Raw genomic sequence first — 121,896 nt, 5'->3', positions numbered from 1 at the left:
GTTTCGGCCGGGGTTCGGCTTTCGCCATTGAAATCACTTATATATATATATATATATATATATATATATATATATATATATATATATATATATATATATATATATATATATATAGAGAGAGAGAGAGAGAGAGAGAGAGAGAGAGAGAGAGAGATTATAGGGAGGGAGAGAGAGAGAGAGAGAGATGTCCTGCCCTTCCCCCTACTTGAAAAATAGTACGCCAATGCTTGTTGAATGGCGTAAATTGCTTTCTTTTTTCTCGGTTCACCTTGTTCGTCGCCGCCTGTTCTACAAGTTGCCTACAAGAAATGAAATTTGGGCGTTTGTAAGTTGTCTTAGAGCGCATAAACACAAGGACACGAGGAAGGAAGACCAGGCAGGACGAGCGTTGAAAAGTTAAATGGCAGCAGTTGCCATTTACTTTGGTAATGCGTCTACCGCACACAGAGCTCTTGGGAAAAAATCGGCTAACGTTTAAGCTTCGCCTTTAAGAGGAAGCTTTAGCTCGGGCCCAACTACGACGCGGCCTATTTAAATTCTTGTAAAACACAAGAACGCTTTTCTGAGATAACCCCTTGACCGATTTTAATCAAGTTTGTTGCACTTTTAGAGGGAAAGCTAAATCCTAGTGACTGATGAAAGCGGAATTTCGACTTAGGGCCTAAATTTCTCTAAAGACATCTTCAAGAATTCGGAAGTTCGTGAAAAATAGAAGCACGAGCTTTATAAATTAATAGCTCTGCATCAACAACAGAAATCGCAGTTCTCTAAACGGCATCGACTAGATCATTGAAAGCGAACTAATTTGATATGTCATTTTATATCTTCCCTGAATTGTTTACATTGTGCACAAGGGCTGCACAAAAGGTACATTTCCATATTACAAGATCTTTGGAGATTCGTGTGTAACATATCAATTTTGTCCGCTTTAGATGTGCTATCAGAAGCATTGCATAAAATTAAGCTATCATTTTTCCTTGTTGAGCTACAGAGTTGTAAACTCGATACTTCAGTTTTCTAAACATCTTCAATATTTGCCAATTCTTTTATAAATAATTGACGATCTAAGTCAAAAATTCGAAGCCAACAGTCACTAGATTTTAAGCTTTTCTTTTAAATACAGCAGACTCCGTCAAGTTTGGTGCACTTCCTCCCCCCCCCCCTTTGTCGAGAAAAACGAATTCTCTTTTTACATGTATTTAGATAAAAGCACCCGAGCTAAAGCTTCCTCTTAAACGGAAGCTTTAGCTCGGGGCCCAACTCCGACGCGGCCTATTCAAATACATGTAAAACGCAATAACCTTTTTCTGAGATAGCCCCTTTACCGATTGTAGTGAAGTTTGTTGCATTTTAGAGAGAAAGTTAAATTCTAGTGACTGTTTTAAGCAGTATTTCGATTTAGCGCCTGAATTTTGTTAAAAAGATTTTCGAAAATTCGCAAGTTTGAAAATAATATAAGCCCGAAGTTTACAAACTAATAGCTCTGCCTCAAAAGCAGATATCACGGTTCTGTAAACGGCACCCATTAAATCATTAAAAGGGGACAAAATCGGTATGTCAATTTATATCTTACGTGAATTCGTTACGTTGTGTACCAGGGTTCTGCAAAAGCTGTATTGCCATATTACTAAATATTTTGAGATTCATGTCTGACACATTAATTTTGTCCACTTTAGATCCACTATTAGCTGCAATCCATAGAATTGTGATACAGTTTTTCATTGCCAAATTACCAGATTTGTAATCTTGACAATATTGTTTCCTGGAAATTTTTTATTTTCGCCAATCTTTAAAAACAATTTACGATCTAAATGAAAGTTCGAAAGAACAGCCACTATATTATAAGGATTCCATTTAAATGAAACTAACCTAGTCAAATTTGGTGCAGTGGTTGCCAAGAAAAACGAATTCTTCTTTTACATGTATTTAGATAGGAGCACCCAAGTTAAAGCTTCCTCTTAAGAGTGGAGTGCGATAGCAATCGAAGATCCCCGAGTGCTTCTCACGCTTCCCGGCTACTGCAGCTTATGTAACCGTAAGGTTTACCCGGAAACGCTTGCGGCGAACTCTCTGCACGAAGGTGAGCTTTCTGGTGGAAACGCGGCATCCTGGATGGGCCACGATGCGGTAAAACCCCTTAATAATTCGAAAGTAGCGACACTCTCCTCCACTCCCGCGCTTTCCTCCTCGATTCTCCTCGCCCGCCGGCTGTGCGCGCTGCGCACGGCACGCTTCGCAGGCCATCGCGCGCTCGCCGGCTTCATGCATCAGCTGGCATCCGTGATCGCACCTAACTTCGGGATTTTTTTCTCGCTCTATTATTAAACGAAAGCACTAGATAGGGATGCAATGTGCTTGACTCTACCATGACCCACATTTACCACCTTCTCGTTTGAGCAATGAAAGCGCTAAACGTGCGCGTTTGCGGCATGAATTCACAATCGCAGCGTACTGTATATAGCCCACATTGGCTTTGATATCTTTATACTGGTCACTTCAACAGGGCAGAGCTTTAATTAGCACAGTATTTAATTTAAATTTGTACATTCTTTAATATTTTTCGACACAGTGACGCCCCGTTAATGCAATTTCAACTAGCGCTGCATTTTCGCGGAAGTACTTTTTATGACACTATATTTTTGCAGTCGAGCCAGGCAGAGATTGCGGTAATTTAGTTGGACGTCATTGCGTGCGTGAAGCTTCAGAAGCAGGACAGTGGCCGCAAAAATGATGCGAAATTTGCTATAACGTGATTATGGATTTTTTTTTAGGGGGGGGGGGGGGCAGGGTGGGAGGGGTTCAGTCCTAAAAGGCTTGGGGCCTCGGTGTAATGCATATGCCGCGCATTTAATACCTGGGCTATAGCAATTTCATTCCTGCTTGAAAGAGAACAATTTTTTTTCTAGTTTTTCGTGCTCTCAAGAGAGATCTATTTCTATTGACTACTGTAGAAGTGAGCGTAGCCAAGGGTTGGCTTGAAAGTTATGAATGATTGCTGACGGCAACGGACGACTAGATTAAAAGATGGGAAGGGAATGCTGTCTCTGTGACTTATTCAGTGTAGCCCATCGAATGCATTCAATTAGTGCCTCAGACGCCCGTGGTGATGCAATATTCAGCGCTGTAAAGGACGATGAGATAGGATTTAGCCCTTCTGTGACTGGGTCGGTTTCAAGGAAACAATTCGTACTATTTTAGAAACACAGAGCTTAAGAATCTGACGTTATTTTGATAGCATAACTAAATATAAATTGTAAAGATTTCACCTATGGCGAATGAAAGTCAGCCTTAAAAGGCATCTCTGCTGTTTGGAATCGGACTGCTGGTACGATCGGTTGGGAACTCGGCGCTGACGCCCGTGGTTGTACCTGGGTCGCAAGCCCCAAGGGTAGCGTTGGCCTGGCGGCCTGGGGTACAACTGCAAGCATCCGAAGGTCCCGGCAAAGCATGAGTCGACTGGTAACAACGAAACAACTTGTTTATTTTAACATCGCAAAGAGTAGGTGGTCAGGTTTGACCGAAGTAGAGAGACGGGAGAGCACTTCACTCAGCAGAAGAAATCGGAGCCCTCCTCTGGCGTCCGGGGGCAGCTGTTTTTATACTCTCGCAGTTGAGGGCAAGAAGGAACCCCTCAAAAGACGAGCACGTGAATGTACAATGGGCTAATGGTGACGCACACTGTCGTAGCGATGCCGTAGCACCATGTCGTGGCGCTGCGCACGATCTCGTAGCACCTGGTCGTGGCGCTGCGCAGCACACTGTCGTGGCGCTGCCGGTCGGACACAATGACTGTAACGAGAAGATGGTCCCTGCTTTGGCATCGCCTGTTTCGGGCACAATGACTGGAACGAGATCCCTGCTTTGGCATCGCCTGTTTCGGGCACAATGACTGGAACGAAATCCCTAGGCGGTCGCATCGCCGCAGACGCGCCTGGAAACACCTGGCGATGAGTGTTGCGGTGACGACGATCGGGCCAAAATGTCCGCCGCCCCGCCGCCGTCGCGCCGGCAAAACCACGTGTCGCAGGCGAAACGCAACAGACCGCCCCGCCGGGGAAAGGAGATCCCGATGGACAGGGGACTGCATCCGCTGTCCGGAGGGATGTCGCTCGATGATGCTCATAACCGAAGTCGGGCGTCCCTTGACGTTTCTTGAGCGCAGCGCACAGAGAAGGCCTCGTTCTCTCGTTCAGGTTCGCACGGGACACTGCAAAGTGACTTCGGGAGAGTTCACATTTTTGTTCTCGTTCCCGGCAAGCGTTAGAACTACGCTGAAAACTCCACCGCTCAGTCAGCAAGCACGGCACAACCCTCACTAAGCCCTGCCAGGCTCTTTCCCCTTTTTATACCACTGCCTAGTTCCTTACAGTAGTCTAGCATCACTCAGAACGCGTCCACAAATTGAAAAATTGCACTAGAAAGCATATCATCACTTTGAAACACTAAACAAAAGCAATATGTTAAAAAAAATCCTGCCTCAGGAAGAAAAACATCAGTAACAAACAATTTTGAGGCTGATTCCTACGTTAGGGGCTTCGACTTAAGCCATCGGCGTTACCGTTGAGACTCCCCTTTTTGTAACGCACCTCAAAGGAATATTGTTGTAAAGCGAGGCTCCAGCGCAGGAGGCGGCCATTTTTGGGAGAGATGGTCTGCAGCCATTGGAGAGGGCAGTGATCCGTCTCAATGATAAACCTCGAGCCGGCTAGATAGCATGACAATTTCTGAACGGCCCACACGAGACATGCACACTCTTTCTCGGTGGCGCTATACGCCTGCTCACGACTGGTCAGCTTACGACTAGCATACAGGACGGGGTGTTCTACTTCTCCATTTTCCCGTTGGCACAGTACAACGCCCATGCCTCGCTCACTAGCATCGCACTGAACAATGAACCCTTTTGTATAGTCTGGCGATCGTAGCACAGGCTGGCTTGTTAGGGCACTCTTTAGGGCGCTAAAAGCTCTTTCCTTTGTCTCGTCCCAGACGACTGTTTGAGGCTCTGTCTTTCTTAGAGCATCCGTCAGGGGAGCCGCGATATCAGAGTACCTAGGGATGTACCTCTGATAGTAGCCGGCGACACCTAAGAACGACCGAATATCGGTCTTTGTGCGCGGTTGCGGAAAGTCTCGCACAGCGGCCACTTTTATTTCAGAGGGGCGGCGACGACCCTGACCAATCACGTGACCGAGGTAGACAACCTCGGCCTGTGCTAACTGGCACTTAGGAGCCTTTACTGTCAAGCCTGCTTCGCGCAGGCGGGTTAGCACTGCCCGCAAGTGTGTCATATGCTCAGACCAGGATGCGGAGAATATCGCTACGTCGTCTAGATACGGTAAAGCGAATTCTTGCTGTCCCCGCAACACTTTATCCATGAGACTTGAAAAACAGTATGGCGCGTTCTTCAAACCAAAACTCAACACTTTAGGACGGAATGTTCCCATTGGTGAAATGAACGCCGCATACCTACTAGCCTCTTCTGTAAGTGGAACCTGCCAATAACCCCTGACAAGATCTAGGGTGGAAATAAACTGAGCGCTACTAACTTTCTCAAGGCGCTCCTCGATGTTAGGGATCGGATAAATTTGATCCTTAGTGATGGAATTAAGCCTGCGGTAGTCGACGCAAGGACGAGGTTCCTTGCCCGGTACCTCAACTAAAATCAAAGGGGAGGTATAATCACTCTCACCTGCCTCAATAACACCGAGCTGTAGCATTTTCTTTACCTCAGCCTCCATAATATCGCTCTGGCGGGGTGACACCCGATACGCCTTGGATCGTACTGGCTCTGTGGAGGTAAGTTCTATATCATGAGTAAGTACAGAAGTCCTACCAGGCCTCTCAGAGAACAGACCTTGAAACTCTTGTAATAGCTGGTGTAGTTCGGTTTTCTGCTCAGGCGACAGCGGTGCTTTACTGATAAGGTCACTAATGACTTGACCGGTGTCTTCCCTGTTCGTCACTGAGCCTAGTCCCGGAAGCTCGACCGGAAGCTCTTCAGGAACGTTTACCATCATGCACACCACTGCTTCCCTTTGTCTATAAGGTTTGAGCAGATTACAGTGGTAAACTTGCTGTGCTTTCCGCTTTCCTGGCAGACTTACCACGTAGTTAACGTCCGACAGTTTCTGAACAATTCGCGCTGGGCCCTCCCACTGCACGTCTAGTTTGTTGTTTAGCGATGTGCGCAATATCATGACCTCATCGCCAACCTCAAAACGACGGGCCCTGGCTGTCCGATCATAATAAACCTTGGCCCTCTGCTGGGCCTTTGTCATTGCTTCACCTGACAACTCCTGTGCCCTTCTTAAGCGTTCGAGGAGCTTAAGCACGTACTCCACCACGACTGGGTCGTCGCCCCTACCTTCCCATGATTCTCGAAGCATGCGAAGCGGAGATCGAAGCGAGCGACCGTACACCAGTTCAGCTGGCGAAAACCCCGTAGCCGCATGCGGCGCGGTCCTTAAAGCAAACATCACCCCCGGCAGACACAGCTCCCAGTCAGTTTGATGTTCAAAACACAAGGCTCTCAACACGCGCTTCATGACGGAGTGGAGCTTCTCAACGGAATTCGACTGTGGGTGGTACACTGAGCTGTGTAACAGCTTTACCCCACACCTTTCGAGAAAAGTTGTCGTCAAAGCGCTAGTAAACACTGTGCCCTGATCTGATTGAATTTCTGCAGGAAAACCAACTCGCGCAAATATGGACAGTAGTGCATTAACTATCTCAACTGAGCTGAGTTCTTTAAGCGGCACTGCTTCAGGGAACTTTGTCGCTGGGCAGATCACAGTCAAAATGTGTCTGTACCCCGTGGCTGTTACCGGCAGAGGTCCCACAGTATCAATAACGAGCCGTCTAAAAGGCTCCGTAATGATAGGTACCAATTTCAACGGCGCCCTCGATTTGTCCCCTGGTTTGCCCACCCGCTGACAAGTGTCACATGTCCTCACGAAATGGTCTGCGTCCCGAAAACACCCTGGCCAATAGTACTCTTGCAAGAGACGGTCCTTAGTTTTCTTAACTCCTAGGTGTCCGGACCACGAACCCCCATGTGACAAGCGCAACAGATCCTGACGATAGCATTGAGGCACGACCAGCTGATCGAACTCCACTCCTCGGCGGTCTAGATACTTCCGGTACAGGACTCCACCTCTTTCCACAAAACGCGCAGTTTTCCTGGCGATACCTTCTTTGACATTGCAGCGCACGTTTTCCAGGCTGCCATCCTTTTTTTGCTCGGCTATCAAAGCCGTCCGGCTGACTTTTAGCAACCTATCAAGTCCGTCTGACGTAGGCGCGATGAGCAAATCAGTAGATAGCTCTTCTAACTTTCCCGCGTCGGGATTTTCCTCTCCAGTATCTGGCGCCTTCAACGCTACAGACTCAATTTTATTCTGTTCGGGCGTGCTCTGAATATCAGCTTGCTGCGCCTCTGACCCTTTTTCGTTGTTTGATAACGTCGGCCCCGCAACTACCGCCTTTGCAGCGAGCTCCCGAACCTTCGATCTGGTTAAGGCCTGAACACTAGCTTCACCAAACAAAAGCCCCTTCTCGCGCAGGAGGTGATCGGACCTGTTTGAAAATAGGTACGGGTACTGGGGTGGCAGCATAGATGACACTGCCGCCTCCGTCTCAAGCGCTCCGAAAGGTCCTTCAATAAGCACTTTTGCTACCGGCAGACACACGCTATGAGCTTCCACGGCTTGGTTGATCCACGCGCACTCGCCCGTGAACATATGGGGTTCTACGTAAGACGGGTGAACTACATCCATCGTAGCTGCGGAATCGCGAAGCACTCGGCACTCTTTCCCGTTTACGAGGAGGTCTCGCATGTAAGGCTCAAGAAGCTTCATGTTCTCGTCAGTGCTGCCTATTGAAAAAAACACAACTTTTGGTGTTGTTTCCGGACACTGCGCCGAAAAGTGACCCGGCTTCTGGCACGTATAACAAACGCCCGCTCGCCTCATCTCGAACCGCTTTCTGCGTTCGGCTTCGGCTGCCGTCTCTTTACGTTTGGTCGGATTGCTTTCACTCGCATCCTCACTACGCGTGTCCCCCTTAAATCTCATGGGCGTGAACCTTGGCCTCTCAGACTTGGAGCCAAATTCACCCTTTTGACCGTCCTTAGCTCCGCGAGCTCGACGCGTCACAAACTCCTCGGCTAGCTCAGCGGCTCTAGCCACCGTACTCACGTCTGGCCTATCCAAGACCCAGTATCGCACGTTCTCCGGTAACCGACTATAAAACTGCTCTAGCCCGAAACACTGCAGAACTTTATCGTGGTCACCAAACGCTTTCTCTTCTTTGAGCCACTCCTGCATGTTCGACATAAGCCTATACGCAAACTCTGTATATGACTCACTTTTGCCTTTCTCATTTTCCCGAAACTTCCGACGGAACGCTTCCGCAGACAGCCGGTACTTTTTTAGCAGACTCGATTTTACTTTGTCGAAATCCTCTGCCTCCTCTCTATCCAAGCGAGCGACTACGTCGGCCGCCTCGCCGGGTAACAAAGTGAGCAAGCGCTGTGGCCACGTTTCCCGAGAGAACCCCTGCTTCTCGCACGTTCGCTCAAAGTTAACCAGGAACAAACCAATGTCCTCTCCAAGCTTAAACGGCCGCATCAGGTCAGTCATTTTGAATAATACGCGTTCTCCTGCACCGTGTGCCTGACTTCCATTACGAGCGCGTTCCATCTCTACCTCGAGACGCTTCATTTCCAAAGCGTGTTCGCGCTCTTCTTTTTTCTCTTGTTGCTCTCGCTCTTTCTGTTCTTTACGTTCACGCTCTTCTTTTTCTGTCTCCCTCTCTTCAATAGTCTCAAGGCATTCCGACAGCTCGTCATCCTCAGCCTCTAACTCAAGAATAGCCTTTAGCAGTTCAGGTTTTCTTAGTTTGTCTGAGACATCCAGACCCAACTCTCTTGCAAGCTCCAACAATTTCGGTTTGCGCAACGACTTCAAATCCATGGCTGCTCTGAATGCTGCTTTCTCTACTGCTTACTATTGTCTTGCCGCAAACTAACCCGGCAGCAACGACAACCACAATTACCAGCTCTGTTTCTGACACTAACAAAAAGCCTGGCAAAGCTCAGAAGAAGAAAGTCCCGCACTCACCAAACCTCGCAGTCAAGAGTTCCGCGCAGTCGTTCCGCTGCAGGCAACCAGTCGTCACACAGGGCTCGTTGCACTGCTCCCGGATCGTCGTTGAGCTGCTCAGCATACAGTCAACTGCATCTCTTTGCTGCTGGCCTCCGTTGTCGCGATCTCGCCGCTGGCAGACCGTTGTTTGAAGTCGTAGGCGACTCACCGCTGGCAACCAGATGTTTGGATCCGACTGCTGGTACGATCGGTTGGGAACTCGGCGCTGACGCCCGTGGTTGTACCTGGGTCGCAAGCCCCAAGGGTAGCGTTGGCCTGGCGGCCTGGGGTACAACTGCAAGCATCCGAAGGTCCCGGCAAAGCATGAGTCGACTGGTAACAACGAAACAACTTGTTTATTTTAACATCGCAAAGAGTAGGTGGTCAGGTTTGACCGAAGTAGAGAGACGGGAGAGCACTTCACTCAGCAGAAGAAATCGGAGCCCTCCTCTGGCGTCCGGGGGCAGCTGTTTTTATACTCTCGCAGTTGAGGGCAAGAAGGAACCCCTCAAAAGACGAGCACGTGAATGTACAATGGGCTAATGGTGACGCACACTGTCGTAGCGATGCCGTAGCACCATGTCGTGGCGCTGCGCACGATCTCGTAGCACCTGGTCGTGGCGCTGCGCAGCACACTGTCGTGGCGCTGCGCAGCACACTGTCGTGGCGCTGCCGGTCGGACACAATGACTGTAACGAGAAGATGGTCCCTGCTTTGGCATCGCCTGTTTCGGGCACAATGACTGGAACGAGATCCCTGCTTTGGCATCGCCTGTTTCGGGCACAATGACTGGAACGAAATCCCTAGGCGGTCGCATCGCCGCAGACGCGCCTGGAAACACCTGGCGATGAGTGTTGCGGTGACGACGATCGGGCCAAAATGTCCGCCGCCCCGCCGCCGTCGCGCCGGCAAAACCACGTGTCGCAGGCGAAACGCAACACTGCTGACTCGCTCCTCACTTGCCACTAGACTTCGGAATCGCGGTAGACTTTCACAGTCGCGGCGGTCACACAAAGGCCTTCATCGCTCTAAAGATCCATAGCAGGCAAGAAGATGCTCAAAGCTTATTTGCGCGAAGTTTTGGTCCTCCTTTGCACATTATTCTTCCAATCTGTGGCATTAATGACTCTCCCAGATGTCATTCCTTTTGCAATTTGCCAATAAAGCTGTTTCGTAAGAGCTGGAAAAGCTGCCAGCCGCAGCCATTACCACAGATCTGAGAGGGCGGCATGCAGGGTTTTTGCCAGTTTTTTCAGCTACTTACTGAAAACATCGTGCCACCCCAACACAAATTTCAGACGCAAAGTACAGGTCTGGAGCATAGAATACACAGCCACTGTGACACACCAGCACATATCTGGCCAGATGCAATTTTTATTGCAGGTGACTCCTGAAACGTTACACGGAAAACACACAAAACATCCAGGATGGCACACACTTCGGAAAATAAAAATATTTATATAAACCGCCGGTTAGAAGTAGCATAAGCTCGAACCCAGTAACATGAAACATTGCATGGTGTTATTCTCCAGACGATATGCGTCCGATGTTGTGAATCCACTTTATTCTGCGGCTGATGTCGTTCTTCCCTCGAGGAATCGTGAAAAGCATGAAGCTATTTTTTCACGCCGGTCTGTGCACTGAAATGCGCAGGAACCCGGCATAACGCGGTGCGAAATGCAGAGTTCGAATTAGCTGAATAAAGGAACACGGCCTGCCCATGGCGCCGAAGAAAAACAACAACACAAGCAAAGCGACGCTTTCGCGCGCGTTTCCAAGGCGACGGCTGGGGCCGGCCGGAGCGGCCAATCATCGGTCAGAAAAGCGCCGAGTGGAGAGGCGGGCGAGGAGGATGTGCGAGGGTAGGCGGCGCGGCGGCAAAGTTCACAGAATGGCGCTACTTTCAGTATCAAGGGGCTTTACGATGCGGCGGGTGCGAGCGCCATCTGGATGTCTTGCAAAGGACCAGGCGCGCCGCTCCGTGGCCTCCGAGATTTTCACGCGCCAGCGCGCGCAAATGGCGGACGCCGTGGGCAGTCCGCCAATCCGTCAGGACGCCGTGGCAAACGCTAGAAAAGGGGTTAGTTTGAAATTTTGCGCAACGGAATTATCTTTACTCGTATATTGAAATTATAATCCGACGCTATATTGTATGTAGGTTGTGTGTAAGTCATCCCTTATGATTTTTCTACGTATTTTAGCTCGAGAAATTCAATTCAGTAACTTGCGCCACACGGAGAGCCTGGGTACGCGTGGTTCGAAATTTTTTTTGCCGTAACTACGTCCGACACTGGGCGCCGGACTCGGCGAACGTGTGTAGTGCTATGAAAGTAGAAATATTGTGAACAGCCAAGCTTGCATTCTCGAGCGTACATATGATAAAACTGGCCAAGCTCCAAAAGTTTCGCTTTTACATGTGCTGCGCAGAAGCTCTAATACCCTTCCGCGATAACTCTTGGCCCCCTTTCGCGAAGAGGAGCCAACAAGGGTTTCCAAAACGAAGCATAGGCGGCAGCGCAGAACGCCCATTTTCCTCAAGAAGGAACACTGTGCCGCCTCAATTACAGGGCCGCCGGAAGACATGCCCCATGCGACCGCCTAAAAAAACTTCGTAAAGTCGCGACAAGCTTTGAAGAATAGCGCCTCTTGCTCGCGCGCCCTCGCGCCGGCTTCGTTTGCTTACAGCCATGCCCCACCGCCATTTTCACTTCCTACCGACTGCACCGAGACTTCCTACCGACTTCCTACGTCGGCACCGATGCTAGCTCTTCCATGTTGTTTTGGTTTGCCAACGCGTTGAACCGAGTTTTGGGGTAAGTGCGACGTCGCTTCACGGGATTTTCCACCACCATGACCTGCTGAGCCTTCATATGCCAAAATAGTTACTGCAAAGGCAAGGAGCTCGTCTCGATACCGTCCGGTAAGCGCGACGGGCTCAGAAAGACAAGGATTGATCGAAATGCGAGGGCCAACTTACTGCACAGTTCACTGAGCAAGCTGCCATTTGTCTGTATAAGCTTTAACACGACTCCTAGGATACATTTACTGTGTTTATATAAGCATACGTGGTCGTATTTAGGGCGCTTAATCGTATTGTGCGCCAACGCACTTCAATTCGCGGGCACGTGATCGAGGCTCCGCACGAAAATGTGATTACGAAACTTTCAAGATTCAGCCCAGTCCTTTTGACAATTCGATCCTCGAGCATGAAAACTCATCTTATGAGACCAACTCTCTGCTTTTTGTGGTTACTTACTAGTCTTCTTTAGGCCGAATACCTAATTTATTCGTCTCTTTTGTTCGTGTTCGTCTATGGCGGTCGCCCGGTGAATTTGCAATATGAAAAGTGTGTGTGCTCTCCCGAAACCCAAGTTACGGGGCCCGTTCATCTCCAAAAACAGCATCATAGGTCTTTGACACGTAGGCGCTCATTCGCTACCTAGTTTAGTCGTCGTTCGTTTAGTCGTTTCTTCGTTCGTTCAAGGTTCACTCATACTACGCCTACCCGACACCTATTTTGGTTCTGCCGACAGTGGGCGACAGCGTTTTTTTTTCCTTCGTGTCGGCGACTCTGTCACTACCGATGCCGAGCTCGCCGCCGACAGTCGGCGGATTATCTACGTCGGTACCGTCTGACAGAGGCGCAGAGACGAAGGGGAAAAAACGCTGTTGCCCACTGTCGGCAGACCGAAATAGGTGTCGGGTAGGCGTAGTGTGAGTGAGCCTTTACCGTAATTTCGGCCGCATCATAGCGCGGCAATTTTTTGCGCACTCACCACGTCACTAAAGTCATATTTCGCAAACGTTTTTCCGAGTGATCGCAACGCTCCTTAACGCACGAACCTTAGTGCAACCCGGTTCGCGACATATGTATGTCACTTCCTGAACGGACGAGCTAACACACGATGAAATATTATACGCGATGAGTCACTAACATAAAAAAATAAATTACTCAACGTAAGCTCCCTATGTTCTTGTTTCAGCCTGAATGAAGCGCTGCTACAGCATTCCGGCTTAGGGAACGAATACTAAGAAACCGATTTCATTTCTATATACGTGCACAAAGTGCCGACTCGATGATCGGCCCCGCGTATTTCTGCCGACGTCGAGGCACGAGAAACACAATAGCACCAGCGCCCACCTCTGAGCCTTTGCCCGTGCTCAGAACATCGGCAAGCACGCACGTTGGTGCCACTGTTGCTTGCAATACTCTATCGAAACTTCAGAGCAGCGATCGTGCCCTCTGCCAGCCTTTGTGATTCATGCTGATGCGCGCCGCAAATTCACATGGTAAGGACGGCGCGTTATATTTAGGTTACGGAGGGCTTGCTCGAGGCCAGAATGTTGGCATTAGATCGCAGACGTGTTATTTACAACCATTCGCAACAATATCTTGCGACACGCGCTTGACAAATTTTGAGTACCTAATTGTAGCGCGCGCAATACATTCGGTGTCGTCTAGCGCTCGCTTAGATACTTTTTAAAAATAGTTATCAAACAGAAAACAACAAACGTACGCAGCTTGCACTAGTGGTGCAAGGCTGGAGTCAACAACGAAGCTTGCAATGTGATCATCTAGCTTTTACGTTGCTTGATTTTTCTAGGTATTGCGAGGTTATGCTATGTTTTGCTAAGTTGTCTAGGCGGGCTTGACGCTGGAAGTTTTCGAGCAGTCGCAGGCCGGGATCTTTTTCTCGGCAACGTCGAGCGTTCAGGCGCCGACTCTCGCGTTCCGTGGGCTGAAACTCGGCATTCGCGACTCGGCGTCGCCTCTCCTCAGCCGCAGCTTCGGCGCGGTGTTCCGCATCAGCTCGGCGGCGACGCATCGCTTCTCGCTTGTGAGTACGGCGCTCTTCCTGGTGAGCCGATTCTTCTTCGGGCGTCCGCACTTTCTTCGGTCTTCCCATGGCAGCAGCACGTACGCATGGCGTAGAGGAGGCGAGAGGTGTGCCGCCACACCGGCTGTTCCGAGCTTTTACTCGCCTGTGACGACACGACTCCACCCTACGCACGTGGGGTGCGTGGAGGTTGCGTGGCTCCGTGCTCTCGCAGGCGGTTGCTAGGCAACCCGAGGCGGCGCACAGATTGGCTGAGTTTTGTGGTAATGCTCCACGGCGGAACTGAAAGCATAAACAGCTCCGCTATTAAACGCTGCTGTCACTGAATTTGTATAACCCTCCGTATAGAAAATCTCTGCTGTACACGAATATACTTGGAACTAGAATGTGAATGCTTAAAGCGCACCGTCTTGCTATGGGAGTATTCACTCTGCGAAAGGTCATCTGCTATTCTCAAGGGTTGTAGGCGGTGCCACGGTCGAGGAGGGAGTACGAAAGACAAAAACGAGGCGGAGTGAAGGAGAGAGAGTGTCGGTACTTTACGAAGTTGCAGGGGTTTCAGGCCACACCGCGTTGGAACATCCACTGCGCAGAGTTTAGCGCTGAGTAATGTTCCTTGGTAATTAGAAACTACCGCCATTCTTTGAATTCTGCCGCCACCACGCGACTTCCTCGCCCACTCCGTGGAAACTGTTTTTGCGCCCGTTTTTATGCACGACAATTGGTCTTCCTGCCGTTGCCCTTGGAAACGTGCCGGTCTTGCGTTTTGCTTGTGCTTTTCTTTTCCGTTGGCGCCATTTTTCTCCTAAGCTCGGCTGACTCGGCGCAGCAAACGTTGCACGCTGTATTTCTTGCGGTGTTGTGCTAGCGCTATGTAGCGTTGCAGCGCATATAACTGCACTACGAAGACTGAAGAAGGTTACGCAGTTTTTATAAAACCTCAAGAAATGGTGACTTCTTGCGCAAGAAGCAGTTGCCGCACAATTAACATTGGCTGAAATAACTTTGTTCCGACAAAGAACAGCATTGATTGCGAAATAACATTTCTTAGGCGTGACGCAAGAAGCGCGACGCCTTTTACCTGTAAAAAAATGCGTAATTTGGGAAGTTACCGCATGTAGTCGTTGTAATAGTGCACCCTGTGCATGTAGATGCTTGGAAGCTTTATAGGCGATGAGAAACAATCGAAACCAAATGAAAAATATAATTGATTAGCGCGAATTCCCGTAGAGATACATAGCGCTCTATAAGAACGCATGGGAAAGCCTATAATAGAGGTACACGGGCCAACAGAAATTTCGAATAATTAAAAATTATGGGGTTACACGTGCCAAAGCCACAATTTGATTATGAGAAGAAAGGGGGTTAACCGAGGGGCCCGATTTTTATTAGTCATATTTTTATTTTTATTAGTCAGTGGGTCGCCTCGCATTGGGCGCTCACGGGAAGACTACAAATGAAGCTCTGCAGGGTGACATGGGCTGGACTGGTTTTGAAGTGAGGGAAGCTCGCACTAAAATCGAGTATGAAGAACGACTGAGGTATATGGAAGAAAGTAAATGGGCTTGGAGAGTGTTGAGGTATCTGTACAGGAAAAACATAGATTCACAGTGGAGGAAAATAACTAGGAAGCTTACCAGCAAGTACGCAGCCTGTAGGGTGGGCAACACAGCAACAAAGAACGTCAAGCGGAAAGTCAGGGAAGCTGAAATAATCTCACGGGTGGCGGCAATGGAAAAGAAACCTGCCTTAAGAAACCTGACTACTTAAGAGGAAGAAACGAAATCAGGAAAGAAACAATTTATAACTCAAAGCGAAGCTCATTACTATTCGAAGCGAGATTGAAATACCTTAGAACACGCACCTATACAGCGAGAGATAAGAAGGAAGAAGAAGCATGTGCTTGCTGCGGTAAAGCTAGGGAAACTATGGAGCATGTTTTATTAGAATGTGAATACGTCTACCCAGCGATCGATTTAGGCACCACTGGCCTCCTTGAAGCCCTTGGGTTCAGTGAGAGCAGTGGCAAAATAATCATGTCCGCAGTAGGGATTAGTAACAGGCGATTGGAGGATTGGTGGAAGAAAAGTAGGGAAACGAAAAAAAAAACGGAGACGTACAAAAGCACATTTCGCAAAAGGGAATCAGAAAATTTGGTTATGGGAGTTCATCGTGGCTTTTTTTTTTCTTTTCGTTAACCTGGGTAGCACATTAGACAGCATAATAGCAAGGGCTTGGTGGCACAACCCACCGCCCGGTTCTAAAGGGGACGCTCATAACATCTATCCATCTATCCGGTAAGGAGCGGAGCCAATCGGGAAACAGTGCTCCCGCAAGGGGGGGGGGGATAAGAGCGGACCAATCGGAGCATGTACCGGGGGAGGAGAGGGGTATAGGAGTAGGTGTTCCAGCGGCGCACGCCCTTTCGCACCATAGATTCCGCTCGGCGCGAGTGGCAGCGGGAGCTCGCCGTCGTGCAAATCCCTATGTTTGAGAGCGAGAAGCACAAGCAAAGTGCTAGCGGAGGGAAGCCGCTAGAGCCGATGATCGAGAACGGGAAGCTCAAACCAAGCGCCAGTGGAGGCAAGCCAAACCACAACTTCTAGAGTAGGAGGCCGAGCAGAGATGTCGACGCAGAGAGATTCCTCCCGCGGGGGGTGCCGATGGACGGTTCAAGAAAGAATCCTTTGAGAGTGAGTGCGGCCAGAGCTGCAAGGTGTGCGACAGACTGTGTTTTGGTCACAATCTCACGCAACTCATGAGTGCGCAATCTAGAACCGAAGCTGGAATCTACCAAAATGACAATGAGGAAAAAGACTGTCATGAAAATCGCACTAAACACGTGTTCAAATTTGAGAAAACAACCATCATGCAGCTTCGCTGTTTTCATAGCTTTCACTGCATGGAACGGACTCTTCTATATTCCTATGTGAATTCGCTGCCAACTCCGTGGCACACAAAATCTCTTAAAGCGATAAGGAGTAATACGCATGCAGCATGATGCATCTTAAGTGACGTAAACACATTGTACAGTGCTCATGTAAACGTGGGTATAGCCACATTCTGTTCACTCTCAGAAGCAAAGAGTATCCACAGTTTTTCTGCCTCTCGACTTTCCTGCAGTAATCAACAACCAACTATGCTATGCTGCCCCTCTTTCATCACTTCAACAAGATTACCTTGATTTTTCGGCTTTGCCTCTTGGATGGAGGAACAGGGGAGGCATTCTGTAGGAGTCCACCTAGTGGACTGTTCATTTCAGCCACTGCTGATTGGTTAGGGGCGCTGGTCTCCTCCTCGCTCATACAGCTGCATCCAATCAGCAGCGGCAGAAATAGACAGCCCACTAGGTGGACTCCTACAGAATACCCCCTCCCTGTTTGCATTGGTAACTGTATGGTGCAGCATTGGGTTTTGCACTTGTAGATGAGGCTTGGGTATAGCCACATTCTGTTCACTCTCAGAAGCAAAGAGTATCCACAGTTTTTCTGCCTCTCGACTTTCCTGCAGTAATCAACAACCAACTATGCTATGCTGCCCCTCTTTCGTTACTTCAACAAGATTACCTTGATTTTTCGGCTTTGCCTCTTGGATGGAGGAACAGGGGCAGTATTCTGTAGGAGTCCACCTAGTGGACTGTTCATTTCAGCCACTGCTGATTGGCTAGGGCCGCTGGTCTCCTCGCTCGTACAGCTGCATCCAATCAGCAGCAGCCGAAATAGACAGTCCACTAGGTGGACTCCTACAGAATACCCCCCTTGTTTGCATTGTTAACTGTATTGTGTAGCATTGGGTTTTGCACTTGTAGATGAGGCTATGTGACTGACTGTTTTGGCCACCACATTTATGTAGGTCTAATCCATTTCTGTTTGGAATAAATACTATTAAAGAAAGGAGGAAAGAAAACTGTCGCGTTGCAGTTGTCAGAACACCTATCTCGCATTAACTGAAAATTCACGAGTTTGAACATTGTCAAGAGACAATCATGTTTTCCTTTTTTCTTGCTCAGTGAACATTTGAGTATAGACCAACCAACCTATACTGACTGACAGCATTATGTGAGAACCATTTTATGAACTGTAAACACTCCTTCATGTGTAGCTCCCAGGGCGATTGCAGCTGTGAAGAATCACATTGACTTTCTCTACACGGTACCTGTGCGATCACCTTTTCGCTTTGCGTAAAAGCCACAGAAAACCAGGACTGCCATAGGCTATTCCTGCATTTCATATGGCACAAAAGAAACCAGCAGAATTTTTGTGTATTTATTTTGGGCAGTGAGACAGGAACTTCGGCCACTTTCGGGAAAGTCCCGGAAAGCAAAAATAGAAGCACAGGCGGGGTACACAAGCACCACGAGGCACAGTGAAGTGATATCACAACCTTTCACTATGTATGCAAAGGATGCAATGAGCTGGAACACTTGGGCAGCAGAAAAGCAGCCCACACGCGTAGGCGAATGCGAGCTTATGACACCAGGTAGTGCAGAGACCAACCACCATGACCTTGAACACCGACACAACTCTTGAGCTCGCACACATGATGCAGTCCCAACAATGGCTTTGTGCAAAAAAGATTACTACATGGAAGTCTGGTGCCTATATCCAAGAAGCCACAATATGTTCTTTCAACCCAGATGGTGCTGCAATAGTACTACATGTTGAGGCTTAAAAATTTATATATGGGACTTTATATTCCAAAGCAAAATAAGAGCACTGAGAGATGTCATACCAGATAACTTGAGATCAACCATGGCCACCCAAGGTCCTTCTATGTGCACTAAAGGTGTAGTACACAAGTGTTTTTGCATTACACTCGCAGTGGAACTTGGTCGTATTGACCAGGAACAAAATCTGCCACCTCATGCTCGGCAACAGAAGGCTATGACCATTCGAGCACCACAGCATGTATCAGCAGAGTTCGCTATCAACACTGTCATGATGCTTTATGTTAGCCTTCCTGAGGCTATTTTGGGAGGTCAAGAATTTTCAAATAGAAATAGAAACATTTATAAATAAAATTTAACTTCAGGCACTGTAAGGCAGCCAACAGGCAATAAGTTATTCATTGTCATTTGAAATAACAATGCAACAATTATATATTCCAGCCTTTTAATGCTGCAATGATGCCTTCTACTGCAAGAAGTTATCTTTCGATAGCAGCACTATTTAGACGTAAATTACTGGTCATATTGATAAGCAATTCTTGGACTATTTCTAGTTGATAAGGTAATTATTTGAAACTGAATACGCCGACTAACTTGCCACTTGAAGCAGCCTGTGGCCACACAAGCTAGCATAAATCTTCTGGATTAAAGTTCCAATCATTGTCATAGTCTAATGCCATCTAGTATAAGTACTATATATAAAAATAACAATATAATGAAATTTACTTAACTCATACTTGTAAGTCTCTATATCCAGGAATACCTGTGAACCACTTTCACTAATTGTTGGAAGTATGCTAAACACAACATGAGCTTCAGGTGCCACCTCTCAGCTGTTTTTTAGGTAACAAAAGATGTATAAAACAAATCTGTGACAAGTTTGACGTCCTAAATGACTGTCATATGCTAACACTCTGAAGACTAAACAACTACAGTTATTTAATAGTTCAAACACTTCTCTGATGTAAAAAAGAAACTGGAAACGAAAAATAAGTAAGCCAGAGATTTTTAAAAATACGGGGAGCAATAAATAGTCAATTCAATGACTGGACCACCAAGGTCAACTATGAAATTAATAAATCAATTAAAAACCAATATCAATGAGAGACTCATTCAAGAAGCCCTATGGATCATCAAGCTCGATTTCAACATAAGGGAAAAATAAATGAATAGGAGGAATAGTTCTCATGTTTGAGTCTTTATGTGAATCTGGCATGGCATTTTTGATGTTCCTAGTCAGGAAAACAGCCTTAAAAGCCAAATGTCCAGTTACTGAAGAAAGGTGCTGACAATGGCACCATTGAGACTGGAGATGTGCTATCCCTGAACTTTATTAGTTCGTGTTTGAACTGCTTGCGTTTGCATGATGGCTCAACAGTTCTGGTCGAGCACTGTCTGCTGCCCACACATTCCAGCTCCCTGCACACCAGAACTTCCATCAGGTTTCAAATCGTCTCTTACATCTTCCACCAGAGTTTCCTGTTTGAAACCCAGGCACGAAGCCCAATTAACACATCACAGCTATACAGTACACGAGGGTTGCTCTGTCAGAGAGATCAAAATAGAATTTCGTGTGCTATGCATCTTGAGTTGCGAATGACGAGTTAAAAGTTATTTTATCTACATAACAAGACAACATGACATGTATTTTGTACTACAGATATACAAAATTCCCTCTTCCATCAAATATAATCGAGGTGGGTGGACACAGGTGTAAAGGTTAGTGAGACTGTAACACTGTTTGAGGAGGCAACGAAGAACTTTGAAGGAGTTGCCTGAGGCTTTGGAGGGCAGAGAGTTGAACGGTTTATGTTGAAGGACAAAAGAACAAGACACGGAACACTCTACTGAACAACATACAGCTGCACAACATGGATAGTATACTGGATTCTACGGTGGCTTTTTTCAAAAGGCTGTGGTCAAACAAACAAACAAACAAAAAAAGGGACATAGAAAAGCATGATTCTTGGATAGACATTGTGCAAGAGCACATACAACAGCTGAGGACAAGCTCGTAAGGATAGGGCTTGTGCAGGGATATATCCCTACTGTCCTTCTCATACATGAAGGAGCAATAAAATACTTTGGATATTTGTTCACACTGCAAGCACTTTCGCATTCAACCTCTGCCTGTGGCTTCAAAGATTTGAGAAGTGAAAATGTTTGACATTGCAGCATGCTCGGGGCAAAAGAAGTGGTGATGAGCAGTATAGTAAGGAACAGTCGAACTTCATTTCCAACTTTAAAAGCACGAGAAAGCAATGAATATCACCTCGAAGAAATATAAGGTCAATTGCACAAGGTTCTAGAGCAACAACACAGGAAAAAATAAAAAATTACTAGCAACTTCATCACCCTGATTTGAATTTACCTAAAAGACATGGTTATGTGCAATCCAATTTGTTTTAAACTGTTAAGGCTACAGCAAGGAAGTTTTGTTTTTTGTTTTCTTCCAATACCACGCTTTCAAGATGCCCGTGTTTGGGGTAAAATTCACATCTGATCAAAATGAGGTACCTTTAATAGCATCTGGTGCAAACACATAACCAGGAAATTGACTAAAGCAAAGGTTGGTGATATTCTACTGTGCTTTTTAATTGCATGGCAGTCTGAAAAAGAAAATCGGAACCACCACATCTGGATAGCAAATTAGCACTCAGATAGTGGCTGCTGCCACATCAAAGTTGGCTAGAGCAGATGGCTGGACATATTAATGAAAAAAAATATATATAATGGTACATGTGAGCATTGCCATAGCATACCTTGTACTTCTAATGAAGCTGCAATAAACAACGTCTTATATGCTGCAAATACAGCCTTTTATTTTATTTTTATTTTGAGCTGCAAGGTTCTGCTTTTGTCTCAAGTTTCACGGCTACCACGTCCTGAAAGGATACACAGTTGCACTTCATCAAAAAACTGGCATAAAAAACAAACACTTTTGTTATATCCAATATTACTTGTAAGCATAGATGCAGATACTGCAAAAAAAAAAAAAAAACAATTTCAAATTTATTTCATGATATCTGATATCTCCTTTTATCGAGGTTTGGTAGTAATTGAGAAAAAAATTTAAAAAGCTAGCCTGCATAAACTTGGGCACACGTTCGGCAATCTCAAAGGTAACCTGCCCCTGCTAGGTTCCAGCTTATCCTACTCCAAACAAAAGGTCTTCATGGACGGAAATTGTCAAATGTGGTAACATGCAAGGTGGTACTACTGCTTCTTTGCTTGGGTTAACTACTTCTGTAAGGATCGATTAGGCCTTAACACTAGTGAGCAAAAGTACGATTTTCTGAGATTAGGTCCATGGGCGATTCATCTTTGTAAACTCTTCACGACAACACACAACAGCTTTGTTTCGACGTGTCACTGGATTGCTTGACCGAGTTTTGATGCGAAAGTGGCAAATGGCTCGGTGATCGAAAAAGCTGGCGTATGTAGGAGCGAGACGGCAGCTAAATTCCTCACTGGCCACGACGCCATGGCACGAGCGGGCCTCGATGAAGCAGAGCAGGCGAAAGGGTACACCTGCTGCTTGAGTAGCGCACCGGGCGTTGCCTGAGGGGAGAGGCCATCTGCGACGCCACATCACCCTTGCTCGTGGAAGCCTGTGTTACCTGTGCCTTCCTTGTCTATACAGGCTCTCGGCTGCACTCTGACTGCACCTCGACAAAGCCAAATCAAAAAGTGCGTCTCAACGTGCTCGCTTGGCCGTGAAAAGTTCATAACCTGAAGGACTGCTCAGTGGCATTCAATTCGCCATTAATGAATTTGCATTCGTAACTCATAAGTGCTCAGGTGCCTTCGGACTAACTTTCTTGTCATTGCACTCGCAAACGTTCCTTTAGAGTCTTATGGCCCTTCTGTAACATATGCCCAAGAGTTACACAAGATAATTTTCCTTTTCAAGATGAAGTAAAGCAGTTACAAAAATAAAACAAGAATCAGCATCTCATCTCAGCATATTCAAGAGCCATTTGAAATACGCTTGCTTTTAAGCTGAGCCACCTACTTAGCAGATTTTGCCTACTAAGAACATTATTGTCCAATCAAAATGCTTTCGGTGGTTCACTAAAAAACAACTACAAAAGAAATAATGGTGAGGCACAGTGTAAGACCACTATCTGAAGATGAATAATACTGATGAATAGACCGTACAGAACAGAGAAGGCATGCAGCTACACACAATCCCTAAGAAGTGTGCTTCTTTGTGACCGCTATCACTGGCTAATCACTACTTAAGCATACAAAACTTGGAAACTACACAAAGGATGCATCACCTGTAAATGGATGAGGTGACTTAGTGCTTACTCTGTATACTTGCTAGCTTTATCCTTCATAACTACTCATTAGTCACCACAAGAAAAAAAGGCAAGAAAGAAGTACAGCAGACCTGTTTGAACAAAATTCAAAGGACGGTGAAACTAGTTTGTCTTGCTAGAAGTCAAGCATCAGAGATATACGCCAAGTCTATGTGAGATTGAACAAAGACCCAGAAACTCTTAACTAGGTAGAGAATTTGGCTTAACAGAGTTCACATTGAAGAAAATGTGCTGTATATATTACTGTTGCATTTCAATTCCTAGCTTGCACCTATAGTCTAACTAGAAAGCAATTACATGAAATTCAAAATTCCAAAAGCAGGCTTTCCCATGCATCTGACATGTCCTCATCAAGATGGCTGATCTTACGCCAGCAGTAAGAGATTAAGAGTGGCACCACGGGACCTTTGAGGTATGCTGTTACGAATAAATTGATCTCTATATAAGTGCATTTTCAAAGATTTGATGGCGCCATAGAGTTTCGTACAAACCCCTAGAGGGAAAAGTAGCCCTGACGTGCTGACATTTTGTGCACGGTTAGTGTCCTAGAACTGCTGGGGATAGTGTAGAGAGTGCCACCCGCTCCTTGCATCTGTCGCAAGTATGGCACGACGATATACGAAGCCCAAAGAAAGCAGACAAGGACAAGAGGGAAAACAAACTTGAATCTTGTCTGCTGTCTTCATGCCGGCTATACAATGACATGCACGCATTTGTTGTAAGGTGAGCTGCCCAACAATAAGCTTTGCATGAGCAAGATAGTGTTACTGGCTGTATGTGAAGCTGCTGTGCAGTTTCCCAGGGGAAATGCGTTGTTGTACAATGCTGACCGTGAGTACCTGCCACAGTGTTCACAATCCCTTCTCCCGCCGTCTGTGTCTGCTCCAGGGCATGATTATTTTGTCAGACCACGGAAAAGGCGTGTAAAATGGTCGACCCCAACTGCAACACGCCACTACACAACAATGAATACCCAGGTCGCTGTGAGGTGAATGGACGCATGCCATCGCTTTGCAGTATCCCGAAGCCTGACGTAGGACCAAAGGAGTCCAAGAACCTGCACCGCAAAGCCCCTTTGTGAATCTTCAGCTGTGTGCGAGAAGTATTTTCAAGGAACAGCGCATATTGCATGGCTATGTAAACACAGTACACAGGAGATTCCTCAAGGTTGACCAGTGCTGGCTGCTGACGCAGTACCAACACTGCTTCCCGACTTCTGCTGAACCCTGTGTCAAAAATCTGCCAGAAAATACCCGAGGAAATGCCTCTTCAGTTGAGCTAGGGCATGATGCCAAAAACCAGCTACTGTCCTTCCTAGCTTTCCGTACGGAATGGCAGCTCCATGCTGGAGAATGTGGTGGCTTTTTGTCTGTAGTGACTGCAGTCAGCCCAAGTGTCACGGTCTCAACTACTCTCAGTTAGCTGGGATACTTCACACAGCAGGAATGTTAAGGTATCTAATGACATCACAACTTAGCGAAGATCTTTTGTGAGTCGAAAGCCAGTCAACAGGGTGCAGCACACAGCCAACAACCCAACAGTTCCTTAATCACTATATCCCGTCTCGAGTTTCAATGAATTAGCCTGCTCTGTAGCGAACAGAACTGCTGAATCAGATGTGCTCACAAAGTTGCTTGACTTAAACACAGACAAGTGTGAGCTGATTGAGAAGCCTGTTGAAAATGAGAGAGCTGCGTGGTATGGAGCATCGCATTCAGAGGGTGCAAGGTGTCAGCCCAGACCATCTTGAATATGTTGCTGCAACAAGCAATGAGACTAATTTTCTATATTTGTGATTATATAGCTAGAAAAATAGTTTTGAAGATAAAGTGTGAAAAATGCTGTAAATAGCTCCTAATGGAGAAAGACACTGTGATGACACATCGCAAGGCAAAGTCAGCCGACCAAGCAGATCAATGTGGTCTACTTTATACTTAACTATAAGTTGTTCCAGTACTCAAGAAATGCATCATGAAAGTGTCATGAATATCCTATGTTTAACCAAACAAAGCCAAACATGAAAGCTGCATATCTACTACTAATGAAACTACAGATTGCAAAACGCAGGAGATGTCATTTTCCCTGTTTTTCTCTGGTGCGAATTGAGTTAACAAATCCCCGACTTGAAACCAGTGGCTTAGTGTTGGAACCTTTCAGCCCCAGGGAGTGGTGCAGCCTCAATTGGACCTTCAAGTGGATGTTTCTAATTAACGATAGTTGAATTTATGACTACACCTAATCCATAGAATTGGCAGTACTACTAAGAAATCACAGTTAGTGCCATGGTTTTCTGTGAACTTGCCAGTTCTCGAGAGTGGCACGCTAATGCCACCAGGTAGAACTTACAGGTGACTTCAGCATGAGTAATTTACTGTAAGCAAACATAATGTCGCCACCACCTTAGGATCCTTTCGTTTTTCTAAGAAAGGAGTAGACTGAAGACATTTAAAAGACCATCCAAGAAGAACGGTTTGCATGCCTGAAGCCTCGTCACCTACAGAGACCGGTCAGAGCATGCGGTCATCACAGCGTTTCGTCAATGAGAGAGCTCATGACAGCACTCCACAGCAGCTGTGGTATATGCTATGCAGCACACGCAGCTACAGGCAATGTTTGCTTTGTACACGGCTAGGCTAGAGTACGCACTTGTGCTTGTATGCTTTAGTTTGGTCTTGTTATGTGGTGGTGACTGCCTTTCTCCTGCACCAGCTTGGCCAATGGACACTTGCCAAATCCAGTTTGCACATTTTGAAGCTCTATCAATAGTTCAACATGAAGCAATGTCTGCCAAGGCATCTGTCTAGCCATAAGCAAGAGCACTCTGGCGCTCAAATCTTGTACCTGCTAACTGCTATTCTTCGAGAGGCACGGCAGACACTAGACTTGTAGGATTGAGCTAGTGCACGTTAGCAAGCATATGTGCAGCCTGGGCTTTATTTGTGCAAAAATAACATTGTTGTCAGCCAAGCCATGCTTGTGACAAACCACCGACATCCTAGCATTCCCTTGGTGGCACAATAAATGTTACAAAACATAGACAGAAGCCCCAGATTTCCCTCTATGTAGTACTGTAAGAAACTCTGTTGATAGTGCGGTGAACGAATGGTGAGAATAGTAGCAGCAGTGTGCCCTTTAGTGCCTTTTGTTTTTGCCATCATGGCTCGAGGTATGCCATCTCAATCAGGTGAGACGAGATGTGTGGGAAAGCACACTTGCAGATTCTGCACACTGTCTATTCTAACACACAAACGCATGGATGCAGGCATGAAGTGTGAGTACACATGAGGTTGTTTATGGGCACAAAACCTTTTAAAGCTGACCTTGTAGCAATAGCTTCAAGTGCTTTAAAATGTTCCAGTAAGTGTGACAAGGGCCACACAGCTGCACAGATGTCCTTTCCTCAAGGAAAGTATGAAAACATATGTTGTTACAAAATACCCAGTCACATTTAGTTACAAACCTGATATTTGCAAACCTTACCATCATAACACATTGCAACCAGCTTACAACCGTGCGTAATAAAAGGCATGGGTCATGCATCTATCGTCATTGTGCAACGGGGCCTTTCTCAACACATTTTATATGAAACTTATTAAGCGTAAAAAATACATATTTCAAATGGATCCACAGGCACTCAGGACGATACTATAGCCAAATGTAACCGATCAACAGTGAAAGAAAAACAAAGAAAGAGGATAAGTGAATCCAGTTGTAGCCAGATCACCAATAGAGCCGACCGCCACAGCACATTCGTGCAATGCTATATATACTCTTATGCATCCACGAGACAACGACAACACCAACAACATGAAAAGACAGAAAATATTTTTCCCCTTCTTGAGCATTCAAAGAGTGAGACTTTGTTATGTGTGCAATTAAAGAGTGCATGTGTTGTTCACGAGACGCACATACAGAAACTACACGGGTATCACAATGAACACGTTGAGAGTGCATTTCACGACAGCCATGTGCCTTGGTGCATTACACAACATTCAGGGATCACGAGAGAAATTGTGAGCAACAACAGACAGCAGAGTTGCGTGCAGCCAAGGAAGCGGCCGAACAGCGGAAGTCGGAAGGCTCCAAGTGGATCAGCTTTCCCCTATATTTCATCATAAAACCTGCCTTTTCATAGCAAGGTCTTTTTTTGGTTGGTTCTTACAACTCAATTTGTGTGGATGGTAGCGATGCAAAATCATCAATATAGTGCTGGCATTACACTGCTACTCGTGTTCATCGATAGCACTATCAATAATGTTAAATACATGATGTACAGCACGCAACACTGGAACATAAACTTGGTGATGTTAACTCTTTCCAAATTGCATAAACTGAGTGTTATAGATGGCCAGTTATCACAAAATGTTTTGTAATATCGCAAGACAAGAATTGCAAAATTATCAACTGCGCTGTCAATAGTGAACCATCACAATGCTATCTATTGATTTTAATAAACTACTAATAGTCATTTTTTACACTATTTGTTGTTAAAAAGGCTAACTATTTACCAATTGCTTTGCATCATTAGTGGATAGTTATCTGAATGAGCAAACAGGCCTCGTCCCGGAGACTATGTAATCAATCAAAGATGGTGATGTGGTGGATCGATCGCAATACAGTCTACTTCTGTTAATTCGACTCTGACGGGACCAACAAAAAGGGTTGAAATTATCTGGCAGGATGAATTAAATATGCAGAAAAAACTGCAAAACACACCAATGATTTATTTGGAAGTATTTGTGCGATTCTAATACGCCCCCCAATCAAGCCGGCACCCACTTTCTGTGCCCAAAACAGAAAACTGACACGGAAATGACGATAAAGCTCCTAACCAAAGTGGAAACCTAACGTGCACCCAGTTTTCTGAAGAAAAAATTGCAGCCTTTCTAGTCTGCGAATGTGGGCTACCAGCGGAGCTGTAGAAAAAGAAAAAAAGGTAATAAATAAATAAAAACAAAAGCACACCACTGAGTGTGAAAGATGACTTATTTTGTGGCTTTTCCCTTCTACGTGTGTAGAATACTCTGCAAACACGTACAATCGCTACAAATAGTGGCTCGACCTGCCGAGGCATCCAAATTGAAATGTGCCAGGTGTCTCAAGATGCTGGCTTGCCCACAAGAATTTCGCAAGGGCCTTTTATGACACTTGTTGATGCATGTATCCGTGGCGTAATCGTTTCACTGTTGGGCTTCTGTGTTAGAGGTCCTGTTTTCGACTCCAGCCAGCGGATGAACTTAATAATGTTTATTGAATTATTTATTATGCAGTACTTCGTTGAAAACGACGAATGTACAATGTCGAAGAGATGTTTGAAGCCAGAAGGACAAAATTTACGCAAATCCATGTACTTCCCACAATTCCCATACTGGCTGAACTGCCCCGATTGCAGCTCCCGTAGACATTAGCGCCACAGTTCGCTCTAGTAATTATTGTACGAAACCATGTATTGGATGGTTTCTTAGCTTTCCTCTTGGTATACCAGCTGTCAGCACATGCCTTACTGGTTTGCTTTGCCTCCTCATAGAGGGCACGGGGGTTTTGAGGTACGAAGATTGAAAAATGTATGGGAGGGCAGACATATACAGCTCCGCTGTAAAATTGTTGCACAATGGTGGCCGGTTTTAGAAGTCAGCTTCACCACAAACGATTTTAAAGCCTGACGTAATAGTTCTGCGGAAACTCGCAAGGTGGAGAGAAGTAATAATTAAGGGAAAACGAGACATCCACTCAATTGTAGCAATTGCTACAAAAGGAACCCATATGTGTTTCCTCTGTGGCAATTGCTACGATTGGGTGGACATCTCATTTTCCCTTAATTATTTTAAAGCCTGTTCCACCGCAATACAGCTGTGTTATGTGGCAAAGCATGCGAAAGTTGCAAAGGCGCTTATGGTTTTGTGTATGACTGCATCGCGCAGCCCAGTCATACACAAAACCCAGTTTTCTTCTGTGCGCTAGAATCGGGTAAATACCGTAACGGAAGATCGTGAGCTATGATTATTGCTTGCAAATGTTCCTAGGGTGGGACAAAAATAGGCGTTTCAGACAAAAGATGATGTGTACTCAACGCATTCACTGTCCTCTAAGCTCCGCTGAGAGTGACGCTGCCACTTAAGGTGTCACTATCGGGGTCATCATAGGCGTCAGACATGTGTGTGCTGACTGGTAAAGCTCAAATTATCTGGCGAAGGCCAATTTTAGGATCGAAATAACAAAAGTTTAGGCCCACAAAAATACATGGGCACTGGCCGGGACCTTTGGCCGGGATCGAATTAACCAGAGTCAAATTAACGAAAGTCTACTGTACTCGTGCATAATGTGGGTCCTGGGAAGGGTTTTAATTTAGTTCATTATGCGGACCAATCCTGGAGACCGAACGATGTCATAGCACCTGTATGCTTTATTCGATAGAGCGAACCATTAGGATTTTTCAGCAGTCTACTGGGAAGCAATCACTCGACTTATGAATTTCATTCTCATGGTTACTGCTGAATGCATTTTTCTTGCAGCTGCATATCGCAACAAAGGCTACTGTACCACTGAAAAGTGGAGCTCTAGGAGGCAGTTAAGCAAGATACATAGGCACTACACTTTTAGAATGCCAAATAGGTCACCTTGCTGCAAGTGAACGTACAGTAAGCCAGAGATAGCGCACAAATAGAAAACATGGACATAAACAAGCCCACTTGAATTCCTAATGGCATCTCTCCATGCCATCGTAGACATCAGCAGTGTCTGCCTAGGTCTAGCCAAACATTAAAAAAGGATCGCATTGGATTCCGAAGAACGCATAGACTTGTTCTAGCAAACTTCAAATAGCTTTTTGCGGAAGAAAGAGACCGTAAAAATGCATATTTACTGTGAGATTAGTGATCGGCCAGTCTGGGCATGAACCTCAAGAGAGTCTGGCTGTCATTTTTTTTTTTCTGCCACTAATATTCAGCATTTTTAAAATGCAAATAATAGTTTTGAAGCAGATGCCCTACTGGTATCTTATGATTTACTGTTCCTCAAAATTCTGTCAGGCAGAATTGTGAAATGAGTCATTGCAGAAGCTGATCTTATCTGAGTGCTCTTTATAAGCTCTTGAGACGAGAGTTCTAAGCTTCAGCATGAGCTAGAGACAATGCCTGCTGAAAGTAGTCTCAATCACACGAAACACCACATTTGAATAAGAGCAATCAATCAAACTGCAGTTTGGAATGCAGTGTAGCAAGGAAGTTTTCACAATGAGAAATGTCAAAAAGCTGCAGTCGTCACACAAGTCGGATGCCACACACATTGAAGGCGTCAAAATATAGAACACTGTGCGCAAGTCTTTGAACGGCGTGTCGAAGATAAAATTTGTTGTATATTTCTCTTGGCAGTTGCAGAAGCAACAGAGCCTTAAAGGCCAACTGCAAACAAATTTAACTTTGGCTAAATCACTTACAAATGAGTGCTATACTGGATGTTTTATTTCGACATTGACAGAATTTTTATAAGCCACCAGTGACATATAGCACAAGTATACTTGCTCTGCTGGATTACTCAAAGAAGTGGATATTACAATGGAAATAAAACTGCGTAATCAACTAACAAAATTTCACTAATGAACTTTTCAACTAGTCTACTTTAGTATTCACACAGTAGTACATGAATTGAAGCCAATGATTTAACAAGGCAAATTCACTTGGAACAAATTTTGAAAATATTGCCAGTTTTGAGATCACTGTCGTCAAACTTGGGGTAAAAGTGCACTGTTATTCCACTAACCTTTTTTTAACAAAACATCTTTTTATGCATCAGAGTTCAAAAGTTTCTGGAACACGCTTTCACATTTCATCGCAAACTTTGGGGACGCATATCTCGAACCTGGTGTCATCCTCAGGATTTGTTCCAAGTGGTTATGACTCTTGAGGTCACCCGCTAAAATTTGTAAATTTTAATATATGCTGCAGAGTAACTAGGTCGCTTGCAAAAACTTGTTAATTAGCCATGAATTTATTTCGATTTCTCACGAAAATAATGTATTCCTCTGGGAATAATCCAGCTAAAGAAAAATAATTGTGCCACATAGCATGGGTGATCATAAAAAATCTTTAAAAGTAGAAAGCAAGGCACCTCGCATATATTACTGAAGCAACCTTGGCAATGGCAGGGTTAGTAATTGCCTAACTTTCTTACTAGCAGTGTTAAAATGGCGCCTAAGCAGACAATGCGCGCACCTCATGGTTAGCAAATATGGCCCAACTGCTAGCACGCTGCCTCAATGTTCTTGCAGTGTGCCGCAGGTGGAGCCCTTTCTACAAGGTCACGCTGAGGAGCTGCGTGTTCCCGAGTCGTGCGTCCCTTCCAGCGAATGCCAATGGCAGCAGTTTCTTCTTTCTCACTTGTGGCATCAAAGGCATCTACACTTTTGCGAGCCAAATAACACGAATCCACAGTAATTCGAAGGTAGAGTTTTGCAGGGAGGCTGCCTTATATTTACACTATCTGAAACTAAACTATTACGAAGCCCAAAGTTCGGTTGCAGTTGGCCTTCAATATTAACCGGCCCTTTGCAGCCTTAGGGTCAGTGTATGCTTGACGTCTTCTGTTCAGATGTCAGGGGAAACAAAAATTCTGCAGCTTTAAGCTACCTCTTCTGGAAAGCAGCTTAATGGTAGATTCCCACAAACTGCTGCAGACAGAGCTGTCGGATAGGGAGTCACTAACCTTTGTTTTTTTCTTTTCTTCTCTCTGTCTCTTACGAGAGCTTCGATAGACTGCCAATACAGGTCACAGCCTACAGAAAAAATAGCATCTTTGAGGGCAACACATGTTGCTGCACGAAGATCTTGGTGGGTCGCTGTACTTACATGATTATATATTCTGACCTTACCGTGTTGCAGTGTGTATTAATCAGCAAAATTTGCTCTCGCGGCACTAACTTGTAGCTGGACTTATTTTCGAAGTCACATAAGCTATACCACGTGCCTCCTGCATTTAAAAATAAACTCGCCCAGTTTGTCATTTTAATGAAGTAAAGTATGACACTCGCTGAGTACGAATGTCAAGAAATGTAGGATATGTTAATCCAATACCAAATTTGGTTGCGAAACGAGGAATGGCTAACCACAACTGATTCATAGAAACAAGTACAATAGTAAATTATTTCAGGCGCTTTGCAGCTTGCCTGTCCTTTCTTCTAAGGCTCAGAGGGTAAGGACCACAAGTTACCACAGGAAAAATATGAAAAAAAAAAAGCGAGACAAGAAGTAAAAAATGTTATGTCAGTACTCCTTTAAAACACTAGCAAATGAAACAGCAATACGCCGGCTACCAGTGGATGTAAGGCGGCAACGAAGCTACCACATGGGCAACTGAAAAAGCAGCCAAGTAAGCACAGCCCGTGCAGAATGTGCTAACTCAATGTGTGAGACAGCCACAGGAGCACCACGAAAGGCAGCTATCAGTTAAGTGACATCATCCGGTCTCTACAAACACACGACACCATATCTCTGGTCTTGCTGGTAACAAAGCCTACATAGATAAGTAGGATAGTGTCCTATGTGCCTTCAATGCCAGCCAGCAAAAAAATGGCTCGACAAAGGCCAACAACCCAGTATAGACTAACTGCTTACAGTGAAGAGGACCTGTACTTGTCCTCGTTACTTAACTCTACTGCTGCCAAGTCTCTACCTGCATCTTCTCTAGTGACAAACAGTGCAAGGGGAAGTGAAGGCGACTGTAGATTACCACGTCTCTTGACAAATACTTCACGCCATAACACCTGGACTGCACTACAGAAAGGCGTGTCATTGCTTTATGCACTTTGTGATTTGCAGCATACAAGAATGGACCAGCTTGTCTGTTTTTTTTAAACTGCGAGTGAGCAATAAAACCACAAGAAACAGTTAAAAAAAAAGCACATACAAACACTATCTTCGAGCTTTGTTTAGAAATAATTATGAGAGAACAAAATACAGTACACAGCGACACATGGCTTTGCTTTTATCATACAAGAGTGACAAGTTGGACCAGTTTGTTGAATGTCAGCATAATAAACAAACAGTGCCGACAACAGGACCACAGGAAGACAAAAACACAGGCATGGACTCTGAACTGGTGGTTGTTCCTAAAATAAAGATCACCAGTTGATAGCCAGCGTCTGTGTTGTCATCTTCGTGTAGTCTTCCTGTCTGCACTGCTTTTCAGTATGTTGGCGCTTCTATTTTTGTTAGCAAGGGGTCGCCACCGGTTTTTGCATTTAGTAACAGTTTTCGTTTGGCTTCCTGATAACGTCACTATCTATAAATAACTATACATTACATAGTCCAATGCATTAATCATTAGTTGGAACTAGCGCTTGCACATGCCACATATTCTGCAAAAGAATTAAAAACGACATGAAAAAGGAAGGCTTAGTTCAGTGCAAACGGTGGAAGGGACGACGTTTCAATGCTTTGTTAAAAAGCTAAAATACGCCCACTATGTCGGTAATCTGCAATAAATCGGTATACTATATCAACTGCAACCAATACAAAGCACTAACTGTGCCAACTAGCATCTATTTAAAGAAACTGACTACGCAACAAGTTCTTGTTCTCCGCTGTAGAATAGAGTGGCCTATAAAACAACTGTGCTTATGCAAGATATCCATTACTTTCAAGAACAATGCACTTGGGACATCAAGTAAGGATATATTCTGCTAAATGCGAGACACCTTGTGTTTATGGATATTGTTTTACTTGGAGTGACAATTTCACGACTCACTCTCATATGCTTACATTCGGAGTCAAACCCTGTGACTTCATGTTGCTGAAATAGAGCCAACTTTGATTCAAGTTATTCAAGTTGCGCTTATCAAGAACAAAGCTCGAACATACAACTGTTGCATCTAAATGTGAGCCTCGATAATGTGGACATCTGCTGGATGTATTTCAAGAGCACAAGTCAGGAGTTGCAATTGAAAATGAGCTGGAAGTTTAACAAAGCACACTAAGTGCTGCACAAAATGCTTTTCTTTCTTTTTTTTCCGTTCTCAACATGATTGCAATAGCGCATAAGGCGCAGTTTCCTATAATCTGTGCATTCTCCCAGCACGCTCAACGACCTCGCAGAACTGCATGGTTTGCTGCAACAATCCTAAAAATGTGACATGAAGGCAATGCTGAAAGTACTACAGTTAAGGATAGCAACCAGCAATAAAACGTTATCACTGCCATTTTGGTGAGCAGCAATACTATCTGAATAATCAACAAAGTGGCCCTACTTATTAGCATCCCATTTCAAATAAGTAGATAGACAAAATGTGAAGACCAGCATTTGGCTCCCTTCAAAGCTAGCACAGCTATGATTAAAGTCAATTTCTATAAGCAAACAAGAAGGCAGCGCTCTGCACACACTGTTGTAGCCCGTCAGAGTGCAGTGATTACAACAAAAGTGCGCTGCATACTCCAAAACAGGCAACACTGCCGGCTTACAGCTATGTCGAGTCGATAGCGACACTACACTAATCTCAATAAAGCATATGTTGAGAAAGTTTGTGTATGGTGTGCCTAAGATTTCTCTAACCAAGTGAAAGAGACATAACATGCGAGTCGGACTCCCGTGTATCCTGTTTCTTTTTTTGTGCATTACATTCTTTCTTCTACCGTTCAAAAGAATGCTAAGCTACACTTATGATTCTTTCCCTTACGTGTCCTGTTTGATCCTTGATGTTGCTACGGCAGTCGTAGTTGCTGACTAACCCAATTGCTCAGTTCGCTACAGTTGTCGGGCTGCCCCTTTTTCTTGCGTCCCGCGCTTGCTTCTCAGTGCCTTCCTATCACCCTGTGCTTGTTGGCAATCCACATTCTGACTTCCTCTACCCTATGCTGCCCTTCTGCACTTCGGCACCCACTACTGAACCAGCAGACACTGCAGACGACGGTGTAGACACACCCTCGGCATGGCCTTGCAAAATACATCGGCCAAGTGCCCCTTAGAATGGGTCAATCAGCGGAAAGGTGGCGCTGCGTGGTTCCAGCAGATCGGCCAGGAAGCATGCCGTTCCGGCAAGCCCTTCGAAGAGGCTGTAGGGGCAGTCTGGCGTGCGTGCCTGCTTGAACTCGTCGGTGAACATAAACTCGGCAAATTGGCGCGCCCGGTGCAGCCAGCGCAGCTCGGTCGTGAGTCGGTAGAGCAGCAGGAAGGCATAGCCACTGCCACCAATGCCGTGGCAGATGCCGGGGCCCTTGCGCAGGAGGCCACGCTCCCAGATCATCTGGCCTGAACGCAGGCACGACTCCAGGTAGCGTGGGTCTTGCCACGTCAGGTATGCCTTGGCCATTAGTTGCATCACACCTGGGCACACAAAAATGGTACGAGAGGGGAGTCAGACATGCGCTCGTATACCAGGTGACCTTTGATGTGATTAGCATTCTTGGAAATGCCGCAAAATTTGCAGTAAGTCTGAATCGGTATATCTGGCTGTCCGTGTCTAACCTCCTTCATTCCAAATTGGATCTTTGGGTACTCCACGGTCTAAAGGGTGGAAAGAGCCTCAGGCTGCTGTGCTGAAGGAACAGAGTTCCAAACTGACCATCAGACCAACTTGGGCTACTCGGTATGCGACCCAGTAGCCAAGCAAAAAGCACGGTGCTTTTATTTTGCAAGTTGCCATGAAAGCTTGACAATGAGGTGCTGTGCACATGTTTGTATGAGACGATGCAAGTGTATTTCAGCTGCTGTCATGCTGTCGCTATATTCTTTATTCAAAGAGTACTGCAGTACCAGGTACTATTGCAGGGGGTATCTGCTCTTAGAAAAAAAGTTGACATTCTTGCAGTCCTGCAATTTCGCTGACAAATTATTCCCCTCCTAGATGATCCGGGGAAAATATAAATACTACTTGAACCGGTCTGTCCTGTAGTGATAGAGCCTAACCTTACCGACATCATCTCGGCATCGTGAAACAATGTGGGGGGTAAAGGTGCTTTTTGGGAGAAATTCTGATTTACTATGGTATACTGAATGAAAAAGCTTAAGGCGCAGATTCTTGCGCCACTGCAACGGAGTTGAATCCCGGCAAAACGAAGTCCACTTCAACGCAGAAATACTTTTAACACATTAGAAAACGTGAATCACAGGAACATCGATTTGATAAACAAAATAATACTTTCTCACACCTACGGCCGCATTTGTCATCTGCCTCCCACTAGTGCCGGCCTATAATCGCTATCGCGCTCACCTATCACAGTTTTCTGCCCGCTTCCATTGAACGACTTCGTCCTCACTGCAGGTAGAAAAATTCTGATAAAAATGTTTCACAACGTTTTTCGTGTTACTGCTTCATAATTAGATGGTCTGGCCAGTAAGCTTTCCATGGCAATAAAAAAAATGGGTACCAAGAAAATTGGTTGTCAGTCCTTTTAAGGGGCTGCACTGCCACAGAGGCAAGCACAGTAATAAGAGAATAACCGTGCTCCTGTGCGCTAATATGGACGGTTCGGACAAGCGACTGCTTTTGGTCATTGGAAAAAGTGCCAAACCACGCTGCTTCAAAGGAAATCAGAGCCTTCCCGTGAAGTATGTGGCTAACACTCGGGCGTGGATGACCTGGGCTATTTTTGGAGAGTGGGTCGAAGCTTTCGACTGGAACAGGGGCAGGCAAGGTCGAAAGGTTGCATACTTTTAGACAATCGTTCCGCCCACATAGAGGATGCCGAGAAGGAAACATGTAGTTAAGGTTCTTCCCACCGAACTGCACCTCTATCATTGAACCCCTTGACCAAGCGGTCATCCACAGCGTCAAGCAGGCCTCTACCGTGAGCACCTTATTCAAAGGCTGCTTCTGAAATGTGTACACAGTTGGGCCGTAAGACAAAAGTGGACCTCTTTATGGTGCTCCAAATGACTTCCGCTTTGTGGTGCACAACGAGAAGCACCATAATCTGCGATTGCTTCCACCGTGCTAGGTTCACTGCGCAGGCTGCCGAGACTTCGGACTCTGAGAATGAAGGTAGCAATGGAGACGGGTCACCGTCTGATGAAGTTGCAGCCCTGTGGGCAGTCCTGCAAGAAAGTGGAGATGTGCCCCCGATGTACATCCCAACACGAGTACATCCAAGCTGACTCGTGCGTGGTGGTGCCTGAAGAATTGACAGACCAAGAAATCCTGAAGAGCGTCCAGGAAGACTGTGTTTTGTCAGATGAAGATGAAAGAGCCGCACAACGTGAGCCCGGATTACCGACTACATTGAAGGCCACGGATGCATTTGATACAATCGGGCACTGCATCGGGTCCCAGGACGACAATGAGGCAATGGCTCTGCTGGCGGCATGCGAGAGTCGTGTTGTGCCATCGCTTGGCCAGAAGCGCAAACAAGCTAAGCTGACCAATTTTTGGAATTAAAGCTTTCTTTTTGTGTCAGCAAGTCGCGTGTCACCTATGTATTTGATTATATCACCCCAACGAAATTCTGCAACAAAAGTTTTTTCGTGCCCTGCCAATTTCATTGTATGTAGCAGGATTCAACTGTATATTGAACACGGATATATTGAATTATTGTCCATATAGATCTATTGTAAAATCCCCACGAAAATCCCATGAAAAAGTACTGTGATGTACTATGCAAACATCATACTCCTGTTCATTTCCACATTCAGCATATCGAATGCCACGCCGTGCCCCTGCAAGTGCGCTTCCCCTAATGGAAGCAAGATCACTTCCTACGTCAGCTGAAATACATAATGCCAACAAATTTGAAATGGCACTGTTCTGGCAGAAGCTGTCAAACAGTGATTCCCATGGTGGAAAAAAGTTCAGCAGTATTTTAGGCTCCTGAAACATGTGAGGGCGAAAGCCTGCTGCGCATTTAGCAATGCATCAAGTTATATAATTGGAGGAGTCAGACATCTTGGAAGACATAACAAACTGCAGTGTGAAGTACACGTGTGGCGCCTTAGGATGACCTCCTCAATGACACATGTGAGCACTTAATGCACTAGTACCTAAATGTGCAGCAAGCTGGTCGCCAGTAAGTGTTACAAATGTGTAACACAAGCCAAACAAAATTATGGTGCATCCTCTCAGCAGGGGAAAGCAGCACTCGCGGTCAAACGCCTTGTTCCCGCCACTTTGTATATCGCATGTCGTTTCTGATTTGGTGAGCATCCTTGGCCATAGCGTACTTCCGAGGCCGACTATGCAATGCGCTAGGCCCCGGGTGGGTGTCGTCCATCACCGTCTCTCTCACTTCGCAGTCGAATGCCGCCACAACCGCTGCCACCGTGTGATGTCAGTGATGCAGCAGCTGTTTTTCAGTCTGCGTGCACCGTTCGTTTCCCTCTCCACCCGCCGTTCGCTTGGAGAAGGTCACATGGGTTCTTTTCTACCACTCGACTGGACATGGCGTTTTTCTTTTAAGGCCATCGGCACAACAAGCCACTTAAGGTTTTCGCCTTAAAATGAGCAGGATGCTCACTGCGCTCATGGATGGCTTGTGCAAACTATGGCTGTTCATCATCGACAAGATCAGATCGCCACTCAGCTTGAAGAACGCAAACGGCCTTCCGATCTGATATGCATTACACAAGAAAGCGTGGATGACATCCGATCTTTAGTCTGAGCGGTTCTGGGCATAGGATGCTGAAGTGGGGATGCTGCGTTGCTGGGTGTGTCTTCTTGCAGACGAAGGCTTTCTGCAAATGGCAGAAATGGAATTGGACCCGAACCTCCACTTGGACCGCTCTTTACATTAAAGTTTGAATTTAACAACAACACCGCACACCATATCCGCACTTCGCAAAACTACCTGAAACGACCTCCCCCCCCACTGCTGCCCCTAGTGGGGCACTGGCATGCAAGACTCGTCGCTGTGTGATTCGCTGGTCTGCGCTTAACACATGTCATTCAAGCTTGTATGGTTACACACGAGTGGGAATAGACTGGGATGTTCAGAACTGCAAGCTGAAAGCCATACATTCGAAAATAACAGCGTGTGCATAATGTTGGCAGTCACCGACATAGGGGTTGGAGGGAAAGGGCTGATAACGAAGGGACCTACCGGCTGCGATGCCCCGGAGCGAAAAGCAGCCCGCAAGATGCGCAGACATTTTAGGGCAATTGAGAAGCAAGCAAGACAAGATCCAGCGGAAAGACGGTTTCAAAACTCAACACAACAGTAAGCCTAGCTAGTTTCTCACGTTTCAAGATTGGCCGTTTGAACTGCGTATTGCAACGGACACGCAGCCGAACATGTTCACGTGCAATTCACAGTACAAGTGCATTGGCGGTGGCACAGCACATATCCATAAAGGCTAGTTTGCTTCCGCAGTATGTCCATTTCTACCTTATCTTGGATAAAAATGCATAACAACCACTCCAACGGGCACACAGCAGACCGCGGTCTTGCCTCCAGGTGACACGGGCTTTTAGGGTTATCGTTATGACGACCATTCTGCAGCGTGAGCAGTTTGCAACGTTCCTGATAAAAAAATAAGTCAACTGTTATGTGGTTTGAGATGGGAAATAAGTCGACTGTTGTGCGGTCTGGGGATGTCAGCTGATGATTCTGAGTGACAAAAACATGCAAAAGAAAGAAAAGAACACACTAGCCAGCAACCCTCCCTCTATTTATTACATTAAAAGAAATGTTGTACACCCAAAACATGCTTGCGTACATGCAAATCTGCAGCTCGCCAGTCCTCGCTTGGCTTGGTTTATTTCACTGGTTCGGTTGGTATATGAAAGCGCACCAAACAAAACACAGAGAAAAGAAAACCACAGGCAGAACGCTGTATGATTGTAGAGCGATGTTCCACAACTGCTCTCCACCAGGTGTCCAGGAGGCACTTTGTCTTCTGTATGGCTCACTGATGACGACGATGATCAATGGCATTTGTTTTGCATTGGTGCGAGGGCAAATGCTGCCTGAACTGCCAAAGTTTGAGTTACTGCAATCTGTATTGTTGTCCAAAAACTGAATTGCTGGAAATACGTTGGTACTGCCACCATATTGAAACAGTAACTGAATCCATAAGCGTCGCATATAACTCTGGGCGTAACTTCAAGGGTAAGAATACTTTGTAAGAACTTAAATGTAAACCATAGTTTAGACTGCCGCATTTTTTAGAGATTTCGAATCCTACGTTTTCCTGGTTAGTGTGTCTTTTTGTGTATTTTCTTAAAATGCATGAACAAGGTTCTACTGTAGTTGCCCCCTAAGTGTCGGTTCAAGGAGGCTTCAAGGAAGTGACGTCAGGACATATACCAAGGTTCATTGATGCTGTTAATCGAAAATTACTGTGGCTGCAGAATTCAGTTTTATGGATTTCTTTTGGCGATATCGCACATGCAACCAAAGTATGGAATCGTTTCAGTAGAGAATTTTCTTTGATATTTTTATAACTGAAATTTCGAGATATCTGGCAAAAAAATGTTGGAGATAAGAGACGTAAGATACCAAGTTGACATTGTGCTGGGAAAATATCTTGAGTTTAATATTTCAAAATATCAGAGTTTAAGTCACACTGTGCTTTCCTGTGGTTCAGTTCGAAACTTATCAGAGCCACGAATGTGACATTGTCTAGGGAGACCATTCCACATTTCAAGCGCTCGTGGCAGAGCTGACGCATTGAAGACAGTCACGCATCTAAAAATAGGCTGATAAGTATGTTGACTGCGTAATCTGCATGGAGTAAAAAGTGGCTGTAAAAGAGGTAGGGTGCTCTGGCACTGGCCAGAAGATATCTTGTGTAGCAAGCAAGGGAGCACTATTGTTGGTCCTGATGCTAGCTAGGGAAGTGACAGCGAACAGCGATGTCTTAATCGAAGTAATGCAAGAATGATGGCTATAGTCTTTGGCAGTAATATGGCATAATTCTGGATGGCTCATATGAAGTTGATTAGATAATCGTGGAAATTTAACCAGATGGATTAAGCGAATTCAACTTTGGGGAACATGAACATTTCATAAGCAAGCTTTCGGATGAAGGGAGGTGTCATGTGAAAGTCCTTTTTAAGATATCCAAGCCTGCATGTTGCTTTTGGAGTTATTCTATCAATGTGAGTAGCATATTTTGCGGGCTATCTTCAAAGTCCAGAAATATGAAACACACAAAAGACAAAGTCATAGAAGCAACTTCATTCGGTGTTTCTGAACTTGTTCTAGAACTTTTTCAATCAAAGTTATAAGTTAATAAAATATTAAAAAGTTCCCATAACTGAACTTAACTACTCACCTAAGTGCATTTCAAAAATAGTTTAAGCAACTCAAGTCGACTACCGAATGTATGCTGTCCATCTCATTTGCCGAAGATGTAGCTAAAAGCTTGGTGGGACTGGAAAATACTCAGTATGGTGGGACTGGAACAGGACTTTAAATAGTGGCTATTCAGCAAAGAAGGCAAGGCAGCTGTGTACATAGAGATTTGGAACACACCCTTTGAGTGCCTGAAGCCATTTATGCGTGGGTGCATGCTGATGGCATTATTCCTTGCTCTCTATCTTGTCTTCATGTTCCCTTCCCTAAACGGCAGCCGATCCGACTCTGTTCTGGTTCGCGAAAAAGTCTACATTTAGTTTACACACTTTAATCTAACTTTTGTAATTTAATTTTCTCTCTCAAAAGTCGCAACAGCTCACCTGGGGCACCGTGGCACCAGTGTATGAGCTCGTCCTGGGAACGACGCGGCTTGGTGACGTCCTCCAAGTCGCACGGAAAGTTGCCGCGTGGTGTCTGCACGTGCAGCAGGAAGTCGACCGAGGCTCGGATGTCGCGCTCCACCGTCTGGTCACCCGCAACAAACCATGGGAAGTGGAGCAGCGTCATCAGTATCGATGACAGGCCATGCGCTGCACCTGTAGAGACAAGCGACCAAGCATTGCCAGCGTTCGTAAACTGTGGAAGCACCAAGAAAAAAAACCTGACTAGATTCGCACAACTTTCAGCAGCTGTACAACATACACAACAAACAGCTGAGTATGTATCAGCAGCTACGAGTTCACTACTGGTTCATGACTGCCTTGTGCAACACGATGCGGCGTGCCGAGGCCTGCATAGCTCTTGAACGAGGGTCATGTAAAAGCCCCAAGGTAAGGCATAAGGTGATTACAAGTGCTTTTAAAGGTGCCCTGAAACACTTTTTATTGAAGTCGAGAGAAGCGTATGACTTTAGGATAAGCAATTTCAGAAATACTTTGCAGCAATAAGTACTTCAATACATTCAGCAGAAGCGGAGTTATTGGCAATCAAACGTCGTCTTTGATCCCCTTCGCAGTACTCTCGCTCCTTCTTCAGTGCCTTGCACTGCGAAGGCTATGGCGGAGCAGGGAGTGCCAACAACGATCCGCATACTCAGTGTCACCGTGACGGGCAGATAAAATTTGATTTTGGATGTTCACATAGATGCCAGTACTTTCGATTTTGGCGCCTACTACAAGCTACATGTATGCATGGTAGCATAGCTGCCACAGAAGCCCATATGTCCTGCGAGGGTGGCTTGATGATGATGATTAATTGGCATCCCCTCTGAAATGGGTGGGGACAAATCTTCGCCTACCTGCTTAAGTTACTCAGGTGTGCTATCAATCCTTTTCCTTCTCACATTCTTGTACACATCTCTTTAATCTTTTCTATCTACCTTGTAGCGCTGTCTATGCCTGTAATGGATCCAGTTGCATCAGTCTCTTCCCTCATTTTTTTTCCACCAATACTCAAAACGTGTCACGGTTACCTCGAATGCTGACCGGTTGACACTTCCATCCACTTTAAACCCAAGCACTTACAGAAGTTGTACGTTACATACTTGTATCACTGCGTGAATTTCTTCGCATTTCATTAGGATGTGCTGGGTGGACTCCGGGTATTGTTGCAGCATACACATGCCTCCTCTAATTGCGAATATTTACTCCAGTACGTTCTGTCCTTCGGCAGTCTGCCTGAGCCTCAAATGGCAAGGCACTTCCCTTCGTGTTATTGTAGAGACTTGCCCTTCCAATTTCTTTTATGCCGTTCTTGTAAATGTCCATGGTCTTTTTGTTTGCATTCTTTGCATCCAATTCTCTGTCTCTGTTTCTTTCTGATTACTCCTGGTTGTCTATGCACACTTTCAATTACTCTGTACTTAGTTGCAAACTTGCTTGCCCTCTTCCTCAATCTGTGTACACACTCTTTAGGTAAGGATACTTGTGCACCTTTAGCCACCAATTTATTTTGGTCCATGTTCCAGAGTCTTTCGTTAAATAAATGTGGAGGCATGGCAGCACCATCTACATTTCGCAGGGCCAACGTCCCAGTGGAAAAAGATAAAGGTTTGCTGTTCAAGGCTTGTTGTGCCAAGTCGTCCCCTGTGCCATCTCACATCACATTGCATATACTATGCATATATCCATATCACATTTCATATTGCATTCCTCTGCATATAAGGCCGAATTTCCACGTACTGAAATTTCAATATAGCGAAGTAAAGCTCCTATCATTGATTTTGTGATACAATCAAACTCTGTTAGAGTGAGTGTTTATTATTCCCTTTAAGAATCCTGCAGCCTCCAACGTATAAGCATAGTCTTTGAATATGGGACTTTCTTTTTTATACTAAATACTTGCAATGTGACCCAACTTCTAATAATGAATTCTGATTCTGAATGACACCATCTCCAATGCAGTGCAACTAACGCGTGCCGTGCGGCGGTCGTGCGCAGCGCGAAAGTAGGCATGACAAAAGGGCTCGCATTCTTTGTTCTTTTTGAGAATCTTGTGCTTTTTTTTCTATCGGCCAAAACCGAATGCCAAATTATAACCAAAAATGCGGCATGGGAACATTGTAGTAACTGGTTTATTTTACTACAGAACACCTGCAAAAGTTGATGGTGCATCAGTTGCTCATTGTTATATCCAATATATTGTCAAAATCAGTATCGTTATAAGTGGGTAACACTGTACTTACCAGTCTTTGAAAAAAAAAACATAACTATCTCGTCTCGCTAATTTTAGTAACACTAATGCAGTATGTTCTGCCAAAGAAAATTCTTGTGACAATACCATTACCAAATATACTAAATAATCCCCAAAAGTTCAGGTCCCCTATAAAAACAAAAGATAACTGCAACATTTCTCTCTGTAATGACTCTCGTGAGCCACTTTTACCAAATAAAATCCCTTGCATTTTCGATGTTTTCTCTAGTATATTTCGTTCCCCAGTTTCAACAGCTCCATATCCTGATGCTTCAGGTTACGGTTTCTACTCGTCATTTCCCATTTATATGATTTGGGTGAAAGTAAAAGCATATAATTGTTTCTATAAAACTGCCATCATCCTGTGGTCCCACTAGCATCTACTCACAGTTCTTGAAACAAAGAAAACCTGTTCTTCCATCTATCCGGCAAACATTTTTTAGTAATCTCTGAACAACAGTGTGTTACCCCTGGAGTAGAAAATTGGTAAAGTGGCTGCATCACATAAATCAGGCAACAGACTCTCTCCACTAAACTACAGATCTATTTCCCTAACTAGCATTCTCTGTAAAATAATGGAGCACATATTATAGTCGTAACATTTTAATTTTAATGAATCTAATGTCAAGAATATAAATTGTTCTAGAGGTAAAAAAAAATTGACAACAATTACGTTACTTCCTCATGTGAAATTTGAGCCCAGCTCTTCAGCTGTTTCAGCTTTTTGATATATTGAGGCAAAGAATTCGAGCAAGACATGTACGTACAGTTACAGACAACTTTTTATTCTTCATTCCACATTCCTTCTTCAAGAAACACTCCACTCCCAGTTATTGATTGTCATGAAGGAAGCTTTGTGGTCGGAGATATAGTTGGCTATGTGCTTGACTTGCTGCACCAATGCCTGGTTCGGCGTAGCGCCCCTCTGGATTCTGGCGGTGATGGCGCTGGGCCTCTGCTCGGGCAGCTCATTTAGCAGCAGTGGCAGACGAAGGACTTCTACCGGTTACCTCGCTCATGGCTCAGAAAGAACTGGCTGAGAATAAACTATATATATAGGCAGACGGATTAAATTAGAATATAAACTGGCTGTGAGCCTCTGACAATCTGTCTCGTGCGGAACATTTCGCACCAGGCGCCGCAATGGAGCGCAGGTTCGCGCAACTGCTTCGCTTATCAGGAGGTTGCGGGAGGCAGCGCTTAGGCGCACAGGAACATTGCACGGCGAAGAGGTGGCAGCGACCAACTGATGTTGTTGACGTTGCTAACGAGTCACCTGAAGGTGACTCCGCGTTTCGGCTTGGGCAGCAGCACATCATCGAGATCAGCTGCCACTGAGCCGGCACTCTGATTGCCGCCGCACAGGGGTGGTATTGGAGGACGAGTGAAGAGGGCAAGGCTCGCGCCATGCGCAAGAGATGGCGCCAGGAGCGCGCACAGCTAGAGTGGTGCACTGGCCCTGGCCACGAAGCTGGTTACGAAAAGGTACGACGGCGCCGCGAAATGCAGGAACGGGCGCGAAAGAGCTATGCTCTATATGAACCTTGGTGTTGTGCCCCGTGAAAAAATGTCATGGGACACTAAACACAGAGCATATAAGTAGTAAACTAAACCGAGTCACTGGATTACTGTGCAAACATCATTTTGTTTAAGGCAAGGGCCTTAAGAACGATGAAGTGGAAAATCCGACGAGCATTCAGCGTTAACATCTCGTGGCCAGAAAACCCGTGTGACCAAGTGATGACGTCACATTCCCGGTGCTGGATCTGCTACTGCTTGTACTGCGAAATCCCATGGTGAACAGCTATGGTGTCGGACCGATGCCGTGGCCCGCACCCAGAAAATTAACTTGGCCCAATCTGAGTTGACCAACGTTCAAAACCGACTTGGCCCACTCCGAAAATCGACTTGAACTATCCCCGAAATTTGTATGGCCTATCCGAAAATTTACTTTGTTCAATTAGAAAATTAGTTGACCCACGTAGAAAGCCAACCTGGAACACTCCCAAAATTGACTTGGCCCACCCCCGAAACTTCGGTGGCCCACCTTCGAAATTGACTTTGCCCAATTTGAGCTCGTGACCAACCGAAAAGTATCACGCGGAAGAGGCACCGCTTTCGCATTCAATGCACATAAGGAGACTTAAGTGCCTCTGTCACTTTTTTTCACTTACAAAACATGTTAAACTTTGTGGGGGTCTCACACTTGTGACAAAGTAAACAAAGGAACGACAACAGAGTAGTGCAAACAATCACAAGAACATTTATTGCACCTTTCATACACTAATGCCTGCTAGCTGCTAACCACTTTGTGTACGCGTTGTGGACTTAGGTGTTGATTATCGGCTGCTAATAAGACAGCTGTACAATTACAAGCCCTGCGGCTTTGCCAAAATTGCTCCAGTTGTAGTATACTACTCATTTATATCTCGTCTAGCCAAATTGAAATTTAGTTGCAGTTGGCCTTTCACTGTAGCACAAAGTTGGCCTACCAAGCTGTTCTCTTACATTACAATTTATAAACATTCCTTTACATTGAAAATTCAGTGTGGAAGCAAACGAAGCTGTATGGGAAACGCGACACAAATGCTGACATATCACCTCCTCAAGGTTCATTTTTTAAACATGGGGTCAAAATACCTGAACAAACTGAGGATCATCTTGTGATATTCAAAGAAGGATTATGTCAAATACTCATTTTCAATTTTTATTTTATATTACAGAAGCAGTCAAATTATTTCTGAGCCTAAGCCACAGCTCTTGATTCCAATTTTCTTGCAAGACATGTTGCGCAGAAGGCTTGTGAGACACATTTTCCAGCTATTCCTTTCTTGCTGTGCTTTCAATCTAAGCACATTAGAATGGTCAAGCTTTGCCGCATGCAATTTGCACAAAGGCTGAAGCACTCACCCAAATATTCCACGTCGTAGTAGGCATACATGAGTGGGCAAGGGCTGCGGTGTTTCTTGGCATACTCCCTGCCGGACTGCACCACGGAATGGAGCAGCAGTGCAATCTTCTCATCAGGCAGCACCTGCGTCATCACAAGCAACACACATACCACAAGCTGTCTCACTGAAAAGATGAGGAATGCGGGAGATGGAAATTCAAGACGATGAGCAAAACGTGAACTAGGTGAATGCAGGAGCCAACGTTTCGACAAATGGACTTGTCTTCTTCACTTGAAGGAGACAAGTGCACTTGTCGAAACGTTCGCACCTGCATTCACCTTGTTCCCGTTTTGCTCATAAGCTTTCTCATTGTCATTTGTAAGGATGTGCAACTGCCGTAGATCTGCATCATTTCGACTCCTGTTGGTTTGACTTTTTTCATTTTATTCGATCTTGACACAGGTGCCAGCTGGTGCCAATACATTTCACTGGTCCAAAACTTTCATTATTTCGATCCTGAAATTGGCTCTTGTCGGATAATTTGAACCTGACTGGTCGGCTCAAACTCACCCATCGTTCAAAAAGTGACCCCAATGACTCAGTGTCTGTCTTGGCAGGTCTAGCGGACCGTGAATGCATTGAAGAGATATTAGTACCTCCCAACAAAAACGCCTATTTACAGACTGCCCCATAAGATTTTCAAGCGACAATGGTAGCTCACAATGAATTTATTCCATTCTAGAGCGTGCCTTTTCTTCCAAGAAAAGTGATCTGAAATTTGCTTGTCCTGTGCAAATATGAAAGTTAAACCACATTCACAGCCTTACAAACTATAGTCAGAGCCAGCATCATCGACAGCATCGTTCCACGGTGCCAATAGAACAAGTTCTTGTTTAGATGGTGACAACGACATGCTTTGTCTTTGATTGCAACAGCTCATTCAAAGAGATTAGTTAATTTAGAAGTAAAGCTGGTAGGAATGACCTCCAATCACATGTTTATTGTGTTCCCGACAAGTGCACACATTGCAGGACAAACTGCCAAAATGGTTAGTCTAGGCATAGGCTAACATCTCGTTTGTGACTGTTGTGGAGTAGTTTGATAAATGTAGAATGCCTAGTATGCAATGGACTATATGGAGGACATGTTGCAGCCTATAGACAGTGATAAAGTGCTGTCTTGGAGTGATGATGATGGACATTAGGTGTAAATAAATTTCAATTCCGTAAATGTAACTTTTGCTGCTTTCGTCTTACTCCAATTACATTTTTCTTGTTAACAAGTCGGGTGCACTAGATTTGAGTTTTGTTTAGGAGCTCTGACATTTCTATGTTAATTTTCTACGTCGGACCCACAAAAGAATGTGTGCGTGGTAGATTCAGGGCATGCTAGAGTCAAGCAACTATGCTACACAACAGTTGCTGTCCGTTAATTCGAATGCAATGGGGACCGCCAAAAAGTCAGAATAATCCGAAGTCTGAAATAAGGATTTGCCCGACAATAAGTGATTTTATTCCAAGCATGGCCTAAAAAGCTGCACCGTATTCTCAGTTCGTCACTTTTGGGGATAATTTCAATTTTGAGTGACCAGCACAAGACCCATCGTTGCTACTGGCACTGCCATACTAAGCAGTGCCAAGCCATCCTCGGCTATTGCGTCGCTTTTGTGGCAGAGAGTAATTAGCGCCACCCACTAGCTGGGTGAGGAAGCAACTCCACTCCCCTCACCCTTGCTTGCAGTGCTCTTGCTTTCGCCTGTCGCCGCAAGCGGCCACCTGGTGGTGCCGGCTTCCAACTCAAGTCTAGAAGTTTCTTGGATTGCAGTGCGAAGCGACACTGACGGAGGCTAGAAGCAAACAGGTTGAGTGCTCCAGAAGTTTCGTCTACCTGCACTACCTGTATTATTGCCTGTACCTGTTTACCTATTACCTGAGTTTTCCAGTACTGCTAGTGACTATAAAATGTTGTGTGTTTGTACACATGGAATTCTTGCTGTGTGCTACCGTCTGCCTGATGGCTGTTTTCAGCTTTTTTGGGGTCATTTTCTCACTGTAGTGTGTGACAGGAGGCAAAGTGTCATCACTGGTGGAGACTTCAACATCGATGTGAGCCTGGAAACTGCTAAGAAAAGGAGTTTAGCAGGAGTATTGAATTCCAATGGATGTGCTAATACTATAGAATCAGTGACTAAAATTACTCCAACATCCGCCAGTATTCATGACCTTTTTCTGGTGAATTACGACCTTTTATGCACTGCAAGTTGTGTTTTGAGTTGTTCAATAGGTGATCATATGCTCATCTCTATGTTTGTTAACATTGGATGTTTGAGCGTAGTTTAAAAAAATGAAACAGCTATCACTTTCCAATTATTTACTCAATGTTCCTTAGAAATGTTCCAGTCAGAAATGAAAACAGGTGTGCTGTAAAGAAACTTTTCTTGGCACTGATGCTGAGGTAGCTTATAACATCTTCGAGAAATTTGTTGCAATATAGAGAAATCATGTTGTCCCTAAGGAAACGATGAGCCATAAGAACATTAGAAAGCTGTGGCTAACAGAACAATTATTAATAAAAATTAAAAAGTGTGAAAGGCTCTTTGCCAGGTTCATCAAGACATAAGAACCTATACGCTTGAAAAAGAATATAAAGTTTTCTGTAATAAACTATTAAAGAATTAAAGAGAACGAAGAATGCATATATACTATTGCAATAAGTTCTTTCTTGTGTAGGAAACAGTGAGAAACTATGGAAGATAGATGCTATCATTGGGCAGAAAGAAACCGTTGAGCAAATAGAAAATATTTCCATAGATGGACATGTAACAATTGGACAGGATATGGCAAATGCGTTTAATCATTTTTTTTTTTTTCATGCAGAGATCTTGTGCAGGCATCAGAGCCACTGGAACGTCCTTTACCTTTCAACCGAAACACAATTTTCTTACAGCCATGCAACACTGCATATGTTTGTTCAATACTCCAAGACCTTCATAATATGTCCAGTTGGAGGCCGATGGCTAACAAATATGACCAATTAAACATGTGATTCGTGACATAGCTCCTATTTTAGTGTGTATTTATAATCTGTGTACACACAGCAGCATTTCCTTCTCGGATCAAGATTGCAAGGGTTGTAGCCCTGCATAAGAAGGGTGTCAAATTAGACATTAAAAATTACCGTCCGATTTTCATTCTCCCAATATTTTGCAAACGTTTAGAAAAACTTCTTGCAAAGCACTTCTCGTTGTTTGTTTCAAAATATCACCTTCTCTGAAAGGCTTAGTATGGTTTTAAAAAAAGGGCCTGTCAACGGAGCTTGCCCTTCTTGACCAAAAAGTACACATCCTTCTCTACTCTGCACTCAAACTTCTCATCACTGGCATATTTGTAGACTTTATGCAGGCTTTCAATTTAATTAATCACAGCATATTATTTTTAAAAAAATTGAAAGATATGGTATAAGAGGCTTCGTATTAAAGTTTTCCAAGTCCTACCTCACAGACAGACAACAGTTTGTGCCAATAAATAAAGCCACGTTTAAAGGAAACAGCTTCAGGCATCCCTCAAGGAAGCATCCTCGGCCAGTTGCTCTTTAACCTCTACGTGAATGATGTTGCATATATCAATGAAGAGGCAAACCCCATAATGTACGTACCTTGACAACGTTAACATATTTATATCCTCCTCCTGTCCCAACAAGTTAATTCGTCAAGCAAGTATATTTCTTCGCAAGCTGAGCACATGTTCATTGCAGAACTTCCTTAAAGTTAATGTCACTAAAACAAAAGTCGTCAATTTTTGCTCTAAAGGTACACATATTCCACCAGACCTAAGCCTAACATTCAATTCCAGACAGATTTAAATTTAAGTAGTCAGTACTATTAAGATTCGTAGCGTATATTTCTCTGGCTATCTACTCTGGGGCGACCAAGTTAACTTCGTTGCTCAGAAAGTTAGCGGCACTGTAGGCCTATTAAGTCGAAATATACACTTTTGCTGCGACAGCAAAGCTCTTAAGGGGAGACCCTGCTCTTTGGAGCCAAAAATTGGCCCAAATATCTTTATGCGTCCCATTGCTCCAGACCGGTGTAGATCATTTATTCTTGCTTGGCTGGATCACTGCATTATCCTTGATTTAGCTTCTGCTATAATCATCACAAACAGATTGTGGAATGTTTTTCCTTGTTTTCTCAAAGCAGCATTTCTGGCTGTGTCACCGTTTTGGAGTGATGATATCTCTGGTTCTACTTATCCTATCACAATAATTATTTGCTTGTCAGAATGGTAGTAAAATAGAGGTTGCAATGGGCACATAATATAGACAAATATTATGACAGCAATATTAAAAATGTACTAATTTGTCCTGGGTGTTACTATGGGTCCATACTTTAAACAGTTTGACATGCTGTAACTTTGGTTAAAAGCAGTTTAAGGCGTTCATCATTGTACTATCTGCTGCATATTCCAATTACTCAAGACCATTTTTACATGATGATATATATTACACCACACAACATAACTGTCATTTCGTCGCATGTGTGGCGCCACCTAATCCTGCTGCACAAAATCGCACACGGTTTGACTAACACTGAAGTGCCTATCTCGCTAATCAAACCTACTGCGCGAGTAACCCGGCGTACTCACCCATTAAACATAAATCCCTTCGTTCCAACACCAGACTGTTTTAAGTTTTCTTTTTTTCCACACACTGTTGAATTATGGAATAACTTAGATGGTTCTCTGCGTTTATTGCCGACTAATAAATTTCAGAAAGAACTGCCTAACCATTTTAGTTGACATTTTTGTGTTCATAATGTTATTTAAGCCACCTCTGCTATATCTCTAAATGAGATAGCAGTATTTGTAAATAAAAAAAAATTAATAATCCATGTCCAAGCAAGTTATAACTTTTTTTTAATTTCTAGAGATATATTTACCATGAAAAAAACTGAATCTACGCATATCTTAAATCAGAACATGGAAATACATAAACAATGCAAGTTTAATCAAAATCTACTCAGAAATTTTAAAAAATGTATGCAGATGCAGGTTCTCCCCTTAATATTATTACAGTAAATGTAGCCGCATGAAGAAGGGTGAGTGGACTACACAAGAAAAGAAGGACATTTCGCCCCGTCTGAGGCTCACCTTGAATCTTTTTAACTAAACCCGTTTCTTTCTTGACGTAACAATATATAGTGCATTATTCACCTCCCATATACAGTATTGCCATTTGGTATGGGGTTCGGCAACTGAATAGAACATGAGCAAATCGTTACTACAGAAAAAAAATAATAAAAATATTGCGTATTATTGAAAACTTACTATATAAAGCACACGAAACCTGTTGTTGAAAATTATAATCTTCCTAAAATTCAACTAATATATACCCAAATGCTATTAAAGCAACATTATCTTAGTCATTGCAGACACTGCAAGACATTCGTTGAAATAGGAAATTTAGAACAGTGTCATCCTGCACGATCACACAGAAATGCGAGAAGTTCCCCAGTCCCAAACTAATTATGGTGATCAAATGCTTCAGCGTCGCCTACTAAAACTTCTGAATAGTTTCCGTGATAGAGGCATAGAAATTTGCAGCCTAACTTCGTCGGGATTCAAACTGCTCACGAACCGTCATCTCTAGTCAGTTGTACCACCACTCACTAACACATTTTAACGCTGTACTAATCTGACCACATGAGTTGACCTATTTTTGAATTGTCTGATTTTGAAGCTATAATATTATTCTTAAGTTTGCACTATATACATTTCTGTTTTCAGTGTATTGTAATCCATATTGATCTGTTGCCCCATGAAAGCGTTCTAAAACTATGTAACCATGTGCGTATGCCTTTTATTGTTGCTTGTGTGGGGGTCAAAGGCACCTCAAGCTGCCTGCATACAGCTTTTACCTCGGCCTCCTCCATCCTAGACAATGGGAAATAATGAATGAATGAAAGCAAGCATTGACTGGCACAGGCAGACCTGCGGTCCTCGCTCACTGTGTATTGTGCATACAGCAGTCCCTTTCGTTTTGTGCGCATCAAAATGTGTGGCAAGTGACACAAACCAAAGAGAGAAGGAAAGAAGCCTTAATTAGCACAGGATGGTGCTGACTGCTGCCTTCTGCTCTGCAAAAGGCGTCTCACCGACTGTGCACCGTGTGCTGGTGCAACAACAGCGCTTCAATTCAAAGGCAGAAAGATTTCGCGACCCTCAACACAACATGGTGGACTTGCAGCCTGTGTCCTTACTTTCATTTGTTCTAATTAGTGCAATCATGAACACACCCATTACATATGTGCATTTTCTGAGTGTGCATCATTAACACATGAATAAAAAGAGCTCAGTGACTTCATTTCTTTGTCCTAGCACAAGCTGGCATGATCGCTGCTAATGAATGCAAACACACAGTGCTTGGAGTAACGTGCGCGTGCATGAAAAGAAAAAAGGAAAGGATGCGCTGGCATGACGGGAAAGAGGGTGGCGGTAGTGAGGAAAGGGATGGCAGCTGAGAAAAAGAAGTCTGAGGTGGGAGAGCCGCCGTGCGTGTTGCCATGGTGATGAAGACGCATTGGCGTCTATGAGCGACGGTACTCTTGGCACAGCGCCAAGCACTCTAATCACAGTATGGAAACGCTGCTGCCGGTCTATGTGTCCGATGCTGGCCACGCAAAATCAATCAATCAATCAATCAATCAATCAATCAATCAATCAATATTTATTTTTGACAAAACAAATACGAGATGGGTATAAGTACACATTCGGAGGTCCCGAAGTAACAACTGTCGGGGGGACCTCCTAACAAAACATGAAAAGGGGATAGTAGGATCGTGGCAAACAGTAAGTCATGTCATATATTATACAGTTTCTACATCGGAAATAAACGATAAGATAGAAAAAAAAATCTGTTAACTATATCACAGGTATATTCACAGAGTTAAAAAGAAGAAAAATAATTGAAGAAATCTTAAAAATAACATGCAACAATTCAAACGAGGATAAATGGCACGTAAAGCTAACAACGAGGAGAAGTATCAATTAAGGCAAAATTTAGTAACTCGGTAATTGAAAAGTACATTACGTAATGTTAAAGTGAACAACATACTAATTAATTCTAGGTTTGTTAAATTATGCTACGCGTCAGATAAAGTGTTCATGAAATGCTCCTTCGTTCTACGCTTGAATGATAATAATGTAGATGTCTTCGTGTCAGATGGTATAGAATTCCAAACAGAAATGCCTGAAAACGCGACGGTAAATTTCCCATAGTTAGTTCTTGCTTTTGGAAGAAGAAGATTGAGTTGAGCTGAAAATCTTGTGTTGTTATAATTGATGAGGCTAGAGCGACTAAAACCTGGAATATTAAACTCGGTATTTATAAGACGAAACATACGTAGCGACAGCTTATGATTGAATAACATGTGTAAAGGTAAAACATTTAGGGAACGGAATATTGTAGCAGAGGGAGATGTATGCGATTGGAATGCAATTAATTGTAATGCCTGCTTTTGCAAAACTTCTAACTGATGAAGATGTGTGGTATATGTATTACCCCAAGATGACAGGCAGTATGAGAGATGACTGTGTATATAGGCGTAATATAAAGACATGAGAATGGTTTGCTGGAAAAAAGAGCGAGTTTTTATTATGATGCGAATACCAAATGAGATTTTTTGAATAAGTGATTGAATATGGCACTGGAACTTTAGGTTTTCATCTAGTACTACACCAAGAAATTTAGTAGACGTGGATCTTGCAAATACATTATTATTTAGAGACACTACAATAGAGTCAATGTGCAAAGATTTTGAGGAATGGAATAGCATAAATGTTGTCTTAGATGGGTTGATGGTTAGCTTGTTTTTTACACACCATGAATGAACATTCGTTAGGTCAGCGTTAAGTTTATCCTGCAATGCAAATAAATTTTTATCAGATGCGAAAATGGTGGTGTCATCAGCGTAAAGAAGGCAGTGCGCATGTGTTAATATTTCTGGCAAGTCATTAATGAATATGAGAAATAAAAGTGGCCCAAGTATTGATCCCTGAGGGACACCTGTATTTACAGTTTTTGATGAGGACAAGACACCATTAAATTCGACTATATATTGTCGGTCAATTAGGTAGTTGCGAATTATTTGTAAAGGCGGTCCAGAAATGCCATATGATTCAAGTTTACTGAAAAGAATACGATGGTTAATTGTATCAAACGCCTTGGTGAAATCAATAAAGAGAGCACCAACTAAGAGGCCTTGATCGATGGCTAATTTGACCCTCTCAGTAAATGTAATAAGCGCTAATTCAGTTGAAAAATTGTCACGAAAACCAAATTGATCAGGAGTTAAAAGATTAAATTTGGATAAGTATTTAGTTAAGCGATTATGTATAAGTTTTTCGATTACCTTACTAAAGAAAGACAAAATGCAGATAGGACGATAATTACTCGTGCACTTATGGTCACCTTTTTTAAATACTGGGATTATTTTACCTGTCATGAGGCGATTAGGAAAGTTGCCATCTATAAATAGTCTATTTACTATATGTGCTAATGCAGGTGAGATTTCGTTAGACACAAGCTTAATGCTAGAGGGGCGTATCAAGTCGAGGCCCGGACCGGTTGTTTTAAGAGAATTGATAATGTTACATACTTCCAGCGATGTTGTGGGGAACAGGTAAAATGAATTAGAACAGCGCGGAAAACTAAGCAACGTTGAATCAGGCTGACTACCGTCTGCAATACTAAAATGGTCACTGAAAACATTAGCGATGTCTTGAGGGTCAGTAATATTAGCAGAATTGTGGTTCATACACGATATGCGATTTTTAGTTGTACTGATGTTTAAGAATTCTTTAATAACCTGCCAGTTCCGTCTGGTATCACTTCCATTTTTTCTAATTTTATTTTCGTAGTAATTACGCTTGACATATTTTAAAGTGGCTGTTAGAACATTTGAATATGTGTGGAAGCGCAATCGCAATGCATTATTGAATGGCTGGGCTTTAAGTTTCTTACGAAGATTATCTCTTTTTTTAATGGACCGCAATAAAGAATCACTAATCCAAGGCTTTCTTGGCGAGCTAAACCACCGCGTCACCGTAGTGTTCCTTGTACATAAGTTAGAGCATTCAGATATTTTTGCAAAAAAAGATTCAAAAGCCCTTTCACCACATTGCTCTTCAAGCACGTCAGCCCAGTCAATTGCACGAATCATACCAGTGAATTTATTAAAATCAAAGAAAGTCCTGACATATTTTGCTGGTTGAGAAGGCGTTACGGAACCTATGCAAAAAAATATGGGGTAATGGTCTCTTACGGCATATTCCACTATTCCAGCTGTGCTAAGATCAGTAGGTATGCTAGACAGTACACGGTCAATTAAAGTATTAGGTCCGCCTATTTCACACCTTGTTGGAGCTGTAATTTGTGAGGAGAGACCGCAGCTAAGATAAGTACGTAAGTACTCAGAGCAACATTGACTGTCAGGGCTGATAATGTTGATGTTAATGTCGCCACATATCACAATATCCTTGTTTTCATCAGTGACTGTGTTTAATAACTGCTCAAATTCTTTACAAAATTCGATGCAAGAGGAAGAAGGTGAGCGATAAATGTATGCAATTATGATGTTACGTTTGGTAGGCAGCTGCAGGTTATTACTCTCTACTTCTAGCCATACTGATTCACAGAGGCAATGACGAAAAAGAAGATCATGGTGACGTTTATATGACAATGAAGATTTTACTAAAATGGCCGAACCGCCACTACGATAACCTTCACGATGACAATATTCAGGAGTGTAACCTGAAAGACCGTATAGATTCCCGTCATGAGATGATAACCACGTTTCAGATAAGCATACGAAAGAGAACGCATGATCAAGACTGCAAAGAAAAGCGATGAGATCATCGTGATGCCTACGAATACTGCGGATGTTCAATGTATTAAGGATAAAGTGGGTTGTTTTTCCTCAATGAGAGCTTTCGCTTCGTCAAGAGTAAAAACTGAGTCAGCCATGATGAATTAGACATTAGTGCAAGCAAGGAAGAACTTATTTGAAGATTGACAGATCATTTACACTACATATGCGATGAACACGGCTGTTTTCCGACTTTCTTGCATTAATGGCACAGTTATCGGTCCATAGAAATTTCCATCCTTTAGACTTCTTGAGCTCTAGCGCCTGCGCAAAACGCTGCTTATTATCGGGTGTGAGGTGATCATTAACAAAAATGGAAGTGGGTGGTTTATGTCAAGTTTGTCAAGTTTGTCAAATGCCAAATTTGTCAACGCATTACTGCACACACATATGGCTGCCTTTGGCCAACGCATCCCATGGCAGCAATTTTCTTGCGATGCCTTTTATGTTACTCCTTTTCACATTTTTTGCACTGCGCCAGTGATTAAAGCAACATTCTGAACCTGTTATCAATGGATCAGCCAGCCATGGAGCAAAAGGCATTGCTACAATATTGTAGCTCGTATATCTACCATTGTCTTGCTGTCGCTACAGATCTAGACGGAAGTAGTCAATGAATGCACCGAATTCTCACTGGCGGCTACTAGACCAACTAAGCTTCAATATTTTGGTATGCAGGAGGCACTGGCAACATATCAAAATGAATATATTGCTATTTCTGCTCAACTCAGTGGCCAGATTGTGCAGTCAGAGTCCGAATTATTGCATGGCATGCTGTAAAGTGTCCGAAATTTCAGTCGTCCTTATACATAAAGTTTACAGGGCTGATAGTGGTGCCACACAGCTGTCAGAATAATCAAGCATGTCCGAATTATCGGTCAGTGACTTATTCGAAACAAAGCTGCGGTGTGTTTTATTTTTATTTTTTGCCTCTTCCTTAATTTAACCAGCCTGATAATTCAATCATTTTTGCTGGTCCCATCAAGCTCGAATTGACCAGCTGTGAAGTCGCTCTCAATCAACAATTTTTAACAACTGCTCTTCCAATCCTCTCCCTGTAACATCCGGTGTCCCCCAAGATTCTATTATTGGTCCTCTCTTCAACATATATTAACCACTTGGCTTTACAGTAATATTGCCAAATGTTCGCAGATGATTGGGTAAGTGACTATTCAATCCCTGACATTCCTGACCAAGCTGCCTTCCAGCATGATCTTGAGGTTGATGCGACCAGTGCTTAGTGACCCTTCATCCGTCTAAATGTAAGGCAGTTTTCTTTACCTTTTGTGAACAACCCTTTGTTTTTAGCTATAGCACTGCTAACCACCTACTAGAAAGTCACATTGTTAGAGTATCTAGGCATCACAATGACTAACGACCCGCCATGGAATGCACCTGCCATTACTAGAGTTGCATCAGCAAACTGATTACTGGGTTTCCTGAAGCATCACTTTTGTCACGCTCTTAAACATGTCAAATTGCTTGCGTAAAACATAATTATTCGACCCACACTAGAGTATGCATCAGCCATATCAAACCAACCTCAAACGTGCCTCATCAATGAACTTGAAAGTGTTCAAAATCACGACACAAATTTGATTCATTCCTGATCTTCATTTGACACGAGTGTTCAGCCTTCGAAACAGAATCTGGCTTACAGCCAAATTTTTTCCGTTGCTGCACCACACTATCTCCTTTTCACAAGTTTTTCTATCCCTCGCTTAATAACACACTTTAAATCGTGGTGCCCACATATCTCGCCACACTGGTCACTCACTGCAAGATTTCCAGTCCCGCACATGGGCTGTTACTCTTTAAGCTTCCTTCTTCTCCTCCTCCTAGAAACTGAAACGACCTTCGTCACAATATAGTTGCCATCGTCTGTTATCTTTTACTGAAAACGTGTTTAGGCATCTTTCAAGCCGACACCACATGACACTAAGTTTGCTCTGTTTCTGTATTTCTATTTCTTATGCAACGCCCACCCTCTTGTGGGCGTCTTTAGGGAAATAAAATGAAATGAAAGCCTCATGTCTGGCACTGACGTGATTCCAGGTAAAGCCATCGGCCATACCATGCTGAATACGCTGGTTCTCGTCCAGGTAAAAACAGCCAGTTGGCAATATGACAAATAGTGCCTTCGGCGACCTTCGTGAGCTTGTGCCGAATAGGTTACTTGCAAACAGACTGACGTTGACTGGCAGGTAGTGACTTTGAGTATGAAGCTCCCACCAAAGCAGCTTTGGCAGAGTTGCTCTGACAGAAAGTGGTAATGTGAAAGTCAACAGAGCATCAGTCAGTTCTCCAATACTAAATCTGCAACCACATCACAAACTAGTCTGCATTGGCCGCCATCAGACACGATGGCTGAAATGTAAGCGCACTGCACTGCGTAAGTGCATACGGCAGTACTGCGCTTTGAAGACCTGCAAAGCAGACTGGCTTATCTTTCATCTTTGAAGACGAGTGCAGAAATGCAGCCACCGGTAGAATGAGAGCTTGAGCACATTTCCAATCCTTGTGGTCGAGAGCACTTGTCTTTCGCATAGCACAGCCGAATTCTCACACGGATGCTCAAAGAAAGATCTTGTAGCTCATCGTCCGTGAATGTGGTTGCCATATGTAAGGCTTGCTGATGTTCCGAAGCAGCACTACAGCCTCACAAGATAAAAACTGATGATCCTAGTTGTTGGTACGCCCTTCATTAGAAGGTCCACCATAGCTGCATAGGTGGCCGATCAAACGTATGAATATTTTAATCCTCTGATATGAAATTGCTTCTAACAAAGTATATTTGCAAGGACCGGCGCACTTTCTTTAAAAGTAATGGCTGGCAGCATCTACGAAGGATGCAAGTTATCCTGCACAGTGCAATGCTTCTCACAGAAGCAAATGATAAACACATCATGTGCATCGTCATAGCACTCCACCATCACTTCCAAGCCAGCAATGAAGCTGGTGTCGTGCTGCTTGGAAGGTTAAGAAAGTACAGAGATCTTTTGTATTTCCCGAGTCTGCTGTCGTCATGGGTCAATGCGTTGAAGCAGTTCAACGAAGCAAGTCATTAACAAAATTTGCAGGTCAGGAGTTGGAGTGCTCACAGTTTGGCTGAACTGGATGATGGATCGTATGACTGCGATGAATGCGCTGTTGCTGAATACTGTCATTGAGGGATGCTGGTATTGCCACAGAAGTCGCCCTTGCACTATCGGCGTGCCCAAAATTCTGGTCGAGGCTTCTCCAAGCTTCACAACAGCGTCAATCTGCTGTGAACCTCCGCCATATATGGGGGTTCATAGCTCAGCGTTTAGTTTCTCCAAGTCTGCACTGTCAGCCTAAGCCCTTTCGTTAACGAGATTGTTCAAAGGTATGCAACAATTCTAGTATTGTCTTCAATTCAACAACTGAGCAACTAAGGTCCAAGTTCATCTCTCAATAACAAGTTGGCTTTTCTTTCACCAGTTTCATCTTCAGGTTATTTCCAGCGTTGAGTTAGACCCCGTTCACCTTCAGACTTTTCAGGCTTTCACTGTTCTCTGTTGGCAGGCTTTGAACCGTTGTTCACTTATTTTTGGTGCCTGTTCCGTTGGAGGCTGTTGGCGAAGGGCTCTGGCGGCTGTTTCCGTAAGGTTGTCTTGCCAAGCTTTCGGTGGTGGCCTCCACCAGTGTTCAGGAGCGGTGTTTTCCTGCTGATGATTCCTGGTAAGAACAATTCCAGTTGGCTTAGGTGCCAATTGGGAAGAACACCTGCAGCTGTTTAGTTGCATAATGTTATCTGGCTGGTGCACAGGCTAGTTGGTAGGTAGGCGGAAACTTTAGCCTCAGTGCCTTCCTACTTAGCTACATGTAAAGAAATGCAGCAGTGGCATAGCCAGAAAGTTATTTCAGGATTCTCCGCCAGCCACTACCCTTCGTCCTCCTTCTTCTTCACCCTGCATATCTCTCGTTCTCCCTCTCTATATATATAACAATGAGGATGCATGTTTTTATGCTGCCGAGACAATACTTTGCTTTTTGACTTCTGACAAAGCATGTTCATTGCTAAGGCACGCAGCCATTTCACATCAATTACGCTATCATCATTATTAAATTTTTAAAAGTCATGATACTGAAAAAAAAATATTTCATTTACAAATTGATGCATTTATATAACGAATGTTGATGACCTAGTTGGTACACGATTTGGAAAAATGAACAGCACTAAAAACAGGACCAAACACAAACAAGACAGCGCACTGTCTTGTCTCTTCTTGTCTAGCCCCATTTCTAGCGTTGTTTGTTATTCCAAGCATTTATATAGGCGGCAGCATTTAGAAACCTATAGTGAACAATGTAACCCATGGTGGCCCGCCCTTTGCAGATATATTGTGTGTATTCACTAGAGATGTATTTTCCAACCACAGTGTTCTCGTGCAGAGACTAGCAGAGCAATGTATTCTTACCATTAATAGCTTTGCCTTCACCACTCCAAACACCACTACTCAAGCTTCTAGGTTTTGGTGACTGTAAAAGCACTTGAATCACCACATTACATTTCACCTCGGCAGCTATGTGTGGAGTCGGGAACCATGAGAACCGCAAATTTTTCCAGTAATTCTAAAGCCTTCGAACTCGCACGGTCTCTCACAGGGAGGACCCTTGAGAGACCACACTTAGAGGGACGAATAGAGTGCTTGGAGAAGAGCTAAAATCCCCATTGGGATTGGCAGCATGTATGAAATAAATAAAATAAAACGCCAAACAGCCAGGCAAGACAGTTAACTCAGATTTTTGCAAACGATTTATAAAAATCTGCCTTCTATCTGTTTTTCGTGAATGGAAGAAGGACTGGCATTTTCTTTAATTATTCATGTTGCATAAAAAGCAAGGATAAAGAAAGGCACTGGAAAGGAAGCCAAAGAGAAAAAAAGAGACTTCTTGCAGCCCAGGTAACAGCCGAGATAAGCGTTGTTTTCCAACCAGATCTTCTAGTGAGCCTGGGCTACGTACGAAAGAGGGTGGGCACTATTTTGCAAGTCGCCTATTACTCAATTGTGCTTCTGGCATTGTGCGCATGCTATATTCTTCTTTATTCAAAATAAATGAACGAAATGTGGTGCTAGAAATTCGATACTATCAGATGATGCAAGTTTTACTCACTTTTGGTGACCTGCTGTCAGACTTGTTTAAAGAGATGTTTGGAGGGAAATTGCGATCATGGTATTGTAGTCCTGATCATGTGACGCATATCATTATTTGATCACGCTTGCGATTCAACGAGGCAGATTGTCCAAAGAAGGGCTGTTTTCTGTCTTAGAAAAATTCATCAAAATTACGGCATTCTTTGATCACACTACAATAAGGGCTAGCTGCTCCGAGAGATTTGGAAGTGTCGTGTCGCCTGGCATTCGGCTGTGCCGAAGACGACAGAGACATTTTGTTAGGACAGGCTGTCAGCAGCAAGCAGTGTTATGTGTTACAAAGGGTTATGCGAGCCTTGGCTAGGCGACTGACTATGGATGTCTGGTGTCGAGGGATCAGGCAGTGGCAAGGTGTTCATAATTTTTTGCCATCTTCGTTCTTGATGCCTCTTATGCAAGCCATCCACCCACCTCCTTATCCACCCCCCTACCTCGTACCCATCAACCCACTCCCCTCCTTAAAACTTTTTTAAATCAGTTACTGTCACACTCTTCAACATTCCCTGGGCTGTTGAACGGCACAGCGACCCCTAACATTCCTACATTTCTGTTCACCTTTTCAAGGCGGCGCCAATGCGTGGATGTCGCAGCCATTCAGTTAACTTTCCTTCCACCTCTTTGTTATGGCTGCAATTTGTAGATTTTTCTTTTCTGTCCCATTTTTGCGCAGTTTTCATTCTTAACAAGATGTACAAAAAAAAAAAGAAAGAACAAAAAGGGTGGGGGTGTTTATTATGCGTCTCATGGACAAGCAAGTTGAGATATTTTTGGAGTACTTTTCTTTTGCACACCATAGTTGACAATTCGGACGAGTACCAGACATCAGAAGCTCTTTGATGACACGAAGGCCTGGTGGGGAGAAACACTGTCCCCAAGTTTTAAGCATGCGCTCGTCATCTTTTTCTCAATGTGTGTAACTTTTAGTGCTCATCCATCCTCAACGGTTATGGTTAACCCGATCTGTGATAAGGCAGAGGCACGCACGCGCCTTGGGTGGGGCCACAATGTTCTGCCTGCTACAGGCACCGGGCAACACCTTTCTCCCCAAAAGTGGTGCACTCCTTGCACCCATTTGGCACTAAGTGGTCCTGACATTGCGATCCTATGCATTGGATTCAGGGGAGGGTGGGGGTGCCTTTGCAGCCTGAGTGTTTTTTTGTTGTCACTGCTCTGTTTGCACCACAAATAAGCTTGCAAGCAGCAAGGTCAGGCTGTGTGTCTCTCATCCATTGGAGATGTTACCAGTGGTGCATTTTGTGTGTACAACGGTGATGGGCAGAAAGCAAGGGCTCGTGCCTTGTATTGAGCACGAGGGGCTCCGTGGCTCATGCGACATGTGGCACTGCGTAGGTCTCTACAACGAATATATCTAACATTCAAAAAGTCGAATAGTAGATATTCAATTTGCAAATAAATTTATTCGAACCATCACTAATGGATAAGATTTGGCGATAGTAGACATTTGCATAGCCCTAGTAATTACTGTTAATTGGCCCTCTGCACTTTTTTGCTCCCCACTCTGCGTATTCCCTACTGAATGTTCAAGTGTCAGCCATCACCAGTCCGGCCAGCAAAATTCTCTTTCTTTCTTCCAACAAATGTAGTTGCTTTTTCCACAATCGCACGTGAGCTGATGCGGACACATATTAAGCCATAGGACGTGCACTTTTTGCCTATTTGTTCTTGGTGTGACGGCGAAGACGTTTTGTGCATATGCATGGTAGAGGAGATCACCATAATGACAACTCCCTCTCAATTTGGACCGCCACCAGCCCTCGACTTGATTTCACGTTCAACCTTTCCCTTCATCCATGCCACTCTTTCTGAGCTCGCCTCTTGAAACATTGTTTCGTGGGAACGGATGGAATGGGGAGAGGAGGTTTGTCAAGAAATTTTGAGGGGGGTAAGTTCGACACCCCCCCACTTTCCCCTTACCCCAACCTTCCCCAACTTCAACCCCTTAGGCTATGCCAATACAATGCAGTAATTAGTTTACCTTTAGACACAAGGTCGTGTGCTGAAAATTTGGTTCTATAAAATTTTTGCATCATTTGCATCATTGAAAAGATGCAGTACTAAAACAGAAAATTTTGAATTTCTTGGTATTTGAGTTTCTTGTGTCCACAAATGTGAACTCTGAACCAATACAGTAAACTTCCATTAATTCGATCCAGACTGAAGGTCCTGGCAAGCGTCATGCATTTCTAGAGGCCCAAACGTTTGTTATTTTGATCCTAAAATTGGCGTTTGCCAGATAATCTGAACTTGAACAGTTTGCACACATGCACGCACGGGCCTGGCCAACATAGTGACTCCAATAACGACCCCTTTAATGGAGGATCTGTCAGGGCGGAACTTAGGGGACAGTGGATGTGTTGAACACATGTCATCTGCCGTCAAGGATGCCTATATTGGCCCACCGTAGGAAAATGTTAAATAACGGTAGCTCACAATGTCTGATAATGGGTTTTACCCAATCCTAACGGGCGCCATTTGTTTTCCAACGGAATTGAGCAGAAGATTGCCTGCGCGGTGCAATCGGGTATTAAATTTAAATGGCCTTCACGGCATTATTATGCTTTACCGCATAACATTGCTGTATTGCGGCAAAGCTGACTTAAAAAGCAAAGTCGACTTTAGGAAACTGCCCACGATTCTAAAGAGCATCAGTTTCGCCATAAGGGTGAACCAATGAATGAAATAGCAACATGTTAGAACATTACATGGAGTGTAAAACTTGTAGCTGTAGTGGCAGTATGAATTCAAGTAAACGTAAGTGGACTAAGTACGAACGAGATATGTCAGTCCTCGGTTCGAATCCTGCCATCAGACAATTTCATTTGTTTTTTTTTAATTAAAGTCAACGTCTTTCTTAGCGAATTTAGCACCACTTTTCCTCATTCGGTATGTTTCATACCATTCCTGGGCCGATCCCGGAGGTAGTCAACATCCGCGCCAATAGAATCATCTTCAGCTTTGAGCTCTGTTATTGTTTTACACTTTTAATATTTAAGTCTGAGAAGACCTAAGATGAAAGGCACTTACTGTATGAGTTTTGTCATGACATTCGTTTGTGGGCTGCCATTCTCACGTTTCTGAGGAATAATTCTGTCAAGAATGTAAGACCGGGTATGAGCATGCAACTTTAGTGATGGAATGGTGTGGCAATATAACCCGCATATACCGCATGTAATATAGCATGGCGGGGCATATAGCATACATATACCTAAATACATAAGCAACCTCACGGCGATGCCGACGGCGAACATATTCGTTTGGAGTCGTTATGTAATGATTGCTATAGGAACTACTTGGCTAGGAGCTTTAAGTAATTTGTGCAACAAGTATCTACAGTAGAACCTCGTTGATATGTTTCTGCTACGCACGTTTTCCCGCCGACAACGTTCGCAACCGAGATCACAAAAAACGGCCCAACAGAATTACGCTCATTTATTACCGTTTCATACATTCCCGGAAAACACGATTTTTTTCGGCACCAACGTTCAATACCTCGCGAATCTGTAATCGTACGATATGTTTTCCGGCTGCCAGAGCCCACGTAAACAAGAAAATGCGCGAGGAGCGCGCGATCAACAACAGTCTATGGCTGCCCTCCACGGCAGCTTCACCGCAATACTCGGCCGCCCGTCTCACGTGAAAACGCCAGCGCGCACTCAGTTTCTCATTTCGGTACCAGCACAGCTCCGCCCGGGTCGTCGCACGCCGCAATCACAGCTATCACCGCCAAACCTATTGCGATAAGCATCGATCTGTTTTACAGCGCGGGGTGCGTAGTGCCACATGGTAACGTACTGCACGCGCTTTTAGAAGGCGACAGTCCAACTGCGCCGCCGTTTCCTCCTGCAGGTGGTGGGCATCACGTTTCGCTTCGGCGGCATCCAGCGTCGCCCACCAGTTAGATATCGCCTCGGCGTCCCCTCTTAAGACGCCACGCAACAGGAAAACAACAAAACGTGCCTCGGGCCGCCGGGGCACCACCAGAACGTGCTTCGGCGCCTCGCGCCGCAAAGATCCGCGCGACGCTTTGCATTAAGTAGATGTCAACAATAATTGAGTCTGTCAAATTTTTTAGCTACTTCCGATCGTACGTTTTCCCTGTTTGTACGTTTTTCTCGCGGTTTTTTCGAAAACACATGAACAAGGTTCTACAGTACTTTCGACACATAGAAAGTTGGTGCACATTTGATTTAAAGGCGTATTAAACTCGAATAAATACTACGAATTGAATCAGGAGTGTGTCTTGCAGTGTTTTTCTGCATCTTGTTTAATTCGACTTGCTGGTTTATTTGATCAATTTCTTCGGTCCCATCAGGGCCGAATTAAACAAGTTGACTGCTCTTTTTTCAGCAATAGGCCTGAGGTTGACTATTTCAGATGCAGTGTACTTTGAAACAACTAACCACTTTAATATGTCCACCTAATATAATCATTACATACTGTCAAAACACAATAAAAGAATTTGCTGCATGGTGACATGCTAGCTGGTGCTGCCAGAAGGCACGGAGATCTTTCTGAAATGTTTTTAGCACACTTTACACATAAAAAACAATATTGTAGAAGATGTCTAACAAGCTGTGTCCTAGGATGTGCAAAAAAAAATTTGTTCAAACATATCTTTTGTTATTTCTTGTGATTATCAGGTGTATGCAGCCATTTACAATAATGGGTACTATGCTGTAAAGGGTGAATAACGACCTTATTAGTATTGACTAGCCATACTGATGTGCACCACTGCTATGGATATTAATCCGCAAGTATTATCACTTTGTTTCACATAGTAGTTCCAACAATAAGAGACAGCTACTGCTGAAACACCCCATTTTATAAATGGTATTGTTGCATATTGCTCTGAGGAGGAGGTGCCACCAGTAATGCAAACAGAAAAGAAGAAAGAAGAAAAATTAGTAAACTGTTGAAACTGCAAAAGTTCTCTAACGATAAGACCAAAAGCCCATAGGGGGAAAAAAAAAAAGAAAGAAAGGACTATTATATATTCACAAGCATACATGATCTTTTCCAGTGACTTTCTAACCAGCCAACCACCATTACAATGTTATTGCTCGGTGCAAGACATGCTTTCATGTATCGAAGTCATTGAGAATGTTGTCATTGATTCTATAGTGAAATAATGTTGTATAATTAGATTGCGCGCGAACCGAATACTGGCGCACGTTCTGAAATATACACAAGCAGCAATGATTACTCTGGAATGTACGAGGGACGTTCTGAAAGTAAGTTTCGTCATTTATTTTCACACAGAAACATTATTACCAAAAAAAAAAGTACACCATGGCATCATGAGCTGAACACCTTGCACTGTCTTTCTACACAGTCACCACCGACATTGAGACATTTGTCATAGCATGCAATAAGTTTGAAGAAACCATTCTGGTAAAACTCGATGCCCTGCGATGCAAGGAGTTGTCGCACAGCCTGCTCTGCTTCAGCATTGTTGTGGAAGTGACGTCCGGAGACTGCGGCTTCTATGCAGGAAAGAGGTGCCCATTCATACTGGATAACGGCGCGCACTTCCATTGGCAAACATGCTGTCAGCACATGTTTGGCTGCCATTGTGATTTGCACTGTAATAACCTCTGGCATGCTGGCCTGCTGCTGCTGTGAAGAAGAAGACGCGCCTCGCGGCACAGACACGTCGCCAACGCGCGGCTCGGCCCCGCTCGCGCTGTTGATTACTGTCGCCTTTTTTGGACAGTGCTTCGGGCTGTCTCGCCGTTCCCGGTCGCCGCGCTTTTGCCTTAGGAGCCGCCAATAAACCTCTTCTAAATTGGTGGAGGTGCTGGGACTCAAACCCCATCGCTTGTAACCCTGGAGCTGCGATCAAGAACGCTATCGCCCGCCATGACCGACAGCTCATCCCAAACGGCGCCGACGCCACAGTCCGTCACTTGCACCGGCGTTGCACGACAACGCGACCCCAAGATCTTCAGCGGTGCAGATGACGACGACGTAGAAGACTGGTTGGCGTCATATGAACGGGTGAGCGCGCACAACAAGTGGGATGATCCAGCGAAGTTAACCCACGTCATCTTTTATCTGGCTGGTGTTGCCCAACTCTGGTTTCACAACCACGAAAGTGACTTACCCGCATGGTCAATCTTCAAGACAACCTTTACAGAAGTGTTCGGCCGACCCGCTGTTCGCAAACTGCGCGCTGAACAACGCTTGCGCGCCCGAGCACAGCAGACGGCAGAAACATTCACGAGCTACATTGAAGACGTCGTGGACCTGTGTAAACGAGTCAACGCGGCAATGCCCGAAGCTGAGCGAATTCACCATATACTGAAGGGCATCGATGACGGCGCTTTCCAGCTGCTTCTAGCCAGGAATCTGCGCACTGTGTCCGAAGTCGTCAGCCTATGCCAAAGTTATGATGAGTTACGGAAGCAACGCGCTTCGACTCGGCGTGCTCTGGGCAGCGACGACTTGGTGGCGAGCCTTGACAGCATGTACGACTCATGCTCATTACTTCAGCGGGTCAAGGACTTCGTGCGTGAGGAAGTTGCCCGCCAACTTTCTTTAGTCCCCTTCACTCAGGAGCCCACCTCCCGTCTTCCAAACACGCTCCGCACTCTCATCTCCGAAGAGGTCGCTCAAGTTGTCCCTTCCGCACACCATCAGCCGCCTGCAGCCACGAATCTCAACTCTGCTCTGGCAGTGCAGCCTGTCGCGACTCCTCCCACCTATGCGCAGCCAGTCCTGCCTGTGGCTGCGCCTCTTACGTACGCGCAGGCAGTACGCAGGCCTCCGCCTGCGTCTTTCGCGACCCATTCCCAACCGGTGCCACCGGAAGCCCATGCTGCATCTTGGACTGCACCGAGAACTAATCCTTGGAGGACGCCTGATAATCGTCCCATCTGCTATTCTTGCTGCACTCCTGGACACTTCGCCCGATATTGCCGACGTCGGCCTCAAGCGTTCGGCGACGCCTCTCGGCCCTTCCAGTACGGCAGCCAGCCCTTTCGCCAATACGCCACTCCTTCCCACCAACCGTATGCTCGTGCTGACCTTCCAGAATTTCCTTCGCGTCGCTCGCCATCCCCTCGCCGACGCTCGCTCTTCCCAATGCGTCGGCGACCCGCACCACCTGACCAGGAAAACTGAACGTCGCAGTTCACGAGGCAAGAACTGCGCCCCATTCGAACTGCCGAAGTCCTTGCGCCTGTCCTGCTAACGTGGTCGAAATTAGTGTAGAAGGTGTTCCTGCATTCGCTCTTGTGGATACCGGCGCAGCCATTTCTGTGATAGCCGCCAAACTGTGCCGTTCGCTGCGCAACGTGACCACGCCGCTTTCTGGACTGTCGGTTCGTACGGCAAGCGCTCAGCACGTCACTCCGCACGCAGCCTGTACTGTACGTGTGCTTATTCACGGCATTGTTTACATAGTCGAGTGCATTGTTCTTCCCACCTGCTCGCATGACGTCATCCTCGGATGGGACTTCTTATCCCGTCATAAAGCCGTGATCGACTGTGCACGCGCCGAAGTTGAATTTTCCCCTTGTGACGCACCCTTGCACGAAGATTGTGACCGCCCTTCTAAACTTACCGTGCGCGAGGACACAGATATTCCACCTGGCTCCTTCGCTCTCGTACCCGTCTCTTGCGATGCCATCACTGATGCAACGGTCCTCTTCACACCTTCCGACGTCTTCATGAGCCGTAAATCTCTCCGACTACCCTTCGCAACACTTGACATGGCTGGCGGCTGTAGCAATATATACTTTTGCAATCCCCTCTGTGCGCCTATTACATTGCTCGTTGGTGAATGCCTTGGCATCGTGGAACTCCTCGACTCTTCGTCTTTGGTTGACGTCCCCGGAGACTCTTTTGATGTCGACTACGGCCAGTTGTCTTCGATTTCCGCGCTTGAAGAGACGTCCAAGGATGCTTTCTCGAGTGCCATCGCCGATACCCTCACACCTGCCGAACGCGCCGACCTTCTTTATCTCCTGCACCACTTTAGAAGTTCATTCGACGTTTCACAACCTCACTTGGGCCGCACGTCGGAAGTGCAGCACTACATTGACACCAGTTCACATCAGCCGTTACGTCAACGACTCTACCGCGTCTCGGCCGAAGAGCGTCGTGTCATTACCACCCACGTCGAAGATATGCTGCGCCGTGACGTTATTCAACCTTCGCACAGTCCCTGGGCATCGCCTGTCGTTCTAGTTCGCAAGAAGGACGGGTCTATTCGCTTTTGCGTCGACTACCGTCGGCTAAATAAGGTAACGCGCAAAGACGTCTATCCTTTGCCGCGCATCGACGACGCCCTCGACAGTCTTCAGGGAGCAGAATTCTTCTCGTCCCTTGACTTGCGTTCGGGGTACTGGCAGGTACCGATGGCTGCAGCCGATCGCCAGAAAACCGCATTCATTACGCCTGACGGCTTATATGAATTTAACGTAATGCCGTTCGGGTTTTGTAACGCCCCTGCCACCTTTGAACGACTCATGGACAACACGCTGCGTGGCCTCAAGTGGTCCATATGTCTGTGTTACCTCGACGATGTCGTGGTTTTCTCGCCTGATTTTCCGACTCACCTGCTCCGCCTCAGACTTGTTTTGACCTGTCTAACGAACGCTGGCCTCCAACTCAACCTCAAGAAGTGCCGCTTCGCCGCGCGAGAGCTCACTATTTTAGGCCACGTTGTGTCCAAGCACGGCGTTCTACCCGATCCTGCAAAACTTCGAGCTGTCGCTGAGTTTCCGAAGCCTCAGACCATCAAAGAACTTCGGAGCTTTGTGGGCCTATGCTCATATTTCCGGCGCTTTGTTCGGAATTTCGCATCGATCATGGCGCCATTGACTCAGCTTCTGCGCGGTGACACCACCCTCTCCTCCTGGTCCCCTGCATGTGACTCCGCCTTCGCTACGCTGCGTCGTCTTCTCACCTCCCCACCTATTCTTCGCCATTTTGACCCGTCGGCTGCAACTGAGGTACACACAGATGCCAGCGGGGTCGGTCTCGGCGCCGTCCACGCCCAACGAAAGCCAGGCTACCCCGAATACGTAGTCGCCTATGCGAGTCGCACGCTGACGAAGCCTGAGGCCAATTACAGCGTGACCGAAAAAGAGTGCTTGGCCTTAGTATGGGCACTTGGCAAGTTCCGAGCATACCTGTACGGGCGCCCATTCGACTTGGTCACAGATCACCACACGCTTTGTTGGCTTGCCAACTTGAAAGATCCCACTGGCCGCCTAGCCCGTTGGGCATTACGCATCCAGGAGTACGATATTCGCGTCGTATACCGCAGTGGGCGAACACACTCCGACGCCGACGCCCTGTCTTGTTCACCTTTACCTCCAGACTCGGCCTGCGGAACAACTTCCGCACACTCCATCTCATCTCTCGACATGGACTCCTTTGCCACCGCACAACGTCGTGACCCGTGGATCGCTTCTCTTTTCGACTATCTTTCTGGATCATCGACTATCCCTGTATCCCGAACCCTCCGACGCCAAGCAGTTCATTTTGCCATTCGTGACCAGCTGCTCCACCGACGCAATTACTCTCCTGAAGGCCGTCGGTGGCTTCTGGTGATTCCCCGCAGCTTAAGGTCACAAATATGTGCCGCTTTCCACAACGATCCACAGTGTGGCCACGCCGGAGTCTTCAAGACGTACGAACGAATTCGCCACCGCTACTACTGGCGCGGCATGTACAATTTTGTACAAAAGTTTGTTCGGTGCTGTCTTGACTGTCAACGCCGCAAATCGCCGCAAATCGCCGCCTTTACGCCCGTCTGGTGCCTTGCAGCCGCTCCCGTGCCCTACCACACCCTTCGATCGCGTCGGCATCGACCTATACGGCCCGCTTCCTATGACTCCAGACGGCAATCGGTGGATCGTAGTTGCTGTTGACCACTTGACACACTACGCCGAAACTGCTGCTTTACCAACTGCTACGGCACGGGATGTAGCCTTTTTCGTTCTGCATCGCTTCGTGCTTCGACACGGCGCACCTCGAGAACTCCTCAGCGATCGAGGTCGCGCCTTCCTCTCCGAAGTCGTCAAAAGTTTGCTCTCGGAATGCCGTATTATTCATCGGACAAGCATGGCATACCATCCCCAGACTAACGGACTCACAGAGCGATTTAACCGCACACTTGGTGACATGCTGTCGATGTACGTGGCATCTGATCATGGTAACTGGGACCGCATCCTTCCATTCATCACGTTCGCGTACAACACCGCGATCCAGGCCACTACGGGATTTTCACCTTTCTTCCTCCTGTATGGCCGCCAGCCTACGCATACCATCGACACGCTCCTTCCATACCGTTCTGACGCCTCCGAGTGTCTACCTGTGTCTGACGTCGCCCGACAGGCCGAAGAATGCCGCCAGCTAGCGCGCTCCTTTACGGCCGAGCAACAGCAGCGCCAGAAAAAAAACCGCACCGACACGCTTCCGAACACCACCTACGCTCCAGGTGTTCTTGTGTGGTTGTCTGTGCCTTTCCAGACTCTGGGGCGTTCCTCGAAACTCGTCCCAAAATTCGAAGGGCCTTACCGAGTCTTGGAGCAAACATCTCCGGTGAATTTTCTAATCGAGCCACTGTCACCACCTGAAGACTTGCACCGGCGTGGACGTGACATTGTCCACGTCTCGCGTCTCAAGCCCTACCACGACCCTCTGCCTCCTGATTCTTAAGGCGCCAGGATGGCTCTTTTTGTCCGGGGGGAGATTGTGAAGAAGAAGACGCGCCTCGCGGCACAGACACATCGCCAACGCGCGGCTCGGCCCCGCTTGCGCTGTTGATTACTGTCGCCTTTTTTGGACAGTGCTTCGGGCTGTCTCGCTGTTCCCGGTCGCCGCGCTTTTGCCTTAGGAGCCGCCAATAAACCTCTTCTCACTGCGTTCTCTTTTCTCGTGCTTTGCGCATGTGTCGCACCTCCTCCGCTGTTGCTCCTTGTCGTTCAACCAGTAACGGGCATGGATTCTACGGCCATTGTTTGTGTCACCTGGTGTACAATTTTCTCTTTAAAAAATGACAAAATTTACTTTCGGAACCTCCCTGGTATGAGGAGTCACATGTAAGATAGCCTATGCACTCGGCATGTAGATCAAATTTCAATGATCTATGACAGTACTTGCCACCATCATTGTGCTACGAGTGCCACATGCTTTACTGGGCACAAGTTCACCCAGTACAATTAGATTGAAGACTCACACTTTTGACACCGCCTTGTTCAGCATCACTACAATGCCACAAATATACTTAAAAGATACACTTAAATTATGGAAGCATACTACAGACGTGCGACTTCTAAAAACAGCTGCCTGGCCTTTGGGTTAAAGATGCAGTTAAAGGTGTGAGTGAGTTGGTTTGGTACTATTGAGTGATGTTCAACTACTAGGGATATCACACTTAAGCTTGCTCTTGAACAAAAAAAATTCAATGAAAAGCGGCCCACAGCCCAGTGCATTTGTGGCGCAGCCTGCTAATGTGTCGGATTGATCTTGAGGAACCCTTGTGACGTGGGTTCAATTCTGCCAAGCATCGGAGAAATTTAAAGGACCTTTTTGTTGTTGTAGAGTGGCCCTTTCCCAGCTGAACCAAGTTGGCATCAAGTATGTTCACTGAGAGCACAGACCGAGTGGCACAAACCCAGTGCTGCAGGTCGGGGTTTCGAAAGTTTCGTTGAACGGTGCGTACCTAGTGCCACATCTATAGTGACCCATGTCGGAATGACAAAGGCTCGTTGAAGGTGACACATACATACACAATGACACTTACTCAGTGACCCAAGTTGGTCCAACGGTTGGTTTCGAGCCCTGTCACCTCTGCACAGCAACCCGATGCACTACCTGCTTGAGCACAGACTGCTAAGTGACCCAGGCAGGCAGGAAAACAGTTGAGACATGTATCCATGGATAGATAGATATATAGACAGACAGTTAGCCCCTGGAAAGTGCATGAAGTAACCTAAGAAAGCTAACACACTAAGACATGTGAATCCTGGATCAAATCTTGGCCGCATTTCAATGGCGGCAAAATTTTTAAAAGAAGCTTGCGTACTGTGCATTGGGTGCACGTTAAAGAACCCCAGGTTATTGAAATTAATCCTGAGTCCCTCATTACGGCATGACTCATATTCATGTCCTAGTTTTGGCATGTAAAACCTCAGAATTTAATTTCAATAAATACATGCAAAAACAAAGCTGCTTTCTTGGCCCTTTATGTATGATACAAATTAATTAGAAGCAAAATTAGGGCTTGCCATTAAGTCAAAAGGAAGCAGGACATTGTACAAATAAAATAAATGGTCACAATCTGCAACCTATTCCAGAAATTTATTGATGCATGAAAAGGCTCTCAAATTTTTATATGTACTTTAGAAGAGCTAAAAGGGTTTTCTACAGCAGTATCGTATATACTCGAATCTAACATGCACTTTTTTTCAATAAAATGGGTCCAAAAATTGCATGCACATTAGAATCGAGTAGGACCCCAAATCCGTGTTACCATATCGCCATCAGAATTCGAAGAATGGCCACCTCGTACGTGCTTCTAGCCTAGCTGACATAGCTTCCTCCGTATGCATACCTTTATGTTGTACGTGTAACCAGGCACTGCATGGTGTAACCTAGTCTACCGCCCGTCTTCTGCGTTCATTCAATCAGCATGGAAGTGCCGACTGTGAAGACACACCGAGTCCACGATTATGCCACATTTAAAAGGAAAGTTATCATGTGCGCGGAGAGAGACAGAAATCACATCCGCATCATGGGCATTCGGAGTTCCTGAAACTTGCGTGCACAACTGGTGCAAACAGAAGGAGAGTATTTTCAACAGTAAAACAACAAAGATGGATTCCAGTGGACCGATGCAGGGCCTCTTCGCCGAAATAGAAGAGCTGCTCCCGGAATATGTGCAAGAGCAGCGAGCGGCACAGCGGCCTGTGACGACCGATCTGCTCAAAGTACGGGCGATGCAGTTAGCCCTACAGAAAGGGCTAATGCGGAGTGACTTCAAAGCGAGCAGGTGCTGGCTATCAAATTTTATGAAAAGAAAAGGCTTTTCTCATCGAAGGCGGACAGGGATATGGCAAAAATTTCCCGAAGAATATGAAGAAAAATTGCAGTTTTCAGCGGCACACTTTGAAGTTGCACCATAGAAAGGGCTACTACTTCGGACAGACTGGAAATGCCGATCAGACTCCGCTCTACTTTGACATGCCTGCCACCGCAACTGTTGAAAAGGGGGCAGAGCAAGTGCACATTTTGTCTTCTGGCCACGAAAAAACTAGAGTCACTGCAATGCTTTGTTGCACTGCGGATGGGCACAAGCTGCCCCTGTATCTTATCTTCAGATGGAAGACGCTCCCGAAAGGAATCATGTTTCCGAGTGGCGTGATTGTGTGTGCAAATGAAAAAGGTTGGATGACCACGGGCTTGGTCACTGACAGGATTGATGATGTCTGGCGGAAGAGACCCAGCGGCAGTTTGGGTCTGCGTGGGATGCTTGTGCTCGACGCGTTCAGGTGCCACCTTGACCAGCGCATCAAGGACAAGCTGGCTGCATGCAACACCGACCTTGTTGTGATACCCGGTGGCATGACATTGCAGCTCCAGTGCTCAATGTTTGTTTGAACAAGCCAGTGAAAGATAGAATTCGGGTGCTCTAGACCGAATGGCTTGTCAGTGGCTGCCACGAATTCACGCCTGCCAATACATATAATGAAGCGTGCCTCGCTGCAGGGCTTTGCTGGATGGGTGAAAGATGCATGGTGCACGATCTCGTCTGCCATGGTCAACAAGGCCTTTAAAAAGTGTGGCATTTTGAACGCCAGGGATGGCACCGAGGATGAAATGCTTTGGTCTGTTAATAGCGATAAGGCGACTATTTCTGTCTAACAGAGACAATGAGTGAGATCTATTTCCCCACGCCACTCGTACAGGCGCAGTGAAAATCTTGGCGGCAAGGCATGCTGCTTCCATTTGTGTTTTTATTCATCGCCACTTTAGTATATTGGGAATAAATCTGTTTTTTCCAAATGAGAGAAATGGTATTTCTATATGAAAGCACGAGGTGCACAGTATTGTACTCTTCTTTTTTTTTTCGTCATGAAAAACGTGTGCGCATTTGAATAGAGTAAGTACGGTAATTCCCATATTATAGAAATGTTAATATATTGCTCAATGCAAGCACAAAGTATGTGCAGAGCAGTTTTTGCCAACACAGATAACAAGATGCACCACCTGTTGTTTCTTTGTCGTTTTTAGTTCAAACACATTTTAAGAACCCCCTTTGACAGATAATGATGCATCAATACAGGGGCATTTCTAGAAGATGTGAAGAAAAAAACTTCCTATATCTTGAAAGTGGCACTAACAAACATCTCAAGTGGTGCCAGCACAAATATTTCTGCAAAGCTAACATGACTATTTCTGGCTTTCAATTTCACAATTGGAACATAAGACACAAAGCTAATAATTCAGAAGGTAAATATAGCATATTCTTAATCAACCAGGTGTACATTGCAATTAGTTGTGTAAGTAATGTCCACTTCTTCAGGCAATTCATCTGATTAGAAGAAAGTGTGCAATACGCTCCATGCAATTTAAAAAAGAATTATTTTATGTAAATAAAAGAATCGTGCTGAACCCACGTACTGTGGAAGTTGGTCAAAGCGAAGCTGCAGTGAGCTGGCAAAGCGAAATTTCACTTACCAAGAAAACTTTGGCAGACCAATGTGCCCAACATCTTTCAGCACAGGGGTTGGAGAAGCAAGACATAGCGCCACCACGAACAACATCATCTACACTTCCAACTCTATGAAGGTCTTGTGCAACAGCCCGTTGGTCTGAAACACATTTCGCTGTAGTGCAAGCTGAACAAGGACAACAGAAAGGCCCATCTGACACACACAGCACAGATGTGCCTTTCTGTTGTCCTTGTTCAGCTTGTGCTACAACAAAATAAGATATGCCGTACCAAGAAGCCCCTATAGCTATCCTCATGGTCTGAAACAGCTAGTTGGTAATGGCAGAAGTATCCATGAGATTGAGGCCACATAGTCCTTCAATTAAAAAATTAAATTGTGGTGTTTTACGTGCCAAAACCACTTTCAGATTATGAGGCACGCCGTAGTGGAGGACTCCGGAAATTTTGACCACCTAGGGTTCTTTAATGTGCACCTAAATCTAAGTACACGGGTGTCTTCGCATTTCACCCCCATGGAAATGCGGCCGCCGTGGCCGGGATTCGATCTCGCGACCTCGTGCTCAGCAGCCCAACACCATAGCCACTGAGCAACCGCGGCGGGTACATAGTCCTTCGACCACAATAACGGACAAAAAGAGCCAAAGAAAGCTGTTCACTTAAATGAAGGAATGATGCGCTTGAAGGCACATGTTTGTTGCAGTTGGTGATATTAGGCAGCATTTGCCGTTTTCACTCTAATACTCCATAAAGGACAGAGCCAGTGACCCATACATCTGGAGTGTCAGTACAGACAGCCGCACATATACGCCAACTCTCCATATGTGTGCTGTCCTGCGCTGAGCTATTTGAAAAGACAGCGGGCAGTCATGGTCAGGAAAGCCCAGCAGTGCTCCCTTTAAAGACAGCACATACCTCTCGTCCGAGTCTGGAGCGTAGGTAGAGCAGTCCCGTCAGGTAACCAGCTCGTCCGACGAACATCTCGTCGCTGCCACAGTCCAGGAACTTGACTGGCACGCAGATGTCAGCTACGGCTGCATACCTACGAGTGCAACAATGCACAATAATAAGTACAGGTGCACGTAACTGCAAATGCGTATCAATCATTGGTATTACGCTGGAATCGAACTTGCGACCACTTGTGCTAAGAAGGACAAGGCCATTGCCACTGAGCGACTATGGATGGTGCACACAGATTGAAAGTGACTGGAGAACTGACTCACAATTCGACTCAGACTGCAGCGTTCCATTCAAGAGCACTTTGAAATATTCAGTTAGCTCTTTCATTATCGTAGGAAATGCGCTCATTTTGAATGTTTTTATGTTTTAACATTTCATTTCAAAGCATAGTAGTCGCAACATATACTGCAATACATAAAATTATAACCTGATCAGTGGCGTCTTGAATGGATGTATAGCAGTGATAACTGCTCTGACATTACTGACAATTTTTACGCGATAGTTCAAAGAAGCACCTCAAGGAACACGAATGAAAGTAATTTACTATCTTTAGTATAGTTACCGAGAGTAAAAGAAATCGAAAATAGAAAAAATATGCATCTGGTTCCCTGTTGCAAGCTTTTTTAAGTCAGACCACAAAGAAATATAATTATTAAGGAGATTTGTTGGCATCAATACTAGCCCATGCTTATTCGGGAAAACTATAGCTTTACAAATGTGATAACGGGCAAGTTCCCATTGCACAGGGAGGATTTGTTTTTACCCATTGCAGCAAGCACCTGGCTTGTTATGTTACTGCGTTCTTTAGGGTCGTGAAGCAATGGTTGTCAGGACAGGGAGGATGCAGAAGCTGGCTCATACTTGATTATTGCGTTTGGTCAGCTTTTCTGTGCCAGCAAGGCAGTCTAGTGTCCATTCAACTGGCGCTGAATTCCTTCACATGCTTTGTTTCAGCACCTGTATAGTGCTGTGAAGCAATGTGGAGCGTTGCACAATATTGTACAGTATGAATAAGGGCACTTGCACAGGAGGTGTTCAAAGTGTAAGAGATTTAGACTGGTAGCCAAGCTTCAGTTGAAGGTGGGTCTGCAATCGACTACTGTGTGCGCTTGTATGAATAAAAACCAAAGATGACGGGGAGGATTGCTCGCAGCAACTTGTCGATATGCGGTCAAAATGGTGATGCACAAAAACAACCCATGGTGGGGAAAATGAAGTAGCAATTGGTATTAGTCATACACGATTATCTAAATAAGGTGCACTTCTGAGTATCTACTGTTGTTTGCGAAGTTGTTAAAACAGCCTATAAGTCTGATCAGAAACTTAACAGGAGGGAAGCTTCTGTCTTGACTGCTGCTGTCATTTAAAAATGATGTTGCTAAGTTGACAAAGCACAAATTTTACATCTTTTTATTGAATATGTGCTGGGAGTAGTGGATGCTAACTTTGGCGATACCTCCAGATGAAGTTTCATTTTTTCAGACTCCCCAATCTGACAAACAGTTCCAAGTTCAGTCGTCAGTTCAGATGGTGCACATTGTTGCTAATAAAGGCATTGCAACAGAAATGTTCAACAATGCACATAAAAATTGTAGATCATCAATTTCTATAGGCACAGTAACAAAAGAGTTAAACTGAAATGACAAATTATGCTGATATGAAAAAACATCACTCTTAACATAAGGCTTCATAAGAAAAAAAAATGAATACAAATGTGAATGACCAGTGGCAACCCTACTTTAAAGCTCCCGATTACAACATGGTTATTGACACTGTCTGCTCGAGACTAGCTAAGTACTCGTCAACAAAAAAACTATCACACTACACTGAAAAATAAGCAAATTTTGCAATTTTCTTCACAGTAACAGCTAAATAGAAGAAACTCTTTAAAATTTACAATGACAGTGAATGCGCCATCACTGTGCAGGTATGAGAGTTAAAAGATGACAAGACCACCCACCTTCTATTTTTCCTGCTTGTAGTCCATCTCTTTAAACCAACTAATGCAAGCATTACAAACGCCTAAAGTAGTATGTTTTGGTGCCATGTCACTTTAGAGGTGTGCAGAAGCATGTAGTTTTTCATGCTAAAACATTAGAAGGTCACAATTCTGATTCAAGGTCATGGCCTAATTTACATGTTCTATTAAATTACGGCATATTGCAGCACCCAGAGATGGGTCTAATTAGGAAGGCCAGAATTTGCCTAATGAGAAAAGACAATCGACATGATTGAGAACAAATTCTAAAAGAGCGCAAACAGCACACAAAATGTTGATGACCAGGCACCGACCAGGAGTCCCATTCTCCATCATCCATCTTTGGAGATACTTTCACTTTTGTGTGATCTGTCATCAGGCACACCTCCCCAGGTCCTGGATTGACAGGCACACTAGCTGTTGGCTTAGCCAATGAGCTGTCAATGAAAGCGACATCCCTCAAAGTGGCTCAATGAGAATAGAGCTGGAGTTATGGTTTGATGAATGTAATAAAACAAACAGCTGTGTAAGCATGGCAACAGCACAATATTCCCCAGTTAACTTCATGGGAGGAAAGAAAAGTAAGTTAGAAATTGCTACCCTGTGACATGGAGTTAATGACTGAAATGGATAATTACAGATTAATATCAGTGCAATAGGTCTAATAAAATTATAAAACCTTAGTGACATTATTGCTGAGAAAGAACTAATTGTTGTTTACAGCCACATGCTCATTGCCCATACACAAAATTCAATTTCAATCATATACAGTTGAATGAGTAGTGTGATAGTTAAGAAAATACAAAGCTAGCAGCTCTGTGTTAACATTTTAGGTGTACAATTGTACTTGGCTACACAAACATATTCATGTTTGATTTTGGCAGGAGCATGTCTGTGCTTGCCATAATAAATTAAATTTATCATTATGACAGGCTCAAGTATGCCTATTTAGTACTCGAGCGTAAGCCATCAGCTGTTGTGTCACAAAGACACTATTTTAGTCAACGAATGGGTCGCAAATTTATGCATGAAGCGCAACTCATATCAGCCTGTGGTTATGCCTATGAGTGCAGCTTTGCCGGTATTGTCCCCATTCCATTGTTCAGACACTGAATTTGCAATTCAGCCTTATTGTGTTGCGGGACTATACTAGTGTTCTAGAAGTGATGTGCTCAAGGAAAAATGGCAAATACATTCTTCAAGCAAGCCTCAAAAACCAATCTTATTCGAAGTTAAAAGACAGAAATGCAATGCGACTCAGTCAAACATGAAGCACAGAGCTTGAAAATTGCATGTGGAGCAAAACAAAACACTCAATTAGCACAGTAATCAAATATCTTATCTGTTATGCAAGAAGAAAGGGGGTTAACCGAGGGGCCCGATTTTTATTAGTCATATCATAAGCCAACAAACACTGACACCAAGGACAACATAGGGGAAATTACCTGTGCTTAATAAATGAAATAAAGAAACAATAAATTAAAACGAAAAGAAAGGGGGTTAACTGAGGGGCACTCGTTTATTACATAATGAGGGTCTCGAATCCGGCAACATGTGTGGATTTATTGACCGGTTGCCTTCACCCAAAAAGATCACGTTCTCGTGATGCATGCGGCAAAAAAGGACATTCCACGTCCGCCGCCAAGGTCTGTGACTAGACTAGTGCTCCCGTGGTTCTACTAGGACACATAAATACCCAAGAAAGTGGATGGGAAAACGGCGCCGCGGTAGCTCAATTGGTAGAGCATCGCATGGGAAATGCGATGGTTGTGGGTTCGGTTCCCACCTGTGGCAAGTTGTTTCTTCAACCACTTTAATTTCCATTAATTTATCGTTTCTTTATTTCATTTATTAAGCACAAGTAATTTCCCCTATGTTGTCCTAGGTGTCAGTGTTTGTTATCTATTATGCAGTATCATGCACTCAAATCAGTGATTCAAGCTTCACAATTTACTCTGAGTGTCTCCTAGTGAATGATACATAGAAGACATGGCATATGATCTTTTCAGTTCATTAAAATAGCCACACAAATATAGTTAGGGTTGTCTTAAAGTTCATATGCCAGTGTTATCTTCAGCAATGCTATCAGGAAGCCCTCAAAGCTGTCTGACAATTAAATTATGGAGAGTTAAAAGGGAAATGATCAAGCATATCAAAGCTTGTAAGGATAAAAAGAAATTGTATGTAATACACACTGAAGTGAGTGTGTATCGAAATAAAGTAAAGAAATCAGTGCACAATTTCACTGAACGGCATACATAATATTGAAAAGGCTTTAGCTGGCATGAGGATAGAACTTTCACTTATAGCTCTCAGCGCTTTTACTTTGGACAGGAGAGCACTGTAAAGATAACTGTTATAGATCTGTTACCCAGCCTGGCATGTGAGATGTCACGCGAAAAATACAACACTCTTACTGTGTCCATTAGCTCTTTCATAAGCTTCTGTCCACGCTAACAACACGGCCAGCAAAGTCCAAGATGCAAGCTCTCGACCACAACTAGACACAGCACACAGGTCGAATAAAACTTGCACATAATCACACTGAGTTCATTACAGCGTGTCGCTCTTTCCCAAGGCAAAAATCATCTGTAGAAAACAGTAAAAAAAATAAAAGAAAGCAATCACAGAAGCGTTAATGCCTCGCAAGCTTTCGTTTAAGTAATCATATTGACCAGCAAGTGCACGACTGTTTCCTAGGAGAAAATACACGAGAGAGACTGATCGCGGCATCGACACGCACCTATCATCGAGTCGCGGGCCGACGGTATACGTGAGAAAAAAAAAAAAACAAACAAGAAGCGCGCTTCGATGCGCTCCACAAGCAGCGCGAGCCAGGGCGGCAGGAGTACCTCGCCAAGAAGTTGTCGCAGTCGTCGCTGCGTCCCACTTCGTTGGCGACCACGGCGGCGAGCGCCCAGACGCCGGCGCTGCCCAGCAGGAAAGCCGACTGCATGGCGCGGTCCGCGCGCACCTGTGGCTGGTCGCAGTAGCTGAGTGCGTGACCCAGGTAGGTCTGCGCTTTGGTCAGCAGGCGCGCGCGATCGCCCGAAAAGTGCGGGCTCAGCGCCACGCGGTGCGCCATGAAGGCGACGCCGGCGACTCCGACGTATAGGCCGCCGTCGCAGTCATCGAAACCAGTGCCCTGGTGCGTGAATACGCGCTGCACCGTGTCGCGGCAGCGCTCGACCCACAGTTCCCGCTCGAGCGGGATCGGTGCTCCGTCGTAGTCGGGCAGCGTGTTGACAAAGTAGCGCTTCGGCTTGGTCGACGACGACGACATGGCCTCGTCGTCGGCGCTACGACGGCCGTCGTCGCTCTGCCAGCGGACGCTCGTCAGGAGGTTACCCAGGCCTGCGACGGCACACGGCCGACGACGCCGGCTGCCCGCTACTGCCGCCGCACGATAGACCCGCGCAAGGAGTCCGTGAACGCCGAAGTTCACGGGCAGACCGGCGACGGCCACAGCTCTCGTTCGTTTGCTGTCGCGGCGGCGGCTCGTCGATTGCGAGCGACCTACTTGGCTGGCGGCGTGCCGTCTCAACCTGCGCGAGCTGCAACGCGCGACTCGACGGTCCTAACGTCAGACGACAATGCCGAGCGCGCTCCGAGACGCGCCGCTGCTGTCTCTCGCTCGGCGCACCACCAAGCGCTTCGGAATGACTTGGCTCGGAGTGGTGTGCGAGCTCCGGCGCAATCGATTGGCCGAAAATTCGAAGCTCGGAGTAGCGCGCGAAGCGAGCGCGTTGTGTGTGCGCTGCTTCGTAGGTTGGGCGAAAGAACAGGCAGGGAACGTGTGCGTAACCGAAATTCATGCGCCAATCTGAAGACAGTGAAGCTGTACGAGCAGCTTCTCACACTCTGCACAATTTGCTGACTGTTCTGATGGTGATGATTCATCACTAACGCCAATTGGCCACACAGCTACTGCTGGGCTTCACGCAGGCTGCGTCGCTGGACCACGCCATCCGCTTAGAGAAATAAACGGGACGGCATAAACAAACATTACGGTTACTACTTGTTAAAAAAAATTACCGACGATTACGTTACTTCCTAATGCGAAATTTGAGCGCAGCAAATAAGCTGTTTCACCTTTTGGATAGATTGAGGCAAAGAAATCGAGCAACACATGTATGCGCTATCACAGAATTTTTTTTTTATTTTTCACACGTATTCCTTTAACAAAGACTCCACTAACAGTTCTTGACAGTCATGAAGGAAGCTTTGTGGTCGGAGAAATAGACTGATATATGTTCGACTTGGTACACCAATGCTTGATTCTCAAAGACGAGATCTATACAAGTGCCTCGCGAGGTTGTCACAGCCGTGGGGGAAGCAGAGGCTAAGCGCCGCCGCCGAGAAGACCCTGCCGTTCGCGCCGCCGAAGCGGAGGCTCATTGCCGCCGTCGAGAGCAACCAGCAGTAAGCGAGGCTGAAGCAGAAGCTCATCGCCGCCGCCGAGAAGACCCTGCAGTTCGCGCCGCCGAAGCGGAGGCTCATCGCCGCCGTCGAGAGCAACCAGCAGTAAGCGGAAGCGGAGGGGGGCGGCGTGTACACCCAGCGGCAAACGATGGGGGCAGAAGCGCTCGCAGCAAGCGGACAACACGATAAAGGGAGGAGGGAAGAGATAGCAGCGACTGACTGATGCCTTTGACTGATACTCTTTCTGCATGGCGGTGACGGTGTTCTATGCAGTCACGTTATCTTGACTCTCTAGCGGCGTCAGCGGCATCCAGCGGTATCAGTCGGTCGCTGCTAGCGCTGGGGGGATGAAAGGGGGGCGGAGCTGGTTACGAGGCCGACGCCGACGACAACGCCGACGACGACGCGAAACCCAGGAACGGACGCCAAAGAGCTGCGCTCTAAAAAGAAGACAGAAAAAGAAAACACGTGAATGAGTTGTCCATCAGGTGAGGCATAATATGCGAGACGACTTTTAAGGCACAAGCCTTATTAAGGCGAAATTTTTTCGACGGGGGCGAAATAAAAACGCACGTGCACATATATTTTGGGACACGTTGAAGAACATCACGGTGTCAAAATTAATCCAGAGTCCGCCGCTACGGCTTGTCTCATAATCCGAGTGTGGTTTTCGAACGTACAGCCCCATAATCCAATTCAAGTTTAATAGTTCTGCCACAATGCGATGTGCCATGTGAGGAAATGACAACGCTCGAACCTCTCAGAGGTTATAAAATGTGGCGCACAACAACGGCCCAAGCAAACAACTCTCCCTGTGTGTTCTGTGCACTACGCAGACAAACAGCAGTGGTGCACGCAAGGGAACGTTTAACATCAACTCACCACTTTCGTGTTAGCCTGAACGCTGAAGGAATTAAGCTTTAGCCATGAACATCACCGCTAATTATCATCAATCAAAGCATCCAGCACGGAAAGTTTCGCTTACATCGATTCCCACATTACATGGGATCTGCATAATTTTTGTAACGCCCTAAATTTTAATGCTAAATTCTCCCGTTCCTGTCCACAGATATTAGCCAGATGTTGCATACCACTTGTCCTGTTAATAAGCAATACAATGTCGTCTGCATAAAAGAAACACGGGAGCTGCTACTCCACGACCATGCCTGCCAGCTTGTACGAGGTTAAACTCGATACTGATTTCTTCTAGCGCCCTTTCCTTCGTTACCACATACATCATAAACAACAGCGGGGATAAAGGGCACCCATGGTTCAGACTCTCCGTAATATCAACTTTATCCTCCCTCCTCATCCCTTCCCATTCAACACAAACAGTATATGCAAGGTAAATTTATATATGCATTTTATATAAACAGTATATGCAAGGTATATGCAAGGTAAAAAGTCGTTGTCTAAGCCTCCCCTTCCGGAATATTCCGCAAAATGTTGCGCTCCACGTTTTCATATGCTCCGGTAATGTGCAAAAAAGCCACATATAACGGTCTCCTTTCTTCTCTGGGTATTTCAATACCCTGAGCAAGGACAAGAAAGCTATCATCCAGACGCCTACAGATTCTGAAGCCGTTCTGAAGTTCTCCCAATATGCCATTACGTTCTGCCCGTGCTTCCAGTTTTAATTTATTCGTCTGCATTGCTAACCTGTACGTATGTAATGGTCAACGGTCTATATGAGTTAATTCTATCTTTTTCCCCTTTACCGTTGAAACCAAATTCATTCTGCTTTGTCGCCAACTGTCTGGTATTCGCCTATCTTGTAAATTTTTTTCTGCTGCTTTCCAACGGAGCTTCCTTACTTTTTGAACCTATTTAATTAATCAGTCTAACAGGAACCTCATCTAACCCTGTCGCTGTGCGCTTCGGGATTCTCTCTTCGGCTTTTTTTCCGGTTGAAAATTTTCGGCACCAGCTCCTCTTCCATCTGGTTCTCGTTCATGCCCTTTTTTCTTCTTCAAGAACGACCTCATCATATTGCCTTGAAATTATTCGGCTATTATTTTTCCAACGTCGTTTAATGCCGCGTCCCCTTCCAGCCTATTTCCATCTTCGTCTAGGATATGTTGTATTGCTTCACACTTCCTGCTTAATAAGTGAGTGCAATGAGGGAGGCGAGCGGCGGTCACTATAGCGTGGACTATTTGACTTCGCAATGCGCATAGAACGAAGCGCGAGCGCCTAATATTACACGAACAGCAATTTTAAGCAATAAGTATGCAGTACCTAATAACAGCCAACTTGCGTAATTAATCTCGTATACTACGTCTCAAGTACCATGGCTTCACCGCCGATTCGCACCACTTAGTAGTTTTGGATACTTTTCTAGCCAGTTTAAAATTATAATTCGTACTTAAATCGGGAACAGCCTGCTCGAATATATCACTATAAATTATGGTCTTTTCATTTCCATCAACGCCTCAAAACACGTTCTGGCCAGCTGTCAGACCCTTTAACGCATGGATCCATAGCGCCTTGTCCGGGGTGCCAGAAATCACAAAGCTTCCTACAGAAATACTACAACGACCTCTGCGATCGTTCGTCTATCGTGAGAATTTTGTTGTTAAATTATGAGGTTTTACATGCCAAAACCACTTTCTGATTATCAGGCACGCCGTAGTCGGGGACTCCGGAAATCTCGACCACCTGGGATTCTTTAACGTGCTCCTACATATAAGTACACGAATGTTTTCCCATTTCGCCCCCATCGAAATGCGGCCGCCGTGGCTGGGATCCGATGCCGCGGCCTCGTGCTCAGCAGCCTAACACAATAGCCACTGAGCAACAACGGCGGGTGGAATTATGTTGTTAGTAGATGAATTTGTCTAATTATTCGTGCGTGCACCTTCCCAAGTTCTTGTGGCACTGACAATGCGACTCATCTTTCTAAATGGCTGTCGTAGTTTTCTCAACACAACCAGGCAATATTTCTCCCCATGTGTATAATCATTGTGACCTGCTCTATTTATAACGGAGTATTTTTTTAAACTGATGAATACAATTATCAACTAACTACCCCAACGGAAAGTTATTTCACATAAATGCGCAGTTAATTAAAAAAAAACATTAGAGTTGAACTGGAAGGGAAATGTCAATATCAATTACACACATGCAAAGAAAAATGATGATGGACCGTATTCAGCATAGTAGCCTTCCCGTGTCACCGCGGACAAATGTAGATGGCATTAGAAGCGACGATTGTAACTAAATGCTGAAGGTGCAAATGAAAACGAATTGAGGTGGGGGAAAAGAGAGGGCGGCTAACAAAATATGAGCCTGCGACTCGAAAGACAATCGGCCGGAAGTCTTTCTGCAATAGGAACCCGCGACGCGTTGAAAAGAAATGATCTGCGGTTTCACTTTCATTGTGGAACTCACAAAGATGAGACCGAGACCGACCAGACCTGTCTAAGCAAAAGCTGAGCTCAAGTATATGGTAAAGCGTTCTTGCGAGCGAAACTTCAAACCTTTGTGTTGGACTTCTGCGTGGTGAGAGGCAACTACGTTGGAAATCTTAAAGTGACAATAAATATTTCACTTACGCCTCGACGTCTTGGGCAATGCCAGGTGGAAACAACGGCAAACGACCGCAGAGATCCGTGAAATAGCAGATGAAGCAATTCTTGCGCGCAATAGAGCGGATGGCTCGAAGTATCTCTCCTTGCTTTGTTATCTGCGAGCTCAACTATATTGTTTGCTTTTCCTTCTTAAGATGCTTGTCTCATCGGTTGGACAACGGGCTTGCGCTTGGTGGGCTTATATTATTTCATTGTGGAATTTGCCCGCGGAGTTTCTCAGCGTATGGGCAGCGGGGAGCACTCTCTTATCTTTGGTGCCAAATAATGGAGCTGTGATTCGGACGAAGAAGGCGATCTAGATGGACAGGAGTTCCAGTCAGTGGTGTAGACATAGATCTTAGCCCTGCGAAAATATGGGATACGTTTTCAGTGTTAGGTGCGGTTTCGGCGGGCGCTACTTTTGACCGGACAGCATCGCAAACCCCACAGTGAGCATTGGCGTACAAACAAATTTTTGAAGGTTGTGGGATCGTTCCCCACCTGCGGCAAGTTGTTTCGGCCACTTTCATTTCCATTATTTATCGTTTCTTTATTTAATTTATTGAGCACAAGTAACATCCCCTAAGTTCTCCTTGTTGTCAGTGTTTGTTGGCTTCATCATCATCATCATCATCATCATCATCATCATCATCATCATCATCATCATCATCATCATCATCATCAGCCTAGTTACGCCCACTGCAGGGCAAAGGCCTCTCCCATACTTCTCCAACTACCCCGGTCATGTACTAATTGTGGCCATGTTGTCCCTGCAAACGTCTTAATGTCATCCGCCCACCTAACTTTCTGCCGCCCCCTGCTACGCATCCCTTCCCTTGGAATCCAGTCCGTAACCCTTAGTGACCATCGGTTATCTTCCCTCCTCATTACATGTCCGGCCCATGCCCATTTCTTTTTCTTGATTTCAACTAAGATGTCGTTTACCCGCGTTTGTTGCCTCACCCAATCTGCTCTTTTCTTATCCCTTAATGTCACACCCATCATTCTTCTTTCCATAGCTCGTTGCGTCGTCCTCAATTTCAGCAGAACCCTTTTCGTAAGTCTCCAGGTTTCTGCCCCATATGTGAGTACTGGTAACACACAGCTGTTATACACTTTCCTTTTAAGGGATAGTGGCATCCTGCTGTTCATGATTTGAGAATGCCTGCCAAACGCACCCCAGCCCATTCTTATTCTTCTGGTTATTTCAGTCTCATGATCCGGATCCGTGGTCACTACCTGCCCTAAGTAGATGTAGTCCCTTACCCCTTCCAGTGCTTCGCTACCTATCGTAAACTGCTGTTCTCTTCCGAGCCTGTTAAACATTACTTTAGTTTTCTGCAGATTAATTTTCAGACCCACCCTTCTGCTTTGCCTCTCCAGGTCAGTGAGCATGCATTGCAATTGGTCTCCTGAGTTACTAAGCAAGGCAATATCATCAGCGAATCGCAAGTTGCTAAGGTATTCTCCATCAACTTTTATCCCCAATTCTTCCCACTCCAGGCCTCTGAATACCTCCTGTAAACATGCTGTGAATAGCATTGGAGATATCGTATCTCCCTGTCTGACGCCTTTCTTTATAGGGATTTTGTTGCTTTCTTTGTGGAGGACTACGGTGGCTGTGGAGCCGCTATACATATCTTCCAGTATCTTTACATATGGCTCATCTACACCCTGATTCCGTAATGCCTCCATGACTGCTGAGGTTTCGACTGAATCAAACGCTTTCTCGTAATCAATGAAAGCTATATATAACGGTTGGTTATATTCTGCACATTTCTCTATCACTTGATTGATAGTGTGAATATGGTCTATTGTTGAGTAGCCTTTACGGAATCCTGCCTGGTCCTTTGGTTGACAGAAGTCTAAGGTGTTCCTGATTCTATTTGCGATTACCTTAGTAAATACTTTGTAGGCAACGGACAGTAAGCTGATCGGTCTATAATTTTTCAAGTCTTTGGCGTCCCCTTTCTTATGGATTAGGATTATGTTAGCGTTCTTCCAAGATTCCGGTACGCTCGAGGTTATGAGGCATTACGTATACAGGGTGGCCAGTTTCTCTAGAACAATCTGACCACCATCCTTCAACAAATCTGCTGTTACCTGATCCTCCCCAGCTGCCTTCCCCCTTTGCATAGCTCCTAAGGCTTTCTTTACTTCTTCTGGCGTTACCTGTGGGATTTCGAATTCCTCTAGGCTATTCTCTCTTCCACTATCGTCGTGGGTGCCACTGGTACTGTATAAATCTCTATAGAACTCCTCAGCCACTTGAACTATCTCATCCATATTAGTAACGATATTGTCTCTTAACGCACACATCTGATTCTTGCCTATTCCTAGTTTCTTCTTCACTGTTTTTAGGCTTCCTCCGTTCCTGAGAGCCTGTTCAATTCTATCCATATTATAGTTCCTGATGTCCGCTGTCTTACGCTTGTTGATTAACTTAGAAAGTTCTGCCAGTTCTATTCTAGCTGTAGGGTTCTAGCTGTAGGCTTTCATACATTGGCGTTTCTTGATCAGATCTTTCGTCTCCTGCGATAGCTTACTGGTTTCCTGTCTAACGGAGTTACCACCGACTTCTATTGCGCACTCCTTAATGGTTCCCATGAGATAGTCGTTCATTGCTTCAACACTAAGGTCCTCTTCCTGAGTTAAAGCCGAATACCTGTTCTGTAGCTTGATCCGGAATTCCTCTAGTTTCCCTCTTACCGCTAACTCATTGATTGGCTTCTTGTGTACCAGTTTCTTCCGTTCCCTCCTCAAGTCTAGGCTAATTCGAGTTCTTACCATCCTATGGTCACTGCAGCGTACCTTGCCGAGTACGTCTACATCTTGTATGATGCCAGGGTTCGCGCAGAGTATGAAGTCGATTTCATTTCTAGTCTCACCATTCGGGCTCCTCCACGTCCACTTTCGACTAACCCGCTTGCGGAAAAAGGTGTTCATTATCCGCATATTATTCTGTTCTGCAAACTCTACTAATAATTCTCCTCTGCTATTCCTCGAACTCATGCCATATTCCCCCACTGACTTGTCTCCAGCCTGCTTCTTGCCTACCCTGGCATTGAAGTCGCCCATCAGTATAGTGTATTTTGTTTTGACTTTACCCATCGCCGATTCCGCGTCTTCATAAAAGCTTTCGACTTCCTGGTCATCATGACTGCATGTAGGGGCATAGACTTGTACCACCTTCAATTTGTACCTCTTATTAAGTTTCACAACAAGACCTGCCACCCTCTCGTTAATGCTATAGAATTCCTGTATGTTACCAGCTATTTCCTTATTAATCAGGAATCCGACTCCTAGTTATCGTCTCTCCGCTAAGCCCCGGTAACACAGTACATGCCCGCTGTTTAGCACTGTATATGCTTCTTTTGTCCTCCTAACCTCACTGAGCCCTATTATATCCCATTTACTACCCTCTAATTCCTCCAATAACACTGCTAGACTCGCCTCGCTAGATAGCGTTCTAACGTTAAACGTTGCCAGGTTCAGATTCCAATGGCGGCCTGTCCGGAGGCTTCTTATGGCTTCTTATGGTACGACTAATAAAAATCAGGCCTCTCGGTTAACCCTGTTTCTTCTCGTTTATATTTATATTGCATTGGAGATTATCGGCGCCGGTACGGTGAAGTGTGGAAGAGAAACACGACGAACTAGTAGTGCGCGCTCGATGGTTGTTTCAATTCTACACATGCTGGAAACCGCCTGCTTCTTGGTCAATCCTCCACAGTGGGTATGCGCCGTGTTTGGGAGACAAGACTGCACCATCCCTCGTGGGTACGTGCTAAAATTTAAAGGAATAAGTAGAAGACGACTACACCCCGTTTAGCTGACCACGGATATTCAATTCGATGACATATTTCCTAATAATGCAGTTACTTCCACATCGGATTCCAGACGGTATATTACAAGATAATCTGAAGAACCTTCACACAAAAATTGTAATTGCGACAAATGCTTCACAATGTGAAGAAAAGTCAGGTGTAGCAATATTTTACCCGATTCTTCATTGGACATATTCTCTTTTGCTTCCAATATCACACCGATATTCTTAGCCGATTTCATGGCAGTGGTGCTGGCATTACGCAAATTAGGACCATCAATCACGCCAGCCATGATAATAACTGATTCGTTATCATTGTGCTCATCCCTTACTGCCTCTCGTGATTCTCACGTAATGAGGACGTTTCATTCATTGGTACCAGGGTACTTGAGAAGCGTGTGTTTCATTTGGGTGCCTGGCGATAAAGGACTAATCATAAATGAAATTGCAGATTCTCTAGCCAAGGCATCGATAAGTGGCCCGATTCTCCCTTATTGCCCTTTGGCTGCTCATGTTACTGCTGCTAGATTTCGGAGGAGTGTCATTATGCAGGCAGTATCAGGCTCCGCAATTACCAAGTCTGGATTGCCGACATCTCCTATACCCTTGGCACAGAGATTTTTACCAAACTCGAAAAATTGAAGTGTACATCTCGAGGCTGCGCAGCCGTATACTTACGTTGAACTTCTATCTACACAGGCCTGGTCTGGTCCCTTCACCATTATGCTCATCATGTGGTGAAGTGGAGACAATAGACCATTTCTTGTTGTCTTGCAGGCGTTTTCCTGTTATAAGAAAACGACTACTCGAAATCCTCCACAAGACTGGCCTAAATATATCATGGCTGTGGTCCTATCTTTTGGAGCCTCCATTATTGTGTTCAGTCACAGAAATGTTCGCTTAGCAACCTAAAATTACCTAATTGAAACCAATCGATCACCATGTTACACTGATCGTCCTCTCTTCCTTTCACAGCTTTCTTTTATTTATTATCTATTATTAGATTTTTATACAGTTTTGTTCCGAGTTTCTTTACTGCACACAAAAAGTTTACTATTTAAGCTCCAGCGTTCAAATTGTTAACATTCCTTGTTTTTACACACCTGATTTACCCACCCGTTTCATGGCCAATTCCCCACTTTGGGTATGTGCCACAGCCACTCAGAACAACAACAACAGCAACAATTGTTCTTGCGTGGCCTGTGGTGAGGTAGCTACGTTGCCTCATATGCTCTGGGAGTGCGGGTCGCTGGGCCCGAAGTTCACCAAGGAAGAGTGGGACGCGCTCCTGCGAAGTCCTGTCTTTGAGGATCAAATCCTGGCCGTCCAGCGCGCCCGCGATCGGGCCGGCAGACTAGATCTGTCAGTCCCGTCGTGGGATTAGCCGGGTGCGCGTTTTATCGCGCTTTGCTGGACCAAATAAAAGTTTATTCACTCACTCACTGGTCTTCTGCCTCCACAATGACCGGCGACGCCGGCCTCTGGCAAGCCGCTCCTTCCCCCACGGCTGTCGTGTGTTCCGGTTCGGTACGTCAGCGTGACCCTGTGACCTTCAGTGGCACCGAGGAGACCGATGCGGAGGACTGGCTTGGAGAGCATGAACGCGTTAGCGCGCATGGCAAGCGGGATGACGGCACCAAGCTAGCCAACGCCATCGTTTATCTGACCGATGTGGCCAATCTGTGGTTCAGAAACCACGAAGCTGATTTTACAACCTGGTCAGCTTTCACAAGACGCTCACTTCCTTCTTCGTTCGTCCCGCTGTGCGTAGGCTCTGCACTGAACATCGTTTATGTCGTCGAGCTCAACAAAACGGTGATACCTTCACGAGCTACATTGAGGACGTCATCGACCTCATTAATCGCGTGAACGTGTCCCTTACTGAAGCAGAAATTAAGAACATAGATGACGATGCCTTCCGTATGCTTTTCGCCAATAAATCTGCGAAGGTTGCTCAACTGACCTTTGTCAAAGCTTCAACGAGCTGCGCAAACAGCGCCTTTCCACCCGTCGCACCAGTTTGTAATCCGCGGACCTCTCGGCCTTGGAGGCCAGATGCGTCGGTGCTTATCACTCCGGCCTGCTGCCGCAGATTCAGCAATACATTCGAGAAGTGGCTCGTCAGCTATCTCTTGTAGCGTGTGTTAACGAGCCTGCTTCCACACTACACCTGCGGCTCCATCGTGGGATCCAGGCGCAAGTTGCTTAGGCGCTCTCACCTCCCTCTTAACCACCGCCTGTAATTGCACCTCTGGCTTACGCTGCAGCTCTCAACCAACCTCTCGCGCGACCGATGCCTACTACCTCCAGAGCAGCCGCCAGTTCCTACTCGTCGCCACGTCCGGTACGCCCGGTTCACGTGCCGTTGTCGCCTTCTGAACCGTCCATTAACCCCTGGCGTACTCCGGATAACCGCGCCATCTGTTTCGCATGCGGTATTCCGGGACATGTAGCGCGTTTCTGTCGCCGCCGTGGCCTTTATTTTCGTCATGACTCGCCGAATCTTGGCTGCCTTCCTCAACAACCTTCACACTGTTCTATGCCTGATACCTCGGACTCGTATTCACGTCGCCGCGCCTTTAGCTCACCTCGGGCTCCCCGTCGCCGCCGTTACCTTTCACCCATGCTTCGCCGTTCCGCTCTGGTCAGGAGCAAAACTGATAACCGCAGGTCCCTAGGCAAGAACTGCGTCATCGTCGAAATATTCAAGGCCTCATCTTTCTCCTCTTAACGAAATCGAATTTTTTTTCGAAAGCTTCGCGACAACCACTCTTGTCGATACAGGAGCTGCTATTTCTTTTTTAAAAACTTTTTGTGCGCAAACAAACAGGGACAAAGAAGAGGAGCAACACAAGGACGGACCCACGCGCTCGTCCTTGAGTTGCTCCTCCTCTTTGTCCCTGTTTGTTTGCGCACAAAAAGTTAAAAAAAAAGAATCTATTCCAACTAGGCCGACACGCAGTTATGCTGCTATTTCTGGCATGAGGAATGATCTCTGTAGAAAAGTAAAAAAAAAAAGACGATTCCTGTTCCCGATCTTTCACTACGCACGGCAAGCTCCCAGCAACTCAAGCCTTCGGCCGCATGTACCTCTCGTGTTATGATTTAGGATGTACTATATATTTTGTTTAATTTGTCATGCTATGCCCTGCTTCGGATGACGTTATTCTGAGTTCGAACTTTCTGCGCATCATGCTGTTGTTGACTGCGCTCAGGCGCAACTGGCTTTGTCTCCGTTCAGTGACATTACCATCGACCTCCCCAATCGTTCTCCTTAAGTGGTCGTGGCCGCTGACATCATTATCTCTCCTTTCTGTACCGCCTTGGTGCCCGTCTCTTGTGACTCTGTCTCCGCCACGACTACCGCTGCCCTATTTACACCTGAACATTGTGCGCGTCGACGGAACCTTCTACTCCTGTTTGCCGTCGTCATACTCGCCGATGGCTCCGCTACAATTTATGCGTGCAATCAATTTCCCTGTCCTTCAGCTCTATTACACGGTTGTTGTATGGGACATCTCGACACTTTTGACCTCATTCCTCCATGTGGCCTACCTGCCGATAAGGCACCACGGCCTATTGGTGCCGTCACTTCTGTTTCCGTACCAGCCGCACATTCCCCAGATGTTTTCTTGGATACCTTCGATGACGCGCTTGCGCCAGCCGTAGGCGTATATACCGGGGGGGGGGGGGTAATGTAGGTGATTTCCGCTACCCGCTTTGAAAACCGGGAATATATTCACCTAGAGTCCCAACCAAGATCACCCGCGTCTGCAGAAAGCGGCTTGAAGCCCTGGTAATGGATGTGTGGCCTCTCCACCGGCTGCACGTGGAGTCTCTGCCACATTGGTTCTTCAGCGCACTCATCGCTGGTATTTATATATCATACAGAGTCTACTCGGTAACAGTCGCTGATTTCCCCACCTCTGCAAGTTGGCAGTAGTCTTTCAAGTCTAGACATTGATTCGGGCTACTTGGGCTGTCAATAGTGCAATTGAACCTCGATAGTGCGATTGAGGTTCCCAGAACTTTCAAAACTGCTTTCACTTATTTGGTCGTGAAAGGTGTTCTCGTGGTAAAACTGAGGCAGCACGAAGCGCTCGCTTCTCGCTAGCGGCGCTCATCCCCACGTGAGCGTTGTGACAGCGAGTGCTCACGGTCGTCGAGTGAGATGTGCTTACATTTCCTTGCACACGCTTGACACCAGGCTTGTCATAGGTGTACCTTCCAGTTAGGGGTGTATGCCCCTATCCCACACTCAGCATTAAAAAGGAAAAGTAAGCCATTTGTCATCCGCCCCCCATACGCACACACACTTGTGAAAGCGGGCACTGTCGGCTACACACTGCACAAACACAACAAAACAACAGCGGAGGCAAAGTTTCCTCTCAGAATTGGCCTCGCATAGGTGTGATTTACTTATCACGTATGCCCTGCTTTCGTGCCTCACCTCCACGTCCTGTAGCCGATGACGCTTGCGGCCGGCCGTGCCAAGCAGCCAAGGGTTACCCTGCGCTATGCGGTGCGAGACGCCTGTGGGATGTGCCTTGCAAGCCTGCATTGCTGAGAAAGCTATCGCTAGGCTGTCCGAAACATGTTTATTCTACCATCCGTTGCGTCATCTCGTGTTTGTTGGGGCCGTCTAAGCTAACCATCGTTGAAAACACAAAATCAAATTTGCTTATATAATTTACCGGTATTTTATCAGTGTTGCCATTTTAGTGATTCTGACGCTAGATTTAGTGACATTTTTGTCTGTTTATGGCAAAATTTGCTATTTAGCAATCAGTGACTTTTTTAGTGACTTTGAAGAACAGCTGGGCATAGTTTAACGACTTATAAGTTAGAAAAACTGCATGGAAAGTGGCCTTGAAGAACGCACTTTGATATGCGAAACTCACATGTAAGGGGCCGAAACTCGCTGTACAATGCATAGGCTGTGTGACCATGATGAACTAACGGTTTCCTTCACATTGGTAGCCTTCACACTGTGATTGTGCTTCACAGCACAGCGGTCATCATAGCATTGACATTGTGGTCACCAAATTCAAGTTTGCTTATTATTTATAAAACCTATTTGAATGCGTTTAAACGCTGCGGTTCCAGTGGTGTCACTCAATCTATCCGCTTGGTAGACGTTTGGCTAGCGTGTCAGAGAACTAATTTACCAAGACCAAGTGGAATAAATTTTCTATTCAGATTTAGAACACAGCAGATGAATAAGCCATATGGCCTGCATAAAAAAGTGTGAATATCGGAACGACTTAGTTCGTTCACGCGCGACTGAACAAACCGCTTCTGTTTATCCCGCCTTTTGGACCACTTAGTACTTCACGGCGGCTTTCAGGGAGATCAAGGGCAAAAATATGGTATTTAACCTGTAGCGAACGATAGCGGACACTCCTCGCGCAGAACGGGACAGGCTCACCAGATACAATGACATAACCAGTGCATATCTAAACGCCAGAAGTATATACCCACCGCCGAGTCACAAATTGAACAGGAAGCAGGCCTTCGCCTGGAGACAGTTCCAGGCGAATACTTTCCCTAATCCATTCCGTCTGAAACGTATTTTTCCAAGTAAGCATGAGGACAACACGTGCAAATTGTGCCATGAAGCACCAGCAACACTCAAACACATGCTATAACTACATGCATGGAGTGCAATGTAGTTATAGGAAGGATGGCAGTTGCTCCGGGGACCCTGTCGTCGAGGTGGGCCGCCGCTCTGTGCAGCTCAGACCTCGGAATCCAGACGGGCAGTCCAGCAAGCCCGTGAGGCGGCGTTGAGACAAGGCTTTGACGTTGCCCGTGGGATACCTGAGCCCGGGTCACGTTAAACCTTGCCGGACGTAAAATAAAGTTGTATCCATCATATCCATCCATCCATTAATCTGTACAAAACTCGGATAATTGCCATTGCCATGCTAACAACATGAGGCCAAGCGTTTTCCACATAATCTAGTTCTGCTACCACGAATGTCGAGAATCACAAAAAATCTAGGCACAATATGGTGAGTCAATGCATTTTCATGCTAGGACTACGTTGCTTGCGTTCTTTTGAATCGTGCTCTATTTGTAACCTTCCAATCTGAGGATAATGAAAAATTTAAGCTGCCATAATATAGTATGTAAATATTAGAGGTAAGCGATTGAATATCGACTTTTTCAAATACGAATTGAATACGAATAGTAAGTATCAAAAATGGAATAGACAAGTGCAGACGCATATGTTTACAGCAGGAATATTTGTTTCAGTATAATTAGTAACATACTCGCACTGAATAGACAGTCTGATATCACGCACAATTAAGAACGCTTTAAACACAAGATCACAACAGTCACGAATAGAACTACACGAATAGCCGCTTGACACCTTTAAGCGTGGTGGCAAACACGGTTTCCAAGAATGACAGGCATTTGACACTCAAGAACTTTTCAGAAACGCGTAATAAATGGTTGTTGGAAAAATATCAGAAGTTATGGAAAAAGAAAATAAAGCGCTAAGGAGGTATTTGTATGCCCTAGACAGAATGCAGAGTCTTTTACAAAAAAAAAAACATAACTGGTTGTAAAGTAAGAGATCCAACTCCTACATGACTAGGCTGCAAGAAAGACTAATTGGCAGGCCACAAACACAACATAGCCCGTTGTCATGTATTGGACGAGAAGGAGGGGAACCGAGGGGCTCGGTTTTGTAAGGGTGCCGTTTTTGTATGAACGCTCGCACGTATTTGCTAGTCAGAACCATATGAAACCAACAGCATAGGATGATTTATGTCTAGTTTCTAACTGAAGTGCGAAAATGAGAATCTAATGGGAAATGGAGGAAAAAAACTTGCTTACGCTGAGAGCCAAACCCACAACCTCTGCATTACGCGCGCGTTGCACTACAAATTGTGCTACGGCGACGGAAGTTCCCACGTCCATCCATTCTTAGGTATTTTCTTACGTGTATACAAGATGTAACCCAAGGAGTGTTAACCAGTGCCACACTTCCATCGCAGAACCGAAAACAAAGCTTGCATTGCCGATTTTGTTTCTGCATTGCTTCGAAAACTTTGTCGCTGTTTTACTTCCGATAGTTATAATTTGCGATACTTCGTTCAGCAGGTGAAGAACAGTAACCCGATTTTAACAGTGGGTTGTTGGAAAATAATTGGTTAGTTTTGATATTCGAAAATACCGAATAGTTCATTTTCGAATACGAATGAAATACTACACACCAACTATTCATTTTCGAAACTTCGATATTCGCCTATCCTATAGTAAATACATGACCAAAGCTGAAACCGTCTGTACTCTGTTGGTAAATTCACAGTTTTCCTTCAGCTGCACGAAGATTAGATCAACATGGCACGCCTAGGTAAATTATTTACTTCACGCTAGCTTATATTGCAGCGTTTCAAAAAACCTACATTCTTAAAATGCACTTCAGTTATAGCGATAATTTTAGTGTTTTTTTCTTTCCCACTTCAGTGACACGCTTCCTAAAATGTTGGCAACCCAAGACTGCAATGGTTCGTATTGTAGGATTGAAAACGAGATCTGTTAATGACAAAGATAACTTTCACTGACGCATTTTTTAGCCTTTTTGTTGCAGCGGCAAATGGGTAATCCGCAATGGAGGCGAACTCACAGTATACGTGCCGCCTGGGCCCGCTCTGGGCATGCATTCTCTGCCCTGTCGTGAACATGAAGTGCAGTATGGCACTTAATGTTGAGATTTGTTAACAAAGCGTCCTTTGATGCACTGAAGCACACAAGTAACTGGAACGCCAATGCATTTCTCCGCGAAGTTCGCGAATTTCATATCTCGAAACTGGTGTCGTCCTGAGAATTCGTTCCAAGTGGATCCGCCTTGCGAAGTCCACTGCTAAAATTTGGAAATTGCAATATAGGTCATAAGATAATTAGTTAAAATTTAATGAGTGAATTCTTGCAAATTAGTCGATTTTGCATTTCTTTTTTTGTGCAAGTAGTGTGTGTATATATATATATATATATATATATATATATATATATGGATTGCCTGCGAGGAGCTGATTTCTGCTCTTCGCTGGATCTGTGCTCCAGGGTACTGGCAAGTACCGATGGCTGTAGCCGACCATCCAAAAACAGCTTTTGTCACTCTTGATGGATTATATGAGTTCCTTTCGGCCTTTGCAACGCAACTGACACTTTCTATAGCATGATGGGCGCTATTCTCAGGGGTCCTAAACGGCACACGTCTTTGCTGCTTGGAAGCCATTGTGGTTTTTTGCTACAGATTTCGAATCAAATCTCGACTGCCTTGAGCAAGTTCTTGTGTGTCTCGCGAAAGCTGGGTTGCAACTAAATTTAAAAAAAATTTCATTTTGGTGCCCACAAGTTTATCACGCTGGGCCACGTCGTCGCGAAGGAGAAAATTCTGCCAGATGCTGCAAAACTTCGCGCCGTTCCTAGGTACCCCGAGCCGGCGACCCTGAAGGGACTGCGGAGCCTCATCGGTTTGTCTTGCTATTTGCGGCGATTCATCCGTAATTTCGCCTCTATCATTTTCCGCTTGACACAGCTTCTTACTGGCGCGTCTGACCTCTCGGCTTGAAATTCGGAGTTTGAAGACTCATTTACGATGATTCGCCGCCTCCACACATCCCCTCCAGTACAACACCACTTTGATCCCAATGCGCACACTGAGATTCACACGGATGCCAGCGGTGTCGGACTTGGCGCCATTCTCCCTTAATGCAAAGACGGCTTGACGAGTACGTTGTCGCATGTGCCAGCCGTAGCATAACGAAGGCCGAATCCAACTATTCAGCGACCGAAAAAGAATGTTTGATGATTGTTTCGGCAATGCGCAAATGTCGTACTCACCTTTATGGCTGTAAATTTGGCCTTGTCACTGGCCACCATGCCTTATGCTGGTTATCTTCCTTGAAAAGCCCCACTGGCCCGCTCGTTCGTTGGGCTTTACGCCTTCAAGTGTATGATATACGGGTCATTTATCGCTCTGGACGCAAACATTCAGATGCTGACGCCCTATCCCGTTATTCGTTGCCTTCTGACCCTGTTTCCTCAGTAACTTCCACCTGCGATTCGTCACCTCTTACCTTCAACGGCACGCCGGCCGAACAGCGTAAAGCTACCTGGATCTCTTCACTGCTGGTCTTCCTGTCTCACCGCTCAGGTGGGTCTCTCTCATGCACCGTTCGTGGTCAAGCAGAAGACTTTGCCATCCGCGAAGATCTGTTGGATCGACGGAATCACCTCGCCGACGGCCAAAGATGGCTCCTCGTTATTCGCCGTCATCTGCGCTCACACATCTGCGCAGCTTTTCATGCGGCCACGCTGGCGTCTCGAAAACGTACTCTCGCCTTCGTCTCCGATACTACTGGCTAGGCATGTACAGTACAGATTCGTTCGCCAGTACGTCCGTTCATGCGCTACGTGTGAAAGCCGCAAGACGCCTCCTCAGAGTTCCGCACGTCCCCTGCAACCTTTACCTTGTCCTGCCAAGCTGTTTGACTCCATTGGCATTGACATTTACGGCCCCCTTCCAGGCACCCCTGATGGTAACCGGTGGATCATTGTAGCCGTAGGCCACCTCATACGTACGCCGAAACATCTGCATTGGCGGCTTCCACCGCCGAAAGGCGTCACTTGTTTTATTCTTCGCCACCTGATTCTCCGACACAGTGCACCACATGAATTACTTAGTAACCATGGCCGTGGCCTTTATCTCCAATGCCATCGAGGCACTGCTCAAAGAGCGTAATATCGTTCACCGCATCGCTTCTGCCTACCATCCACAAATTAACGGCATGACGGAACGTTTCAATCGTACGCTCGGTGACATGCTTGCGACGTATGTGTCCGGCTATCACTCCAATTGGAGCCGGGCCCTTCCTTTTGTCACTTACGCTTATAACTCTGCCCTGCAAACTACCACCGGTTCCTCTCCCTTCTTTCTTCTCTATAAATCAGAACATTCCTGCTTCATGAACACCATTCTCTACTACCGTCCCGACGCTTCTGAAGTGACACCTGTTTCAGAAGCTGCTGCTTATGCTGAAGAATGTCGCCAACTCGCTGCCTCGTTCACCACCCAAGATCAGTGATGCCGGAAATCTCGCCATGACGCATCCACTCCTAGTGCCCGCTATTTCGCCGGAACACTTGTTTGGCTCCGGATCCCACTCACTACTCCTGGCCAATCCACTAAGTTGCTATCGAACTACCTTGGCCCCTACAGCGTACTGCAGCAGGCGGCCTGCTGACTTCAGAATCAGAATCAGTTTTATTTTACTCAATGAAAAATAGACCCCTGACAAAAAGTTGTTCATTGAGCAGCTTGACGAGGCCTGGGGCCCTACAGGCAGTCGAAACAGCGGCACAACAGCAGTGTATGCGTACACCCGTAGCCCGGTGAATGAGTTAACTACTTAGAAGCAAGTAAGCGCCCTCTCATGTACAAAATACTCAGACTTTTGGTGATGACATCTGCACAGGAGATGTGCTGCTTTCCAATAGGAGTGCGATGCGGCATCAAATGAGCTCGCCAGAAGCGTTCCGTTCGCGCGTCAACAGCCACTGTTTTGTCACGATCCACTCGGGTTCGTGAACAAGGGAGGGCTCGAGGCACCTTCCGTTAAACGGACGCTCCGCAGAGTGGTGGTGATGAAAGATGACTGACCGCCGAAGAAGCTGTTCTCGTCACTGTTTATTGCGGTGTGGTGACCAATGTTGCCTACCGAGCCTGGCAGGCCACCGAGCCTGTCGGACCATCGAAGATTATGCCCGAGGGGGCGTCACATGATTGTTACACCCCCTTACCCCCAGTTTGTTAACTAAAATAAACAAACTTCCAAGTTGAGAGCATAAGGCTCTGCCACCGTCCTGGCCGGGTCGATGGTGCCTGCTACCCAGGCGAGTAACGGTCCGATCGACACCGACACCGCCCCAACGGGCGCCGCACCCACGGTGGAAGATCGTGGAAGATAGGCTAGGTGAGAGAACGGAGCGCTGTCAGCGCTCTGTGGAAACGCGCAGGCGGCGTTCTGGTAACTCGGCGCGACGAGAGAGGGCGCGCGAGACTAGTGCCCGCTTTGCTTCCCGCTGGTGCCCGCATGCCTGCCTGTGGGATACACAAAATTCCAATCAAGTTAATGAACTTGGCCCAAGAAGCAAGGAAACGCTGATAAAAGCATTGGAGGCAGTCACAACAAATAAGCAAATTCCGCACAGCTAGAGATAGAGTAAAATGAATTTGATTTATAAAGGGAAAGGTGATAAGAAGAACATAAAATCCTTCCGACCAATTGCGATAACATCAGTTATATATAGGCTGGCGATGCTGGCGGTGAAATTAAAAATGCACTCATGGGTAGAAAGTAATAGAATACTCGGATAACTTTAGAACGGGTTCAGAAGTGGCAGGCGCTTAGATGATAGCCTGTGCGTGGAAATGCGTCAAGTGACACGGACAGCGAGGCAACCGAGCTGTACTCGGACAGAGTCGACTCGTCGGACGACGATTTCACGCGTGTCATGAGCCGAACCACAAAAAGAAGACTACTGCGGAGGTCATCGTCGCCAAGTGTCTCTACCGTGAAGACAACATCACAGCGCTGGCCGCACACTATGCTCTTCATGCCTGTGGACCCAGTGTCAAATCTGCGACTCCTAAACAGGCAAGTCCTTTCTGCGTTTCTTGAGGGAGTCGCGCCAAATGAGATAAAGGACGTGAGAATAAACGCACGGAAGAATGTCCTTGCAGTAGATGTTCTACACCGTAGTGCACTGCAAAACCTGCGGCACGTAACGGAGATCGACAAAGTACAGGTGCGATCCATGATACCTACTGGTTGCAATGGGACTATCGGCGTCATTTATGATGTTGATATTTCTATACCAACCGACGACTTACCAATATTAATAAAGCCAACTACAGAAGGCACTCTTATCACGCACATCACAAGACTTGGCAACACCCGTTGCCTGAAGCTGTGGTTTGATGGAGACAGCCTTCCCTCACATGTCAAAGTTGGCCACGTCCGCCATCCAGTCCGCCCATACATACCGAAGCCCCTGCAATGCTACAAATGCTGCAAGATGGGACACGTAAAAGGTGTCTGTAGAAATAACCTCGTGTGCCCACGGTGTGCCGAATCCCATTCAGCAGATGCCTGCCGCGCAACTGTGTTAAAGTGCCCTAACTGCCATGGTACTCATGAGGCCTCATCCAATGATTGCCCGCGGGTGAGGAACGAGCGAGCAGTACTCAAACGTATGGTACGGGACCATTCAACACACAAAGAGGCTGCCGCTACTCTCAGGCGACGACGACATCGGCCCCGAAGAGCAGCACGAAGAGTTACGTCTACTGAAAGATATACGCCATCTTCCGGCAAAGCGGCTACCGTATCAACGCCGACTTCCACAAAAACAGATACTGCGAAAACGAAGACTGCGGCAACACGCTCACCTCCTGAAGAGTGGCCTACACTTCCAAGAGCACAACCTGCCTCGTAGTCACACCAAAGTGCGCCGCCCACAATGACCTCACGAACCGCGGATGGGACGACGACTGAGGATCGCCAAGTCATAGTGATGCTGAAGTCACTTATGGACGCCATGCGCATTCTATTGAGCAGCATGAAAACCCCGTCGGCACAGAGCGCACTGCAGGTGCTGGACACCTTGAGTCCGGTGCTTGCGGCTCTAGGGTAAAACCATGGCCCGAGAGATGCCGTCGTTTCAAGAGGAAGTCAAGCATGCATCTGTCTTGCAGTGGAACGCCAGAGGGCTTAAGTCACGCATGTCCGACTTTAGACAGTTTGTCTTTACGCACCAGTTCCCCATTATCGTGATTTGCGAGCCCAACCTGTCAGCTCCCATCAGACTGTCCGGGTATGAGTGCTTTATGTCCTCTACCTACGGAGAGTGCAGCAAGGTTGTTGTGTTTATACGCCGTGACTTGACTTATGTACATCACCCAGTGCCTCCTGACGAAGCAAATCAATACGTTTGCTTAACAGTGAAGAAGAAAAAGCTCACATTTACAATTCTTGGAGCCTATATATCTCCAGCAAGCCGTCTAGATTGTGAGCGCCTACGGGGAATTTTGACATCGACTCCAGAGCAGTGGGTGCTCACTGGTGACTTTAACGCCCACTATTACCTATGGGGAAGCTCCAAAGTTAACTCTAGAGGCAGAACGTTGGTGCCCTTTGCTTCTGAACGGGAATTTTGCTTGTCAAATGATGGTAGCCCCACTTATCTGCGTGGATCAGCGTATAGCAGCTGCTTGGACCTAACCTTCGTGTCACGGTCGCTGTCGAGAAGAGTGCACTGGTTTTCCGATTTAGAAACCCGGGGTAGTGACCACATCCCAACCTATTTGAAGATCGAAGGTTTGACTAGTTCCAAGTCTTCCAGAACCGTCCAGTGCACCGATGGGCCAAAATACAAAATAATAATGGAAGACTGTTGTCGTGACGGCACCTCTTATAACCTACAGGGCGCGATAAAGGATGCCATAGAAACAACCACGCATCTGCTTTCGAGGAGTTCTTCCCGCACCGATTTCGACATTGAACTAGCAAAACTTCGAGCCATTCGCCGTCGTGCGGAGCGAAGATATAGACGCACGAAGGCAAATCATGATTTGAGATTGGCTAGACGAACACAAAAGAAAATACAGCGTCACATGAACAAGCTGGCTTCGCGACAATGGGCATCCTTTTGCGAGTCCCTGGATCCGCGAAAACCTTTGTCGCTTATATGGAGGACTGTTCGTGGCCTTCGCACAACCTCTGGTCAGCGCCACCCGTTTAAATCTTTGGCACTTTATCTACAATGTAGAGATATTGACGTCGCTGAATCTTTCTGCAGAAAGATTGCTGGCGAGGCAAATTCCGATGGAACGGGTACGGGAACGCTCGACGACCCACTGTTCTCACGCGATCCCCGCATGGAATGCCCTTTTTCTATGGAAGAACTAGAAGCTGCGCTGGCTCTGTCCAGGCGTTCTTCAGCGCCAGGACCTGACGGCATTACATACCGTGCCCTGTGTAACCGAGGAGACCAAGCTCGGAAGGCACTCTTGCTCCTATACAACGACTCCTGGCAGACGGGTACGATTCCGCAAGAGTGGAAGTCAACTCGCCTCATTCCACTTCTCAAAGCTGGCAAGTCGCCTTTGGACATTTCCTCATACCGTCCGATCGCACTTGCCAGCTGTGTCGGAAAAACAATGGAAAGAATGGTTTTAACACGTCTGGAATGGTACTTAGAGTACTATGAAATCTATCCACAAGCTATGGCCGGATTCAGACGGGGCCGTTCGTCAACAGACAGCGTTGTTGACTTGATAACATTTGTGCAACACCAAAAGGCCTGTAAGCGACTATCTGCTGCTCTGTTTCTAGACGTTAAAGGAGCTTATGATAATGTCACCCATGAAGCCATCCTTAGCACGTTAGAAGCCGTCGGACTTGGTGGTAAGATGTATATGTGGGTGTGCAACTACTTACAGAGGAGACCATTCTACATGCACACAGAAAATGGCCCGACGTCCGAGCATTACGGTAGCCGAGGAGTCCCTCAAGGAGGAGTGCTTAGCCCGACTCTTTTCAATCTCACCCTCAGTGGATTAGTTTACAACCTGCCAAGCACCGTACGACTTTCCATCTATGCGGACGACATCTGCATTTGGGCATCAGGTGTGACACGACTTCAGCTTCGTGCTCGGCTTCAGAAGGCAGCCACAATGACATCTTGCTACCTTCGTCAACAAGGACTTGAAATTTCATGCGGAAAGTGCGCAATGGTGGCATTCACGAGGAAGCCAATGTCTGGTTACGGCGTATCTATTAACGGACAACTTATACCATACAGCAGAAGCCACAGGTTCTTGGGTGTCGTAATTGACAGAGACCTGTCTTGGACTCCGCACGTCAATTAGGTGAAAAAGTGGCTGACTGCTATCTGTCACCTGTTCAGGTTCCTTGCCGGAAAAAGTTGGGGAGCATCTATACACGCTATGTTACAGTTGTACATAGCGTTGTTCGTTGGATTCCTGCGATACAGCCTGCCTGCAATATCCAACACCTGCAAGACTAACCTGCGTACGATTCAGAGTATTCAAGCCCAAGCCCTTAAGATATGTCTTGGCTTACCACGCAGTGCATCAACGGCTGAAACCATTGCCCTAGCGCAGGATTACTCGATCACGACGCACATTGCCGTTGAGACAATAGGTATGCATCTCAGGCATTATGCTAGGACCCCTTCCCACCACTTGGCGAGCCTCACTGCTGCAAGGCCCTGCTCGACATTTAGCGGTATTGTCAGTGCACATCGTGCGTCGTTTACCTCAGGGTACGCACCTGCGGCCAAGCCAGCGTTTCCTCCGTGGTGTTTGAGCCGTCCACAAGTTGAGATAACGATTCCAGGACTACAGAAGAAGACAGATCTACCGGCCCCTGCTCTAAAACAGCTGAGCTTACTTCTTCTGCATGAAAAGTACAGCAACCACGTGCACATCTATACCGACGGATCGACTACGTCGTGCAGTTCTGGTGGTGCCGTGGTTATACCAACGCGAGGAATGACACTGCGGTTCAGGACATCGCATGTCACGACCTCAACGGCGGCAGAACTAACGGCCCTGCGTCGAGCACTGGAATTCATTGATTCGGAAAGACCCAGAAAATGGGCTGTGTTCTGTGATTCAAAACCGGCATTACAGTGCACGCAGTCAGTTCTTCGACACGGATGTCATGACCAATTGACATACGAAGTCGTGAAACTTCACCATGATGTCCAACAAAAAGGCCACGAAGTCGTTTTTCAGTGGGTACCTGGCCACTGTGGAATCAGTGGCAATGAGTCCGCCGATAACGCTGCTCGCACAGCTCATCAAGAAGAGCACAGCATTCCGATTCCGCTTTCGAGGACTGACGCTGCAAGGCATCTTCGACACCTGGCACGTAGCCTCACAGTGACCGAGTGGAACTCGCAAAACTTACGACTTATACGACTACATCGACTAAACCCCTCCCTGCAGCTCCGACCTCCACCCGGACTTCCTCGACGTGAAGCTACGCTTCTCTGTCGCCTTTGGTTAGGAGTGGCCTTCACAAAGGCATACTCTACATTAATTGGGGTGACTGACAGTGCAGCATGCGAGGTCTGTGGCACCGAAGAAAACATCGACCACCTGCTGTGCCACTGTCCAAGATATGCCCTAGAGAGACAAGAACTTGCCAAAGCTTTCCAAAAACTGGACAATCGGCCGCTTTCTGTGCAGGTGCTGCTGGAACACCGCCCCCATCGCCCGTCGGCCCATAAAGCGGTGAAGGCACTTTTGTGTTTCTTAAGGACGACGGGTTTGTGCGACCACCTGTGACTATTAAGGCAATTTCTGTAAAACCGCACGCGTCAGCGAACTTGCCACAATTTCATTCTTTCCTTCCCTCCTCTCTCTCCCTGTGATCTTTGCTTTCCCCTTTCCCATTCCCCCGGTGTAGGGTAGCAAACCGGACGTTATTCTGGTTAACCTCCCTGCCTTCTTCTTTTCTCTTTCCTCCGTGCTTACCCAGTGCATAGAAATAGCTAAGGCGGAAAATAGACCTGTGTATTCAGCCTTCCTGGACATAAGCGGTGCATACGACAACGTGAACAGGGAACTCCTGTGGAACATATTAAAAGATGAAGGTATGGGTCATGAGGTAATTGATTTTCTACAGGAAATATATCGAGAAAATAAAGTTGAAATAACATGGGAAGGAATTAAGAGTACGACAACTGTCGAGGTACACAAAGGATTAAGGCAAGGTTGTCCTCTATCACCGGTGCTGTTCATGCTTTATATGATAAGTATGGAAAGAAGGTTACAACGAAGCAATCTAGGGTATAATCTGTTGTACAGATTAGGCGGAAAGGTCGCTGAGAAACGACTACCGGGTTTAATATGTGCGAACAATATTGTACTGTTAGCAGATAACCAGGAAGATTTGCAAACTCTGGTTAATTACTGTGGAGACGAAGGACACAGTTTAGGTTTCAGTTTTAGTGCAGCTAAGTCCGGTGGGATGTTTTTCAACGATACAACTGATCAGGAGATTACAATACAAGGCCATGAAATACCCCGAGTGGCCGAATACAAATATCCCGGGGTATGGATAAACAAAGGACAGATGTACATGGAAAAGCACGAACAGTCTCTCATAGCAAAAGGGCGAAGAGATGCCGGGATAATGAAACGTAGGGCATTGTGGGGGTACCACAGGTATGAGGTACTGAGAGGTATTTGGAAGGGAGTAATGGTGCCGTGGCTTACTTTCGGGGATGGGGTCCTGTGTTTAAGGGCAGAGGTTTAGTCTAGACTAGAAGTAAATCAGAGAGCTGTGGGAAGATTAGCACTAGATGCCCACGGGAAAACCACAAACGAAGCAGTACATGGGGATATGGGCTGGGCATCGTTCGACGCACGGGAAGCTCAGAGTAAAATCGTATATGAAAAACGCCTGAGGAAATTGGACGATAAAAGGTGGGCAGCTAAGGTATTAGATACCTATAGAGAAAGAGCGTTCACTCACAATGGCGGAAAAGAACTAGGAAGCTAACCAGTAAGTATGCCCGACATGAGGACGGAGAAAGACAGAGCATTAAACGACAGGTTAAAAACGCGGAAGGTAAAAATTGGATAAATTCAATGGAAAAGAAGCATAGTGTGGAACTATATCTATACTGGAAATAGCAGATTAGCAAGGAAGCGTTTTGTGATAATTCAAGAGGCAGTGCCCTAGCTATTCGTTGAAGCTAGGTCAGGGTGTCTCAGAACGCGGAGCTATAACAAAATGTAACGAAGAAGACATATGTACTGTGTGTGGTAAATATGTAGAAACAATGGAACACCTCATACAAAAATGTGATGGTATCAATCCCGATGTCGATGCGGCCACAGTAACGCTCCCTGAGGGTCTAGGGTTCAGAGCGTTCAGAGATAACAACAGTCATGTAAATAAATATGCGGCGGAAATTAGCAAAAGGCGATTGGAGGATTGGTGGCTCAAAAGCAGAGAGGTGACATAAGGTTAAAAGGGTAGGAAGGCGTATTTAAAGAAGATCGCGAATTTTAATAACACACAGCACAGGTAAACAAAAATAAAAGGCAAAATAAAAAGCTGAGCATGGTGGCAACTACCATCACCGCGTTTCAAAGGGGACGCTCCTACGTTCCATCCATCCATCCATCCACTTTGTTTCCCGCCAGTGCCCGCACGCCTGCCAGCGCCTGCTCTGTTCTGCTGACACCTTGATCGCTACGAGACAGTCGTATTTGCTTTGTGTGTTAGTAATTTGATCAGCTTTATGCGGCTGTGCGATGGGAAAGTGCTTTGTGCCCCTCTTACTTATTTGCAAACCTGAGAAATAGTCTCATCATGATGTTCTGTCCGGGACTGTACATACCTTCTTGATGGTTACATAAAGCAGCTAGTCTATCAATTTCTCTACCTGTGCTACATGGGGTGATTACACTGCTTGAAAACATGCTCGTAAGTAGGTTCCATTAGGTGTACAGAACAGATAAAGGACCGCGGAATCACTCCGTTGAAACTGGCGCCGCCACGTCGGTAAATCGCCTTCACCTCATGCCGCACATGGTTTTGACTGTTCTTTAGAGACGTACACGAAACATATGAAGCCTTTTCGGTAATTCACGGTAATAGTATTGCACATACAATGTAAGTGGAATCAAAGCGCCCACTGTAACTATGTAGTATCACGCTCGAAAATTTTAGGAATGCGATCGAGTGCTCGGAAAGAATTTATATGCTGTATAGTCTGCAGTCGCCTGGAATGTGTCAAGGTATGAGGTGTTTGGCATGCGCTATCTGCTTGTAGCCATACCACGCAACTAAAGCGGTTAAACTGTAGAGCTACAATAAACATTGTTCTGAAAATATGCGTCCCGTAAAATTTTGATCGGGACTTCTACGTGCTGCTTTTTAACACAGGCTGAAACAGCGACGATACATGGTTATTTCACCTAGCCCGGCGTTCTTTAAAGTGGGCATATAAGAGCCGTCAGTGAACACATATTTAATGGACTTTGCGCGGGCGGCTGCAGTTACAGCTTAAATCGGTACAGGGGCCAGCGCGGCAAATTGCGCGTCCTCCGTCTGCTTTCAAGCGCCAACGGAACACCGAGGGAAAAAATTTCAGAGTACCGCATTCGTTTTCCCCGCGCCGCCGACGCGTTCATTGGCCCAACCGTACCACGTTACTTTGGAGTGCCATGTACCTTCCAAGCGCTGGGCAGGCCGGCTGAGTTAGAGCGCAGGCAGCGCAGGTTCCAACGTTTTTTGGTGTTCCGATTGTCGCGCTCGCGTTTGACTGCAAGGAAATCATGCCTGGTTGCTGCGCCTTCGGATGCAGCAACCGAACTGAGTATGGAAAGACTTTTTTCTAGATTCCGACCATTCCGACCGGGAAAAATGACCGAGGGCGTCGTTCTGCGTAGTTACACAGAATCGGCCGGGAGAACTTCAAGCCTACAAAAAACACCCGCTTGTGCGAGGTATAAGTACACCTCGCTTGTGCTTTTCGGCACTGTTTTAGAAGATATTTAAGCGAAGTGCACGCGGTGTTAGCGATGCTACGAAAATAGGAGTTCATTGCAGGGATCGTTCGCGTCTTGCACGTTTGACGCGGGCACACGGGTGCGCGTTTGTTGCTCAACACACGCGGTTATTCCGTGCTCGTGGCACGCGAAGGCACACTTGTCCCGCGAGAATTCCGCGTTCTCACGTGCACCAGGTACTCGCATGATTTCTCCGTGCACGTGAGCGCGCTCTTGCCTCGACTCACTGGACCCATATGGCACTTGTTTTTCGCAGATCGTGACGATCGCAGTCAATAAAAACATGGTCAATACGAGGTCCATGATACTTCCTTTCTTCCACTTATCCTTTGCTCATTTATACATACGCATTTCGGGCTTGAAATCAATGGCCAGGTGATATTAACAACACATGCTTCAAATTTTGAGCTTGTAAGCCGAGCACATGCAATGAACTGACGTCAGCATACATATTATGTTTTATGTTGAAATGCTACGGTGCATACCCAAATAATGTTGTGCTTGATGCATAATAAGAAATACAAAACAACAGAACACCCAGCAGCTTTAGTTTCATTCTGTCACTATGAGTGTTACATAAACCGCTCTAAAAGCACAACAATTTGATACATCACCTATGTAACTTAGAAAAAAAAGTGCTGCGTCACCAGCGGGCGTTCCTGCCTTTTTTTTTACACAGGCAGCAAATCTTGACAGTCTAAGAAAACAGTCATAAATAAGATGAGAAGAGTAGCCGCTCACGAACGCACTAGACAGCCGCGCTCATAAATCACAATGTAGCAAACTCTTGCTCATTATCAGTCTACAGAAGTACATATACGTTGCTGCAATCACGCAAATGGCTCATATTGTCCCTCCCCAAGATTTAGTGCGCAAAATGGTCATCGAAGTTGGCTTTTATGCCTGCTGTGCACAGATCGTGTTACGATCACGGCGCAAACACCAGTGCGCACACGGCAGTCGCACTGTGTCGTGCGTATACGGCGGACGAAGTCACCCGGCAGAATCGAGAATGCGCGGTATCCGTTTGCAAACTAAATCAAATGTATCCGATTTAGCTTGTGAAATTATACAATGAACGTACGTGCCTGTGACACTGTCATGTGTTAGTTTCGTCCTGATTGGAAACATTCGATAGAAGCCGACGGCGGTCCACGATGTTCATGCTCAAAAGCACAAGCTTGCCTCATTCCGGCTCGAAGTGACGAAATGTTTCCTTCGTAGCTCGCTCCGCGGAAGGGAAAAAAAGAACGCGTGCATAAGCTCCCGATAGCAGCGGTAAGCTGCTGCCCACAATCGTAGCACAGTTCCAGCAGTAAACACGATCGGCGTGCAAAACAACCACCGGCTGCATTACTTCGCGCAAAATAACATTTTATTTTCGTTCTTAGCAACCATTATCTCCGGGCACAAAGTAAAGCACAAGTAGGCACAAAGTACAACCGATGGTCATTAAGGTTTACGGACTGGATTCCAAGGGAAGGGAAGCGTAGCAGGGGGCGGCAGAAAGTTAGGTGGGCGGATGAGATTAAGAAGTTTGCAGGGACGACATGGCCACAATTAGTACATGACCGGGGTTGTTGGAGAAGCATTGGAGAGGCCTTTGCGCTGCAGTGGGCGTAACCAGGCTGATGATGATGATGATGATGATGATGACAACGATGATGATGATGATGAAACACTCAGCCCGACGTGTCACCGAATATCAAGCTCTTCCAACACGGCGGCCTTCCCGCGACGCAGTCGGCTTGGAAGGTATATGGCGGTGGCCGCTCAGTGTTGCCAGTCAAATCCCGACCTTTGCGGTACTCTGAAATTTTTTCCAGTGACTCTAGAGGGTCTCAGTTCGGAGTGCCAATGGTGGCACGCTTTGAAAGCAGAGCATTGGCGCGCTGCGGCTCCCGGCGTCGTTCGCTCACCTAAAGTATTCTTCCATCGTGGCCGCACCACTGGCAGCGCTTGCCGCCTCCGAAGTTGGCGGCACTCCGCTGGAAGCGACTGGTGCTGCCGCTAGTCCTCCTGCCGGCTGGAACTCGGAAGTGGCAGTCGAGGGTGCTGGCCAGGTCCCGAGGCGATGCCTACCATGGTCGCGTGTCTGTGCCACGTGGCCCCACCTGGCATGCGGACGAGCAGCGATGAGGCGCAGGCAGAAGACGCCACCTGTTCGGCGGACCAGGGTGGTACAGGACGAAAGTTCCTGACGAAAACTGGAGCTCCCGATTCTGGCAAAGACCCGGGACGGCACCCTTGGTCTGCAGCCAGCTTCTGCTTCAGTTGCCTAAGGAGCACTGTGGATCGGAGGTCCGGAAGCAAGGCGTCTAAGGGTGTCTTGACCATTCGACCCAGCAGGAGCTCACAGGGGCCATGGCCAGTGGCATCGTGAGGCGTGGTCCGGCACTGAAACAGTATCCGGGTAATCTGCGTCCGGAAATCCCCAGTATGGCTCTTCTTGAGCTTGTCCTTGATGATTTACACCACCCGCTCGGCTGCACCATTCGAAGCAGGGTGGTACGGCAGGACTATCATCCGGCGGATTCCGTTCTCGTACTCTGCACTTCTTCGTTCTTCGTACTCTGCACTGGCAAAAGCGGGACCATTGTCGGACACGATGACGTCCGGCAACCCCTGGGTGGCGAAGACCTGTCGTAGCGCTGCAATGGTCGCGCCTGCTGATGGCGTGGTGACAGGTAGAACCTCCACCCACTTGGAGAAGGTGCCCACCACCACCAAGAAGTAATGGCTTTTGAAAGGTTCCCCCAAATCCACATGTATGTGGGACCAGGGTCTCTGTGGGAATGGCCAGCGGGTGATTTCCGCATTACGTGAGATCCGCTGATGGTCCTGGCAGATTTGGCAGCTCTACACCATGTGAGCGATGGCCTGGTCCAGGCCAGGCCACCAAATATGGGACCGGGCCCCGATCTTGGTCTTTTCAACGCCAGGATTACCTGCGTGCAGCAACTGCAGGACCTTGGACCGGAGACTTTGTGGGATCACCACCCTGGAACCACACAGTAGGCAGCCCTGCTGCAAGCTCAGCTCAGCGGCCTTGTGGCTATAGGCCTGCTGAACCAATTCTTCCCCACGGGACACCACTTGACCACCTGACACATGACTGGGTCCCGGCTGGCCGCTTGCGATACCGCAGATCTGGAGAGCACCTCCGGGTACGCATGCTCCAACATGAACACTTCAGCAGGTTCTGGAACAGCATAAGCCACCTCTGGCACGGGCAGCTGGCTCAGGGCATCAGCAGGGCCCAGGTGCTTTCCCGGGCGGTAAACTAGCTGGTAAATGTAAGCTGCCAGCCTCAAGCTCCAGCGTACAACTCGAGGTGATGCCTGCACAGGAACTGCCTCGTCAGGCCCCAGCAGCCCCAACAGCGGCTTGTGGTCCATGACCGCGTCGAACTTTCGACCCCACAGATACTGGTGGCAGCGTTCGACACCGCACATGAGGACCAGGCCTCCCTTGTCAAGCTTGCTCTAGCGTTGCTCTGCAGCGTGAAGCCGACGAGAAGCAAACGACAAAGGGCGTTTTTCTGGCCATCCTTGTCCCGGTGTGCCAGTACAGCTCGCACGCCGTTCGGCGACGCATCTACGATCAGGATTACAGGCTTGGCAGGGTCGAAGTGTACTAGCACTGGAGCCTTGGTGATTAGCTCCTTGCGGCGCTGGAAGGCCCGGTCCTGCTCCTTCTTCCAGACCCATTGCTGACCATCTCGAAGCAGAAGATGGAGCGGCTGTAGATGCTCCGACAGAAGTTGATGAGGCCGAGGTAGCTCTGAAGCTCCTTCTTGTTCTGGGGCTCTGAAGCTCCTTCTTGTTCTGGGGCTTAGGCACTTTGAGCACAGCATCAACCTTGCGGGGAGCCGAGGCTAGGCCAGCCTTGGAAATGACATGTCCCAAGTACTCAACACTGTGGGCCAAGAAAATGCATTTTACCAACTTGAGCTTGAGGCCGGCGTCCTGCAGTCGTGCCAGGACGCGGTGCAGGTTCTGCAGGTGGTCCCCATTGTCACTGCCAGCAGCCAGGATGTCGTCCATCTACACCACCACCTTCCTCATGCCCTTGAAGAGGTTGTCCATCTCCCTCTGAAATATAGCTGAGGCTGAGGCCACGCCAAAAGGTAAGTGCGTGCACTGGAAGATCCCCAAAGTTGTCGATATTGTGACATACTTCCGGAAGGCATCCTAGAGCATCAGCTGCTGGTAAGCATCTCTGAGGTCGAGCTTGGTAAACGTTTGTCCACAAGACAACTCTGACCAGAGATCTTCAATTTGGGGCAACGGGGACTTCTCGATGGTAGCGACGGTGTTGAAGGTAACCTTGAAATCCCCACAGATCCTGACACTGCCATCTCGCTTGAGGACTGGTACAATGGGAGCGGCCCATTCAGACGTCTTTAAGGGCACCAGGATGCCCTCTCGCTGTAACCATTGTAGCTCCTGGGTGACCCCGTCTTTCAGTGCGAACGGCAGTGGGCGAGGCTTGAAAAAACGTGGTCGGCCTCCCTCAGGTACATAGATGCCAGCTGTTGTGCGTGCGAATGTGCCCACCCTTGGCGGGAACAGGGACTTGAACTCGGTCAGGAGGCTGGGGCCGTCTCTCACTACATGCAGGCTGGCTTCCTGGTACTCTGGCAGACAAAGGCCCAGTGCATGAATCCAGTATCGGCCCAGCAGCGTCGGCGAGGACCCCTTGGTTAAGTAAATAGGAAGGGTTGCCTCCCTGTCGCCAAAGCGAACGCTGACCTGTGCCTGACCCTGGACCTTAGAGAGCTGCCCGGAGTACCTGCGCAGCATCACGCCCGAAACCTCGACGGACACGCCGGGTAACGTACGCTTTAACCGTTTCCCGGCCATGACAGACATGCTGGCCCCTGTGTCCATCTCCATGGAAATGGGGTGCCCGCAGATTTCGACGGTCAGCATGTACGGCGACACAGACGACGGTACAAAGCTTGTGTGCCACATGTCGAAAATCGGTGTGTCCTCGGCCACGACGTGGAGCCTGGCCGCGGAAGAACTTAAGCCTGCTACCGCACGCCCCCGCCGCGTACCCTTGCGACGGCTACCCTGGCCGTGGGCTTGTGTAGTACCTGGGCTTGCACCAGTTTGCTGCTGTTCGTCCTCCCCCTTCGACACGTGCCAGGTGCCCAGTTTTCCCGCACGTGAAGCATTGTGCTTGAGAGAACTGGCACTGTGAGGGGGAGTGGGCACCATCACAGCGACCGCAGGTACTGCCCTCTGTCGCCAACTTGTTGACCGCCGCTTCCGCCGACGGTGAGGCAGTCGCACGGCAAATCTCGCTGGCGTCCTTGGCGGCAGCTTCCATTGCCACCGCTGCCTTCACGGCGTCGTACAGCAAGGGGTCGGGAAGCTCCAGGAGGCGCGTTTGCATGGCGGGGTTGTTGATGCCGCAGACGAAACGGTCCCGGAGCAGCGAGTCTATTTGGTCCCCGAAAACGCAGGCACTCGCTAACGTTCGTAGCGCAGCAACGAACTGCCCGAGGGTCTCTCCTTCCCGGCGGCTCCGGTTGAAGCGGAAACGCTCCATTAGGGTGGATGGTGCTGGGTTGAAATGCGAGCACAATATTGCGAGCAGCTCACCCAGCGTCTTACCATGCGGCATGCCTGGCTTGACAAGGTCGAGCAGGAGACTGAAGACGCGGTTGCCGCAGCTAGCCAGGAAAATGTCCCGCTGTTCGGCCTCGGGTGTGTCGTATACCCGGAAGAGCCCGTGGACTTGTTCATCGTAAATTGGCCAGGCGGATCCACCTCCCTCGAACGGCTCGGGCCTTCCGTACAGCGGCATGGCGGCAGCAGCGGGGGATGGCGTTTCGCTGCTCTCGGTGGCGTGGGACGGTCCTTGGGTACTCGTCGCCATCCTCGGAGCCAGTGTCACGATCCACCCGGGCTCGTGAACAAGGGAGGGCTCGAGGCTCTCTCCGCTAGACGGACGCTCCGCATCGTGGCGGTGATGAACGATGACTGACCGCCGAGCAGCTGTCCTCTTCGGGGTTTATTGCGGTGCGGTGAGCAATGTTGCCTACCGAGCCTGGCGGGCAATCGAAGATTATGCCCGAAGGAGTGTCACATGCTTGTTACAGTCACACAGTCAAAGCCGTGTTGAGAATTTTCTAGCTTGTTCGTAGCGTACGCGCTTCATGGATGAGTGAGTGAGTGAGTGAAGAAACTTCATTGCAGGTCCGGCGAGGACGCGAAGTCGTCGCGCACCCGTCAAGTCCCACATCGGGATCGGCAGGACCGGCAGCCCACCGGCCCGGTGGCGGGCACGCCGGACAGCCAGAATTTGCTTTTCTAGAGCGAAGCTACGCAGAAGCGATTCCCACTCCTCCTTGATGAACTTGGGGTATGTCGACCAGCACTCCCAGAGCATGTGCGGTAGAGTGGAGGTATGCCCGCAGGACGGGCAGGCATCGTCGCGATACAGGTCGGGGTAAGCCTCGTGGAGAACGGACAGAGACGGATATGTGCTGGTCTGTAGAAGTCTAAGCGAAACGGCTTGTGCCCTATTCAACTTGGAATGAGGGCGTGGAAAGGCCCTTCTAGACATGTAAAAAAAATTGATAATCTCGTTGTGAGTAGCAGTAGCGTCCCTGTGGTCGTAGAGATGAAGGGAGTCAGCTCCCCTTATAGAGAAAGCGCCGTCGGTGAAGTCACGCGCAGCCTTGTGAGCAGGCTCATTGAGGTTTGGGGAAACACCCTCGACCGACCCTACGTGAGCGAGAAACCAGTGAATTGAATGATGTGTGAGAGAATATGGACTCCAGCCGCTAAGATGACAAGCAGCTTGCTTGGCGATAAAACCCTTCTGAAAAGACCTAACTGCCGTTTTGGAATCACTATAGATCTCGGACCCACGACTGTCTAGCAGGGCGAGGGCGATGGCGGCTTGCTCGGCACAGCTTTTCACACAACCATGCGCGGTGGTTGTGCGCTAGACCCCACCCAGGTTGTTAGCAAGCCAGGGATTGTAAGTTGCCCGAATCACTCGCAAAACTCTGTCGACGGCTTAGACAAACAGTCCGCTTCTAAGTTTGCGATTGCACAAAGCTAATGAAACTTCTGGCACATTGGTGTCGCGTATATTTGTGTCACCTTTGTAAGGTATGTTTTAAGTACATGAAGTACAAACACAATGTGTTTTATGGCACCGCTACTGCGTACTTCAGTTGGGACAAAGGTGATTCAGTATATTTGGCGCTTCTCCATCACGAGTGATGGTGCGGTCGAACGACATGAATTTTATGACACGAAGCTCGCAATTACGGCTCGTGATTATACACCGAATGTATTAGGCAACCATATTTTTGATTGTTTGCAGCCCTAACGTTTTCTATGAAGAATGAAGAGAGCAAGTTTGCAAACTATCTATAAGTTCTTCACCGCTGTTCAAATGAAAGCCCTGCTACTTGCAGTCGAAGGCATTGAACAAGTCACCTCATCAGCAATCTCCCTAACGCTTTGTTGGGAGACACAGATGCTGTCTTTCTTGTCCTGCTGTACGTACACAAGAACATGGTAGGAGAAGGCCTCGTACAATTTGTCGACCCACATAGTGACAGCAATGCTGTCGTTACCGACGTAACTTAATGCATCTCGCCAGGGAAAGTATACTTGGTGAGTGAGAGAGAGAGAGAGGAATATAGGGAGGCAGGGATGTTAACCAGTCAACGGTCTGATTGGCTATCCTATGCCGAGGGAAGGGAGAAGGGGAAGAGAGAGAAGGCAGAGAAAAGGTGATGAGACGTGTACCCACAACACTTGAGTTAAAGCCGCTCGCGCAAACCAGACGTTCGGAGAAAGCACAAAGGTACCTTCACTGCCTTTTGAGCTCATTATCGGTGGCGACGCTGCTCCAGTACTGTCTGTTAGCTCAGAGGACGATCGTCTAATTTCCTCAATGTGTTGTACAAAGATTGTCCTTGTGCTTGAAATTGAGGACACTGGCACAATAAGTGGTCAATGTTCTCCTCAAATCCGCAAACATCACATGCAGGACTATCAGCCATTCTAATTAGTGCTGAGTAGGCGTTCGTGAAGGCAACTCCAAGCCACAACCGACGCAGAAGACACGCTTCGCGTCGGTGCAGACCGGCCGGAGGTCTGAGTTGCAGTGACGGGTTTAGACTGTGCAGTCTTGTGCGCCTTGTGTGTGCGGTATTTCACTCTGCTAAGGAGATCGTGCGTGCTAGAATTCGAAGTTGTCTCGCGGCGTCGGTCCTTGAGAGAGGAATGGGGACGCAGCGGTCTTCTTGGTTTGACGTCCCTGCTACCTTATCTGCGTCATAATTTCCTATGATACCGCAATGACCTGGTATCCATTGAAAAGAGATAACATGCACTTTTTCTCCTGAGTGATGGACAAGTTCCACGATTTCGCATGTGAGCTGATTGTGAGCTCCATGTCGGAAAAACGACGGCACACATTGCAAGGCTGGCCTTGAATTGCAGGACTGTCCATTTTCTAGGACTTTCAGCATTTATCACATGAAGCGCGTCGCGGAGAGCCGCGAGCTCTGCAGCTGTAGACGTAGTGACATGGGAAGTCTTGAACTGCTGGGTTATTCTCATTGTTGGTATAGCTACAGCGCAACCGGACCTGGTTGATGTAGTTGATCCATGAGTATAGACGAGTGTGCAGTCGCTGTAGTTCTCGTACAAGAGAAGTATAAAGTTAGTTGCTTGAGTGCTGATGACGGCAAGTCCGACTTTCTCTGAAGTCCTGGGTTGTAAGGTTTACTTGAGCACGGTGAACACACCATGGAGGAATGGAAGGCCTTGCCGCAGGTGCGTAACCTGACCTGAGAGAGGCAGGGTGCGCGAAGACAGTCGCACTGAGTGTCGTGTGGGGTCTATCTACTGGGAGACTTGTGAGGTGGTGAGTACGGGTCTGGGCGAAGTGTCACATGTGCACACGCATTGTTTCAATGGTAATGTGTGTTCTAAGAGTGGAATCTTAAGTGAATGCAATAACTTCAGTAGTTGACGCACTCCGCGGTAGACCAAGGCATATCTTGAGGGCTTGGGCTTGGATGCTTTGGATTATATTCAGGTTAGTTCTGCAGGTGTTGGACATGACCGGTAGGCTGTACCACAGGAATCCAATAAAGCAGACCCAGTACAGTTGCAGCATAGATATTATTGGCACTCCCCAGGTATTTCCCGCCAGGAACATAAACATATGGCCAATTCCTGTCAGGCGTTTTCGCATATAATTCACATGAGGGGTCTAGGAGAGATTTCTGTCAATGACCACACACAAGAACCTGTGATTCGTGCTTTACGAGATCGGCTGTCCGTCGACGGATATCATGTATGGAGACATTGATTTCCTGGTAAATGCCGCCACTGCACACTTTTCACATAATATATGAATCCTTGTTCTCGAAGGTAGGATGATGTTAAAGTGGCTACCTTTTGAAGCCGCGCGCGAAGCTGCTGTCGCGTCACACCCGACGTCTAAATGTAAATGTCGTCGGCATAGATGGAGAGCCTAACGGTGCATGACAGGATGTCGGCGAGTCCAATGAGCGTTAGACTGAAGAACGTTGGGATCAGTATTCCGCCCTGAGGCACCCCACGGTTACTGTAATGTTGGGAGGTCGGGCCATCCTCGGTAATAACGAAAAAGGATCTCCTATGTAGGTAGCTACTTATCCAGAAATAGACCTTGCCGCCAAGTCCCACTGCCTTTAACGCGTTGAAAATTGCTTCGTGCATTACGTTATTGTACGCTCCTTTAACATGCAGAAACAGGGCAGCAGATAATCTTTTGCAGGACTTCTGGTTCTCGACGTACGTCCCCAAGTCGATAACGTTGTCTATGCAAGAACGACCACGCCTTAAACTGGCCACTGCGTCTGGATACAAATGGTAATGTTCGAGGTACCAATCTAACCGTGCTAGAACCAGCCTCTCCATTAGTTTTGCGATGCAACTGGCAAGCGCAAATGGTCGGTATGATGCAATGTCTACAGGCGACTTGACAGGCTTGAGCAGCCGAATTGGGCGACTGGTCTTCCATTCCTGGCGAACGGTACCTGTCTGCCAGGAGCTATTGAACAAAAGCAGGAGCACTTTCCGAGCCTCTTCGCCAAGATTACAGAGGGCACGGTAGGTTATACCGTCGGGTCCTGGTGAATATTAACGCTTGCACAAGGCAAGTGCAGCTTTTAGTTCGTCCATGGATAAAGGACTGTCCATGCGGCGATCGCGTGAAATCGTTGAGTGGTGAAGCGCCGATGTTCCAGCGGAAGTAGTTTCGCCAGCAATCTTCCGGCAGAAATTTTCAGCGACGTCAATCTCGCTGCATTGTTGGTGAATGGCCAAATGCTTAAAAGGGTGGTGCTGCTGAGAGGTTCCACGGAGATCACTAACAGTTGTCCATATGTGAGACAAAGGTTTTCGTGGATCCAAAGATTCGAAGAATGACTTCCATCCTTGCGATGCAAGTTTGTCCATGCAACGCTGAATTTTGTTTTGAGTTCTTCTGGCCAACATCAAGTCATGTAGAGACTTCGTGCGCCTGTATCTTCGTTCTGCATGGCGATGAATTGCACGAAGCTTCTCCAGCTCAATGTTGTATTCGGCGCGTGTATACGTTCTCGGAAGCGAATGTGTTACAGCTTCTAGGACACCCTTTATGATGTCCTCTAGGCTAGAGGACAAGTCATCACGACAGCCGTCTTTGACAATTGATTTAACATTGGCCAGTCGATACATTGCGTGACGCCGGCTAACTTGGAGCCCGTCAACCCTTCAATCCTAAGATAAGTGGGTAGGTGGTCACTTCTCCACGTTTCAATATCCGGAAACCACCTGTCCTTTCTAGTGAAGGAGCGTGAAACAAAGGTGAGGTCTCGGGAGCTACAGTAGGCAGTTCCACGCAGAAAGGTGAG

At 46.3% G+C, this 121,896-nt stretch overlaps 1 protein-coding gene, 1 long non-coding RNA gene and 1 other non-coding gene across 3 annotated transcripts; 2 read left to right on the top strand and 1 right to left on the bottom strand.

Moving 5' to 3' along the window:
• Positions 1-18,232: 18,232 nt before the first annotated feature.
• LOC142584734 (lanC-like protein 3) lies at positions 18,233-83,234 on the bottom strand. Its single transcript, XM_075694960.1, has 5 exons — positions 82,369-83,234; positions 77,494-77,620; positions 46,789-46,912; positions 41,568-41,783; positions 18,233-35,284 (listed from the first exon to the last, which is right to left on the bottom strand). Exons 1-5 carry the CDS (start codon positions 82,797-82,799, stop codon positions 34,923-34,925), a joined length of 1,260 nt encoding a protein of 419 aa, XP_075551075.1. The 5' UTR covers positions 82,800-83,234; the 3' UTR covers positions 18,233-34,922.
• On the top strand, positions 41,778-49,814 carry LOC142584736 (uncharacterized). The gene is made up of 3 exons (XR_012828921.1): positions 41,778-42,017; positions 48,510-48,629; positions 49,646-49,814. It is a non-coding gene; the product is annotated as an uncharacterized LOC142584736 (long non-coding RNA).
• TRNAS-GGA (transfer RNA serine (anticodon GGA)) lies at positions 81,238-81,310 on the top strand. Its single transcript has one exon. It is a non-coding gene; the product is annotated as a tRNA-Ser (tRNA).
• Positions 83,235-121,896: the final 38,662 nt, after the last annotated feature.

This window comes from Dermacentor variabilis, chromosome 6 (genome assembly GCF_050947875.1).
Source record: "Dermacentor variabilis isolate Ectoservices chromosome 6, ASM5094787v1, whole genome shotgun sequence".
Lineage (NCBI taxonomy): Eukaryota > Metazoa > Arthropoda > Arachnida > Ixodida > Ixodidae > Dermacentor > Dermacentor variabilis.
The sequence above is the reverse complement of the archived record's forward strand: the minus strand, read 5'-3'. Positions and strand labels throughout refer to the sequence as shown.

Excerpts from the sequence above, each read along its gene's own strand:
- LOC142584734 (XM_075694960.1), bottom strand. The coding sequence starts at position 82,799 with ATGTCGTCGTCGTCGACCAAGCCGAAGCGCTACTTTGTCAACACGCTG. Across the intron at positions 77,621-82,368 it reads TGCGACAACTTCTTGGCGAG|GTATGCAGCCGTAGCTGACA; the intron begins GTACTCCTGCCG and ends TTGCACTCGTAG. Across the intron at positions 35,285-41,567 it reads CTGGTGCCACGGTGCCCCAG|GTGTGATGCAACTAATGGCC; the intron begins GTGAGCTGTTGC and ends TTGTGTGCCCAG.